We start from the raw sequence: 144,179 nt of genomic DNA, 5'->3' as shown, positions 1-144,179 counted from the left end.
AAACAAAACAAAACTCAGCTCTTATTATTTGCACTATTATTTAAATTTTTAAAGTGAAGTTTTAACATTATTGGTAAGCAAGATCTGTGGTCAACATAAAGGACAGTCCTTAAAACTGAATATATGTGGCTTTTAGAGGAACTCGCTAGGCAGGACCCATCTTTCCTCATTTCAGGGAAAACTTTATTATGGTTCAGAATTGGTTTAAGAGCAGCCTGCTTCCAAGCCTAAGTCGTAATTTTACAGATGAGGAAATAGAGACCTGGAGAGGGAGGTATTTGGCTCTGCTCCCAGAGCTTGACTGGCAGAAAGCTTGCTAGGAGTAGAACCTGCTCCCCTGATGTCTGGTCATGTCCTCTTTATGAGGCTTACATGAGAATCCTGATGCCCCAGGCTCTTCCCATTTAACATGCATGGGACAGAGCCACTGGGTGTGACTGCCCAGTCCTCCCTGACACACTCAGGCATATTAGAGCAGTCACCATGGTAATGATCAAGGACAGGAGCCCTGTTAGAAGGGCACTGTTCTAAAATCTCCAGCAATGATGGAATATCATTATGTGGGTCTTTTGGGTGACACGGGGGATCTTCAGTTGTCCCAATTACAAAAGAGAGGAGCATATGATTGCTCTGTCACATTAGACTACTGTGCTTCAAAAATTCAGAATCTATGAAGAATTAATTTTCTTATTTTTATTCTGCAGAGTCCAGGCCATCTCTTCCTTTATAATACTGTTATTTTTAATAAGTCAACAAATTGGCTAATTCTCTTGGAAATATTTTGATTTGAGGAAATGGACATTTTATACAATTCCCTTAGAGCAGAAAGAAAACAGATTTCCAAGTACATTATCAATAAACAGGGCATTTGAACTCTGATCGGAAATGGAGAAGACATGGTGACTCTTGGGTTCAGATGTTCCGTATCTGAAGGAGATGGTGGAGAATGAGCATTGGCAGGACACTTGCTTCCTCTCGATGACTGAGGATGGTTGAAGGGCAGGCCTCAAGCCAACTTGGATCTCAAGTCCACCTGAAAGAGTCATGTTCACAGCCTTGAACTGGTAGGGAATGGAGGCAGGAAGGAACATCGTTGAATGCCACCAATGGAGTCCCTTGAGCGCAGGGTCTTGCCCTACTTCTCTCCTAGCATAGGTCTGGCCCCCTCATAGATAGAATTACCTATTTTGTTGAAGTGAAGTGGTTTTTCAGGACCCAAATCCACTTTCTTACATTGAAATCAGGTGACATCTAGAATCTAGACTTAACCAGGGCAGTTTTCCGGGAGTGGGAAGAGTGAGCCTGGGAGCGGTCAGGAGGGAGTTGTGTCTGTCACGAAGCCATTGGATGGCTGTCTCAAAAATGGGTCATGAAGGTGCCCTCAATGGGAGGGAGGAACACAGAACAGAAATGTCACTGACCTCATAATTTTGCTGAAATCTGGTCCTGGTTCTCTAGCCCATCCTTCTAAAACCTATTTTCTAGAGCAAAAAGCTACAGGCTTAATACCCCAGCTCCAAATCTCCCCAGAAGCTCAGGTTCCTATGGGATCTCACCTACCCGAGACAAAAGACAGAATGAACTCAGTTCCCTTTAAAATAGTCATCTGACTTCATTTTTGACCTCCTTCCTGATTTCTAATTTAGTCAAATAAAACCCATATACCTTAAAATGATGCCCTACACGCCATTGGTGCCTAAATTAATTTTGAGTACCATTGGAAGGGAGGAAGGGAGCTCCTCCAGCACAGCTGGCTTCCAGCCCTCTGTCTCTCAGGGATTGGGCAATAGAGCAGAGACAGGACACTTCCCCTGTCTGTCATTAGGAAGATGAAGAAAGCAAGGGAGAACAGAGCCATGGAGATTAAAGTTTGCATGGAATGTTGAGACCAACATCCTTATTTCTTGTCAGAGACAACTGGAGCACAGGAAGTTAGTACCTAGCCTTAGGTCACATCAGCCAGTGGTACAGTTGGTCAGGGGTACAAAAGGTTCTTTATCTCTAGTCTGCAGCACCCTGGTCACTTGATCGCACCAACTCCTGGATGTCTAGTGGAATGGACTCACTTCTTCCCTTAGTTAAAAAAAATTCCAGGCTTTCCAACCTTAGGCAATTGTCCTGTTGTTGTTGTTGCTGCTGTTGTTCAATATGGATGTTAAATGGCTTAAGCTATAGTAGTTTGTAGGGATTCACTTGGAAACTCCCTGCGGCGTGTATCTACGTGTGTGTTTGTGTGTATATGCATGTATGCATGTGATTGTGCATATATGTGTATGTGTATGCCTGCATGTCTCTATGCCTACATGTGAGTGTGTATTTTGGCTGAGAGAATGTTGGGTGTGGTCATTGGGGTGGAGGAGGAGGATGGGAGTGCTTATCCCAGGTATCAGAGGGCCTGACCTATGCTCCTGACCTGCACACATGCACAGGAGGACTCACCCCTCCAGACTGGGCCTGGGTGTGGACTGAGATGAAGGCACCACTGCCCTCTGCTGTACTGAGAGGTGAATGCTGCTGACATGCCAGCCTCACCTTGTCCCAGGTCAGGGCAGGGACGCTGAGATGAAATAAAAGTCTTTGCTCAATTGTGGGTTCAGTTGGTCCACCCCTCTTGGGATCAATCCACCCTACCTCTGAATTTCTTAGCTACAGGTAGTGAGGCAAAAGCAGTTGGTATATATTATGGATCAGGTCAGTCATTGCCCCAAGACCTCCCCAGGCAGAGTCTGCAGGTATTGGAATAGCGCTAGCAAATATTGCATTGCATGTCTTATCTTTCTGGCCTTGTTGGGCGTCAGCATTCAGAATTCTTTCAGTGTCACTCAGATTAAACACTATTTAAAACCCTGTTGGCCTTGGGCCAATCCTCCTGCAAACCCAGCACCCTGGGGCAAGAAGCCCAAATACTACTTCCAAATAAGAACACCCTACATTTGCACAGTGCATTATAATTTGTCAACTGTGTTCCCATTAGTTGTCTCAGATGATCTTTACAAACATGTGAGTTAAATAGAACAGCAATTATTATTCCCATTTAATAAGTGAGGAAACTGAGGCCAAAAAGGTTTGGTGCTCTTTGATTGACTTGGAGGTAATTAGCTAAGACATAAAATGTACCTCCTTCTGGAATTAAATCCATCAGGCTTTAGATTAAAATAAAAAGCTATTAGATCTAGCATCAAACAAACATTCAGTAAACAACTGGGTATTATGAGGGCAAAACTCATAGCAGTGTTGTCCAGATGCTTTCTAACAACTCTGGAGCCTCAGCTTACAACTAAGCTCCTCAGTTCTATACTGCGTCCATTTAACAGGACCACCAGAGAGTCTCATAGTTGGTTACTATTTAACTAACACCTTTCCTTTTAATTATCAAAATGTTTATAGCTTTTCAGTCTTAAATGTAAAAATAATCTATCTTGTTTTATACTCCTAATATGTCTGTAATGCAAGGGCAGTTGTTACTATTGCCCCCATTTTGCTGATGCAGAAACTAAGGTCTGAAGAACTTTGATATCCTTATCAATCAATGGTGTTTACTCTGTGCCAGTCACTCTGCTTCTCCAGAGAATACAGTAGTGGACAAAGATGGCCATGGTCCTGGCTCTCATGGAACTCACCATGAGTTCTCGTGGAACTCAACCAAATAGAGGAGAGAGAAAAACAGATACATATCTACTCCACTTGATGATAAATATACATTGTGACAAATGCCATGGACTTGAATGGGGTTATGAGTACAAATGGCCAGGAAAGTTTGCTGGTTAAATGGAGTTGGCCCAGCATGGAGGGTTGAAACTTGGGGTGCAGAGAGGTCCAGACAGAGTCCTAGGCAATGTGAAGATCTTAAAGAAGGAAGTTTCTTGGGACATCCAAGGAACTGAGAGAGAGAGAGAGAGAGAGAGACTGAGAGAGAGAGAGAGAGAAAATTGTACATGATGACCATGTGAGGTTTATTCTAGGGTTGGCTGGTTCGATATTTGAAAGTCAACCAATATAATCCACTATATCAACTGGCTAAAGAAGAAAAATTACAAAATTATGTCAGTGGATGCCCAAAAAACATTTGTCAAAATTTCGCTTCTATTCATTTCAAAAACTCTTAGAAAACTAGGAGTAGGGAGTAACTTCCTCAACTTGATAAAGAGCATATAGAAAAAGGCGACAGCTAAAATTATACTTAATGATAAAAGACTGAATTATTGCTCCCTAAGACTGGCAATAAAACAATGATTTCTACTTTTATCACAGTCAATATAATGCAAATATATTAATACAGAAAAAGGAAATAAAAGACATATGAAAAAGGAAGAAATGAAAGCATTCTTGGTGGCAGATAACCTGATTGTCTATGTGGAAAATCCTAAGAAACATACAAAAGCAAAACAAACAGAATTCCTAGACCTAATAAGTTAGTTCAGGGAGGTCACAAGATAAATGTTTGTTAGAAAATTAACTGTATAAAAAAATTAACTGTATTTTTATATTCTAGCAATGAACACATGGACACTGGAATTAAAAAATATGATTTACAATCACTCAAAAATAAAATACTTGCATGTAAATTGAAGAAACCATGTACAAAACTTGTATTCTGAACATTACTGATGTTCAAAACACTGATGAAGGAAATCAAAAGCCTAACTAAATGGAGAAGGATACAAACTTATACATTGGAAAACCCAACATAGTAAAGATGTCAGTTCTTTCCAAATTGATGTACAGGCTTGCTATGACTTGCATTTGTCCCCATCAAAGCACATGTTGGAATTTGATCCTCAATGTGGTGATATTGATAGGTGGTGCCTAGTAGGAGGTGTTTGGAGCATAGAAACAGATCCCTCATGAATGGCTTGGTGCCATTCTCACAGTAGAGTGAGTTCTGGCTTGGAAGAGATTGGATTTGTTCTCTTGGGAATGGCTTAGTTCCTGTGAGAATGGGTTGTTATAAAGACAGGATTCCCGTGGGGTTTTCCTCTCTTTATATGTGCCCACTTCCCCTTCAACATTTCACCATATTGTGATTCCACAGGAGAGCGTTCACCAGAAGCTGAGCAGTTGCTGGTGCCATGTCTTTATGCTTCCCAGCCTACAGAATCATGAGCTAAATAAACCTCTTTTCTTTATAAATCACCCAGCCTGAAGTATTCTGTTACACAACACAAAATGGACTAGGATGAGGTTTAACAAAATCCCTATCGATATCTCTGCAGGATATTTTTTTGGTAGATTTAGATAAGAGTATTCAAAAATGTATATAAAAAGGCAAAAGAACTATAGTAGCTAAAACCACTTCGAAAGAGAAGAATAATATTGGAGGAACCAGTCTACTCAATTTCAAAACTTATAGCTACAGTAATTAAGATTGCATCTTAATTATGTTAACAGATGGATAAACACATAGACCAATAGAACATATTAAAGATCACAGAAATAGAATCACATAAATATGCCCAGCTGATTTTTGGCAAAGGTGCAAAAATGCTACTCAGTGGATAAAAAAGATAGCCTTTCAACAAATGGTGCTGGAGCAACTGGATATCAATAGGGAAAATAAAAATGAAAAACCTTGATCTAGGTCTCACATATTATATAAAAATTAACCTAAAATGATTCACAAACTTAAATGTAAAATATTAAACTATAAAACTTAGAAAAAGACGTTGGAAAAAACCTTCAGGATCTAAGATTAGGCAAATAGTCATTAAACAGAAGCGTAATCTATGTAAAGAAACATTGATACATTGGACTTCATTAAAATTAAAAAAATGTTTGTGAGATTCTGTTATAAGGATAAATAGACAAGCGACATACTGGGAGAAAATAATTGCAGCCATGCATCTAAAACAGAACTAGTATTAATATATAGAATATATAAAGACCTCTTGGCTGGGCATGGTGGCTCATGCCTGTAATCCTAGTACTTTGGGAGGCTGAGGCAGGTGGATAACTTGTGGTCAGGAGTTTGAGACTGGCCTGGGCAACATGGCGAAACCCTACCTCTGCAAAAAATACAAAACTTTACCTGATATAGCGTCAATCACCTGTAGTCTCAGCTACTTGGGAGGGGATGAAGTAGAAAGATTGCTTGAACCTGGGAAGTTGAGGCTGCAATAGGCTGAGATCGTGCCACTGCACTCTAGCCTGAGTTACAAAGTGAGACCCTGTCTCAAAACAAAACAAAACAAAACAAAGAATATATAAATAGCTTTCAAATATCAACATCCAAAAGTCAATCCAATTAGAAAATGCACAAAGGATACAAACAGACATTTTACTGAAAGGACATATATTAATAGTTGGCAAATAAGCACATGCAAAGATTTCAACATCATTAGTCATTAGACACGTGCAAAATTAAAGCCACAATTAGATATCACTACATACCTATCCGAATGGCTAAAAATAAAAGCAGTGACATTACTCGACACTGTTCAGAATGTAGATAAAGTGAATCATTCATTCAATCCAAGTGGGAATGTAAAATGTTATAACACTTTGGAAAACGGTTTGGCAATTTGTTAAAATACTAAACATGCAATTACCATACAACCCAGCAATTGCACTCCTGGGCATTTATCCCAGAGAAATGAAGCTTGTGTTTACACAAAAACCTGTATATAAATGTTTATAGCAGTTTTATTCATAATAGCCCAAAACTGGAAACAACCTAAATGTTCTTCAAAGGGTGAATGATTAAACAAACTATAATGCATCCATATCATGGTATACTATTCAGCAATAAAAAGGAGTGAACTGTTGATACATGCACCAATGTGGATGAATTTCCTGAGAATTATGCTTAATGACAAAAGCTAATCTCATTGTTTCACACTGTAGGATTTCACTGATACAAAATCTTGAAATGACAAAATTACAGAAATGGAGAACAGATTAGTGGTTGCTAGAGGTTAAAGATGGGATGGAGACAGAAAAATTGTTGTGGGTATAATAGGAAGCATGAGGGATTTCATGTTGTGATGATGGAAGTGTCCGCTATTTTGACTGTACATATTGTACTATCATTTTACAAGATGTTACCATTGAGGGAAATAGGGTAAATGGTACATGGGATCTCTTTGTATTATTTCTTACAACTGCATGTGAATCTGTAATTATCTCAAAATAAAATGTTTAAAGAAATACATTGTGAAGGACAAATAAAGATATATTTGCTGGCCAAAAATGACCACTGTTTTAGACCATAAAGAGTATTTCAGATGCTACTTCCTATATTAAGAATGTTCTGGTTCTTCCATTTATAGGTGATCTCTTCTTCCTTTGGTTGTTTGGAGTAGGCTGTGCTTCTTTGATGGCATCTACATTTTTTCCCTGTTGCATTCCCATACCTGTGTAGCTTCACATGTATGTATGAATCACATCACCCCAGTTGCTGTGAGCTTCTGCTGTTTTTCATTTGTTGAAATTCCATGTGGGTAATTTTCAAATCTGCTTTGTCTCTTTTTTTTTGTCATGCTATTTATTCCTTTGTGTTTCTTTGATAATGTAAAAGACACACATTTTATTGTTGCTTCTATAGTTCAGTTAGTTAATGTTTTATTGGTGTCTATTCCTATAGTTTATTATATCTTTTTCTCACTTATGATAGGTCATTTTTTCCTGAGCTGTGCAGTTTGCATTGTGAGTTTATCTTAATGAGATTTTTACCTGTAGGAATCCTATGAGGTCTGTTTTGAGAGTGTTTCCTCTAAATAGAGTGATTTTGCATTAATTTCTTCCCAGGACCTCAGGAGAACTACTTGCTGAGGACCATTTGTAATGTTAATTTCTTGCCTTGGAAATTCCTGTACTGTATAGTGGACCCCAAACCAGTGTGCTTAGGGATTGTCATAAAGCCTAGGTTGATCTTTAATGCTTCCTTATCTTTTTCTCTTTTCAATTATTTGCAAATTTTTTGCTATTATCTTTTTAGATATTATTTACTCCTATTTATTGTTTTTAGTGTTTTTGATGATACAGTGTATGAACTTTTCTTAGTGGTTGATCTGGCTATTACAATATACATATTCCATATCATCATCTAGTATCAATATTTTATCAGTTCTAGTGAACTGTGAAAACCTTACTTCCCTGTAAGTCCGTTTGCCTTCCTTATTTTTAAATATTATTATTTTAAGCCTCAGAAGGAGTTATAATTTTTGTTTCAATCATCAAATATTATTTCTGAAAATCATGAGAAATGTAGTCTATTGTATGTACCCATAATTTTATTGTTCTCTCTTCTTTCTGAAAGCTTCAAGTTTTCTTCTTTTATTTTCTCCCTATATGTTAAACTTCCTTTACTCGTTTGTAAGAGAAGTGATTCTAGTGACAATTTCTTTTAGTTTTCTTTCATCTGAGAATGTCTTGTTTTTATTTATTTTTTTAATTTCTGAAGGATAGTTTTGCTCGCTATGGAATTTATGGTTAACAATTCCTTTCTTTCAGCACTTGACGAATATTATGCCACTTCCCCTGGCCCCCATGGCTTCAGCTGAGAAATCTGTTGTCATTCAAACTGATATTTTTCTCTGGCTGCTTTCAAGGTTTTTTTCTTCCTTTTTAATTGTCAAAAATTTGATTATGTTGTGACTTACCATAATTGCCTGGATAGTTTTTGATTTATCAAATTTGAGGTTAACTCATTTTTGAATTTGTAGACTTTAGTTTTTCATCAAATTTTGGAAGTTTTAAAAAATCCATTATTTCTTTTTTTTTTTTTTTAAATTCTTCAGTTAAGACAGCAGAAGAGGTGATTTATTTTATGGTTGTTACACTCGGCCACAAGTAAACACAGAAATAGTCCAGAATGTCACAGGTCCAGGGCAAAGGACCAACATGGGCAGTTTTGGTTATGAGCAAGGTGGGTCTCAGAGGTGATCGGCGATCAGATGGCGATGAAGTTCTAGATCCATTGAGACAAGCTCTAGACAGTAGCATGCAGTCCCACAACTTGTACCAGCATCCCCAGCATCTGGCATTCCATGTTTCTGCTCCTGTGGCCTCCACGGTACAACAAGCTAGCGGTTTACTTGGACCTCTGCCTCATCTTTCTTCTTTTGCGCTTCAGCCTGCACGTTCGTTTCTTCCTCCACTTGGCTCTCATGGCGCAGAGGTTTCTATGGAGAAAAAGAGAAAAGCTACAGTTAGTTTGCTGTGATGATGGTAAGTCCCATTATTTCTTTAATATATCCATCAGCCCCTCTCTTTCTCTTTGCTTCTGAGTCTCCAATAATCTGAATGTTATATTCCACAGGTCTCGCAGGCTCTGTTTTTTTTTTCCTGTTTAACAGGAAAAAATTTAAGTAATTTTTAAAAATTATTTTCTCTCTGTTGTTTAGAATGGGTGAATTTTATTGATCTGTCTGCAAGGTCACTTACTCGATTTTCTGTCATCTCTATTCTACTATTGAACACATCCAGCATGTTTTTAATTTCTGTTATTGTGTTTTTCAGTTACATAATTTCCACTTGGTTCTTTTTTATAGTTTACACGTCTTTATAGAGATATTCTGTTTTTTCCATTTGCTACCAAATAATTTATAATTTCTTATTAAAACATTTTTATGATGGCTGCTCTAAAGTACTTGATGGATAATCTCAACATCTGATTTATCTTGGTGTTGGCACCAGTTGATTGCTTTTTCTCATTAAAGTTGTGATTTTTCTGTTTCTCGGTATGACCAGTGTGATTTCTGATTGTATCCTGGACATTTTGGTTATTATATTAGGAGTTTGGTAACTTAGTACTGTTTTTAGTTTTAGCAGGCAGTCATTTTAAGTTTAGCACACAGTTCTGGCTTACTGTTATTGGCTGTGGTTCTGATAAAAGTTTAATTTTTAGAGCTTTGCAGTGTTATTTTGGTCTGTTTGGTTTATTGGATGCTGATAGCCCTCCCATTGGTCCCTGCTGGTACTGCCTGAGACAGCAGAAGAGGTTTTCTCATACTGGGCCACCAAGTGTATCTGTGGGATAGGAGAATCTCAGGCCCGTGGGAATGAAGAGGCTTCCTAGGCTGCGCCATTGTTTTGGCAGAATCCACTTTGCTGGTGTACCTTGGACACCTGGTGTCTCTCAGTGAGGGAGAGGAATCTCAATCCCAGTGGGGAGGGAGACTATTTTTCCTGGTCACTTATTTATTGTCAGTGAGGTTCTTTTTGATTCCAGTTGTGGTGCCATCAGGCATACCAGGTGTTGACAGTGGGGCTCCCATTCAACCTAGGGGAGAAATGATCTCCCTGAGTGCTTTCTGTTTATAGATTGGGGGTTGAGAACATCAGACCCAAATTGCTTTTTTCCGCTGGATGGGAGGTCAGAAGATGCCCTGCTTCTATGCTTCTCTCTGGTTCTGAGGTCCCTAACAAATCTCCCTTCCTCTTCGTGACACTCAGAATTATTTGACTGCCTCTTGCATTTTATATGGGTTTATGGTTATACTTAGAAGGGAGGATTAGGGAGAAAGAAGTCTATGTAATTTTGGCCAGACTGGATGTTCTCTTTTTATTCATTTTCAAATTTTAGAGTTTTAAATTCCCATGATTCTATTACCTAATCAAGTCAATATTTTTATTCATGTTAACTTTTAGATCTTTCCCATTTGCAAATGATACCTAGGTTTTTATATGATACATTTTCAGTTTATGTTTTATCAAACAGATATTTTTATGTTGTTCCAGTTTTTTTTCTTTTTAGTTCATTTAATCACAAAATATTTTTTAAATGATTTGAGAAATTTGTGAACAGTTATGTTTGGGGAAACTGAAACTCACAGTCTGAAATTATTTCATAAAGGTTGCCTCTTCATGTGTCTTTATTTGGTTCCCTTATTTGTAAAACAAGGTAGTTAGAACAGATAAGCTGTTGGAGCCAGTTGAACCTTAAAAATATACTGTGGCTGGAAAATAGGGATGACCCTGACCAGTCTGAAAGAGTAGGTGGACATTTTGGAGGCCATACTAAGCAGCAGGAGAGAAGCTGCTAATATTTCTATCCTCAGGCCAAAAAGGGGGACCAGGGCTGGCTGAGACATTGGAGTGATTAGGTGCTCTGTTCTAATTCTGGCAGTGAATTGAGGAGGAAATCACAGTGGCATAAGTGCTCTCTTTGAGCAGGTGTTCACAGCACAAACACTAGGAAAGATTTAAGCAGCTCAGACTGATCCTCTTAGAAGTGATACTAAAAAGAAGCTCATTGGAAACAAATTCATCTTGGTAAGGTTCAAGGAAAAATCTAGAAAACTGAAAACACAGCTTTATAATGAAAAATTGAGGAAAGTAGGGTTAGACCATGTTAAATAAATGGTTTGGTGGGTGGAAGTGTTTAATGATCCTCTTCAAGGTTACCTTGAGAAATTTTCTATTTTAGAATGTAATCATAAAAAAAATCTTCTCCTGGTATAAGTGTAATTTTTTTCTACATCACTTAAAAAGCAGTAATTTTCTTCTGGTGAAATACCTGACAGCTAAGAGGAGCACAGAGTGATGGAGTGATTTGCCTCAGGTACTGCAGGCAGGGATGGAGCGAAAACTAGACATCTTCTTCTCACCTTTAACCTGCGGTGCCTTCTATTGCCAAGGGAGTCACCATGTTTCAGCTCCTCGGAGGACAGAATCAATAGAAACAAGCTTAACATGCAGCAAAATGGGCTTAAATTAGACAAGAAGATGTTTCCTATAAGCAGCAGTTGAAAGAGAAGGAGACTGCTTGGAGCACTTCCCTACATCTTTAAGATTGGGATTCTGGGCCTCCAAGACTGGATGTGATATTTTGCATGGTGGGAGGAAGAGGAGATGGCCTTTGGGAGAAGGGACTTTTCACTTTTGATGTGATTGCAAGATAGTTTTCAGAGATGGAGAGTGTTGGAATAAGTTGTGCTGACATCTGCTATTTGCCTTGCCAGGGGCATCATCCATCATTTTCCCACTCAGAACAGTTATCTGTTCAGATTAATCCAAGAACTTGTTTCTCTTCTGGCCCATGGGAAGCCCTGGTGGGAAATGTTGAGAGAAGGAGAAAAGCAGAGTCAGGGTGTTTATTCCTGCATCTCTGTCCCTGTGGTTTCTCCATAAACTGGCTGCTGCCTTCCACTGAAAAGCAGGTCCTGTCAGATGGTTCTCTCCCAGGATGCTTCTCCGCTTTTGGAATCCATGACTGGTCCTCCACCCACTCCTGCAGCCCTGCTATTACTGGTCCTGTGATACAGCACTATCTTTTGTGCTTTCTCCACACCTTGATCACAACTTCATAAATAGTCCCTTTATTAAACTATCTCCAACTTATAAAGTGTGTGTGTGTGTGTGTGTGTGTGTGTGTTTGTGTGTGTGTGTGTGTACGCACGTGCGCACGCCTCCCATCTATTTCCCCCTGTACTCTGACTGATGCACCTGTCGTACTAGGTGAAGATGCCCGGTGACCATGTTGAAAGGCTGGAACGTGCAGCAAGGGGGTCACCAACTGCAAAGAAGTCTCATGCTCTTCTCTTTCTGCAGCTGAGAACTTCTGGAGAAGACACTCCAAAAAGGCACAGTGTCATGTTCTAAAACAAAAACTGGCCCATGCTTCTAGGCAGAAATTTTCTCCACACACACAGAGAAAAATATCTTGCTAAATAAAACTGAGTCATTCAACTGCATTATCAAGGTTAGAGCAATCAGATTGTAAACAATAATCAGTAATGCTCTTTATCATCCCTTAGACACTTAGCGTTAGTCATTAGGAAAGTGAATGATAAGATTCTGCTCCGTACTTCAGAGACTTGGAAGAATGGAAGTAGAGCTGCTCAAGAATCGGGATCTCTGAGCTTTCCTTTGATGTAAGATGTCCTAGGAAACAGGCTCCTTAATTTCTCTGAAAATCATTTCCACATTTGTAAAACATGGGGCCTTAAACCCAGAAGCTGAAGTGGGAAGATGGCTTGAGCCCAGAGTTCGGGGCCAGCCTGGGCGACATAGTAAGACTCCATTTCTAAAGTGAATAAAATAAAATAAATAAACAAATAAATAAAATTAGATATGTGGATTAAACAAATGGATCCCAAGTTCCTTTTTAGCTGTAATAGTCTATGTGATTATGAAGAGGTGGAAGGGAGGACATAATGTGGTGTGTGGATGCATATTGTGTGGATGGAGAGGACCGGGGAATATTGTATGTGAATGGGAAAAACCGGAAAGTGTGGTATATGGATAGGGAAGACTGGCGAGTGTGGTGCATAAATGGGGAGCACTGAAGAGTGTAGTGCATGAATGGGGAGGACCAGGGAGTATGATACATAAATGGGGAGGCCCAGAAAGTATAATGCATAAATGAGGAGAACTGAGGAATGTGGTGCATGAATGGGGAGGACTGAAGAGTGTGGTGCATGAATGGAGAGGACTGAGGTGCATAGTGGATGAATGGGGAGGATTAAGGAGTGTGGTGCATGAATGGGGTGGACTGAGGAGTGTGGTGCATGAGTGGGGTGGACTGAGGAGTGTGGTGCATGAATGGGGTGGACTGAGGAGTGTGGTGCATGAATGGGGTGGACTGAGGAGTGTGGTGCATGAATGGGGTGGACTGAGGAGTGTGATATATGAATGGGGAGGACTGAAGAGTGTGGTGCATGAATGGAAAGGACTGAGGTGCATGAAACATGAATGGGGAGGGCTGAGGAGTGTGGTATAAGGATGCGGAAGACCGAAGAGTGTGGTGCATGAATGGAGAGAACTGAGGTGTGTGGTGCATGAATGGGGAGGGCTGAGGAGTGTGGTATAAGGATGAGGAGGATGAGGAGTGTGGCATAAGGATGGGGAGGACTGAGGAATATGGTATAAAGATGGAGAGGACTGAGGCATGTGGTACATTGAAAGGGAAGATTGGGGAGTGTGGTGCATGAATGGGGAGGACCAAGGAATGTGTGTAAAGATGGGGAGGACTGAGGTATATGATTCTGTGGATGTGGGAACTGAGGAATATGGTGTGTAGATAGGGTGGACTGTGGAACCTATTGCTCAGACAGAGAGAACTGAGGAATCTGTTGTGTGAATGGGGAAGACTGAGAAACATAGTGCATGGGTGGGGAAGACACTGGAGTGTGTTGTGCAGAGGGTGAGGATTGGATAGTATGGTGCCTGGATGATGGGAAGACCTGGGGAGTTGGTGTGTGGATTGGGAGCTTTAGGAGGCATGGTGTGTAAAGAAGGAGGATGAGAAGTGTGGTGCATGCAGGGCGAGGGCTGGAGAGTGTGGTGTGTGGATAAAGTTGATTGGGAAGTCTATTGTGCGGACAGGGAGGACTCAGGAATGGGGTTTGTGAACAGGGAAGATTGGAGAGTGTGATGCGTGGATGGGGAGGACCGTGGAGTGTGTGAATGAGGACTGTAGAGTGTCTTGGGGAGAGGCTGAGGGCTGGGGAGCATGGCGTGTGGATGGGGAGGACTGGAGAGTTTGGTGTGTAGGTGGCAAAAACTGGGGAGTGTGGTGCATAAATGGGGAGGATTGAGGAGAGTGGTACATGATTGAAGAAGATTGGGAGGGTGGATGGGAAGAAATGTGGGGGTGTGTGTAAATGGGGAGATCTGGAGTGTCTATTTAATAAACAGGGATGATTGAAGACAACTCTAGGTAGATGGGGAGGACTGGGGAGTCTACTGAGTGGATGAGAGGACCCAGGAATGTGGTGCGTGATTGGAGATAACTGGGGAGTCTGTTGTGTGGATGGGATGGACTAGGGAGTGTGCTGCCTTTGTGGGAAGGATTTGGAAATGTGATGTATAAGGACTTTCCCCTTGGCTTTGCCTTAAGTCTGGAAATTAAGGTAAAGATGGTGATGATCAGTGTCGAACAGATAGAGATATTTGGTGTGCAACTTGGGATATTGCTTGCTAGTGCAGGGATAGGAAGCAATGACATCTCAATGGTGACAATAATACCACTTCTCATCTTAACTGAACTTGTAATACGTTTCCCCAAGTAATGTGTATGTATTTAATGACTCATGGGAGAGATACAAAGAAAATTGTACTGACTCGAAGTTTGGAGACCTGGCTCTTCTGGTTAGTTGTATGACCTTGACAAGTCCCTTTCCCCTTGAAGTTCTTGGGTTGGGCTAAATAATACTATATGACTTTTAAGGCCACTTCCAAATCTAAAATCTTAGAATCCCATAGCTTACAGTCTATATTCTCAAGTAGTTTATGATATAATGGGGAGGTAAGGCTCAAGCTCCGATAAAAAAAAGAGGTGGCAAGAGGGCTTGGGACCAAGAGAAGGAGATGGGCAGAGGAAGCCTAGTCATCATCACCCTCTCCTGAGCCTTATTTTTTCGGTCATATGCTATCCATCTGCTGGTTCTGTATCAGCTTGGGAGAACAGAGTAGCATGTTTAAAAAGCTCATTTTATGTAGGTAATTCTCATTATTCATTGCAGCTATTCACAAACATTCCAGTGCTTCTTGCTGTCTAGAACAGATTCAGATTTTATGGGGCCTAAAGTTTATATAAATGTATAAAATATACAAAAATATCTTACTTTACAAATTCAACAAAGCGCATAGCCATGTAAATGTGTTGCTTTGGTGTCTCCTGGAAACTGGAAAGGGGCTTGCGTAAGCAAGACTAAAACTTTGGGTTGATCAGTTTCACAGAGTACTTTTGCTCTTAATAGAATTGTACTTCTTCATCTCTTTGAAGTTAGGCATGACCATCTGAGGTGATTTAGTGAACAAAATGTGAGTAGAAGTGATATCTACCCCTTCTGGATAGAAGATTCAAGAGCTTGTATGTGATTCACTACATCCCTGTCCCCCTGGTGTGGGAACTGTGGAAGCAGCTGTCAGCATAGAGCCCCATCACCTGGGTCCCTGGTACTATCAGGAGTGGAGCCCCACTGCCATGGGGAATGTACCATGAATGAAATAGACTTTAGTGGTGATAAACCACTGAGATATGTTTGGGGTTGCTTGTTACTGCAGCATACCCTAACCAAACCTGACCGAAACAATAAATTATGAAGCGTTTTCACAGGTGTAGTCTCTTTCTGGAAGAGACATGGACACCTCTCATTCTCATTTTTCAAATGAAATTCTCAGGCTCAGAGAGGTTAAGTATCTTCAGGAAAGGTCATAAGTGAGCAGGTGGCTGGCCTGAAAGAGGACCCAGGCATCCTTTCCATCCTGACTAGGATGGAATGGTCTCCACAGTGGTTGATGCAGTTCCTTTGCTTGGTATCTGCACTCCCCAGTTCCTTCATCCCTCCCCTCTGATCCTAGATAAAGCCTGGGCTTCTGCTTTGGGCAGATGTCTCAGATCCAACTAGACAATCCAGACAGGTCCCTGAAGGACTCTATTCTCATCAGAAACGGATGAAGAATCCTAGAGAGAGGCCACAGAGAAAAGAACTCTTGATAAAGTCAAGATAGATTGAAAAGTGTGCATTTTGAAAAAAAAATGTAGTCACAAAGACTTTTCTCTTGTCTATTTGTGGAGTGCAACCTATACTTACATACAGTACCTTGTCAACCTTTTCTGTAAACACACGTGTGTGCATGTTTTACATGGAAAATTGTGTTTGGATTATCTCTAGTAATTTAACTGGGCTCAAGGGGACAGGCCTTAGTTTGAGTGGTCTACAATGTTTGTTACGTGAATGGGTGGAATGGTTTTGACTTAGGGAGAAAAGGTAACTTGGGACAAGAGTCACTTTCTTGGTAGAGTAATACAATCCTCCAGATGTACATCCTGCTTTAATGATATGGTAAGGGAGATCCAGGCTGGGGTGAAAAGGAAAAGGAACTTATTTAGCTGAAGGGTGGCTAAGACAGGGCACTGATTGAAGCATCTCAGTAAACAGTGCACGTAGCTGCACAGATCATCTGGCAGGAGATCAATAGGTTTGAGCTGAAATGAGAATCATCTGAAAAGCTAAGAAATATTTCCTGGAGAATTCCATTAGACAGCATTACACTCAGTAAAGTCTGGTTCTGTCAGCCACTTGCACTGTGCTTCAGGACAATTCTTAGATTGGAATTGGTGCAGCTGGGAAAGGCTATTAGATATATGTAGACTTTTGCTTTGTGAGAATTGGACAGCCCTGTAAACTCACTGGGGGGCTTAGAAATCTTTTTACTCACAGGTGGGAACTTGATGGTACAGGAGTTACCGGAAGAAGCACTACTGTTGGCTCAGTTTCTCTCTCTCTCTCTCTTTCTCTCTCTCTCTCTCTCTCTCTCTCTCTCACACACACACACACACACACACACACACACACACACACACACACACACACTGTCTTTCTCTCCTTTCTGTTCTTCTGCTTTATTATTGGAAGCCTATTATTTGGTGAGACTTACTTTCTTTCATTCTTTTTTTTTAGAGACAGGGTCTTGCTCTGTTGCCTAGGCTGGAGTGCACTGGTGTGAGCATAGCTCACTGCAGCCTCAACTTCTTGGGCTCAAGTGATCCTCTGGCCCCAGCTTCCTGAGTAGTTGGGACTATAGGTACATGGCGCCACGCTTGGCTAATTTTTACTAAACTTTTTAAAAATGGGGTCTTACTATGTTGCCCAGGCTGATCTCAAACTCCTGACCTCAAGTTGTTCTCCTGCTTCAGCTTCCTGAGTAGCTGGGATTACAGGTGCATGCCACTATGCCTGGCCCTTAGTGAGACGTTCCATACCCCATCTCATTAAAACATTGTTCACTGCAACCCATATAATATGAAACATAAAGCTATAACAAAAGCTAAAACTCAGGGAAAATAAAATTTTTCTCCCCTCTGCAACCACATCCTCAAAAAAGTCAATTACAAATCCAAATAATTCTCCAGTAAGATAACAAAATTCCCATTTTCCAAAATAATTAGGGAAAAAAGCAATATTCTGTTAAAAGAGGGCTGCCATATGTACAACACATAGATTACCAACATCCACATAATAATACTACAGTGAAATCTGCTGTGCAAAAATCCAGGGATGTGCTTCTGGTGATTCAGAAGGCCCATCATGGTCTGGTAGGGCCTTGTTACATCATTATGAGTAATTCTCATTATTTTGGACACCAACTGGGTAAGTATAGGAGGCTGAACTGAACCTTTGCTGACACGTGGATTCCCGGGGGAAAATTTATATATAATCTGTCTGAAGTAAACTTGATTTCTTTGACATTTATCTCTTTCATAAAAGTGAAAAGCTGCAAAAAGTGCCTGTTTATTTTAGCTTTACTTTTGTTTGGGTTCTGAGAAGGAGGAGGCTTATAATCCTCAGGGCTTCTTACCATCTTCTTGATGATTTTTCTCATCCATGATCTCATCTATCATTCTAGCATCCCTATGTGGCTAAGAAAAGGCAATTAGCATTAGTACCATCTCCACACTACAGATTGGAAAGCAGAACTCCTCATCACAAGTGAAGTGTGTTTCCCAAGGCCCCCACTCTGTCATCCAGGCTGGGCATCCTCTGGATCCTCACCTATTGCCTTATATTGAGAGCTCAGCAGTGCAGGGACATCTTCCCCATTTCAAACTATGTGTCCCAACGCTCTGCCACTTGGGCAAATGGTTTGCAATGTTGGGAGCTGTTTTCTAAAGAGGCAACATGGTATAAGAGGAAGAAGCCTTAAGCCAGGAGTTGGGAAATTAAGACTCAAATTCTAGCTTCACCTGAAACTTTTCTGTGTTTTTTCAAGAGCCTCAGTTTTCTCATCTTCAAAGTGGCCTTGATCATCCTGACCTGCCATCCTCATGAAGTTCCGATGAGGAATGAATGAGTGAATTGGAAGGGAAGCCCAGTGCAGGGCCATCTGTATGAGAGAGCTTGTTCTTTTGCTGCCCTCTGGTCCCCTTTGTAGAGTTTCAGGGAGCGGCAGGTCCCAGGAAAGAGGTGTTTGGAGTTTCCTCCAAGGTTTGGAATTTTGCAAGCCCTCAGCTGCCAAAGAGTGATGAAGCGTCTGCAAAGAACTCCCAGTTGATTTCAGGTTCATCTCTAAATAGGAGGCTGGTGAGGTAGACATCAACCAGACCCTCAGAGACTGACCTGAGCCTCTTACCCCGCTCCCCTCACTTACTCTGGCTCTGCAAGTGATCACACCTCACTCATAGATGCAGCATCCAGAGGCCCAAGGGAGATGATTTGAGAAGCCTTCAAAAAATGCCTGCATTTACACTTATCTCCTTTCCTAACCAATTTCCCTCACCAATGCCAGCATTGTCCTAAAGAACTTTCTGAAATGATAGAAATGTACTTTAACTGTGCTGTCAGATACAGCAACCACTAGCCACATGTAATTATTGGACACTGGAAATGTGGCAAGTAACTGAGGAACTAAATTTTTAATTTAATTTAATTTGAATTAATTTAAATAGTCACATATGGACACACAGATCCAAGTGTTTCTCCTTTTGATTGTCTCTGTGTCCAGAAGATCCTTGTTAAAATGCTTATGTACTATTATTATTATTTTAAAGTGAGGCCATATGGCCAAAGATGCAATTCTGGCATGTGTGTGGGGATAGGGAGGGGAGAAGAGAGGAAATGTGCCAGAAAGGCCAACTTGCTGGCTCCCAAGAGGCCTCCAGGGGAACATCTGGCTCCATCTTGCAGGCACAGAAACTAGATTTTTCAGGGCTAGGAGAGTCAAATTGATCTTCAGAGGTGGGAGCCCTTTAATCAAGCTCCCCAAACAAATGCAATCCATTAGAAAGCTAGCACAACACAGTACAAGGAAACTAGTACTCCTGTCTCCCTCAGGCAGTGTGAGGGTGAGAGAGGCTAGCCATTTTCTACATGAAAACTGAAAGCTGAAGTGGAGTTGGTTTGGTGAGCATGGCATCAGAGCAAATAGCATGAAATAATTCAAATGATTGATGGGGCCATGCAATCACGGAAAGGTGGACCTTATCTGTCCTGGAGCTGGTCCAGCTGTGTTTCTGACTACAATCCTCTCTTCTTGAATGGTGCTTGAGTGGTTATCAGCAGTCTTTACTTCTGACTCTACTTTGTTTTTTAAGCTTTCATGATTGATCAACCCCACACGATTGTCTTAGTCCATTGGGACTCCTGTAACTGAATACCATAGACTGAGGAGCTCATAAAAAACAGAAAAGTATTTCTTACAGTTCTGGAGGCTGGGATGTCCAAGACCAAGGTCCAAGTATCTGGTGAGGGCTCACATCTGGCTCAAAAATGGCTTTCTTTTCACTGTGTCCTCATTTGGTGAAAGGGGCAAGGAAGCTCTCAGGGGCCTTTTACATAAAGGCAATTGTTCCATTTATGACCTAATCACTTCACATGCCTCTCCTCTTAATAACAACCCAGTGGGGACTAGGTTTCAGCATCTGAATTTGGGGTGGCGAACACAAGCGTTCAGTCTATTGTACCCATTGATACATTCTTTCTTTATGACACATTTAGGTTCCTGTCCTGTACCACACACTCAGGGCACACTTACTCCTTTAAGACGATTAGCCTGGTTGACATCATAGTTTGTCTCCCAGAAGACCGTCTCATGTCCCTTGTTTCCAAAGTCTTGCAGTCTCCAAGTACTGACTGCATGCATTTCCTGTGAGGGGCAGCATGTTTATTAGTTGTTGCTATCCATGCGTGTTCTGTTTGAAAAAACAGCTTGTGTGTGATTAGGCATTATTGGGGCCAGACTGACGAAATGAGAGTAGCATGCATGACGGCAGGCTGGTTGGTGTGGACCCCTTGGACGTACAGAGCAGCAGCTCAGTTCAGGCTGTGTGTAGACATCCTAGAATGTGAGTCCAAAGTTGCCAGATCTTCTGGTTTTTATTTTTTTTGAGATGAAGTCTCACTCTGTCGCCCAGGCTGGAGTGCAATGGTGTGATCTCCACTCACTGCAACCTCCATCTTCTGGGCTCAAGCAATTCTTCTGCCTCAGTCTCAAGTAGATGGGACTACAGGCGTGCACCACCAAGCCCGGATAATTTTTGTATTTTTAGTAGAGACAGGATTTCACCATGTTGGCCAGGCTGGTCTCGAACTCCTGACCTTGTGATTCACCCTTCTTGGCCTCCCAAAGTGGTGGGATTACAGGCTGATTTTTAAACAGAAGTTGAACATCTGGATATTAATATGAAATCACCTGGTTTTTCAAATTGGGAAACCAATTCAACTAGAACCCAACAGTGAATACACGCCCAACAAAATACATTAGCAAGTTGAATTTAACCCATGATCTCTGGCTTGCACTTTCTGGGTGTCATGGGAGGCTTTGGTCTGGGAGTTTGCCATTTTTGGCTCTAGTCTACACCCTGCTTCTACATTGCCACGAGGTTCTGGGGACAGCACATCCTCTGTTGCTACTCAGACTCCTCCTCTGTGAATTCGGACTGGACAGTGAGATGGGATGTTCTCTAAGCGTTCTTCTTGCTCTGTCCCAGTCTGCTGGGGCTAACTTAACAACATACCATAGATTATACGTTGTTAATATACAACAGAAATTTATTTCCTCACAATTATGGAGACCAGAAGTCCAATATCAAGGTAGCAGGGACTGCTCCCCTTGGGGTGTATATGGCCAGCCACCTTCTTGCTGTGTCTTCACATGGCCTTTCTTCTGCATGTACACATCTGTAGTGTCTCTTTCTTTTCTTATGAGGTGCTAATCATATTGGATTAAGACCACATTCTTGTGAATTATGTAACCTTATTACCTCCCTAAAGGTCTGATATGGTTTGGCTCTGTGTCCCTAACCAAATCACATCTTGAATTGTAATCCCCATAATCCCCACATGCCAAGGGAGGGACCTGGTTGGGGGTGGTTGGATCATGGGGGTGGTTCCCTCATGCTGTTCTGGCAATAGTGAGTGAGTTCTCACAAGGTCTGATGGTTTTATAAGTGTTTGACAATTTCTCCTCACATTCTCTCTCCTGCTGCCTTATGAAAAAGGTGCCTGCTTCCCCTTTTGCCATGATTACAAGTTTCCTGAGGCCTCCCCAGCCATGTAGAACTGTGAGTCAATTAAACCTCTTTCTTTTATAAATTATCAAATCTCAGGGAGGTTCTTTATAGCAGTGTGAAAACAGACTAATACAAAGCCTTATCTCCAAATATAGTCACTTTGGGGATTAGGGCTTGAACATAAAAATTTGGTGAAGGGGAGAGCAAAGTTCAGTCCATGAGATGCTCAGAGAGCCTGTACTTCATTCATAAAGTCACTGAGGTTAGATTGTGACTCTAACTCGGCCATCTTTCCCTTGCCCCTCCAAGTCCATCCTCTACCTCCCGCCCCCTGCCCTGTGTCTTTAATGTATATTTTCCAGAGCAAAACTACAGACCCCACCTGTATTGCCAACCTGTAGTGCTGGCACTGAGGAGTCAAGAGCCCTGTCTTGGATATGGAGTGGCAGAACAGGTCATATGTGTACATGCTTTTATGTGGGCAGCTACATGGAGCAGTTGTGCCTGGGAAAGCTGCCCTCTGCTTTGGTTAGGTTTAGCCAATAAGGAGTGTAAGTAGGGAACTAGACAGGAGAATAAGGGAGCGAGATAGGAGAATGAAATTGGGAGAACCTTGCTCCAAGATTGCCATGGGCTGGCCGTGACCCCTCACTGAAGGTCACTGCTCCTGTTAGCTTCGCTTCCTTCACATTCCACACTTTCTCCCTCTTATCCCATTAATCCCTGGCTGTTACTCGCTTCAGTACACAGCACCATCCCTCCATGAATTCCCTACCACCTGCCACACTCTTGAGGAATCCCTTTCCTCAAATCATCAAACTTGCAAGTGCTGAGACCCTGACCCATACAGCCAGAGTATGAAGAAACCCATAGGTGGGTCATCCGGTCTATCCCTTCCTCTTGTGTCCTCACCCTCCAGTTTCCAGGCAGATCTGCCTCAGCCCAGGCTTGGCTAGCTTCCCCCAGGCCATGCACTTTTTTTCTGAGGTGAACCACATCACGACTCTTGCTCTCTTAGCTAGTTTGCTATTATCCCTTTGCAGTCCCTACGGACAAGAGTGGAAGAAAGAGCTGTCTGGAAAGTGCAGTTCCCTGCAGCTAGGTTCTGGGCTTTGCCTGGCTGAAATGATGTTAGCTCCTTGACCGTTTGCCCCAGGCAAGTAGGCATTTCTCTAGGGACTGTAAAATATGTTTAGGATGAGATTTACTTTTTGCTCTCTCATGGTCACAGACCTCTCAGGACAGATCACATTGTCTCCTTCATCTACAATACTCACACTAACAGCCCCCTCCTCACTTTTTATTGAGATTCCTTCCACTAAAGCTTTAGGTACCACACTAGTTATGGATACAGATGAATAGAGCAAAGTTAATAATGCTTTCAATATCCAGAGTAAGAGAAAGGAAGACACATACATGAATGATAATTATAGTGCAGGATAGAGATGGAGTGGAATAAACACTGTACGAGTTTGTCAAGTGCTAGGGGTTGGTGTAGCAGCACAGGAGAGTGGTTTAAAGGTGAAGACCCTGGACTCAGGTCACCTGGGTTCAAATCCTGCTTGACTACTTAATAGTTGTAACATCTTAGACAAATGGCCCAGTTTCGTAGACTTTAGTTCCCTCATCTGAAAAATATAGGCAGCAATATAGGTTATCTCTGCTAGAAGTAAATGCCTGTAATATGCTTAGCCCAGTGCCTTGCATATCCTCAGTGCTTAATGAATGTTAACTTTTATTGCTATTTAGCAAAGATTGTACAAAGGAATGGGTTTTGTGGTAATAAATCTCCCATTCCTTAAAGAATGGGAGGATTTTATGGGAAGTGGAAGATCATTCCAGAAGGACAGAGGTACATGAAGGAAGGCACAAGGACAAGCCTGTTCAGGAATTGTCAGTTAATCCAGCTGATACACAGTGGCTACTTATTAGGAAAAAGAGCAGGAAAAGCTGGTTAAATCCATATCAAGGACATTGAATATCAGGGTGAAGGGTCTGTATGTAATTTTGTAGGCAATAAAGAGCCATTAAAAATAAGGATTTTAAAGAGGGCTATGTATACTTAGATAAACTTTAGGAAATTTAATCTGGCAGCTTTTTGTAAACTGGATTGAAGGTGGAGAAAAAAGATGGAAAAAGGAGGCATGAGGCTGTTACTATTGTCCATGGATGTAGTAACAAGACTTGTCTTAGAAAAGCTGATAAATATAATCAAACTCCTAACATCTGACTGAACCAGTTTGGCAGGAGGCAGACCATATGCAAATGAAAGTGTTAAGTCCACACAAAGCCAGGGGGCAGCTGGGAATTAAAAGCATGTGTTTAATCCTGACATCAATTAATGACAAGGTAGTATTGATTTTTATAAAATTCTGAATTTAACATGCATTTTCCAGATCAAAACAGCAGAGCCCACCTGTATTGCCAACTGGTGGTGCTGGCACCGAGGAGCTGAGAGCACTGTAGTGTAGATGGGGTGGGAGAACAGGGCATAGATTCATGTGCTCTTATGTGGGCAGCTACATGGAGCAGCTTGTGGCAGGAACTCGAGCAGCTGATGACTGTCCCCAAAGAGCACATCTACATGTTTGTTCAGCCCCCCTCACAGCTCCTGCCCCATTCTGACGAAGAAGCCTGCTAACATTTAGTCAGAGTTTTATTTAGAACGATAGTGCCTTGGCTGGTATTTTCACTTCTGGGAGCTGGCTGTCCTAAATGTGGCAGGAAAGTGCCCTGAAACCCACACACCAGGTCATAGAAGGTACAGAGTAGGGGACCAGAGTATTCCCTCTGGAAGTGAATGCTAGTCAAGGAATACAGCAAGGATGGAGCCAGAGATACAAAGAGCCCTAAGGTCTCTGTCCTCATCTCTGGGGAATAAGAATTTATGAAGCATGGCCGGTTGGGGAATTAGCCACAGGACACTAATGGGAATCCCAAGTATTGAATCCAACAAGACCTGTGAGAGCTTAGATCCCTTGGATGAGGCTCATGTTGATGGGTTGCACTTTCAGATAGAAATAAACAAGAGGATCATTTCCTTAACACAGAAGAGCAAGAGGTGGTCAAGGTTGTTTTCAGAACCAGAGTCCTCCATTAGAGCAGGGCAGCCTTGTAAGGCAACCGTCAGCTGTAGGAAGAAGACCATCTCCAACAAGACGCTGCACGAGGAGCTATCCGTGGTGCTGCAGCGGCCCTTGTGCTTGGAAGGTGTCTAATAGCTGCTGTATGACAGGTACTGTTTCAGGTACTTTATACACATTACATCCTTTAATCCTCACAGCAACCCTGCACTGTTAGTGTTTTTATCAGCCTTGTTTCTACAGATGAAGAGACTAATGCTCAGAGCTTCACTTTCTGCCTTACCCAATTTGGATGTTATGAATAACATTTTCAGACATCAGGTTTGAGGAATTCCAGCCTAACAAAGAAAGCAAATTAACACCCTGTCTCTGGTCTGGGTAAAGATATTTTGTTTCTTTTGGAAGTGGAGGTGGTGGGAACTTACACCAAAGGCAACAGAGTTTAAGTCACAGGAGAGTCTTTAAAGAGAAAAATTAAGTATATATAAAGATATTTTAGATTCTTTTTTTTTATTATTTTTTTTTATTTTTATTTTATTTATTTATTTTTTTTGAGACGGAGTTTCGCTCGTATTACCCAGGCTGGAGTGCAATGGCGCGATCTCGGCTCACCGCAACCTCCGCCTCCTGGGTTCAGGCAATTCTCCTGCCTCAGCCCCCTGAGTCGCTGGGATTACAGGCACGCGCCACCATGCCCAGCTAATTTTTTTCTGTATTTTTAGTAGAGACGAGGTTTCACCATGTTGACCAGGATGGTCTCGATCTCTTGACCTCGTGATCCACCCGCCTCGGCCTCCCAAAGTGCTAGGATTACAGGCTTGAGCCACCGCGCCCGACCTATTTTAGATTCTTGATACAAAGGCATGTAGGAACTTTAAATATGTTTGTTAAAAGAGAAGGAAAAGTTAATCCCTCCTAATCAGAAGAAAGCAAATCATGGGTTTTTGTAAAATTCAGCAAGACTTTGTTACTCTTTAACAATTTTCTCATTTCTTTTTCTGGGCTCTAAGGTGAAGAAAAAATGCCTCAAGACAGAGAAGATAGAGGGCAAATAAATTAATTTGGGAGAAATCTTTGCTATGGCAGTTGAAGCCTTAATTTAAAAAATTTCATGTGGGCTTTGATGTCAAATATCATTAAATCTCAGGATCTAAAACATCATTTAGGCTAGGGAAAGGATTTTTCTCAAATCCCAATGTTACAAAAATTCAGGGGGTGTTCTTAATGCATAGCATTTAAGCTAGGACCAAGGCTGAGAAGCAAGTGAGGGGTTCTTAACCTGGGTCCATAGACCTGGGGGGTAGGAAAGGAAAGAAGTCCATGGATGGGCTCTGGGCAGCCTATGCATGCCTTAGAAATGTAAGCAAAATGTTGTTTACAAATGCATTTTCACAGGGAGGGGGTGATAGCTGTCAAGAGAGTCTCAAGATGCCCAGGAACATCCACAAAGTTTAGAGCTACTGGTTTAAATATTCATTCCAGAAAGTTAAGTCTTGGCAAGTAAAGCATCTAATTATATCTGTGTATTTATATTTCTGGGTTTGAAGTAAGCAGCCCCTATCAGTATGACATTTATGATAATTCAGATTAATGCTTGTACTTATATATTTTAGTAAAGAGTTTTAGTTTTATGGGAAATGGATCTAATTAAGTAGAAACCGTATGCTTTTTTTTTTTTCTCCAATTAAATGTATTCCTCAAGGGAGCCTAAAAAGTGAGAGAAAACATCAGTCAGGAAAGACCCGATGAGAGCTCATCATGTGGGAATGCTATCACTCACTTGCTTGAAATTCAATAAGGCTTCCTACGTTAGACATTCACATTCTAGCACAAATTCTGAAGGTCACTCCATGTCCCCATCTATCACCATGTGGTCCATTAACCATTGCAGAGACAGGGGAGTAGGGGTAGCACCAAGCAGAGCCCAACTTCTTTTTGCCCACTCAGCAAAGTTGTTTACTAAACTCTGATGGCCAAATGTTTTACTCAGCTAGAGGAAGGTAAGAATCAGGACTCACCTGGAAACCATCATTCTCAGCAAACTGACAGAAGAGCAGAAGATCAAACACCGCATGTTCTCACTCATAGGCGGGTGTTGAACAATGAGAACACATGGACACAGGGAGGGGAGCACTACACACTGGGGTCAGTTGGGGGGAAATAGGGGAGGGACGGTGGGGGGTGGGAAGCTGGGGAGAGATAGCAAGGGGAGAAATGCCAGATGTAGGTGATGGGGAGGAAGGCAGCAAATCACACTGCCACGTGTGTTCCTATGCAACAATTTTGCATGTTCTTCACATGTACCCCAAAACATAAAATGCAATAAAATAAATAAATCGGAAAAAAAAAAAGAATCAGGACTCAGCTGGATTTTTAAAAGCTCACAAATTCAACCTGGAGGAAGAATAGATGAGTGCATATAAACTTCTCTTCTTCCTGAACTCCCACCCTCTATCTTTGCCTGACTTACTATCTAGTGATTTAAAGAGCAGTGTGAGTGAGTGAGTGTGCGTGTGTGGCCGCACCATCCACGAAGAACATTTGATTCCTCTCAAGTGTCTTTGACAGCTCAGTGAGCTGACATAGACCAGAAAAATGTGCTGTTATATTTTGCTAAGGACAGAGATGCAAGTATAGCTTAGTTATCTCAGGGTTTCCCCTGAAAAGAGCTAAATTACTGAAGGCAAAAACAAGTGTGATCAAAATGCTGCGATCCATGGGGTCCTAAAAGCTTCTGGGGTCCTAGGAAGTTGGAATTCTAGCAATGTGGAGGATAAAAAGGGCATAAACTTGTCCAGCACCGTCACTTTATCTCAGGACAGAGGCAGGTGTAAATGGGAGGCAGCTGGGACCTGGAATGAGCCCAACCCTGTGAGATAAAGCAGGCACAAGGGCTGCATATTTAGTTTTAGAGAAATGGGGATGATGGCAAGTCAGAATTTTCAAAGGGGAGCTGTGGTTTCCCAAGAGCGGGGTATTGGGCAGGAGTGCCAGGCCCTTGTGTGTCAGAGTCGTAGCAGGGGAGACCATGGAGGCCATCCAGAACAACCCCCACAGGGGTCAAATATATATTCCAAGCAAGAACTGAAGCTGGAACCAAATGTCTTGACTGCCCAGTCATTGCCCTTGTGACTCTCCTGCATGTGTTATGTCCCACTCCCTGCTCCCCTGCCTTCTACTGCCCTTCCCCAACTTAGCAGAGAGGCCAGGAGCTGCTCGTGACTTGTGTAGCTCTCCAGTGGGGAGGACCCCGAAAGATTATTCTTTCTTGGCTGCCCACATTCTACCAGGAGGCCAGGAGGTATGAAACCGCTTGATTTTATGTGGTAGCTACTGAATCCCCCACAGCAATAAGATAGCAAACATAGAGCATGTGCTTGGAACTGCTCCAGTGCTTCATATGTGTGATATTTAATGATCTCAGCATCCCCATATGATAAGCACTAACTTTCCCTATTTTACACTAACCTAAGAACAGAGACGTTAAGTCATCTGCCTAACATCACACCAATGACGGTGGCAGAGCTGAGATTCAAACCAGACAGTTGGGCCCCCCAGTCCATGCTCTTCACCACTGTGTTACCCTGCCTCTCAACTCTCAGAACCATGCATTGGGCTGTCCTTCTCCTACACAGTAGTTTTTTTCCCCAAAACTAAGCATTGCCCTTGCTTACCCCAAACCTCTCTCAAAAGAGAAAGCAGGAGAATGCCTTTGGGCATTCATCAGAATGTATATTAAAGGGAGGGGTTCAGAGTGACCGCTGCTTGGGGGTCCCATTTCACCACTACTTTCTGCAAGTCGGAAATGATGCAGAATTCCTAGTGGAATCCCTCAGTTTCTTTGACTACCACCTTGTTGCTCAGCAGGAGAGAGAAGTGGTCTGTGGTATTGTCTCAGCTGACACAAGTGGGGAGGACTGGCAACCTACAGAGAGGGTGGATGGGGCATCATTTCTGAAACAGCACAAACCGACCATATCCTAGTACCAGCAAGTGCCACCTCCAACCCCTTTCTGAGTCCCAATCCCTGAGACAGGGAACCTTTGTGGGCGTATAGGAAAGTGCATCTTGGTACTCAGACCTAGGGATATTGAGACATACATTGTTGTGAAGTTTCATGTGAACTCCACAACCTTGTGATGCCTCTTTGAATTAAAGAACTGAGAGCATTCAACTTGTAAGTTAGTGAGCTGGTAATTTAGTTTATCATGAGCTTTATGGCTTCTTGCTTATAGTAATTTTACTATAAAGTTTAAATATTATCAACAAGCTGAACTTTGTTTTTTCAAGCCATTGAAGTAAATTTATGGTATAGTGAATTTGTTACATTACATTCCCAATAAGTGAAAAAGAAAATCTGGTGAAGAGTATCTCCCCTTTCCTAGTGAAAGTGTTTTTGTGCATGAGGCTAAGTCTAAATGTATTACATTGAAGCATGCAATAATGAAATTTGACCTCAGGAATGAGAGATACAGGGAGAAACTTGTGGTCATAGTTTCCAGATGCCTTGGAGAAAAGTCAACTGCATGGGAATCTGAGATTTGATCTTATTTTCAGCCAAATGCTATTATGCATGGCACTAGCAAAACATTAATGCCATTACTACTTGGTCCAAATCCCATAGTTGTGTTGAAGTTGATGGCAGGTATGTGAGAACCTCTTTTCTCCACTTTATTTAATGTGTCTCTCATGCATAGAATCATGAAATGTCAAAACTTAAAGCAACCTCGGAGATCATCTGTAATGTGCAGATGGAGAAACTGAGGTTCAGTAACGGAGAGTGTTTTACCCAAGTTCACACTGCAAGTTACCAGCAGAGCTAGAAACCCAAGTCAGCTAATAATACTTTGGAGACAGTACTCATGACCCTTCTCCAGCTCCAACTTCAGCCTTTTCCTGGAGGTTGAAATGGGATCGATTCTTTCACCTATTAACTCTGAGCTATGATGCCTTCCCACCTAAAAGCGTCTTCATGGCCATCAATATTAATGGATGGTGAATGTGTGGACTTTGCTACAGTTCATAAATACAATGAAGGCTGCACTTTAGACATAGAAACATGTGCACTTTGAATTCCTTGGAGATTTATTTAGACTTAACTCTTGCATTCTTGAATCTTTAATCTCTCGGCAAAGCAGTAAGTTTGTAGCTGGGAAAAATCGGTGACCAGATTGGGGCAGAGAATGTAGATCACATTGACCCCAACCCTCAGGGACATGTTGACAGTGTAGCCCAGAGGGTTGCTCAAGGAGAGACGCTAAAGAACTGCATCGCAACCTACCCAGCCAGCCCTACTGCCCACCATTTTCTCTGGGGACCTGGCTTTGGAAGCCCCCAGATTGTCACTTCCACTGCATTTTGTTGGTGAAGCAGGTCACTGCGGCCAGCTCAGACACAGAGAGAGGGAGTAGCTATGTGTGCAGGGAGGGAAGGCATTGACAATGGCCATCTTTGTAGACTATCCATCTACAAGCAAATACATTATCCTAGAGGGAAACCTACCTGCCCCTTCTTTCATTAGGCTAGCGACTGCACTGCTAGCACCGAGAACAGCTTCAATACTAGGAAATACTTTGGGGAGGTAGATGGAAGGAAGAAAGAGAGAGAGAAGTAATTAAGTTGAGATAATGGTTAAGGAATTAGGCCTGGGGGAGAGAAGACAGGACATAAATTGAGGATATTAGGGGGTAGGGGTGGGGTGGGGTGAGTATTGGAGAAAAACTTTGTCTACTTTCTTCACGGGCTCACAGTTTGAAAAGTATGGAGAGATGTATATATTTATAATTTATATCACATACAATTGCAATGAAGATTATTTTCAAAGATGAAAAAAGCATCCCACATCCCACCAGCTGGACATAATTGTGTTCATTTTTCTTTTCAATCTTAATTCCTCCTTAAATATGTCTTACATCTCTGTCATCTTGCAGTGTTGGGCATGGGTTCTGGGCTTTTCATCTGGGCTCATTTTATAAATGCTGCTCCAATGTGAGCTGCCATCTTTGTCTACACCCTTTTAGAGGCCACATTTTATTCTGGTTGAGGGAGATTATGGGTCAATGATCTGAGCACGACTAACAACGGTGACTCAGGTCTCCTGTGGTCATGTCACCCACTGGTGAATGAGTAAGGCCCTGGGGAAGCTGGACCTGGCCTCTACTGGGGTCTGGGGGACTGTCCCTGCCCAAGATGCCCTCCTGGGGTTGAAGCCCTCAGGGTACTCCGTGAATGTTTACAGCTGCCCACAGGAAACGTTCTTCCTTTAAGCAGGGAGGCAGGCTGAGTTCTTTCCTCCTTTTCTCTTCAACCTTTCAAGGAGTTTGTTGGTTTCTGAAAACTATTAAGCTAGGGCATGAAGGTTTAGATTTCTTATCTCTTACAAGGGTTTACATTTCTTCCGGGAAGGGGGATTTAATTTTACTGTTGTAGCAATTTTTCACCACAAGAATCTGCTGACTTCTTTTTCTGATACTGAGATGCCAAACTTGGCACATTTTGGGCAGGTGGAGGGCATCCCCCTCTCTCTACAATGTCCTCTGTTCTCTGCCCATTTAAATTCCACCTATTCTTCAAAGCCTATTTCACGTCTTTCTATGTCCTCCTTGAAGCCCTCCTGGCCTTTTGCACCCATACTCAGGTTTCTGATATCTTAAAATATTTACCGCTTGCTAATGGTCACATTCTCCTAGAAGGCATCATGGTGTCATGAACAGACCCTGGGCTGGAAAGCAGGATACTTCAGATCCTGTCCCACTGCTAACCATATGTGTGACCTTGAGTGATTCTTTGCACTCCCTGGGAGTATAGCTGTTTCAATTTTAAAAAGAAGGCTAATCTCTGTTGTTCCTTTCTGTGGTAAGTCTATGATCCGAGTTCTTTGACCTTTGAGGTCACCCTTGCACATCAGTCTAGAGACTATGGAAATTGGCCTAGTTAATTTATTCTTATTTCCTCCAATGACCTTGAGTCTTTCTGTTCATAAGACATCATTTGGACAATGTGAAAATGTGCTTGCTATTGAAAACATGGATTGGGTCTCTTCTACAAACTTCTTCATCTTACCCCTGCTTATCTACTTCTTTTCATCCAGTAAGTAGACTTCAGACTTCATTCTTTCTTGTGGTTGATGCTGTCTCTGACGATGTTACAGTGCTGCAAATGGAAACATACTTTCTGAAGGCTGTACTTCAAACACTCTATTAATGCAACATGCCACATATCAATCCCAGTAGAATGCCCACAAACCAATTTGTCTCGTCTTTGATGAGGCAGAGATACAAGGCAATAACTACCCCTCTCTGAGGGAGAAGGGATTAGCGGGAGGGCGGCTGAGTCCCTGCCGTCTCCAACACTGGAGCATGAAGGCCCATTGCAAGGACAAGTGGTCTGCCCTGGACGTCCATGTTTGCTCAGCTTAAAACTGCTCAAGATTTGGCTGTGCTAAAAAAGAGGATAGGAACAGTATTGAAGAAGATAGACACGATTTGGCTTAAAATCAGAAAAAGCCAGAAATTTCTAAGGCTCTGTTTATGTCTGAAAATGTGAGGCCCTCTGGGGGAACCACCACTATGGTCACCAAATGAGAGAACCTCCTCAGTACCCAGTCAAAGCCTCCACCCGGCTCTCAAGACTTACCCCACCACACTTCCTCCTCTTCCACTCTTGACACAAAGCTTACATTTCCCTCTTCTCGCCTTTCCCCTGTGCTTTTCCCTCTGCTTGGGATGCACTGGCCCAAACCCTTCAACATTCCACTCACTCATCAGGGCAAAAAGAAGCTTAAAGAATGCCTCTACTTATGGGCTTTGGAGTCTTCATGGCTTCTGTTTAAATTCCAGCTTTTCTTCCTCTAGGGCAGGTGACTTAACCTCTGAGTCGCCTCCATTTTCTCCTTTGTAAAATGGGGCTAATTATTCCTGCCTTGCAGTGTTGTAGTAAGGATTATGAGATGGTGGAAGATTTGCAGTATTGAACACAGTGCCTGGTGTATCACAGGGGCCTGATGAGTGACATTCTCACCATTGTTTCCCTTCTGTAAACCGTTTATGGGCAATAATACGGTGTTACATTTAAGTAAACATGGAACCTATCCCACTGCTAGAGAGAAAACTTCTTGAAGGTAGTAATTATTTGACACTCTTGTTGATCCCTTTCAATGCCAAGCACAGAGCTTTGCATAGAGTAAATTCTTAATATACTTTGTTCAAATGGATTTACTAAGTCATTTTCTCTGCCTTTTTCCTCTGATTATACGCAACAAAGGCAGGAGAAAGTCAATGTTGAAAAAACAGGGCAAGAAATAATTTCTTTCTACATTTTTAGGCGACATTTTATTAAGAGTGCAGCTTTGGGGTCTTGCCTCTTAAACTGTAAGTCCAGGGAGGAGGGAGGGGAGGGAGACCATGACCTTTTATGTGTGCTTTCAGTATTTACTGCTCTGCGGGGCACTTGCTGAATATTTAAGTGTGTTGCTATTCAGGATAAAAGCTTGAAGAGTGACAGATCTGGGAGCAGAAAGGCAGCTTGGTAATGGATTTTATCTCAGACAAACACAGGAGAAAGCCTGCTTAAAGGCTATAATTGCCCTGACTACTCTAGTCCCATCCTGAAATCCTATTCTCCCCTCACCAGTGCAGCTCTGGGATCCTTTCTGTGACGAGCCCCAGGGCCCCACTCTTCACTCCCCACCACTAGGAGGGAGAGGCCTAGTGAATGAGCAGCCCCTTTGCTGGCATGCCAAGTAAAGGTCCATTGTGCAAGAATTCTCTACATTCTGCTGAGGAGTGGTCCAGCCTATGAGGAAATTGTTACCTGAGCTGACTATGGATTGAATGTTGGTAACCCTAGCAAGATAAAAAAAAAAAAAAAAAAAAAAAAAAAAAAAAAGTCATGTCAACAGAGGCAGCATAGCACAGATTAGTGGTTGAGAGCACAGACCTGAGCCAGACTGCCTGAATTTGTATCCCAGCTCCAACCCTTGCTTGCTTGTAACCTTGGACATGTTATTCAATTTCATTGAACCTCAGCTTCCTTATCTGTAAGATGGGAATGACAGAAAGAGTGCTTATTTCATAGGTTGATTGTGAGGCTCCAAGGCACTATCATAAGTTAAGTTACCTAGAACTTCGTCTGAAATATAGTAAGAGCTATATAAGTGTTGGATATTGTTATTTTAGAGCCATAAGGGCCAGTCTCCTAAATTGCATGTATCTCATGTCTCCTTTGTGCTTTTGCTTGGCTGATTCTTATTCCTGTGCAGTGAGGTGAGCCCCAGGGTGGAAAGGGTAAACTTCAGCAGTGTCCACGCAGAAGAGGAAAGCAGCAAAGATGGAAAAGAGGAGACAGATTAGGAAGAGGTATAGGAGGGAGGATCCAAGAATGCCACCCAAGGGACCAAGGCTCAGGATCTGTGGGCGACGATGCCATAAATAAGACAAGGGACACTATAGGAACAGAGGTTCCTGTGGGGATTTTGATCTTGGAAAGCCTGCAGAATATTGGGACAGCAGGTGGAGATGCCCCCAAAATGTTAAAATTATGATTTTGGAGCTTTGGAAAGAGGTCCAAATAGTGCTACAGATTTTAAGAATCACCGTATTTGCAGTGAACTCCATCAGAACCAGTAAGATTCTTCAGATGAGTCTCTGGTCCAGGGCCAAATAGTAAATATTTTAGGTTTTATGGGCTATGCAGTCTCTGTTGCAAGTATTCAACTGTGTCATTGGTTTGAAAGCAACCACAGACCATGTGTAAATGAATGGATGTGGCTACATTCCAATAAAACTTTATTTACAAAACAAATAAAGGGTTAGTCCACACCTACTCCAGACCAGTGTCTTACCCATCATAGGTATAGGATAAATATTTGTTGGATTAATCTACAGAAATTGTCTCACGTTCAGGCAGATTTTTTTTTTAATTAAATTTCTAGGTGCTCAAACTTTTGTTAATGGCGCATGAAAACAGCCACAAAAACAGATAAGGGAGAGGGTGTTTCTGCTGCCGTACATAAAACAAACCGCCATGAATTACAGAAACACTGTTGGGTTGTAAAGGATCCAGCCAGAAACCTTTTCTTAATCAAGTCCTAGGTCCTCAGCCAAGTATGATAAATCAGACAGGTGAGTTGCAGGGCCAGGTGATGCAAGAACCATTTGATTTTAGACCTCCTGAGGGCCGATGCTCGTGGGTAAGGTAAGAAGCCTTGACTTCCAGAAATGCACGTAGAGCCCTCAGGGACCTTGAATGGCACTCTTGTCATGTCCAGGAAATCGACTGCAAATGTGTTAAATAATTGAGAAACTGCCCACAAGTATTGAAGCTTCCATTGCAAAGAAGCGGCTGATGGGAGGAAGTGGGAGAAAATCAATAGTAGAAGAGGAGTTGAAGCTGTGTGAGGGAGTGGGCATTTTTCACTCATTTCTAGTCATAGAAAATGACAGAGAGAGAGAGAGAGAGAGAGAGAGAGAGAGAGAGAGAGAGAGAGACTTCCATCCAAATAATAGAGTGATACAGCAGATTATGAGTAGAAGTTATCAACACAAGGGCTGAGGGTTTCAGCCACTAAATTAAACTTAGTAGTAGCTCAAGTGAACCACCCTGAGGACTGTTTTCATTCCTTCTTGTCTTATACTTTTGGTTGATGGATCAAACCACCCAGCACTCTTTTGCTTTTGAAGTGTGAAGCTGTACATCTCAATTCTTTGTCCACCTTCCTGAGGACAATTCCAGGGTCTTGGACATCAAGCAATGGGAGAAAACCTAGAGAGGAGGTTCATGTTTGGCTGAAGGCTCCAAAAAGAATGTATCTTAAGAGCTTATCAAAGCCCAGGGTTCCCAGGCAGGCTGTGTAATTCTGAGATACTGAGCGTTTGTAGTTGTAGTAACGGTAGTAGCTGTGTCATGTGCCACAAAATAATGTTAAAGTTAATGACATAGATGTTAGTGGTTTCATAAGATTATAATGGAGCTGGAAAACTCCTGTTGCCTAGTGACATCTTGATGATCCTAACCCTGCATAAGCCTAGATAACGTGTGTGTTTGTGTCTTAGTTTTTAACGAAATAGTTAAAAAAAATTAAACACAAAAAATGCTTACAGAATAAGGATTTAAGAAAAATATTTTTGTAAAGAAAGAAATATTTGAAAGAAAATATTTTTGTATGGCTGTATAATGTGTTTGTATTTTAAGCTAACTGTTATACATGTCAAAAAGTAAAAAAAGTTTTAAGTTTATAAAGTAACAAAGTTATAGTTAGCTAAGGTTCGTTTATTATTAAGGAAAGAAAAAATTTAAATAAATTTATTGTAACCTAAGTGCACAGTGTTTATAAAGTCTATAAGTAGTGTACAGTAATGATCTATGCCTTCACATTCTGTCCCCACTCACTCACTGACTCACCCAGTGCCACTTCCAATCCTGCAAGCTCTACTCATGCTAAGCACCCTATACATTGTGCCATTTTAAATCTTGTATACTCTATTTTTACTAAACCTTTTCTCTGTTTAGATATATTTAGATACACAATAGTTACTATTGTATTACAGTTGCCTACAGTGTTCAGTACAGTGACATACTGTACAGGTTTGTAGCTTAGGAGCATTAGGCTGTACTATAAAGCCTAGGTGTACAGTATATCATCTAGGTTTGTGCGGGTGGACTATATAATGTCCCTGCAATGATGAAATCACTTATGGACACATTTCTCAATATGTGTCCGCATTGTTAAGTGACATATGTTTGTATATGCACATATATACATACATAAACATGCATACATGTATATGTGTATTTGTATGTGCATGTTTACACATGTGTATCTATATTTGTATTATGTATATTGACAAGTTTTTTTTTTTTTATTTTTCTTAAAGACACAGTCTTGCTGTGTTGCCCAGGCAACACAGTGGTATGATCATAGCTCACTGCAGGCTTCAACTTCTGGGCTCAAGCGATCCTTCTGCCTCAGCCTCCTGAGTAGTTGGGACAACAGGTACACACTACTATGCCCAGCTAATTTTTAAATTTTTTTGTAGAGACAGGGGTCTCACTTAATTACCCAGGATGGTTTTGAACTCCTGGCTCCAAGTGATCCTCTCACCTCAGCCTCACAAATTGCTGGGATTACAGGTGTGAGCCACCACACCCAGTGACCAGTAATTTTTTAATGCTTGTATTGGTTGCTGACAGGTCCCACACCATCCAAATCTGGGCAGTGAAAGTTCAGATACAGAGTAAGCACAAGAGAGCAAGTGATTCTGTATTTGGTTCCTGAGTCTAGGTAGCATTTGGATAGTAAGAATTTTGAGGAATAGAAGATTTAAAAAATAAAGATAGTAAAAACATTTAAAGTTTTTTTTTTTTGAGGCGGAGTTTCACTCATGTTACCCAGGCTGGAGTGCAATGGCGTGATCTCGGCTCACCGCAACCTCCGCCTCCTGGGTTCAGGCAATTCTCCTGCCTCAGCCTCCTGAGTAGCTGGGATTACAGGCACGTGCCACCATGCCCAGCTGATTTTTTTGTATTTTTAGTAGAGACGGGGTTTCACCATGTTGACCAGGATGGTCTTGATCTCTTGACCTCGTGATCCACCCGCCTCAGCCTCCCAAAGTGCTGGGATTACAGGCTTGAGCCACCGTGCCCGGCCCATTTAAAGTTTTTAAAATCTCTCTTTCTAGACCCATTCTCCAACATGGCAACGTCTGCCAGAACTGAGCAGGGGTAGGTGAGACCACTCCAGACCCAGCCTACACTCTTCCATTCACATGGGCTCTCCTGGCCTGCTTCTTGGGTTGGCAGTACCTGCTTGTCCTTAAGAAGTCAGGTAGCTGCAATAATTCTCTAAGAGCAGCTGATGACCTCCCTAGCCCTCTTGTACACTGTACTGTGTGTGTAAGTGTATTTTATTCATCTGTCACAAAGTCAAAGTATGCAAGGCAGAACCCCTGCAAGTAGTGATCAATGTCTCACTGAGACTTTTTTGGTTAGTCCCTTGGCCTCCATGATCAAGCCTGTCTTCTCCACTTTGGCACCAAATTGTTCTTTCTAGATCTCAAGTTAAATCAGACCACATCTTGTTTAGGCCTCCCCAGTCCCTAAAAGCAAAGCTTAAGCTCCCTTTTCTGGTAATGGGGCTTTCCATCACCTCCCACAGCCTCCTCCTCCTTAAGGCAGTGATTTCTCATCACTCTCTCCTGCATGCCCTATAATCCCATGACTTTCAACCCTCTGATTCTTCTGGACAGAGCCCCCTTCTCTCATTAGGGCGTTGCACATGCATTTTCCACCAACTCAAATACCTGGTGGATGTCTACCCATGCTTTAAAACCCAGCCTATTTGCTACCTTCTGTATGAAAGCTTACCTGATCTCTACTCCCTTTCTCATGTCTTCTGCTGCTGTTTCTGTAGTATGCCACTTTGTACTTTATTATAATTATTTGGGTATGGGTTTTGGGGTTCTAACTAGACTGAATCTTAGCTCTTCTGTTTTTTATTTGTGTGGCTTTTGTCAAGTTATTTTAATGTGTTTGGACCTCAGTCTTACAATCTGTAAAGTGTGGATATTAAGAAGAACTACTCATAGGGGTGTTGGGAGGTCTCAATGCAATTATGTGTACTAGTGGGCTTACTTAGCACAGTACATAGTAAGTATTCAATACATTATAGCTTTTCTTCTCCACTTCACCTTGAGCTTATAAAATTTAGGGATATAACTCAAATATCTTGGTAATTAAAATGCCTAGCTTTGCTACTGCAGTATGGCTGGTTCCATTTTTATGTTGTTACTAATGAAAACATACTCCAATGAAAAGTAGGAATAAATATTTTCCAGGGTTGACTACATATTAGGACACAATACAAGTATCAAAAAATTAAAAAAAAAATCAAAATCATACCAAGTATCTAATCTAAGCACAATGGACTAAAACTAGAAATCAACAAAAAGAGGAACACTTTAAACTATACAAACACATGGAAATTAAACATGCTCCTGAATGACCAATGGATGAAGGAGAAAATTAAGAGTGAAATGTTTAAAATCCTTGAAGCAAATGAAAATAAAAACGTAGTATCTCAAAATGTATGGGATACAGAAAAAGCAGTATTAGGAGACAAATTTATAGCAATAAATGCCTACATCAAAAAACTAGAAAGACTTTAAATAAAAAACCTAGGCAGCATTATGCTGCCTCTCAAGGAACAAGAGAAGCAAGAATAAGCCAAACCCAAAACTAATGGAAAGACATAAATAATAAAGATTATAGCAGAAATAAATGAAATTGAGACAAAAGTACAAAGGATCAACAAAACAAGAATTATTTTGAAAAGATAAACAAAATTGAGAAATAATTAGCTATATTAACCAAGAAAAAAGAGAAAAGACCCAAATAAATAAAATCAGAAACAAAAAAGGAGACATCACAACAGATACCACAGAAATATGAAGGATCATTAGAGACTATTATGAATGGCTATATGTAATACATTTGAAAATCTGGAGGAAATGAATAAATTTCTGGGCACATACAACCAACCAAGATTGAACCAAGAAGAAATAGAAGATCTGAACAAGCCAATAACATGTAATGAGACTGAATCAGTAATAAAAAGTCTCTCAATAAAGAAAAATCCAGGACTAGATAGCTTTACCACTCAATTCTATCAAATCTTTACAGAATAATTAATACCAATTATTCTCAAACTATTTAATAAATGTTTTTTCTAATTTATTTTTTGAGGCCAGCATGACCCTGATACTAAACCAGACAAGAAAACAACAACAAAAAAGAAACTACAGGGCAATATCCCTGATGAACCTAGACAAAAAAAATCCTCAAAATACTAGCAAACTAAATCCAATAACACACAAAAAAGATAATACACAATGATCATGTGGGATTTATCCTAGAAATGCAAGGATGGTTCAACATATGTAAATCAATAAATATGGTACATCACATCAGTAGACTGAAGGACAAAAACCATATGATCATCTCAATAGATGCAGAAAAAGCATTTAGTAAAATTCAACATCTTTTCATGATAATAATTATTAATAAATTAGGTATAGAAGGAAAGTACCTCAACAGAATAAAGGCTATCTATGACAAATTCACAGTTAACATCATACTGATTGGGGAAAAGCTGAAAGCTTTTCCTTTAATAATTGTGACAACCCAAAGACTCCAACAAGAAAACTTCTAGAACTGATAAACAATTCAATGAAGTTATAAAATACAAAATAAATGTACAAAACTGGTAGTGTTTCTATACACAAGCTAGCTGAAAAAGAAATCAAGAAGGCAATCCCATTTGCAAAAGCTACAGAAAAGACACAGGAATAAATTTCACCAAAGAGTTGAAAGATCTCTATAAGGAGAACTACAAAACAACACTGATGAAGGAAATTGAACAGGACGCACACACACAAAAAAAAAAAAAAAAAAGGAAAAACAGATCATGCTCATGGATTGGAATAATTAATATTATTAAAATGACCACACTACCCAAGTAACTGCAGATTCAGTGCAATCCCTATCAAAATGCCAATGACTTTCTTTACAGAAATAGAAAAACTTCTAAAATTTTATGGAACCACAAAATACCCCAAATAACCAAAGCCAAACCAATTATAAAAAAAAGGAGGCATTACACTAGCATTACACTACTGTAGTAACCAAAACAGCATGATTTTTAACATAAAAACAGAAGAATAGACCAATAGAACAGAATAGATAACTCAGAAATTAATCCACATATCTATAACAACTAATTTTGACAAAGGCACCAAGAACATATGTTGGGGATGGATAGTGCAGTCATTTCAATAAATGGTGCTGGAAAAATTGGATATCCATATGCAGAAGAATAAAACTAGATCTTCACTTCTCCCCTATACAAAAATCAACTCAAAATGGATCAAAAACCTAAATGGAAGACTGAAACTATAAAACTACTAGAATAAAACTTAGGAGAAATGCATCAGGGTTTTGATGTGGAAAAAGATTGTATGAATAAAATTTAAAAAGCACAGACAACAAAAGAAAAAAATAAACAAATGGGATTATATCAAACTAAAGTTTCTGCACAACTAAGGAAACAATCAAGAAAGTGAAAAGGCAACCTATAAAGTGAGAGGAAATATTTGCAAACTCTCTGTCCAACAGGGGATTAATATCCAGAATATGTAATGAACTCGAACATCTCAACAGCAAAAATCCAAACAATCCAATTAAAAAATGAGTAAATAGTTAGAAAAGACATTTCTCAAAAGAAAACACACAAATGGCCAACATGTATATGAAAAAATACTCAGTATTAATAATCATCAGGGAATTGCAAATCAAAACCACAATGAAGTATCACCTCATCCCAATTAGAAGGGCTATTATCAAAAAGACAATAAATAGTAAATGCTGGTGAGGATGTGGAGAAAAGGGAGCTCTTTATGATTTTGGTGGGAACATAAACTAGTACAGTCAGTATGGAGATCAATATGAAGACTCCTTAAAACATTAAAAATAGAACTACCATATGATCCAGCAACCTTACTACTGGATATTTATCCAAAAGGAAGAAAATCAGTATATTGAAGAAACATCTGCACCCCTGTTCCTTTTAGGAGTATTCACAATAGCCAAGAAATGGAATCAGGCTAGGTGTACCCCAATGGATAAGTGGATAAGGAAATTGTGGTATATATACACAATGGAATACTATTCAGCCATAAAAAAGAATGAAAGCCTGTCCTTTGAAGCAATGTGGATGGAACTGGAGGACTTTTTATTAAGTGAAGTCAGCCAGCAACAGAAAGTTAAACACTGCATGTTCTTACTTATATGTGGAAACTTAAAAAAAAAAAAAAGGTGATCTCATAGAAGTACAAAGTAGAACAGAAGATATCAGAGGTGGGGCAAGGTAAGGGAAGTGGGGAACAGGGAGAGATTTGTTAAAGGATATAAAAGTATAATTGGAAATGAGGAATAAGCTCTAGTGTTCTGTAGCACTGTAGGATGACTTTAGTTAACAATAATATATTACATAGTTTCAAATAGCTAGAAGGAGGATACTGAATGTTCCCAACACAAAGAAATTATAAATGTTGGAGATGACGTATATGCTGATTTCCCTGATCTGATCACTACACATTATATGTATTGCAACATCACTGTGCTATGATCATAGCCAAAAGGCTAAGAATAGCCAAAAGGCACTACGTACCCCAGGGGATATGTTCAATTATTATGTGTCAATTTAAAAAATTAATGTAAAACAAATTTAGTTACTCTGCTATATGATCTTGGATAAGTGCAAAGACTGGGATTTTAGAGTAAGACAGATTTTGGAGTAAGAGAGTATCAGCATTACCCTGATAAGGGTCATGAATCCCAACACTGTGACTTTAAGAATTTACTCACCTCTGGGAGACGATCCAAGATGGCTGAATAGGAACAGCTCTGGAGTGCAGTTCCTAGTGAGAATGCAGAGGGTGAGCGACCACCACATTTCCAAATGAATTTTTACTGCTCACAGACCAGGAGATTCTCAGGTGGAAAAGCACCACAAATCTCCAGTATGGCTATTTCAGCTGGTACAGCAGATCTCCACACAGAAACTCACACAAATCTGGGTGCCGTTTCAACTGGCACCTGGAACACCTGGGAGACAGAGTCACCCATTCAACTGAATAAAAGGGAGCTGAAACAGGGAGCTAGGTGATCTGGCTTAGCGGGTCCCACCCCCACAAAGACCAGCAATCTGAAATGCTCTGGACTGAGAGTTTCACAGGAAGCACAGCTGGACCCGGGATGGTCCAGCTTTGTGGGGGGAAGGTTGTCTGCCATTACTGAGGCAGTCCACCACTACTGAAGCAGTCTGTTATTACTGAGGCAGTCTGCCATTACTGAGGCAGTCCACCATTAATGAGGCAGTCCACCATTAACGAGGCAATCCGCCACTACTGAAGCACTCCACTGTTACAGAGACAGTCCACCATTACTGAGGCAGACTGCCGTTACTGAGGCAGTTCTAACTGTACCTCTGTAAGTAAAACTGCAAGGAAGTTTACACAGCAACTAGGCAGAGCCCATGGCAGCTCAGCAATGCCTCTGTTGATAGACTGTGACTAGGTTACCTCCTTGCTGGGCAGGGCATCTCTGAAAAAAGGCAGCAGCTCATCAGGAACTTATAAATAAAGCCCCACTGTCCTGTCTGTTCCCAGGACAGAGCACCTGGGGAAAAAAAGGCGGTTATGAGTTCTGCTGTAGCAGACTTAAAAGAACCTGCCCAGCAGCTCTGAATGGAACAATGGAGCTCACAGCTCAGCACTTGAGCTCCTGTAACGGTCAGAGTTGTCTCCTCAAGCAGCTCCCTGACCCCCATATATTGGACAAATATAAGAGAAGAAGAAACTGGCAGCAACCCTTACTGTTTGGCAGCCGCTGCAGGTGATCCCCAGGCAAGCAGGATCTGGAGTGGACCCCCAGCAGTCCTACAGCAGAAGGGCCTGACTGTTAGAAGGAAAAATAAAAAACAGAAAGAAATAATTTCATCATCAACAAAAAGGATGTCCATTCAGAGACCCAATCCGAAAGTCACCAAGTACAAAGACCACAGGTAGATAAATCCACAAAGATGGGAAGAAACCAGCACAAAAAGGATGAAAACATCCAAAACCAGAACGCCTCTCCTACAAGGGATCATAACTCCTCACCAGCAAGGGAACAAGGCTGGATGGAGAATAGTTCTGATGAATTGACAGAAACAGGCTTCAGAAAGTGGGTAATAACAAACTTCTCTGAGCTAAAAGAACATGTTCTAACCCAATGCAAAGAAACTAAGAACCTTGAAAAAGGTTTGACGAAATGCTAATGAGAATAAACAGCTTAGAGAAGAATATAAATGAATTGATGGAGCTGAAAAACACAACACGAGAACTTCGTGAACCATACACAAGTTTCAATAGCCGAATTGACTAAGCAGAAGAAAGGATATCAGAGATTGAAGATCAACTCAATGAAATAAAACAAGAAGGCAAAACTAGAGAAAAAACAGTAAAAAGAAATGAACAAAGCCTCCAAGAAATATGGAATTATGTGAAAAGACCTAATCTAATTTGATAGATGTACCTGAATGTGACGGAGAGAATGAATCCAAGCTGGAAAACACTCTTCAGGATATTATCCAGGAGAACTTCCCCAATCTAGCAAGGCAGGCCAATATTCAAGTCCAGGAAATACAGAGAACACCACAAAGGTATTCCTCAAGAAGAGCAACCCCAAGGCACATAATTGTCAGATTCACCAGGATTGAAATGAAGAAAAAAATGCTAAGGGCAGCCAGAGATAAAGGTCAGGTTTTCCACAAAGGGAAGCCCATCAGACTCACAGCAGATCTCTCAGCAGAAACCCTACAAGCCAGACAAGAGTGGGGGCCAATATTCAACATTCTTAAAGAAAAGAACTTTCAACCTAGAATTTTATAGCCAGCCAAACTAAGCTCCATAAGTGAAGGAGAAATTAAATCCTTTACGAACAAGCAATTGCTCGGAGATTTCATCACCACCAGGCCTGCCTTACAAGAGCTCCTGAAAGAAGCACTAAACGTAGAAAGGAACAACCAGTACCAGCCATTCCAAAAATGTACCAAATGGTAAAGAGCATCAACACAATTAAGAAACTGCATCAACTAATGGGCAAAACAACCAGCTAGCATCAAAATGGAAGGATCAAATTCACACATAACAATATTAACCTTAAATTAACCCCAATCAAAAGACACAGACTGGCAAATTGGATAAAACGTCAAAACCCATCAGTATGCTGCATCCAGGAAACCCATCTCACATGCAAGGTTACAAGTAGGCTCAAAATAAAGGGATGGAGGAAGATTTACCCAACAAATCCAAACAAATGGAGAGAAAAAAAAAAAAAAAAAAGCAGGAGTTGCGATTCTAGTCTCTGATAAAATAGACTTTAAACTAAAAAAGATCAAAAGATACAAAGAAGGGCATTAAATAATGATAAAAAGATCAATGCAACAAGAAAAGCTAAAGATCCTAAATATATACGCACCCAATACAGGAACACCCAGATACATAAAGCAAGTTCTTAATGACCTACAAAGGGACTTAGACTCCCACACAATAATAGTGGGAGACTTTAACACTCCACTCTCAATATTAGACAGATCAATGAGACAGAAAATTAACAAGGATATCCAGTACTTGAACTCAGATCTGGACCAAGCAAATCTAATAGACATTTACAGAGCTCTCCACCCCAAATCCACAGAATATACATTCTTCTCAGCACCACATCACACCTACTCTAAAATTGACCACATAATTGGAAGTAAATCACTCCTCAGTAAATGCAAAATAATGGAAATCATAACAAACAGTCTCTCAGGCCAGAGTGCAATCAAATTAGAACTCAGGATTAAGAAACTAACTCAGAACTGCATAACTTCATGGAAACTGAAAAACTGGCTCTTGAATGTTGACTGGATAAACAATGAAATGAAGGCAGAAATAAAGATGTTCTTCGAAACCAACAAGAATGAAGACACAATGTACCAGAATCTCTGGGACACATTTAAAGCAGTGTCTAGAGGAAAATTTATAGCAATAAATGCCCACATGAGAAGCAAGGAAAATCTAAAATCAATACACTATCATCAAAATTGAAAGAGCTAGAGGAGCAAGATAAAAAAAAACTCAAAAGCTAGCAGAAGACAAGAAATAACTAAGATCAGAGCAGAACTGAAAGAGATAGAGACACAAAAAAACCCTTCAAAACTTAATAAATCCAGGAGTTGGTTTTTTGAAAAGATCAACAAAATAGACCACTAGCCAGATTAATAAAAAAGAAAAGAGAGAAGAATCAAATAGATGCAATAAAAAATGATAAAGGGGTTATCACCGACAATTCCACAGAAATACAAACTACCATCAGAGATCACTACAAACAACTCTATGTACATAAACCAGTAAACCTGGAAGAAATAGATAACTTCCTGGACACTTGAACCCGCCCAAGCCTAAGCCAGGAAGAAGTCAAAACCCTGAACAGACCAATAACAAGGGCTGAAGTTGAGGCAGCAATTAATAGCCTACCAACCACAAAAAGCCCAGGTCCAGATGAGTTCACAGTCAAATTCTATCAGACATACAAAGAGGAGCTGGGACCACTCCTTCTGAAACTATTCCAAACAATCCAAAAAGAGGGAATCCTTCCCAAATCATTTTATGAGACCAACATCATCCTGATACCAAAACCCAGCAGAGACTCAACAAGAAAAGAAAACTTCTGTCCAATATCCATGATGCACATAGATGCAAAAATCTTCAATAAAATACTGGCAAACCGATTGCAACAGCACATCAAAAAGCTTATCCATCATGATCAAGTAGGCGTCATCCCGGGGATACAAGCCTGGTTCAACGTACACAAATCTATAAACGGAATCCACCACATAGACAGAACCAAAGACAAAAACCACATGATTATCTCAACAGATGCAGAGACAGCCTTCAACAAGATTCAACAGCCCTTTATGCTAAAAACTCTCAATAAACTAGGTATCAATGGAACGTATCTCAAAATAATAAAAGCTATTTATGACAAACCCACAGCCAATATCATACTGAATGGGCAAAAACTGGAAGCATTCCCTTTGAAATCTGGCACTAGACAAGTATGCCCTCTCTCACCACTCCTTTTCAATATAGTATTGGAAGTTCTAGCCAGAGCAATCAGGCAAGAAAAAGAAATAAAGGGTACTCAATTAGGAAAGGAGGAAGTCAAATTATCTCTATTTGCAAATGACATGATTGTATATTTAGAAGACTCCATCGTCTCAGCCCAAAATCTCCTTAAACTGATAAGCAACTTCAGCAAAGTCTCAGGATACAAAATCAATGAGCAGAAATCACAAGTATTCCTATACACCAGTAACAGACTTAATGAGAGCCAAATCAAGAAAGAACTGCTATTCACAATTGCTACACAGAGAATAAAATACCTAGGAATTCAACTAACAAAGAACATAAAGGACCTCTTTAAGGAGAACTACAAACCACTGCTCAACAAAATAAGAGAGGACACAAACAGATGGAGAAACATTCCATGTTCATGGTTAGGAAGAATCAATATTGTGAAAATGGCCATACTGCCCAAAGTAATTTATAGATTCAGCGCTATCCCCATCAAGCTACCAATGACCCTCTTCACAGAACTGGAAAAAAACCACCTTAAACCTCATATGAAACCAAAAGAGACCCCACATATCCAAGTGAATTCTTAGCAAAAAGAATAAAGCTGGAGGCATCATGCTGCCTGACTTCAAACTATACTACAAGGCTACAGTAATCAAAACAGCATGGTACTGGTACCAAAACAGAGATATAGACCAACGGAACAGAAGAGAGGCCTTGGAGGAAACTCCACACATCTACAACCATCTGATCTTTGACAAACCTCACAAAAACAAGCAATGGGGAAAGGATTCCCTGTTTAATAAATGGTGTTGGGAAAACTGGCTAGCCATGTGCAGAAAGCAGAAACTGGACCCCTTCCTGACACCTCACACTAAAATTAACTCCAAATGGATTGAAGACTTAAAAATAAGACCTAACACCATAGAAACTCTAGAAGAAAATCTAGGCAAAACTATTCAGGTCATAGGCATAGGCAAGGACTTCATGACCAAAACACCAAAAGCATTGGCAACAAAAGCCAAAATAGACAAATGGGATCTAATTAAACTCCAGAGTTTCTGCACAGCAAAAGAAACAATCATGAGAGTGAACTGGCAACCAACAGAATGGGAACAAATTTTTGCAATCTAGCCATCTGACAAAGGGCTAATATCTCTTTTTCTACAAAGAACTAAAATAAATTTATGAGAAAAAAAAAAAACCCATTCAAAGGTGGGCAAAGGATATCAACAGACACTTTTCAAAAGAAGACATATATGAGGCCAACAAACATATGAAAAAATGATCATCATCACTGGTCATTAGAGAAATGCAAATCAAAACCACATTGAGATACCATCTCACGCCAGTTGGAATGGTGATCATTAAAAAATCTGGAGACAACAGATGCTGGAGAGGATGTGGAGAAATAGGAACGCTTTTACACTGTTGGTGGGAGTGTAAATTAGTTCAACCATTGTGGAAAACCGTGTGGCTATTCCTCAAGGACCTAGAAATAGAAATTCCATTTGACCCAGCAACCCCATTACTGGGTATATATCCAAAGGATTATAAATCATTCTATTATAAAGACACAAGCACACGTATGTTCATTATGGCACTGTTTACAATAGCAAAGACCTAGAACCAACCCAAATGCCCATCGATGATAGACTGGACAGGGAAAACGTGGCAAATATACACCATGGTATACTATGCAGCCATAAAAACCGATGAATTCGTGTCCTTTGTAGGGACATGGATGAACCTGGAAACCATCATTCTCAGCAAACTGACGCAAGAGCAGAAAATCAAACACCACATGTTCTCACTCATAGGTGGGTGTTGAACAATGAGAATACATGGACACAGGGAGGGGAGCATCACACGCTATGGTCTGTTGAGGGGGGCTAGAGGAGGGACAGTGGGGGGTAGGGAGTTGGGGATGGATAACATGGGGAGAAATGCCAGATATAGGTGATGGGGATGGAGGCAGCTAACCACATTGCCATGTATGTACCTATGCAACAATCCTACATGTTCTTCACATGTACCCCAGAACCTAAAGTGCTATTATATATATATACATACACATATATATATGTATGTATATATATATATACATACATATATATATATACACACACACACACACACACACACACACACACACATATATAGAGAGAGAGAGGGAGAGGGAGAGGGAGAGGATGAGGGTCACAAAGCCACCCCCCATCCAAAAAAAAAAAAAAGAATTTGCTCACCTCTGGATCTCTCATTTCTGATAGAAAATAGAGATAATAAGAATGCCTACCTCAAGAGATATCTGCAAAATGGTTAACTGGGCAGCAAAATGGCACATCCAGTATAGTGCCTGGAACCAACAATAATAGCCTCCTTCCCACTTTGGGGCAGCATGGAGTACATGCCTCTCTGCTATGTGAAAGCTCATTTGACATCTCTATTTAGAGGGAGGGAGAGAACCAAGCCAAGCTGCAAGCAGGTCTCTTCCTTGTCCAGTCGTGATCCTGAGCCTGCTGTCCTGAATCAACTGTCTCCTTCCCAGCTCATTTGATGGAACGTTTCAATTTTAAATTGTCAGTCATCAGCACATTTAAATGTCCTAGGACTAGAGAAACATCGGAAGGAATTATTGACAGCGTTATTGATTTAATCAGATAATTTTGCACAAATTATGGTCTATAAAATTCTGGGTGCTCTGTAATCTTCCATGAGACAGAGTTTCAGTGTAGGCTAAAGTGGAAGCTACCATCATCCCTCAAGGTAGGATCTAGAAGAGCAAAGAGGGATCAGTGTGAAATAAGATAAATGCAGGAAGCATAGGGGAGGCATTTGCTGAGAGAATAAGGAATAGTTTCTAAGTAAGCTGGACTGTGAGTGTGTAAGGAAATGAGAAGGTGAGAAAGGGAGTTTGGGGGCAGGTAGGGACATCCTTGAATAGTATTTGAGGCATCGGGACTTTGTAGGCAATCGGGAACCATTAAAGGTTTTCAAGCCAGGAAATGGCATGGTCAGAATTTTGCTTTAAGAAGATAACTGACAAGAAATTGAGAATGGATTGCTTTGGTAGGGGGCAGAATGATTGGAGACAGGGGAATACTTAGGGAGCCTACTGCAATTGTCTGAACAAGAGGTGATAAAGGTTGCACTTTGGCAATGGAAAAGAGAGAACAAATAGAAGGCATGTTGCAGTGCAAAATCTACAGAACTTTCTGACTGCCTAGGGAAAGGAAAGGACAGAGGGAGAAGGATGACTCAGGATTTGAGCCTGAGAAAAGTGCCTGAGTTATCTAATTTAACATTCAGAATGCAGAGCCTATCTATCAACACCTGGCTTTACTCATTTATTCTTAATGCATGCATGCGCGTGCATGCGCGTGTGTGTGTCTGTGTGTGTATGTAGCTCTATGTAATATGGAATGCTATACATCAATAACTGAATATCTCTCTCTCACACAGCCTCTCTCTCTCTCCCTCTCTCTCTCTCTCTCTTCTACTTCAATCTTCATTCACTTTTAATGTATGTAATTATTGGCATTATGAAATGAACGTGTGAGGCTTTCTAACTTCATCTGAGAAATTGCAGTTTTTTTATTGGCAGTGTAGAGATAATGTTTTAGGATTTTGAAAATATTTAGGTTAGTCCTATTGATAATAGCAGCTTCCATTGACCGAGTGCTTATGTGCAATGCTTTACACACATTGCCTCACTTCTCACGTCTCACATCTGTGAGGCAGACACCGTTAAGGCCCCTCCCCCCCTCCACCGTGTTCCCAATTCCCTCCTCCCTTGCTAACCACCATAAAGACTAACCTCCCTTACAACAAGGGTGGCCATGGAACCCAGGTCTGGACAATGAGAATATAAATGACATCAGTCTCGAGAGTTCTAGGTAGGTCATTGGTTTCCTCTTATGCTATAAGAGGAGACATAAGAGGAGACAGCTGGTACTTACTCTGTTCCTTCTTCCTGGCTTGAACATGGTGGATGTGATGCTTACAGTTCTGACAGCCATTGGCAACCACCGATAACAAACAGAGATAAAAAGCCAATGAGTAGGAGAAAGAAAGAGGGTGTGATCTGTGATCTCAGTGGCAATGTTGAGCGACTGAACCAGGCTTGAAACCCCTATGCCCATGTTTCTTGATAAGTTTCAAGCCACCATTAGTTGTTTTTTTCTGTTACTGCAGAAAATGGACTCTGATGTGCAGTTATTTGCCCAGGGCCAAACCAGGAAATGGTGGAGCTGGAATGCAAACACAGGTGTCTTTCTGATTCCAAAGTGATGTTATTAGATATTTAAGACATAATTAGAAAGATATTTGGTCTTTGTTCCTGATTCCTGGTACAAGGCTCTTAAAGCCCTTGAAATTTCCTGAATAATATGGGTGATAGAATCACCTTTGTTCTAATGCAGTGATTCTTAGTGGGACCCTAGAAGGCTTGTCACCAAAAAGACCAAGCCTTAATTAGAAGCTTGGGACTTTCAAACCTCCCCCAGCCCAACCAATAGGGAGGGTAAAAGGGATGAAGATTGGATCAATCACCAACGGCCAATGATTTAATCAACTGAACCTACATAATGGCACCTCCATAAAAACCAAAATATGGGACTGGGGAGCTTCTGAGTTCGTGAACACACACACATGCTGGGAGAGGGGCACACTCCAACTTCATGGTGACAAAAGCTCCCATACTTGGGGCCCTTCCAGACCTCACCTTATGTACCTCTTCATCTGGCTGTTCATTTGTATTCTTTATTATAAACTGATAAATGTAACTAGAGTCCTTTCCTGAATTTTGTAAGGCATTCTAGCAAATGATCCAACATGAATTAGCAAATTTGGAAACTCCCAGTTTACACTTGGTTGTCAGGAGCATAGGGGGCCTGGGACTTGCGATTGGTATCCGAAGTGGGGCCATTCTTGTGGGACTGAGCCCTTTAACTTGTAGGATTTGATGCTAACTTCAGCTATATAGTGTCAGAATTGAATTGAATTGCTGGATACCGAGAACTGGTGTGGAAAATTTCCTACACATTTGATGTAAAAAATATCAGGGGAGAAGAATAGCCCTACTACCATACATTCTCCCTTCTGGTACCCACTCTGAACCACACAAAGGACTTTTTTGTTGTGTGTGATGGATTCATCTGCTGTGCTTTCCATGGCCTTTGTCTCTCACTTCTTCCTCCACAGTTTTGGATCTCTCCTGGATGTCAGGCACTGAAGCCCAGCCTTAAGAGATAGTGACATGATTACCATTCAGCCCTGCTCTCAAGTTGCTCACAGGACAGAGGAGGAGTTGGCAAAGTATGTTGGCCTGCTACCATTTTTGTATGACCCATAAGCTAAGAATGGTTTTCACATATTTAAGTGGTTGAAAGAAAATTCAAAGAAGAATATTTTATGGCCAGTAAAAACAATATGAAATTCAAGTTCCTGTGTCCATAAATACTATTATGAGGGAATACAGCCCCACTGATTTGTTTACATGTTGTCTACGGCAACTCTTGCACTACAACCATAGAACTGAGTAGTTGCAACAGAGATCATATGGCCTACAAAGCCTGTATTTGGTACCTGGCCCTTTAAGAAAAAGCATGCTGACCTGCCATCTAAGAGGGGTGGAATTTGTGGATTAGGCAATGAATAATTCATTCTAGGAAGGGAAAGAGAAAGGATGCAGTATAACTAAGGTACTTAGAAAATTTTTCCAAAAAGCAGGTGGATCCAAAGCTCTGAGTCTTATCTCTAGACATTTTTCCTTTAAAGATAGATTCTATACAAGAGGTGGAGGTGGGCATGGGAAGAGTGGTCTGGGATATTTATTAGGTGTAGTTACCTTTGCCTAATGAATATCTTTTGTTACTCATTCCTTAGAGGCAGAAATGCATGCATCAGTCAGTTCGAACAGCTCATGAATACTTATCTGAGTTGAATAATTTTACTTTAGAAAAAAACGACCTTTTAATTAAGGCCCTCAGAGCCTCCCATGAATTGGCTGTCACCTGAAATTACTGTGGGCTTGGATTTCCTGTGAGCATACAAGACACCTTGCTCAGATCCTGATTCCTGTAAAGCAAATACTTCTGTCCTCATGGTTCCCACAGACCTTGCACACATCCCTGGGTTGGTGGAAGATTTCTTTCCATGAACCCAACTCTTATAGAAATTAAGAGAACTGTTTAATTTTTTTCTTTCCAAAAGAAAGCAAGTACCGGGAAGTCTTCTTCCATAGTAACAATGCTTGTCATTTACCCACTGTCACATGATTTAGAAAGCACTTTTCTGGACATTTTTGTTCTGAGCCTTAAAATAACCATGACCTACATAATTTGATCATAATGAAAAATGGTTGAACTATGTAAAAAATCCAATTCTGATATACCAATGAAATAAACTTTTGAGATTGGTGAAACCCATACCTGTTTTGTCTTTATTTTACAGATGAGGAAAGTGAGACTTCACCAGAAAGGCATCCAATCAATGGCAACATCAAGGTGTGTGCTTTCCATTTACGATGATGATGATGGCCAAGGCTACCTTATCACTGGCCTAATTAGATATGGCTGAATTGTCACATTTAATGTGTGTGGGCTATATGTGGGATGCTTCTATAATTTGTTATCCAAACGGAAATTCCTTGGTTTATCAGGCATAAAGCCATCCTGTTCCCTGAGACCTATGGCCATGCTATATGCAGGTTAGGCAGATGCCATAGGCCATGTGATTCATACCTCATCAGGTATTTCCCTAAAATTTGCTTCTATTTCCTGACTTGTGTTCCCAGTCCTGTGGACCCAGCACTTTGGAATGTCAGCATTTGATGAATGCTGTCCCTGTAGTGATTCAGTTCTGGTTTCTCCCACTAATCTCTGGTTTTAGGCCAGATTCAGAGCCTGGGCAATAAAGAAATCAGGACGTAATAGGGAAATATGAATGTGTCATGTATTCCTGCCTTGACTCAACCTTTCTTTATCTCCAAGGCATTAAAATTCCTGTCTTTAGGTCAGAGAGAATGTTGTCAAACAGGAATGGGAGACAATTCTAGACAAACCAGTGTGGGATATCCAGGCATAAGAGGAAAGAGAATGAAATATCTTTTATTGACATTGTGTGTGCATTTTGTTGTGTTTTGTTTTTAGAAAGTAGTAACAGCAAATCAATGTTTATTGATTATCAGTGGTGTCCTCATCTCTGAGCTATGTGGGAGAATGAAGAAACATGATAGGGAAAGGAAGAGAAAATATAATTATTTCATTATAATGAAGAACTAACTAAGGAAAATAGATAGCTAAGAAAATTAAGAGAATACTACACTTATAAAGGCAACCATTAGAATGCAAATATTCTAATATTATTTCCTAAATATTAGACTACACATAAAAGCTATAGTGTCTTAGTTCAGGTTGCTATAACAGAATACTACAGACTGGGTGGTTTATAAACAGCAGTAATTTATATCTTACAGATCTGAAAGCCTGAAGTCTGAGATCAGAGTGCCAGCATGATCAGCCTCTGCTGAGGGCTGTCTTCAGGGGTGCAGACTGCAGACTTCTCATTGTATCCTCATGTGGTGGAAAGAGCAAGATAACTCTCTGGGTCTTTTTTAGAAGAATACTAATTTCATTCATGAGGTTTCCTCTCTCATGACCTAATTATCTTATAAAGTCCCCACCTCCTAATACTATCACATTGGGATACGGATTTCAACATATAAATGTTAGTAGGGGGTGGGGAAGAAGCACAGGCATTCAGTCTATAATAACTGTGTAATGGAAAGATTTAAAAAATGAAATTATTCAACAGGAACACAGTACAAATAATGTGGCAGGACAAAGACCAAATATATTTTATATTTATAGCCTCAATAACTAAAGCAAGGCAGTTGTGGTGAATGAATAGCATTGCCCATGAAACAAAACAGAAAATCCAGAAATAGGTCTAACTAGTATGGTAATTCAGAATATGATAAAGAAGATACCCCAAATTATAGGACAATTCAGTAAATGATGCTGGAATAATTGCATATCCATTTGGGAACACTTCAAAGGTGATAAACATTTAAATGCAAATATGAAGCCATAAAAGTATAGAGAGGAAATACAGCAGAATATTTCATGTTCATAGATAGAAAGACAGTATTTTTAAGATGTCAGTTCTTCCCAACTGGATCTATGAATTCAACGCAATTTCAATCAAAATCTCAGCAAGTTATTTTGTGGATAGGGACAAAGTGATTGTAAAGTGACTTTTTATATGGAAAGGCAAAGTCCCAGAATACTCAATGCAATATTAAGGAGAAGAAGAACATCAGATGACTGACGCCACCCAACTTAAAGATTTACTATAAAGCTACAGTGATTAAGTAATGTGGTGAAAGAACAGACAAATCGATCAATGGGACAGAATAGACAGCCCAGACACAGACCCACAAAAACATAGTCAATTGATCATTGAGGAAAGGTAATACAATGTTGGAAAGGCCTTGTGATACATATGAGCAAAGGCAATACAATGGAGAAAACAGTCATTTCAACAAATGGTTCTGGAACAACTGGACAAGCACATGTTGAAAAATGAATCTAGACAAAGACCTTACATCTTTCACACAAAAAAACCCTCAAAACTGATCAGAGACCTAAACATAAGGTACAATATTATAAAATTCCCGGAAGATAACAAGAGATAACCTTGGTTTTGGCAATGATTTTTTATATGCCATACCAAAGGCATGATACATGAAAGAAGAAACTGATAAGTGGGACCAATAAAAAGATTTTGGCCATGCAAAAATTATGATGAGGAGAATAAATAGATAAGCCAGACTGATATTAAACATTTGCAAAGATATATCAGATAAAAAGCTGTTATAATATATACTAAAACCTCTTAACCTCAACAATACGAACACAACAGAATTAAAAAATGGGCCGCATGTCTTAGGAAACACCCTTTCAAAGAAGATATAGATGGCAAATAAGCCTATAAAAAGATGTTTCATATCATATGTTATGAGGGTAATGAAAATTAAGAAAGAAATGAGATATCAAGATGTATTTATTAGAATGGCCAAAATCCAGATCACAGACAACACCAAATGTCAGTAAGTATGTGGAGGCATCATGCTACCCAACTTCAAACTATACTACAGGGCTACATAAGCAAAACAGCATTGTACTGGTACAAAATCACACACCAAGCCCAATGGAGCAGAATAGAGGGCCCAGAAATAAGATTGCATATCTACAAGCATCTGATCTTTGACAAAGCTGACAAAAACAAGCAATGGGGAAAGGACTCCCTTTTCAATAAATGGTGCTGGGATAAATGACTAGCCATATGCAGAAGACTGAAACTGGACCCGTTCCTTCACATCATACACAAAAATCAACCAAAGACTGATGAAAGACTTAAATGTAAAGCCCAAAACTATAGAAGTGCTGGAAGACAATCTAGGCAACACCATTCAAGACATAGAAACAGGCAAAGATTTTATGACAAAGATGCCAAAAGCAATTGCAACGGAAGCAAAAATTGACCAATGGGATCTAATTAAACTAAAGAGCTTCTGCACACCAAAATAAACTGTCAACAGAGTGAACAGGTAACCTACAGACTGAGAGAAAATTATTGCAAACTATGCATCTGACAAAGTTCTACTATTCAGCATCTATAAGAACTTAAACAAATTTACAAGAAAAAAACCAAATAACTCCATTAAAAAGTGGGCAAAAGACATAAACGGACACTTCTCAAAAGAAGACATACATGTGGCCAACACGCATATTAAAAAAAGCTCAACATCACTGATCATTAGAGAAATGCAAATGAGATACCATCTCACAACATTCAGAATGGCTATTAATAAGTCAAAAAATAACAGATGCTAGCAAGGTTCTAGAGAAAAAGGAAAGCTTATACACTGTTGGTGGGAGTGTAAATTAGTTCAACCATTGTGGATGATAGTATAGTAATTCCTCAAAGACCTAAAGACAGGAATATCATTCAACCCAGAAATCCTCTTCCTGGGTATGTACTCAAATCAATATACATCGTTCTATCACAAAGACATATGCAGGTGTATGTTTATGGCAGCACTGTTCACTACAGCAAAGATGTGAAATCAAGCTAAATGCCAATCAATGGTGGACTAGATAAGGAAAATGTAGTACATGTATACCATGGAATACTATGCAGCATAGAAAAGAACACGATAATGTCCTTCGTAGGAACATGAATGGAGCTGGAAGCCATTAATTATTCTTAGCAAACTAATGCAGAAACAGAAAACCGAATACTGCATGTTCTCACTTAAAAGTAGGAGCTAAATGATGAGAACACATGGACACATAAAAAGGAACAACAGACACTGGGCTATCAGATGGTGGAGAGTGGGAAGAGGAAGAGAATGAGGAAAAACAATTAATGGAGACTAGGCTTAATATGTGGATGATGAAATAATCTGCACAACAAACCCCCGTGATCCAAATTTACCTTTATAACAGACCTGCATATGTACCCCTGAACTTAAAAGTTAAAATGAAAAAGAACTTTTATTCATTGCTTGTGGAATTTCAAAATGATGCAGCCATTTTGGAAGATGATTTGGTGATTTCTTATAAAACTAAACATACTCTAACCATACAATCCAGCCATTGCACTCCTTGGTATTTACCAAAAGCAGTTGAAAACTTATGCTCACACCAAAGCCTGCACATGAATATTTATGGCATCATAAATGCCAAAATTTTGAAACAACCAAGATGTCCTTCAGTAGGTGAATGAATAAATAACCTGTAATACACCCAGGCAATAAAATATTAATCAATGCTAAAAAAAATTGGTATCTGTTTTTATAAAAGTGGGCCAAAACAAAAAATTGAAAAAGTAAATGAGCTATCAAACTATGAAAAAGCATGGAAGAGGCTTAGATGCATACCACCGAGTGAAAGAAACCAATGTGGAAAGCTTTTATACTGTATGACTCCGACTGTAGGACATTTCGAAAGGCAAAAGTATAAGGACAGTGGTTGTTAGATCACTAAAGAGATCAGTGTTTGCTGGAGGTGGGGGAAAGAGATGAATAGACAAAGCACAGAAGATTTTTAAGGCAATGAAAATAACCAGTATAACAGTATAGTGGTGGATATATGTTATAATACATTTGTACAAACCAATAGAATGTACAACACCAAGAATAAACTCTAATGTAAACTGTGGACTTTGAGTGATAATGATGTGTCAATACAGATTGATAAATTTTAACAAATGTACCACTCTCTTGGGGAATGCTGGTAATGGGGAGACTAAGCATGTGTGGGGGCAGACGGTATATGGGAAATCCTGTACCTTCTTCTCAATTTTGCTGTGAACCTAAAACCACTCTAAAAAATAAAGACAAAAAACAAAAACAAAAAAGAAACAAAAACTCACACAAATCCTTCATGAGGGAAAAATAAAGAAACAACAAACTTGGAAGAAGAATTTGCAACTCGTAATAAAGAAACAGCAGTAATTTTTTTGTTATTTAAAAAAATACCCTTCTTACAACTCAATAATAAAAAGACAAAAAAATGCAGTTAAAATGTGGACAAAGAATCTGAGTAGACATTTATTCAAAGAAGTCTTGGAAGTGGTCAATAAGCACATGAAAAGACGTTCAACATTTTTGGCTCTCAGGGAAACGCAAAGGAGGAGTGAGGTTGGGGGAAGAGGTAAAGAGTGGAGGTGGGTGAAGGGATGGAGAGGGGGGATGTTTTTAGGGGACTGAAGAGTAGTTAGGAGGTGATGGCTAAAGTATACACGATTCTTTTGGGGATGAAACTGTTCTAAATCAATTGCGGTTATGGTTGTAAAACTCTGAATATATTAAAAACCATCGAATGGTATATTTTAAATGGGTGAATTATATGGTTGTGAGTTGTATCTAAATAAAACTGCTGTTATATAAAAAATAAAACTGTTAAGTTACCAAATTTAAAATAAATAGTCTTATCCATGGTATCACTTAAAATCATCCTGGTGCTACTTAAACCATCCCACATATCACCAGTAATGTGAATTCCAAGTCTAAAAAACACTGGTGACTCAAGTAAAAGTAGCATGGGTTCCCAGAAAAATGGCCTAAACCTAATCTAATCATGGTGATGCAATCAGAGAAATCCAGAACATGGGGCATTCTATGAGACAATAGGCCTGGATTCTTCAGAAACATCAATGTCATCAATGACCACAACAAGGCAAGGCTACTGTTCTAGATTAAAAGAGATAAAATAGATGTGACAACTAAATTAAATGTATGATCTTTCAGTGGATCCTAGATAAAAGAAAAAAAGAAGCCATAAAGATATATCTGGGAAAACTGAGGATATTTGAATAGGGCTGAATGTTGTAAACTGCTTTGGTATGATAATGGTATTAGTGATATTTGGGGAGAATGCCCTTGTTCTTAGTAGGAATACACTTTAATATTAGAGAACAAAGTGTCATGGTGTCTGACACTTATTTTAAAGCAGTTTGGCCACACACACACACACACACACACACACACACGTGGGTGCTTGTTCTGTAGTTCTGACATTTTTCAAAATAGAAACTTGGAAAAAATTAAAAGAAGCTGAAGCACTAAAAATAAAATAACTGAAGCAATGAAGGCCTTTGGCTTGAATGATTTACATTATTGTCCCCATACTTAGTTTACTTCTCTTTGCATGAGCATTTCACATTTCATAACATAATTTTACTATTTTTTACTACTTTCCCCTAAAAATTATAAGTTGATCACCACTAATTCTTTCAAGTTTTCCTTGAAAAATCATTTCTTATTGTATAGAGTTGTATCTTGGGACCTGAATCATATGACCTTTTCCTTCCATCTTGTACCACTGGCTTTTTGGGAGATCTTCGTCAAGTTGCCTCCCTACGGGCTTTCTATCTCTCTTCTTAAAAAGGCAAAATATTGAAAGAGTGAAAAGGCAGGGGTAAAACGTTTATAATACAATACCCAGGATATATGAAGAATTCCTACAAATTAAACACAGGTAAGCAACGCAATACAAATAAGTGGGAAAGACTTGAAGAGGCTCTTCGTGAAAGAGGACATCCAAATGGCCAATAAACACATGACAAGGTGCTCAGCTTCATCGGTTATCAGAAAAGGGCAATTAAAATACAATGAGATACTATTCACACCCATCAATGTGGCTGAATATTTAAAAAAGACTTACAACATCAAGTGCTGGTAAGGACACAGAGCAGTAGAAATTTTCATCCACTTCTGGCTTAAGAATAAATGAGAAGAATCATTTTGGAAAATAATTTGCCCATATTTGATAAAGCTGAACATTCAGCACTCTAGGTATGATTCAGCATTCCTTTATCAGTTATATATTTTAAAAAATCTACATATATGTCCTTAAAGACATATACGGGGGTGCTAGAGCAGCTTATTTGTATTAGTCTCCAACTGAGAACAACCTGCATGTCCATTAACAGCAGAATAAATAATAAAGGTGTTTTCATACAATGGGACCCCTGATAAAAATAAATGAGCTACCGCTATGCAGAATGTTCAGTTACTTTACCTACTAAAATAGGTTGCAGTTCCATTACATAAGATAACCTACTTTAGTTTATATAACTAATGTAAGTTACATAAGGACTCATGTAAGGAAGCATCCTCAGAGTAAACTTAGTTTTGTTTAACAATTCTCCCCTTTGGTCAGATTCTCAATTCTGAGAGATTGTCCAAAACTTTGGGCATTGATGCCACTCTCTGTAACCATTGTAAAAGGATCCTTTTGGTTTCCATACAGAATTCACAAGTCAGACAACAAATCAATTAAATATTTATTTATGTTCTTGCTGGGTTAGTTGAAGTAAAATCACTCAGTGCTTGATGGATGGTTGTATCCAAACGCTTAAGTCTTTACAGAATACAGCACACCAGGGGGACTATTATGACAATCAGGAGGATAATACCGAAGGACTGAAGTGTACACCTTAAGAGGAGTCCCTACAAACGGAACTGACCTAAATCAAACAAGTCAAAGTTCAGACCAATATAGTAGTTCAATATTATTTGAGTTCAATTGGCTGTAGTCCAGTTGTATGATGGCAATCGGGGTCCATAGTTCTCTGTAGAATGGTCTGATTCAATGAGGTATCTACTTCTGTTTCTAGCCTCCAATACAAATCACAGTAAACTGGAGACCTACTAGAAGAACATCAAGATTTGAATACCTTGGAAAAGTCAGATTTGCTGTCCAACACTTAGGATGTCGGCAAACCAATTGTTAGTTGCTCCTATAAATACATCATGCATTTCTTTTCCTTGATAAATTCCCTTAATGTATTTGATAGCAGTGTCTAAAGAAACAGCAGTATCAGCCACCTTTATAGTTCAGGTTTCTGTAGTGGCAAAATCAGCTGAGAGGTAGGTACAACATTCAATTTTGTTCTGTATCATATACAAGCCCCCAACTTGAGGAAAAAGGAGATATAAATCATGATGTCTCCTTAAGTAATTTTGTTGAACCTAGATGTTATTATCCACCTTTTGGAAAGTGACTTCTACCCATCTGAACCCTTAGGAAGTCTGGTTGTCCACAAAGTCAAAGATTATTTTATCAATTTATGTATTAGCTTCAAATTTCATATTACTGGTACCCCACTACCACCGAGAGTGAGTTCCCAGGAATCCCACCAGAATCTTTTGTCAGTGATAACTAACATCTTCATAAACTCAACTGTCACTTTGGTTTTTTTGCTAGAACATAAGCCTTAACAAACACCATCAATCTATCTACAAATTATGTTCCATGGATTTTTTTGGTTAAAAAAAGGGGGGGGCAGGGGGAAGAGATTTGAACAACAGGAAATAGGGGGAAAAGGAAAAAGATATGAGTTTTATAACGACAGAGAAGTCTTGATCCATTATCTTGGAAACGCTGTCCATATCTAAGATGCTGTCTGCCTCTGGGTAAAAACCTTCTTTGGTCAGCTTTACCGTAATGTCTTTAAGAAGTATGCAGTTCCCAGGGTCTGGAGTTACCTTTTTGAGTTGAGAGATGTGGATCTAAGACTTAAGGCCCTGAAGTTTGGCTGCAGAGAAGAATTTGGCATGGTCTCTTCCAACAGAGTTCAAGGGGAGTCATTCTCTGATGATTCCAAAATATCCAGTGAAAAGCCTCCTTTATCTGGTGAAAATATACTTTGGCATAATGCATTAAAGCCTTGCAGCATGTAATAATATCTGTTTAGGAGAGCAGGAGATACATAAGGTTTTGTTGTTAGGAACATAGGCCTTCTGGTGGCTGTTTCATAAGGGATCAACTTATGTGTTTCCACTGGGGCTGGATCTGGTTGCCATTAAGGCCAATAGTAATAACTTTAGCTAAGGCAATCTAATCGATTTGGTTAACTTTGCCAATTTCAGTTTTTAAGTTCCCATTTGTTCTTTCAACCTTCCCAGAAGACTGAAGATGATAGGGACAGTGATAGTGCCATTATGTTAACAACAACTGATTTAATTGCCTTATAGCTCTTCCAGTAAAATGGTTCCATTTATTGCTATAGATTTCTCTGGAAATGTCCCATAAAGGAAACACATTTTTGAATAACCTTTTACTTATGGTTGTATTATTGGCTTTCCTGCATGGAAAGCTTCTGTTGAACCAGAGAACACAGACAATTACAAAAACATATTCAATCCCATTGAAGGTGGCACTTGAATAAAATACCTCTGTAAATGTACAAATGGCTCATCAGGTAGCAGAAATGTACCATTTGAACCTTTGATTGTCTTCTCAAGATTAGGATTTGACAAACCAAACACTGGTTATAAACCAGTTTAGCTACTTTAGAAAAGTCGCCATATCAATATTTTTCCATCTTTTATCTCATTTTGTCTAGTCCATGGTGAGTTACAGAGTGCAGAACTTTTATTTTTATTTTATTTATTTATTTATTTATTTATTTATTTTTGATGCAGAAAGGTGATTTTATTTAGGTAGAGAAAAGAGAAAAAAAAAAAGGAGGAGAAGAGAGAAAACCTTCCATGAGAAGTGTGGAAGGGGATTCCAGAGGGGAAACCCAAGAGGGGAAAGGGAGGTGCAGAACTTTTAAAAATGGAAACTTTAAGAACTCACAAAGAACTAGGCAGCCAACCAGATAGCTGTCTAGGATCTTCATGAGTTTAAGTCTAGTTTTACATACTCTTAAATCCAATTTTGTTTCTCCATCTCAGTTGCATAGCACTATTTATTAAATAGCTTATTATAGGTAATTTGAGGATCAATCATGTAGAGTCCACTTAAATGGACTATCTTAACAGTGTCAGTACTGGCCGACTTAGCCTGAAAAGCTGCCAAAGCATTTCCCTTGTATTTAACGACTTCTGGTTCTGCTTGATGCTGGGATAGCAGTTTCATGAACCAGTTTCTTCATGAGAGTTCTGGGAATCCTTACCCAGGCCAATAGTATGATCTTAAAGTTATCAGAAACCTGCTTGTCAGAGTCCTTTCTATAAATATTCTTAAAGATGAAACACTTTAGGCTTATAGTTGCTGAGGAAAGCACCAGAGTAAACAATTAACTGTGAATAATAAGACTAAAGTGGCCATGGTTAAAAATCCAAAGAGCATTCATTACAATGATGACACAACTGACAAAGATACAATTATTTCTGTTGCATATAATACTTTAAGATAACTAGAATTTTGGCTGATAGCAATATGCCAGGACTGTTAGATTTCTATGAATTTTATATAATTTATAAAATGCATATTAATACATCCATACAAGCATGACTCAAAGGAGGTAAAACATCGTTTCTTATTTGACAATGCTTCCCATGTAATTTACCATATCAAATAAGCCTAATTAGCTTAATATATCTCTTTTATAAGAGAGAACAATTTTCTTTTGATCAGTTCCAAGGGCCCATTTGGAAAACCCCACAGCTCAAAAGGTCAAAAGGATTTAATTTAGAATTTGATTTTGGGAAGTATGTAAAAAACCAAAGTGTGTTAAAACACTTAATCAAAATAGAATCTCAGGTTATTGCGAGCAACAGTCACTCATTTAAGTAACGTGATAATGAAAAGACTTCAAGGCAAATACAGAAAGTTACATAGTTGTAGAATACGTTAGCTCTTTTCATAGTGAAAACTCATTTTCTTAAGTGATCAAAAACCTAATAAAGACAACATGAAGCACAGAAATTATCTTATTAAAACATAGAATCTTTATTTTCCAGGCCAGTTACCCTAAAAAGTAAAGAAAAACATTTCATAATTTCTTACTGAAAGCAGCGGCCAATACCCTAAGAAAACCTTGTTGTTTTAACAGAGAGGACTATATTCCAGTTTTGCCTCAGTATTTAAAATTGCTCAATTTTTAGAAAAACTTACAAATAACTTCCTTCTCATATTAGCTAGTTTGATTACGCATAAAATTTCTTTCACAAGATTCATCTTTCACAAACCTTCTCCAACTTTCTTGCCCATTCTGTTTTTGTCCGCTTCCCATTTGGAACAACCGGTCATTCTACTTTAGGACAAAACTACTCTTTTTCCTTAATAAAACAAAACTTCTTCATTCTTGTATATTTTCCTTACTAAAGGCATATTTTACTTTCTTCACATTATGGAGTTGTTTCCTTTGTCATTTCCATTTTTAATTACCATATATTGATTAGAGTTTTAGCTCTTTGTAGCCTTAATTCTAATGAAAACCCAAGAAGCAATTTTAAACTGTCATGTACTGACATTTTATGAATATATAGTTCCTAATTTCCAGAAACATGTGCTTCCTCAGAGAACAATTTTTTTTATGTTCACTAACAGATCCAAATATATTTAGCTTCTCTATACCACATAAAAACAATATGCTGAAGTATATGTACTTTAAACTTATGTATAGAAATTAATGTTTCAGTATTTTAACTTAGAAATGACTCAGATATTTCATAAATATCAACTATTTAATTTAACATAACTTTAAAATCTCAAATTACTGAGAGTTTTGAAACTATGACAAATTTATTTATAAACTTTTATCTCATTTACATTCACCTGATTTACTCACTCTTAACATTTGTGTTTGAATTGGCCACTAGGCAAAGATAGCCATTGAAGGAGTTCAGGAAATGCCATCTATGATGGTTTGAATGTGGTTTATCCCCATCAAAACTCATGTTAAAATTTTATCCCCAGGAGGGGCATAGGGGCTCATGCCTGTAATCCCAACATTTTGGGAGGCCAAGACAGGAGGATTGCTTGAAGCTGGGAGTTCAAGGACAGCCTAGGCAAAAAAGTGAGATCCCTTCTCTTAAAAAAAATTGATCCCAATGTAGCAGTAATGGGAAGTGGGGCCTAGTGTTTGGGCCATGGGAACAAATCTCTCATGCGTAGATGAATGCCCTCCCTCAGGGGTAAGTGAGTTGTCACTAATGTAGAAATGGATTGGTTTCCATGAGAGCAGGTTGTTATGAAGTAAGGATGCCCCTTGGGTTTTGCCTCTTTGCGTGTGTCCACCTCCTCTTTGACTCCTTCTGCCATGTTAAGGCAGCACATGGCCCTCACCAGAAGCCAAGCAGATGCTGGAACCATGCCTTTTACACTTTCATCTTGCAGAACTATGAGCTAAGTAAATCTTTTTTTCTTTATAAATTATCTAGCCTCAGATACTTTGTTATAGCAATACAGACTGGACTAAGATAGCAAATTGGTGCCAAGGAGTGGAGTGCTGTTATACAGACACCTGAAATGCAGAAGCAGCTTTGGAGCTAGGTAATGGGCACAGGTTGGAAGCGTTTGGAGGGGCAGGATAGAAACAGATTGTATTGCAGTGAATAGAGCATTAAGGACAAGTCTGGTGAGGGCATGGAAGAACACAAAAAGAGGAGGAAAAGTTTAGAACTCTTTAGAGATTGGTTAACTGGTTGTGCAAAATACTGATAGGAGTATAGATAGTAAAGGCCATTTTGATAACAAGGCATTGGGAAATTGAATAACAAGGCATTGGGAAATGGAGAAAAAGCTATTCTTGTTACACTATGGCAAAGAATTGACTTCATTGTGTTTATGTTCCAGAGCTTTGTAGAAGGCCAAACTGAAGAGCAATGGAATAGCATATCTGGTGGAAGAAATTTCTAAGCAGCAAAGTGCTCAAGAAGAGATGTGGTTACTTTTAACAGCTTATGTTCAGTTATAGTAGCAAGGGAATGACCTTTGGAAGAGCTTATAATTAAATAGGAAGCAGAAAAATTTCGAATATTTGTAGCCTGGCCATGTGGTAGAGAATGAAAGAGTATTTTCAGGAGTGGAATCCAAGGGCGTGGCTGAGTGACTTGTTGCTAAAGTGATTAGTATTGATAGAAGGAAGCCAGTTCCTCAATGTCAAGACCCTGGAAAAAGAGATCCTAAAGGCATTTCAGAAGTCTTTCAGGCTGCCTCTTCCATCACAAGCCCAGAGGTCTGAGAAGGCAGAATAATTTTGGGGCACAGGTCTGGGGCACTGCTGTCCTGCACTGCCTCCGGATTCTGCTCCCCAAATTCTGGCACAGTGCTCAGCATTATTCCGGCTGTGGCTCAAGCAACCCCATATGCAGCTTGTGTCACTGCTCTGGAAGATGCAAGGCATAAACCTTGGGGTGTCTATGTGTTGCTAAGTCTGCTGGTGCCCAGAATGCAAGAGCTGTGGAGGCTTGGCTGCTCCCACTCAGATTTGTGGAGGATATATTGGAAGGCCAGAGAGACCAGGCAGAAACCTGCTGTAGTGACAGAACCATCACAGAAAGCCCCAACTTGGGCAATGCCTAGTGGAACTACAGGGCTGGGGCCACCACTGGGACTCCAGAATTATAGAGCCACTGGCAACATGCAACTTCAGCCTAGAAAAGCTGCAGACATTTGACTCCAACCTTTGAGAGTGAGTAGGTATGTGGTCTGCAAAGCCATGAGGGTGAGCTGACTTAGGCCTTGGGAGCTTACCTCTTGCACCAATGTACTCAAGATGGAGTTCAAGAAAACATGGATTTAAAAAAGATTATTCTGGGCTGGGTGCGGTGGCTCACACCTATAACCCCAACACTTTGGGAGGCCAAGGTGGATTGATCACCTGGGGTCAGGAGTTCAAGACCAGCCTGACCAACATGGTGAAACCCCGTCTCTACTAAAAATACAAAAATTAGCTGGGCATGGTGGTGTGCACCTGTAATCCCAGCTACTCAGGAGGCTGAGGCAGGAGAATCACTTGAATCCGGGAGGCAGAGGTTGCAGTGAGCTGAGATCGCGCCACTGAACCCCAGCCTGGGCGACAGAGTAAGACTCCATCTCAAAAAAAAAAAAAGGAGGTGATTATGGAGCTTTAAGATTTAATGTCTGCCCTGCTAGATTTCAGAACTGCTTGGGGCCTGTTACTTCTCTCTTCTTTTGGCCAATCTCTCCCTTTTGCAATGGAAATGTGTACCCAATGTCATTCCACCATTATATGTTGGAAGTAAATAACTTGTTTTTGATTATATGGATTCCTCATTCGAAAGAACTTGCCTTGAGTCTCAGATGAGACCTTGGACTTTCAAGTTGATGTTGAAATGAATTAAGACTTTTGGGACAATTGGAATGAAGTGATTGTATTTGGTATGTGAGAAGGACACAAGTTTAGGGGAGACAGGGGTGGAATGCTATGGTTTATCCCTGGCAAAATTATATTGAAATTGGATCCCTAATGTGGCAGTGTTGGGAGATGGGGCCTAGTGGAAGGTGTTTGGGTCATGGGGCAGATCCCTCATGAATAGATTAATGCCTTCCTGCGGGGGTCAGTGAATTCTTGCTCTCATAGAGACAGACTAGTTTCTGTTCTGCAGTCTCTGTTTCTGTGAGAGCACATTGTTATAAAGCAAGGACTCCCCTTGGGCTCTACCTTTTCACATGTGTCAGCTTTCCCTTTGACCTTTTCTGCCATGTTTTGGCCACGCACATGGCCCTCATTAGAAGCTGAACAGATGTTGGTGCCATGCTTCTTGTACTTCCATCCTGCACAGCTATAAGAGGCAAATAAACCTCTTTTCTTTACAAATTACTCAGTCTGAGATATTCTGTTATAGCAACATAAAATGGACTCAGGATCCCAAAATGAGTTGCTTTGCTGTATTGATTACCAACAGGTAAGAAGGTTGAGGCTTTCTGAATTCATTTTATCTGCCTAGGGATAGATTCTCCCAGAGGAACTTAATTGTTATCAGTCCTCCCCACAGGGAGTCTCAGCAACCAAGGAAGGTTAACTTTTATCAGAGGAGAGGAGACTTCATCCTATCCAGACAGACCTTGCCAAAAACCATCATCTCTTCCTCCGAGACCCCTTTCATCCTTCCCAAAAGTCACTTATTGTGAGCATACCTCTCTTCTTTAACTTGTGAAGGAAAAATAAATCTTGTGACCCCAAACTCATTAAGCCAAAGGGAAAAGTTAAGTTGGGAACCAGGTAATGCAAACCTGTCTCCTCCTTTAGATTCCTAAATAAGATGGCTACAAGATGAAAAGCTACATGCCTTCCCCATATTTTGCCCACAAAGAATTTCCTAGTGAGCTCCAAGATCCTTACTCTAAGATGTTTCTGTTAAATTTCACCATGAATTGATAGCTTGTCTTCACAGGTGCAATCACCTCCCTGCCCACCAGATACAAATGCATATCTGATTCTTTCCCTGCCCCATTTTGTCTATGCTAGCTTAGGTAAAAATGCATTTTTCCTCTGCCTTCTTTGTCTATGTCATCTTATGGAAAAACATGAAGATTCATTGAGCCAGACAAAGGCATGAATGACTGTTTTACCCTGCCCACCTCTTATGTCAAAATTGGGCACGTCTCAATATCTCGCCCTTTCCCCTTTAAATGTGGAGCCCTCAAAATCATCTTCGGAGAAAGGAATCGACCTGTCTCCAGGGTGCACGTCCTTACCTTTGGCAAATAAACCTCCTAAAATGATTGAGAGTTGTTGCATCATTTTTCTTGATTGACAATCTCCTGATCGTTTCACCCATTCCAGTGAGGAGGCTGAGACAAAGAACCTGTGCCCTTTTCTGAACAGACCTTCCTGGTTACCGCCCCAAGCCATTGTTAGCTAGGTGGTTCATTGTTATCTCTACTTTTTGGCTTTTTCACTTTCTCCAAACTTGGATAAATGGATCAAGCTGATTTGGGGCCTTATGTTAGGAGACCAGCAGGGACCCCCTATGGTCAATCCAACCTTCAATAGTATTGTATTAAAACCTTTCTTTTAACCCCACAACTGTCCATTTTATTCATCTTGTTTGTAATAACCATCTACATTTTTTCTATCCACAATTTGTGTTTCCTAATGGATGGCTTTTAGGTAAAACAAGGTAGGAGGTTTACATCTCAAAAGCATAACACTTAGATTTCAGGCCTAAATATTATTATTTGCCTAAGCCAAGAAAAAAGCATATAGGTTAAGGCCCGGTTAAGATAAGATGGCCAGAAAAAGCATCTTAAACATAGGTGAGACTTCTTATGTAAATTTAAGACAATGCCTTCTCCGCTGTGACAGTCCTCCCTCTCTTCCCCGTGCAGAGAGGGAGACACTCTTTCAAATGACAATTTTCTGTATAGATGTAAAACTTTCTTACAAAAAGGTCTCAAAATAACCAGCTGAAAATAGTCCTTATGCCAGAAAGGCATATTTTGTAGACTCATTTGACTCAATCGGCAGTTTCCCAGCTCAGCCTGTGTCTTTTAACTAGAATACTAAGTGAGTGTTTCCCCCTGAAGACTAGGCCAAGCATTTTGCATGGCTGGACTCAGCACAGATACTTCTTATCTTGCCGTAGAGTCAGAGACTGCTTCTTTCTTTTCTGTCTGTTTTTAAGATTCAATGATAGACCAATTGTTTGTTGTTGTTGTTGTTGTTTTGTTTTTTTTTTTTCCAAGAAAGAGTTCTGAAGCAAGAGATCATGACAGCAAAAAGAAGTGAACAGTTGTTAGAGCCGTTCATCGGCAGGGGGTTAGAAGAGGAGCATTAGCTGACCAGTAGGTTCCCATGGGAGAAGCAGGATCAAGTAGAAAAATAAAGAGGACTAATTCTTACAAACGTTTTTCTAAAAATGGTCAAAGTGCCAATTAGACATGTTTGGACATGGAGATCTTTCAGACTTGATTTGAAATCCTAATGAAAAAATATTATCATTATTCTTTTTTCTAGGAGATTAGTAGATTATTGTCCTGGGAGTGAAGACTTTGGGGGCTTCCTCTGGTGGGGAAACAGTCCACCCTAAAGGGAGTGGGTCCATCAGATGGCTGGTGTAAAAATGGACAATGTATTTTCCAGTGGGCTGGCTGTTTATAATAAAGGCAGACATCTGAGGACACAGGACTCTCCAGTTTGGGACCCCTTGGTTTTGATTTAAAAAATATACAAAAAAGAGCCAAGTGCTGTGGCTTATGCCTGTAATCTCAGCACTTTCGGAGGCCTAGGTGGGTGGATCACTTGAGGTCAGGCGTTCAAGACCAGCCTGGCCAACATGGTGAAACTCCATCTCTACAAAAAATACAAAAATTAGGTAGGTGTGGTGGTGGCTGCCTATAATCCCAGCTACTACAGAGGCTGAGGCAGGAGAATTACTTGAACCTGGGAGGTGGAGGTTGGAGTGAGCTGAGATCGTACCACTGCACTCCAGTCTGGGTGACAGAGCAAGACTCTGTCTCAAAAAAAAAAAAAAAAAAAAAGAAAAAAAAATGTACCTTGCCTTTTGTGTATGTCTGTGTGTGTGTGTGTGTATACAAAAAAAAAAAGTCCTCTTGGTTCCTATAATTGTTGTAGCTGTAAAGATAGGCACCTGTTTGTCTTTTGTAAGGAGTCTTTCTAGAGATGTAATTTTTGATTCATTTAGTTTTTGGAAGTCTCTGTATACCAACAAAAAATACATCTCTTTGCTTTTGAGGCATTTTTGATTCCTTCTTTTCTAATGCATCTCACAAGTGAACAATTTTATACAGTGGGGTTAAAACTTCCCACTGTGACCACTGTAACTCTAAATTATCTTTGGGAAGGTTCGCCCATTTCTCTAGAAAAGCACGGGCTCTAGACCTATAGTTTTTATACATGAAATTGGCTGGAGTTCCAGATGGAAGCGTTCCAGATTCCTTGGATACAGATGACCTCATGATTCCCTGTCTTCTGGGAACCTTACCTACTGAACCCAGCCTAGTTTCTGTCTGACCTAGTCAGATACCTGTACTTGAGGCTTCCTTACAGAACCCAGACCTGTTTCTTTTGTGACTTCCTAACCCAGTCGAGATCAAAAACATTCAGACTTGGAGAGCTCAAGATACAAGTTCATGGAACTCAGAATCTGAGAGAGAACTTACCCATGATCCTAGTTGCTGTGAGAGGTCAAAGGGCACAATGGGCCCACATGGGTGCCTTTGCTTTCACTCAGGGATCCTGGGAGGAGTCACTGGAGTTCTACTCTGGACGCCACTCTGACATCAATCTGTTAAAAGAAAACTTTAGACAAACTAAGTGTAAATTAGACAGTCTTGTACATGGTGATCTTTCAGACTTGACTTGAAATCCCTAATGAAGAAATATTATTATTATTATTATTATTATTTTCCAGGAGATTAGTAGGTTATTGCCCCAGGAATGAAGCCTTTGGGGGCTTCCTCTGGCGGGAAACGGTCCAGCCCAAAGGGAGTGGACTAAAACTTAACAGTTGACTTTAATCGAGCAAAGAAAAATTTGCACACAAAATAATGATCAGGCAGCCCTCAAAACCAGAACAGATTCAGAGAATTCCAGCCTGCAATGGGGTCAGGCAGCATTTATGGAAAGAATAGGAAATTGAGGTACAGAGGCAATTCCATTGGTTACAGCTCAGCATTTGCCTTATTTGAACATGGTCTGATCAGCGGGGCTCCTGTGATTGACTGAAGCTTAGCTGCTGTGATTGGCTGAGACTCAGCTATTTGTTACAAAAGTATACTCCTAAGTTAGGCTTTCAGTGAGCTTACCTGCTAAGGTAGGTTGCAGTTCATTATATAAAGACTCAAGTACGGAGATATCCTCAGGCCAAACACAGTTTAATTTAACAGTTGGGTATGGAGCTTCTGAGGAGCTGATAATATCCTAATTATGACTCTGACTGCTGGTGATATGAATGTATTCACTTTGGAAAAATTCATCAAGTGCTTCTCCATATGACATGCTCTGTACTTTAACAAAAATTTATTAAAATGAAACAAAAAGAATAAAAGTTTAAACATTCCTTTCTCTCTGCTATCGGATCTCACAGGATTATTATGCAAATGAGTAACATCAGGAATGTGAAACATCAATATATTATATTATAATATGCCTTCAAATTGCTTAGCTGCATAATGATTTTGTGTGTATATATATGTAATGCATAATTAATAGCATTTATGGAACAGTTTGCTTCCATTTGCTTCTTTAATCCTCATACAAAAATGGCGTCGAGGGCAGGTCAGATATTGTCTTAAATTTACAGATGAGAAAATTTAAAATTAAATGCATGTAGTGAATTACATACCTCCAGCCGGTTGCTTATACTTTTTCTTCAAATTAAAACTAATTCTAGCTGGGTAACCTTGGGTAACCTCAAGAGGTTACCTGGAACATATCCAAGGTTACCCAGCTAGAATTAGTATTTAATTTGAGGAAAAAGTATAGGCAACTGGCTGGAGGTATGTAATTCATTGTCTGCATTTTTATCTTGCTTCACGTTTCAGAAATCCCAAGTAGAAGGAATGTAAGAGCTAAGATCTTGGGTGCAGTTTTCCTTCCCCATCTCGGCCAGATTGTACAATCTTTCTGTGTTACAGTTGATACCCACTAATAGACTCTGGCTGGAACACGACATTTATCTCCTTCTCATTTGTACCGCACAAATGAAGTTAAAATAATGGCACTTTGTTGGCACTGAGGAAAGCCAGTTCCAAAGTGTCCCACTTTTTCTCTGCTATTCAGCATTTAGGGCTGATGCAAAATAACAAATGCTCTGGCCCATTTTGAGAGCACAGCCTGGTGATGTAGTAAAGACAAGGACTTGTCCTTCCAGTAAGTGCTTAGTCATGGGGTCTCCCATTCTTCCCACGTGAACCCGCCAGGTTTCCTTGGGGAGGGTCCTGGAGTGACCATCAGTGAGAGTGAAACAAGAAGGGGAAGGCTGAGCTGGTGATCAGGTGATCCTCTCTTTGAGTCTTAGAAGTATGAAGCAGGAAAGGAGCCTGGACGAGAAGGGGGAAGACCTTCATTTCAGTTAAGACATCGTCACGTCACTCACTAACCATGAGAACCTGAGCAAGCCACAAAACCACATCATCATGGGGTAATGTGAAAAGAGCCCTAGATTTCAAACAAGACAAACGGGTTCAATTTGGACTTGGCATCTCAGCAGCTGTGTGACCTCGTTCCAATGCATTACCTTCTCTGGACCTCATTTTCCTTTTGTGTAAATGAAAGGGGCTCCTTGGATGTCCTTGAAGGAGTCACTTTTGCTAGCCATATTATGATCTTCAAGAATCCATATCCCCATCTATAAAGTGAGGAGGGTGATTCCTGAAGGTTCATCCTCCAGGGTTGCAGGGAGTCGCATGGGGATCAGGGAGCAGTGGGCACTTGGGAGTTTTCCTCAGTGCTAAATGTTTGGGGTTGGGAGTTGCTGCTTAGATTTTCAGCAGCATAATTATTAATCACTAACCCACTTTCTTTTCCGATCTCTTTCACAGGCTGTATTTTGTTGGAACCATTATCTTATATTAGCTGTTTTTTTTTTTTTTTTTTTTTTTTTGAGATGGAGCCTCGCTCTGTCTCCAGGCTGGAGTGCAGTGGGGCAATCTCAACTCTGTAGTCTCCACCTCCCTGGTTAGTTATTCTCCTGCCTTAGCATCCCAAGTAGCTGAGACTATAGGCTTGTGCTACATTAGCTAACTTTTAAAGGTCTGTTCATCCCTCAATGAAGAGGCAATTCGGATTAATCACGTGGACCTGGTGGAGCAGCATTCCACTGGTTACTGGAAGGAGGGAGAGGTCCTCTTGTGTTCTGCTTCTACTCACTGTCTCTCCTTTACTACCTTGTCATCTCTGGGCTAAGCAGTCTCAAGAGAGCACTGCACATATGCACACGTGTACACACACACACACACACACACACACACACACACACACACACACAATCTGTCTGGTTGTCTGGTGCATCCCTTCTGAGGCTTACTGGTTTGTCTGTGGAGACAAGAACCAAGTCACAGCTCTGTAGGGAGGAGCTGGGGCCAGGACTCCCCTGCAGAGACTGCTAGAGCATCCAGGGAGGTCAGGAGCAGGGGTGCTGGCTTCAGTGGTCTCCCTCTCTTGGGTTCATATGACTTCAGCCATATCCACATCCTTGTGGTCACTTTAGAAGTTGAGGATTTTATAGGTCTCTAAAACTTAAAAGAACCATTAGATAGTAGACGATCTAATCGTTCTTTTAAGTTCAGCAGGACTCTCCCGCTGAACTTAAAAGAACCAGTAGATTGTCTACTATCTAACCCTGTGTGTGTGTGAGTGTGTGTGAGTGTGTGTGTGTGAGAGTGTGTGTGTGTGTGTGTTTAAAGGAGGCACAGTACCACCCTCCCTGAGGCCAGCACATTAGGCAGAAAGGGTTCAAGAGCCCCAGAAGGGCAAACATTGCTGTTGGAGTGCCTAGACTCTGAGATCCCATGCTCCCATAGGGAGATTGTCCCCTTATAATCCTCAGAGGCTGTGCTGAGTGGAATACTATCTCCTAAAACTTCCTGTTCACCGGATCCTTAGCATGTGTCTTAATTTGAAAATAGGATCTTTGCACATGTAATTAGTTTAGTTAAGATGAGGTCATACTGGATAAGAAAGACCCTAATTCCAGGACCGCTGTCCTTATAAGAGAGGGAAATTTGGACAGAGTAACACAGACATGCAGGGAAGAAGGCCATATGAAGACAGAGGCTGAGATCGAGTGACACCACTACGAGCCAAGGAATGCCATGAAAACCACCAGAAACTCGAAAGAGGCAAAGAAGGATTCTTACCCAGACCTTTCAGAGGGAACAAGGCCCTGCTGTCACTTTGATTTCAGACTTCTGGTTTCCAGAACTGTGAGGGAATACAGTTCTGTTGTTTTAAGCCACGCAGGGCGTGCTGCTTTGTTATGGCAGCCTTAGGAAGCTAATATAGAGGACAAGCTTTGATTCTTCTTGAGACCATGCTTATAGCTTATGCTTTTCCCTGCCTGGGCTGAACTCTGTTATTCATTTCACCAGCAGCTCAGCTTCAGATGTAAATTTGCTTCCAAAAGTCCCCATTCCAGAAGAAAAATCACCCAACTGACTACAACTCAGCCAACACCATATCCATTTATAGCTCTTTGGACCTAAATGAGAAAGAGGGACTGTCTTATCTCTCCTCTGCTCCCCATTTTGTGTTCATCTTTGCAGGTCTGGTCCCCATGAATGCCTGGCTTCTCTTGGCAATGAGCCCACCAAGAGATCTTCTTGCCTACGGAGTGGGCCCTGCTGGGATCTTTGTAATGTCTTGTTGCTCCTCCCTTTCCACAAATATTTGCTGACTACCTGTTGTGTGCCAAGCATTGTACGGTAAGCAAATAGACTCAGTCCCTGTCCTTGCGAAGCTTATGTTTTGGTGGAGATTTGATATTGGAAAGCTCTTCCTCTATTGGCCCTGTGACCTGCCACCCATGCAATCCAAGGCTGTTCTTGATCTAAGTTGGTGGAGATTGTAGTAGTAAGTCCTACACCACTCCCTTTGAGGCTGGACACGTCCTGCTCGCACGTCTAGAGCGATGTAGGCATCAGGAAAGGATACAACTGTTGAAATGGCATCTTCCTGGCCTCTGATGAAACTGGGTTGCTGTAAATTGTCCCCAGATCCATTTTACAAGGCAATTGGTGTTTTAAAACACTGTAACCATGAGACAATTGGTAATTTCCATGCTTTATTTATCTCCAAATCAAATTAAGCATTGGGCCTGTGAACTGGAGGGAATGATTGTTTTTATTATCTGGGACACACATTGTCATAATTTTGAGGTGTATTATCACACATATATTTGACATAGTGCAATATACATCATGTAAATTATACAATCTGCTCTACTAATTAAAATGTTTGCAATGTACTATATATTTTATTATATCAGAAATAAAATCTTCAGCAAGCTTGCCAAATTCGTTGGACAATCTGATGACATTTTACAGACATTGAGAGCTGGCGGGAACTCTAGTATTTATTTAGCTTTCCCGTTGTTATGACAGAGGAAACTGCAACAGAAAGAGCCAAACTAACCTGTTAAACAAATCATTAGAGAGAGGTCAGAGAATCGAACCTCATCTCTTGGCATCTTTCTAGCAACCTGTTGAGATAGATTCCCATTTTTGTGGATATCGAGGGATACTGAAGCTCTTGAGAAGTGAAAGCTTTTGATGTCTGGCTAAGGTCACATGGCTGGTGGCTCCATATATGTGACGTGTACTGTGCTTGTAGAGTGTGTTATGCATCTCGATGATTGGATAGAGATAGAGACTATTTAATGTGTGTGTGTGTGTGTGTGTGTGTGTGTTTACTTTAAAATCCTATGGTGGGGGTTGGGCTTCTGTTGATGAATAGTGGCATAATAACCCTTAATGGAGAGGGGACCAAGGCTGGCTCTGGCAGGGGAGAGGGTCTTCTCCCCACTGCATGGGAGGGGGGTCAAGATGGGTCTTTATTTGCTCTCAACAGGATGGGCCTGGGACAAAGCAAAATTATGTATTTCCTGTGCTCAAGGAAGTCCTCATGGTTAGTGGGGTCTCTTAACAGAAGCCTTTCGGGGACTGAAACCAAATAACAAACTGGCTTAAGGAAGCCATGCTTATGAAGAGATCCTAGAGCATCAGCCCAGCCTATCACATGCTTCTGGTGCAGATGCCAGTGCCAGGACTTTATCTCAAGACCTCTGTTCCAGAGACACAAGATGTTTGTCCTCCTGACCTCTGGTTTGCCTCCTCAAGCCTCTGATCCAGGCTGCTGATCATAGAGTGTTGCCAGAACAGCCACTGGAAGGGCCTGAAGTGGTACTGGAATGTTGTTGATAGTGTCTTGGGGCTCAGCTCTTCTTAAAGGCTGAGTGAAACCCATAGACAGTTCTGGCAAAGTCTGGCACCTACCATAGGTGAGGCGTCAGAGAGGGTTATGTCTGGAGAGAGAAAGAACTAAAGCTAATTTACTCATTTATTCCATTAATTGATTCATTCATTCAAAAAATATTTACTGAGCATTTGCCATATACCATTTCCATTTCAGGGTGCTGCTAGATAGTGCAGTGAACAGACAAGCTTCCTGCCCTTGTGAAGCTCCCATTTCAGAAGAGAGACAGGTAATACACAGGCAGACATCTCCATGTAGAATGTATTGTCACAGAGTGATGAGCCTTATGTGGAAAAGCAAAGAACAGGAAAAGCATAGAGGGTAATGAGATACATAATTGTAGGTAGGGTGCTCAGACACCTCTGAAGCGGGCACAATTGAGCGGAGAACAGAACACAGTGAGAAAGCAAACCCCTGGTCTATTTGGAGGAACGGCATTCTAGACAGAAGGAACTTAAGGTGCAAAGACCTTAAGAGGGAAGCATGATTTCAGCGCCCAAGGAAAATCACAGAGGTGGGTGTGGCTGGAAAGGAGCAGGGAGAGAGGGCAAGGGGTTAGGACATCTCAACTCCATTGACAGACCCTTAATACCTACCTGTGAACTTGGGCACATCACTTACCCTTTAAAACACTCTTAAAATGGAGTTATCTTCTTTTCGTTGTGTTCCTTATGTTTACCTGGCAGGATGGTAGTTAGTGTCAAAGGAGATCATGTAGGCAAAAACACCTGTAAACTGTTAAGAAGCAAGCATAATTAGCTGGGCATGGCGGCCCAGCATGTAGTCCCAGCTACAGCTACTCGGGAGGCTGAGGTAGGAGAATTGCTTAAACCCAGGAGGCGGAGGTTGCAGTGAGCCAAAGTAGCGCCATTGCACTCCAGCCTGGCGCCTAGCTACTGAACAAGACTCTGTCTCCAAAAAAAAAAAAAAAAAAAAGAGGAAGCACATAAAAAGAACTATATTCTTATTTTTATTTTATCATTATCCTGGGTATTCAGAAATAACATATCACACATTAACTGGTGGTGAAAACACTTACAAGATACAATCTTGGTGAACTGCAGGAACCGGTTAGAGTCTTTAAAGGGTGTGGAGATAAGAGAAATTGCATTCATGTGGGCTTGGTGTTTTTTTCTTTAAGTTCTAGAGGATTCAGCCCCAGCTCCCGTATACTTCTGTATCTCTAGGGATCTGAGACCAGCGGTATTCAGAATCATGGTCTGTACGCCCATGCTTTCCATCTCAAAGCCAAAATTTCTTTACAATCCCTGAGCTCTATTAAATGAGTCTGGAAAAGGATCTTGATTTTCTTGTAGCATTTCAGCCAACTTTGTAAAGTAAAGAGACATTAGGTCATCCACTGTGTTAGACTATTATTTGTTCACAATTCTTCCTTTTCTCTGTGCCCTAGCCGTGGATTATCAGTAGCTCTAGCATACCTCCCTGCACCATTGATTTGAGGCTTGGTCATATGGTTTGCTTTGGCCAATGGGTTGTGGGCAGAAGTGACATGGTACAAATTCCAAGCTGAGACCTTAAGTGAGTTTCTTCCAGCTCCCTTGTAGTTTTTGCTCTGCATTATAAGAACATGCCCTGCCCTGAGGGAAGACACAGAGTAGAGATCTGAAACATCCCAAAGCATGGGTCTAGTCTAGTTTACAGAGCTCTGCTAAGCCTACAGTTGACTCATGAGTATGAAATGAATGCTTAGTATTGTAAATCATTAGGATTTTGGGATTATTTGTTACACAGCATTATTACAGTAAAACTTGACTCTTCCACCTTCTGAAATGACAGAAAAATTTTTTTAAGCCACATCAGTCTGTTCTCCAGCCTGTTTGATTTCCCAGAGCTACTCTGAGCTATCTGGGTAGGTGCTCATCCTGCTCTTTGCTCTCTTCTGTGGCTTTCCCTCATTTGTCATTATTAATGACTATTCATTAGGTAGAACGGGATTAAAGAACAGCCTCAGTATGCGTGACGGATCACACCTATAATTCCAGCATTTTGGGACACCAAGGTGTGTAGATCATTTGAGGTCAGGAGATCAAGATCAGCCTGGCCAACATGGTGAAACCCTATCCCTACTAAAAATACAAAAAACAAACTAGCCGAGCATGGTGGCACATGTCCATAATCCCAGCTACTTGGGAGCCGGAGGCAGGAGAATCGCTTGAACCCAGGAGACAGAGGGTGCAGTGAGCCGAGATCCCGCCACTGCACTCCAGCCTGGGCAACAGTGAGATGCTGTCACAAACCAAAGACAAACAAACAGAAGAATAGCTTCCATGCCTATCCCCACAATGCCTAAGCCCAAATCCAGCCTGTGTTGATACCAAAAAGAACATTTTTAAGTTAAGATGGCTTATAGAGCGCTTTGAGATGGAAGGCAAGAACTGCAGGTACATCAGTCTCTTAAGGCTTCAAATGAGAAACAGTGGTCCCATAGACAAAAGGCCACAGAAAATAATCTGTGACTGCAAAGTCACCTTTATGTTTGAAGACTGAATAAGGAAATAACTTTCTCCTTGTCAGGTGAATAAGGAAATAGCTTTCTCCTCATCAGCAACTGTTATCACTTAAGTTTAACAAATACATTCGGAATTTAAAGTCCTGTATCTCTAGCTACGCCTACATGATGGATAGATGAATGATCTTCAGTGGATCATCCAGGTTACTGAATTGGAAAGGATTCCTATAGAATAGGCAGAGATGTTCCTATAGAACATTGTAATGTAATGGGAAAACCCAAATGCATAAGAGACCCCTAGACCAGAGAGTCACCTTGGCACCTTCTGGCCTCAATTGTGTCTGAGTCATAAAGTCTGGACACCTAAGGGCTAGAAGAGGTTTAAAGATTGTCTGTCTGCTCCCTGTCCTAATGCTTGAAAATTCTAAAAGCATCTCTGAGAAGTGGGTGTCTATCTGCAGACACTTCTAGTGAGAGAAAACACTTCTTTCAAGGCTACATAGATAATTTTTTAATAACTCTGTGCTGTGGACTGAAGGTATCCCCCCCACTCCCACCAAATCCATATGTTAAAACCATAATCTCCAATGTGATAGTATTTGGAGATGGAGGCTTTGAAAGGTAATTGGGTTTATAAAAGATCATCAGGGTACAGCCCTCATGATGGGATTGGTGCCCTTATAAGAAGAGGCACCAGAATGCACTTGCATTCACGTTTGCTACCCCTGCCCCCTGCCCTGTCTCCTGTTTGACATCTGAGGATACAGCAAGATGGCCATGTGTAAGCCAAGAAGTAAGCCCTTACCACACACCAAATTTGCTGGTGCCTTGATCTTGAACTTCACAGCCTCCAGAATCATGAGAATATAAATGTCTGCTGTGTAAACCACCAGTTGGCAAGTTGTTGTAGCAGCCCAGTTAAGCAGTTTTCTCTGCTACCAAGTTTCTTTCTTTTTCTCTCTCTCTGTTTCTCTCTCTGTGTTTCTCTTTCTCTCTCTCTCTCTCTCTCTCTCTCTCTCTCTCTGTGTGTGTGTGTGTGTGTGTGTATCTTACTCTCTCCCAAATCTTTACCTATTTTAAAGGTTTAGAACAGGAAGGTTAAGCCTGTAAAGGATTAGACACTGTGATAAATTTTTGGGGACGTGTGGGCCATACAGTCTCTATATGAACTACTCAACTCTCATATTGTTACACACAAAAGCAGCTGTCAACAATATGCAAATGAATGGGTGTAGCTATGTTTTGATAAAACCTTATGGACACTGATGATTTTCACCTGTCACAAAATATTCTTCTGTTTTTTTCTAACTATTTAAAAATGTCAAAACCATTCTTAGCTTATGAGCTACACAAAAATGGTTTGAGGCTGATTTGCCCCACAGGCTATAGTTGCTGACCTGCAGCAAATCTTCTCTCTCTTTTTCTTTCTTTCTTTCTTTCTTTTTTTTTTTTTGAGACAGAGTCTCACTTTGTTGCCCAGGCTGGAGTGCAGTGGCGCAATTTCGGCTCACTGCAACCTCCACCCCCCAGGTTCAAGTGATTCTCCTGCCTCAGCCTCCAGCGTAGCTGGGATTACAGGCGCCTAATTTTTATATTTTTAGTACAGACAGGGTTTCAACACCTTGGCCAGACTGGTCTTGAACTCCTGACCTCTTGATCCACCTGCCTTGATTCAACATAGTCTTCTTTCAATTATAGTAATTTCTACACCATTCTGGACACTCATCAAACAAGTGTTGAGCGCCTATTATGGGTCAGGGAGTATGGGCCAGCTGGTGATGATTACATGAATCAGATAGTGACATTGTTCCTGCTCCAAGGAATCTGGACAGAGGTGGAACTAATTTCAAGGGCATCTCTCACCTTCACAAATCCCCATAGCCCTTAAGGTTGGTGAGATGTCTACTTCCATTTAAACTTCGCTTGAGCCCATTAATTTTGCTCTTGTCTCATGCTCAATGCATAGTGCAATAGAAGACCAACTTTATCACATTTCTTTTGACTCTCTACTTACCTTTGGTCTTTATGGGTCTATTTTAAGTCCTGTGACTTTCTTTTCCTCTAAAGAAGAAGACAAAGAAGTAGACAATACTATCTTTTACTAAGTTAAGTGACCTAATCATGCAAGAGTTACAGGTTTCTGTTCATTTGCAACATAGCGTGCTTTTGAATCACTGCAAAAGCAATCGCATTCCAACCCATCAATACTCCTGGCAATGCAAACCTTCTCTTGGTTGCTTTCCCCATCTGTGCTGTGCTGGGACCATCTGAAATAGTTGGTTCTAAGGAGCTTATGTTGCCCATTTTGGGGAAACAAATGGGTTGGAACTCAGCACCACTGCTAGGGTAGGGGAGCCACTACTTTAGAGTATTAAATTGCAGTTTTAGTGGAAATTCAAGCTTTTGTGTGATGGTGAAGGAAAGTCAAATGGTAGCATTCACTCTGATTCATAAGCTCTAACCCTGTGGTCTGGAGGCTCTGGATTCAGGACATCAGTCTAGGATACAGTCTACCCTTCTAGGCTTCCTCCTGACTTGCCTTCCAGGAATCCCCTCCACAGTTTTGATACTCTCCTTTCAAGAGCATTAGAGAAATTTCCCTGGTCCAGACATGGAATTAGAGAATTTTGCTGGGAGAAAACCTCTATCCTGTGGGCTCTCTTTTCTTCCCAAAGTGTCCCCATCCCGGATGGGGCTGGCTGTCCTGAGATAAGTAGATCCCTGCTCTTTGTTAGTGGGGTTCCACCACATGGCTCAACTCTAAAAAGGGCAATAAGATTTTTAGGATTATTAAATTTAATAAAAATTTCCAGTATGAATTCATTAGCTCACTCATTCATTAATCCAGAGAACATTCTGGAGAATCTACTGTTTCCCAGGCTTCAAAAGGAACACACAGATGAAAAAGGCCTGGCCCTGGACTCTGGAGTCTTGGTTAGAGGGTGAGACAACGATTGAACTGGGATGTTATGAGTGTCCTAATAGAGGCATAAACAAGACTCCATAAGGCACCACCAATGGGGGATACCCTCCTGCCATGTGAAGGGCACCATTGCCTACTTGCCCAGAGGACTTCAGTCCCAGGCTAGGGGTGGTGAAAATCCAGCTAGCTCTCTCTTGTTATGGCCATACTTTGCAATCCTCACTGCAATGGTGATTATGTCTGTTTCCCAAGGTGGAAAGTCCCATGCAAGTCCCCACCACTATCAGGAATAGAACTTCCAACATTTGCCCTGCAGATTGCAAACGAGGCCAGGGATCTGGAGCACCAATAGTAACAACAACAGTAGCCATAATAATAGCTGATGCTTATGAAGTGCTTGCTGTGTTGTGTGCCTAGCACTGTGCTGAGCACTTTAAATGCACTTTCTAATTTAAACTTCACAGCAACCCTTTGTGGAATGTGTTGTTATACAGAAGAGAAAATCAAGGGCAGAAAAGTTTACTTGCCCCAGCTACGAAGTGAAACAGCCTAGATTGGACCCAGGCAGTCTTACTTCAGTTTCTCTCCCTTTTCTATGCCATCTTTATAAGGAAATTGAGACATATAACTATGTTTTTTTTTTAGGGTTAGATTTTATTTTGGACCAGAAAAAGCAAAAAAAAAACATAAGCCAATTGAATTGTTTTGCAGCTGGAGGCATGGGCAAGGGGGGTCCCCAGGCAGTAAACTCCCCACGGGTGGGCTGAGGGCTAGGGCTGAGCGTCGGATGGGTCTCCCGTTCCCTGTGCCCCGCTGCACAGCAACCTCCCTCCCGGGCTCTGGGGCAGCCTCAGGAGGGGCAGGCTGGGAGGGGCTGTTGCAGCTGTTCACTTGGGCAGGACGTCAGAGGACTCAGACACCAGCCTCCCATCGCGGGTCTCAATCTTCTTCACAACCACGGCCTTGGTGGAGCTGGTGCGGCTGAAGGTGGAGCCCGCGCCAGAGCCAAAGCTGGAGCCCAGGCCGTAGCTGAGGCCGGGGCTTGTGAGGCCCCCACAGGCAGAGCTCACACCACCTGCATAGCCGCTGGTGGTCTTCGTGTGGATACTCAGGTTCTGCATCCCAGACTCCAGCCGGCTGTCCTCGCCCTCCAGTAGCTTGCGGTAGGTGGCGATCTCGATGTCCAGGGCCAGTTGGACGTTCATCAGCTCCTGGTGGTCACGCAGCTGCCGTGCCATGTCCTGCTTGGCCTTCTGCAGGGCTTCCTCCAGCTGCTGCTGCTTGGCACGAGCATCCTTGAGTGCCCGGTCCCCGCGATGCTCACCATCTATAATGGCGGCCTCTAGGGAAGACCTCTGGCCTTTGAGGCCCTCCATCTCGGCCTGGAGCCGGCTGATGTTCCGGTTCATCTCGGAGATCTCAGTCTTCGAACGCCGCAGGTCATCCCCGTGCTTCCCAGACAGCTTCTGCAGCTCCTCATACTTGATCTGGTATACGCTCTCCGCCTCAGCCCTGCTGCGGTTGGCGATCTCCTCATACTGCGCCTTGACCTCAGCGATGATGCTATCCATGTCCAAGGAGCGGCTGTTGTCCATGGACAGCACCACAGAGGTGTCAGAGATCTGGGACTGCAGCTCCCGGATCTCCTCTTCATACAGCTGCCTGAGGAAGTTGATCTCGTCAGTCAGTCCTTCCAGGCGAGACTCCAGCTCTACCTTGTTCATGTAAACTTCATCCACATCCTTCTTGATGAGGACAAATTCATTCTCCACCTCTGTACGCTTATTGATCTCTTCCTCATACTTGTTCTTGAAGTCCTCCACCAGCCCCTGCATGTTGCCAAGCTCCGCCTCCAGCTTCAGCTTCTCCTGGCCCAGAGTCTCCAGCTGCCGCCTCAGGTTGTTGATGTAGCTCTCAAACATGTTGTCCATGTTGCTCCAAGCCGTTTTCTGCTGCTGCAGGAGGCTCCACTTGGTCTCCAGCATCTTGTTCTTCTGCTCCAGGAACTGCACCTTGTCGATGAAGGAAGCAAACTTGTTGTTGAGGGTCTTGATCTGCTCCTTCTCCTGGGTACGCACAACCTGGATGTTGGGGTCCATGTCCAGCTTAATGGGGTTCAGCAGGCTCTGGTTGATGGTGACGGCGGTGATGCCTCCCGGGCCTATGCCGCTGGTCCCAGCATAGCCTGCATCCAGGCCACCGCGGAAGCCAGCGCTGCTCACTTGGGAGAAGCTCGAGGAGCTTGAACGGGCACTGGGCCCACTCGTGAAGGAGCGGCTGCTGAAGGCCCCGGGGCCAGTGGTGGACACCCTGGAGGACTTCTGGGTCACCCTGATGGACATGGTGGAGGCAGGAGTGGAAGCAGGCGGGCTGAACCAGAGAGAGATTCCAGAGGAGCGGAGAAGCTGCTGCTTGGACCTTGTTTTTTGTTTTTTGAGATGGAATTTTACTCTGTCACCAGGCTGGAGTGCAGTGGTGCGATCTTGGTTTACTGCAACCTCTGCCTCCTGGGTTCAAGCGATTTTCCTGCCTCAGCTTCCCAAGTAGCTGGGACTACAGGCGTGTGCCACCATACCTAGCTAATTTTTGTATTTTTAGTAGAGATGAGGTTTCACCAGGTCGGCCAGGATTGTCTTGATCTCTTGAGTTCATGATCCTCCTGCCTCAGCCTCCCAAAGTGCTGGGATTACAGGTGTAAGCCACTGCGCCTGGCCCAGTCAGCTATGTTTTACACATTCCTTCTGTGCTTGGCCCTTTCCTTTCAATGTCTCATTTAATCCAAATGACACCCTAGGAGGTGAATATTAGTTTTACAAATAGGACTCTTGCAAGGAAGTGACTTGCCTAAGGCTATGCAGGGCCTTGGGCAAGCTTTGCATTTTGACTGTTCAGCCCCAAACCAAGAGAGACAAGAGAAGGGGCCTCAGGACTGCCCTCAGAACACTTACAATCTGGACAAGATTTACCCAACATGCCATTAATTCACAACACTTAGCATCCCTCCCTAAGGTCCAGATGACAAAGTGCGTTTATTTCTGTGACATCGCTCTGTGCGGAGACTGTGGAAAACTGGGAATCGTTTCTTGACAGGTGGACACAAGGATTCCAAAAGGAAGAGGAGGTAAATAAAGGGGATCTGGGACCAGGCGTGGTGGCGCACACCTGTAATACCAGCACTTGGGAAGGCTGAGGTGGGTGGATCTCGAGGTTAGGAGTTCAAAACCAGTGTGGCCAAGATGGTGAAAACCCGACTCTACTAAAAAAAACTACAAAAAAATTAGCCAGGTGTGGTGGCAGGAGGCTGTAATCCCAGGTACTCAGGAGGCTGGAGCGGAGAATGGCTTGAACCTGGGCAGCAGAGGTTGCAGTGGGCCAGGATTGTGCCACTGCACTCCAGCCTGGGAGACAGAGCGAGACTCCGTCTCAAAAATAAATAAATAAATATAAAAAATCAAAAGGGATCTGGATCCTTGCTACTTAAAGTGTGGTCCCAGACCAGCAACACTGACCCACCCTGAAGAGTGACTGTTATTTCCAGGGCGTGGCACTCTTTCTTGGGCACCAGTTGTTCCTTCCCCACACATACCTTGGTGCACAAAAGGAGCTCACATCAGATTGGTGGAGACCTGGGTTCTATGCAGCAGTCCCTCTCACTTGCTATGTGACTTGGGGCAAGTTCTGACCCTTCTCTGGGTCTTAGTTCCCTCCTGTATGGGAAAACAACTGCCCAGATAAGTCGTTTTCAATCCTCAGGGCCTATTCCTATCTCTTGGGGAACTTTTAAAAAATTCTGATGCCTGGGCTTATAGCCAGAAATCCTGATTTAATCGGTGTGGGGCGAGGCCCAGGGACTGGTACTTTTAAATCTTCCCCAGATCATTACATTGGTTTTATTTTTTTTGGTTGCTTGTTTGTTTTTTGAGACAGAGAAAGACTGTCGCCCAGGTTGGGGTGTAGTGTGCGATCTCCGTTCACTGCAACCTCCGCCTCCCGGATTCAAGTGGTTCTCTGCCTCAGTCTCCTGAGTAGTTGGGACTATGGGTGCACTACCATTTCAGGCTAATTTTTGTATTTTTAGTAGAAACACGGTTTCAACATGTTGGCCAGGCTGGTCTCAAACTCCTGACCTCCTGAAGAGGGGGCAAGTGATCTGCTCCCCTCGGCCTCCCAAAGTGCTGGGATTACAGTCGTGAGCCACCACGGCTGGCCCCAGCTCATTACCCTGTACAGCCAGTGTTGAGAAAATGGCTGGTTTTTAAAAATCTGGATGCATCAGTATTTGCTGCTCTTGAGGCTTCAGATACCCAGGCCCACCCAGACCTGTTGAGTTAGAATTTCCTTGCTGTGTGGTGGGGCTGGACATGAGTACATTTAACAAGCTCACAAGGTGATACTGACATACCAAAGCTTCAGAACTCCTGGAATCAATGGCCTCTGAGGTCTCTTTCAGCTCTGATTCTGAGGTCCTCCCTGTCAATGATTTCTTTCTTTCTCTCCACGCAGGAGCTGCCAGTTGGTGGTGAGCAGAGACGTCATCAGCTTGTAAGCTGAGCTTCAGTGTCCCCTGAGAATGCAGCCAGCTGGCAACGGTGGAAGAAAACGGTGAACTCATTTGACTTTTCTTTGTCAGCTGTTCCATGTATATGATGTGCAAGAGGACTGGGGCTCTGTGTCAAGGCCAGCTGGGATGCTGAGGTTTTGTGTTAGGACCAAGGGGGAGGCTGATGGCTGTTCTTGTTTGTGCTGCTCCACGCCATGGCCTAAAGGTGGGTACTAGCCACTGGCTGCTGCTGCCTGGACCCCAGCCCAAACCCACTGGAATGAGAGAGATGAGTCTTAGAGTAGACGCAAATTAACCTACCCAAATTTGTCTCTCTGGGTCAGCCCCCAGGTAGGCAAGATAGATACCTTGACTGCCAGGAGAACCCAGTACTGGAGTAAGGAACCGAGAGGCAGGCTCGTAGCAGGCTCTATGCCGAGCTCTGATTCTACCCTGTCTCAGAGAGGCCATCCTGGTATCTCGTTTCCTCCATGCGGTATGTGGCGATTTAATGGTAGTGAAATTTATTGTGGGTAATGGAGTGTCAAGCTCCTTATTGCTAATGGATGGTTTCAAATGTGGAGAAAGATTTATTAGATAAATCAAGCATACACCTCTGAGAGAATATTACTGTGAGTGAAAACAATTATATAGTTAAACAAAGAGGAAAGAAAATTTAAATGCATCTTTAAAGGTCTCCTTAAATCAGTTTAAATGTGTGATTTTTAAAAGATGGAGGGGATTAGTTTCAGCAAATTACTCATCAATTTTTTTTTTTTTAATTCAATGGGAAACCAACAGCCCTACTTGGCTTCCATTTAAAAATGTTATTGGTATTTGAAGAAGAAAGGAAAAAAAGTTAAGGAAGTGACTTGGGTAGCCTATTGCAGTTCTCAGGTTCTAATTTCCTTGGTGTATACTGAGCTCTCCCTGGAGCAGAAGGAAGGGGTCAGGGAGGCAGCAGCCAGAACCGTCATTCAGAGAGGAGGATCAGGGATGTCTAACTGATATTAGACAATGCATCAGAGCTTTAGAGCTGGAAGCAACTTTGGAGGACATTTGGACAATTTCATTGTGCCTGTGAAGAAGCTAAGGTCCAGAGAAGAAAAGGGGCTTTTCTAAGAACCCATAGGTGGTAGATTGCAGAGCCAGAAGTTGGGCTTTGCCATTGCTGTCTCCGTGCAATGGGAATAATATTTGTCTCAGGGTGTCTGGAGGAGACAAGAACCTAGGAAAAGTACTCTGGAAAGCATTCATGCTTAGTCCTGGAAGGGATGGTCTGTGGAAGAGATTGGCTGTGAGCCTCCCTGGTGGGTTCATTTTTGTGAGGGGCCTTTCCTCTACCCTTGGCCACTTCAGCAGTTCCACAGCCAGCACTGTAGCTGGCTGAGGTTCCACACCTCTTTCCCCAACCAAGCTGAGGAGAGGCACAGGCAGACACAAGCCCCTGACATTTTCCTTGAGATGGTGACAGCTGGTAAGACTTTTGACTAAAGGAATAAAGAGCAAGCGGGCGAAAAAAAGTTACTGTGTTAAAAGTGGTTTAAAAATGTTGTGCACCATCTGTTTGGCCACCATGGATTTTTGGGGCATGTGTAGGGGGAGAGACCTCTCCCCTCCCACTCCTGAGCTTCACCTCGATAAGGACCGACTAGGAGAAGTTTGAGCATGTCTGCAGGCTTTGTTTTCCATGTTCCTCAAACGTTCTTTCTGCTCCCTTCCCTTAGCTTCCAAAAATGCGTGCTCTCATTCTGCTTCCTGAAAAGATAATTTCTTAATTGCTAATAAAATAGAGAGACTGCAAAGCTTGGCACATATGGATCAACAGGCAGGTGTTTGATTTTGGCCTTTGCTGTCTGAGCTTGGTTCTACTGGAAGGGAAATAGAACCTAAAAAACAGGTATTGAAAGACACATTTTGAATGTTCTCACTCACATGTGGGAGCTACAAATTAAAACAATTGAACTCATGGAGATGGAGTAGAATGATGGTTACAAGAGGCTGGCCTGGGAAGTGGGGAGCAGGGGAAAAAGTGGGGATGATTAATGGCTGCAAACATATAGTTAGATAGAAGGAATTGGTGCTAGTATTTGATAGCACAACAGGCTGACTATAGTCAACAATAATTTATTGTGTATTTAGAAATATCTAAAAGAGTAGTATTGGAATGTTCCTAACACAAATAACTGATAGATACTTGAGGTGAACACCCCAATTACCCTGAAGTGATCATTACACATTGCATGGCTACATTAAAACATTACATGTACCCCATAAATATATACATCTACTATGTACCCATAGCAATTAAAATTTTTTTAAAAGAAAATACCATTTGAAGCAAAATAATAAGAAAAACTAAAAACCAAGAAAAGCAAACAAAACCAGGTATTTAAGCTCTGCTCCACCTAGTAATACCACAATCAGGTTTCCCTTCACATCCTAACTCTTTAGACCGCTTCTGCTGACATTTTTTATGAAATTTGTCTGAGATGTTTTTCAGGTTTTTTTTTTCCTTTTGTGAATAGGGTTATAAAAATATATATTCTACATCGTTATTGCTGTAGTACATGAAAATTATTAATTTTGTGTGTTGATTTTATGTCTGATCGACTTAACTCATATTTGATTCCATTTGCTTCTTGTGGAATTTTCTGATAGATGGTTATATTGACTGCAAATACTAACAGTTTGTCTCTCTATTCAGAGTTACATTTCTTATTTTCTTCTCTTGTCTTTATGGGTAAGCTCACAGGGCAATATTGAAAAGTAGTAGTGATTAGAGACATCTTTGCCTGGTTTCTGATTTTAAAGGAATTGTTTCTGATATTAACCATGATATACACTCTGGGTCTATGGTATAAAAACATTACAAATAGAATTTGTTAGTTTTAGTCAGAAATGGGTGTTAAATCATATTAAATGTTAGCATCAGTTGAGATTATCTGTTGAGATGATTTTACTCTAGTGAGGAACATTACTTGCTTTCTAATGTTGGACCATTCTTACATTTTTTGCTCCTAATATCTTACTAGTTTTTACTTTCTAATACTTTAGATAGAATTTTTCTATCTTTGCTCATAAGTAGTATTGACTTATTTCCTTCATCTGTGTTTCCTTACCCACTTCTGGTATTAGGTTATGGTAGCCACATGGAATGAGTTAGAGTCATTTTTATCTTTTTCCATGCCTTTCAAAGTATACCACATGGGACTATGGATCTTTTGAATGTTTGCTAGAACTTGACCATAAACTTTCTCATTTTGGTGCATTTTATTGGAAGTAGGTCTTAAATTACTATTTCAATTTTTTATGATTATTGGTCTTCCATTATTTTCTTCTTGAACCAATTTTTGTGATTTATTGTTTCCCAGGAAATTATTCATTCATTTAGATTTTGAAAGGTTTTGGTCTAAAGTCTCACTAATTGAAAATGTGCTTTGTGTATTATGTCTCTTTTCTCAGTCTTAATGTTGTTTAAATATCACCATTACTCCCTCTCTTCCCACTTTCAGTCACAGGCTGCTCTAATTTATTGATATTTTCAAAGAAACAGCTTTTAGTTTTATTGATCTATATTATTGATTTTTTGTGTTCTAGTTAATTAGTTTTTGCTTTTTATCTTTATTAATATCTTCCTCTAATTTCATTGAGTTTGTTTTGCTTTTCTCCTTCTAACTTCTTGAATTAAAGAGCTTATTGACTTTGCTTTTACTTTTTTCCTGGTTTCTAATAACTTTATTTGAGACTATACATTTTCATGAGTTATGTATCTATCTCAGGTTTTTGATATATGGCCTCTTCTTGTATTCATTTCTAAATAGTACATTTTTTTCTTTGCCAATGTAGAATTTTTTAAAAGTATTTAGCATGCTCAGGTGCACAGAATTGTTTAGCCATTTTTTTTGTTGTTAATTTCTAGTTTTATTACATTTTGTCCCAGAAAGTAACCTGTCAGACTCCTTTCTAATGAAATTTGTTAAGGTTTCCTTTGTGAATAATTTTTTAAAAATGTTTCATGTATGACTGAAGATAATGAAGTCTCTTTTTCTTAACATCGATGTTCTCACTTTAAAATTATAATGTGTATGTTCTTCAGATCCTCTCTAACTGTCTCTGATCCACAGCTACTTGATCTGGTGATTTCTGAGAGCTGAATAGCAAGGTCTCTTACCATGATTGTAGATTAACACTTTCTCCTTGTATATTATTCAGTTTTTGCTTTCTGTATTGAAGCTAAGTTATTGGGTGCATAAAAGTTTATGGCTGAGGTATCTTCTCTATTGATGTTATATTTTATCAACAGGGATACTCCATCCCCCTACTTCCTTTCATTGTTCTTTGCCATGAGTTCTATTTTTTTGATATTATCACAACTTGGCTTTCTTTTTCTTAGAATTTGTACAACATAGCTATTTTCATTATTTTATTTTTCACCTCGCTGTCTCATTTTGCTTTAGGTGTATTTTACAAGCAGCATGTATCTGGATGTTAGTTTCTAAATATAAGATTTTCCATTTGAATAACTTTTCATTTTTTCTTCTATAATGGTTTGAAATTATTCATCTTATTTTATATTGCTAACCCTAGATTGATGCATTGAAGCATTTTAAGAGACATATTAATATTTAGAGTCAATCATTTCCTAGATCCTAACATCAAAAAATATTGAAAACTTCTATTTCTTTCCTGCTCACTTTCTCCTATTACTCTCTTTCTTCCCCGTCCTCCAGAACTGTGAGGATGTAAATTTCTGTTGTTTAAACTCCCCAGTCTGTGATATTTTGCTATGGCAGCCAAAGTTGATTAATCTGTTTTGTTTCTTGGAGAAATTTTCTCTTTTTCCTTGTAAATTTTTCCAAAAATGTTTGAGTGTGAGTCTTTTTATTTAACTTACTCAGCAGTTGATAGGCCCTTTCAATCTAAAGACTTCTATCTTTTTTTCAATCTAAAGACTTCTATCTTTTTTTCAATCTAAAGACTTCCATCTTTTTTTCTCTCTCTGCCTCTTATTTCTCCTCCTTCATTCCTCTTATTCCCATTTTCTGATTAAATGGATTTTTGTACTGTTTGATTCATTCTCCATTTCTCTTTAGTTTTTTCTTAACTTCCATGTTTCCTTCTGTGTTCTGTTTCTGGGAAAAGTCCTTGGTTGAATCTTCCACTTTAGTAATTTTCTCTTAGTTTTTACCTATTTTGATATTTGGCTCATATGTTGATTTTTTTAAGTTTCAATACTCGAGTTTATAATTTCCAAGATATTCATCTGATAATTTTGTATGTGTGCCACATTCCCTTGCATGAGAATACTAATTAGATTTTTATAAAGTATTTTCCTATTGATTCTGTTAATTCTTTCCATGGGCATTTAGTTCTTCAGTTTGTTCAATTTAGTTCTTCATGTCCAGTTTAGTTCTTCGGATGGTTAAATTTGGGACTTTTCTTTCATGAGGTTGATTTTCTTCAGAACCCCAACCAAGCATCCCATCAATCATCCTTGGGTGCTCCTGCTGCCTTGGAAGCTGGTGTTCCTCCATTTCTTGTAGCAGGTCTCTCCTTTGTGCTGTTGGGATGTGGTTTCCTTCTTCAGTCTTCTCCATCTGCCTTTCTCCTTTCAGCCATTCCTAACTTTTTCATCCACTGGGTACCCTTCTTTTTTTCCATACTGCTATGGATTTTTATTATTATATGTTATATTCTTATTTATATGCTGTATTGGTTATATTGCATTTTATTTATATTATCATCAATGTTTATTATTGTTATTATTTCTTTTTTTCTAAGAGTTTAGGATAAGAAGGGGAATATGGAGATTTTGCCCTGGTTCACTGTTTTTATCCAACCTCCTCAACTTTGTATGTATTGAAGACTGATGTTTTAAACACAGTTCCAAAGATGAGGGTGAGTAGTTTGACTAGGAGTTACCAGGGTTAGGAGATCCAGGAGTTACCTGGGTCTGCCCTTTGAGTCTGGCCAACAGCTGCACTGCACTCACAGTCCATAGTTCCATTAGTGGCATTTTTCCACCGGGAATTCCCTTTGTGTTTATTTCCAATGTTAAGATGTTCTTATCCTGCCTCACCTCTGGTTGGAAAGCTTGTGAACTCAGATGGGTTTCCCATTTGCTGATCAGCCATGAATTATTAGTGCAGGAGAAGAGATGGACATAAAGAAATCAACCTGCTTCTTTGTGTCTGGCATGAGGGGATGTGGTAGGCATTGTGATATGCCACCTAGATCTACTTCTACATTTCCCCTGTCTCTCCTTTGAGGATTGCCTCTGATAAAAGAATGGCTTTGCCCCTGGTGGTCAGTAGCCGTCTTTCTCAGCCTTCTGCCCCAACTCAGGCAGTTCTGAAGGCTCACCTTACCTTCAGAACTCCCCATGCTTCCCTGACAATACATTGCAGTTCACTGTCTCCCTCTTCCCAATCTGCCTCCTCCCTTTCATTCCACTGGTGCTGACCCCAAGATCAACTCCCTAATGAACCTCATGCCTGCTAAACTTCATCTCAGGGTCTGCTTCCTGTGGATCCCAACCTATGATCAAGTATTTACTGAAAGTTACTACATGTAGCAGAGCAAAGCACCATTGTAGCTATATTTGGCTACAGAAACCCTTCAACCCGCCCTGGGAAATGGGGAAAGTATGGGGAGGCAACGGCCCCTTACACATGCATTTCGATTTGCCCACCCAAATCTCTCCTTCTGCAGCTTCCCCAGCTCAGAAAATGGTAATACATCTATTCAGTCAATCAAGACGGAAATCTTAGAGTAATTTCTGACCTCAAACTCTAACACCACGTTAATTAAATTCATCAGGGAATCTGCTCAGCTTTACCATCCAAAATCCTAAATCTGACCCTTTCTTACCACCTGGAATGCCAACCCCTGGGTCCCAGCCACCATCACCATCCCTAGCTTGGATTACAGCAATTGCCACTGTGAAAGGAAAAATAAAATCTTAGGACCCCCAACTCAGCATGTCAAGGGAAAAGTTAAGTCTGGAAACCAAGTCATGCCAAAAACTTGCCTTTCCTTTTGTTCCTAAATAGATAGCTACTAGATAGAAGGCCACGTTCTGCCCAGGGGGCCTCCCTCACCCTGACAATGTAAATTAACGGCTTATCTTTATGGTTCAGGACAAGAGGAGACTAGAAATTGTACCCCTCCCTTCCACCGCCTACCCCGAGATGAATTTATATTCGACTTCTTTCTGTACTCTGTATTTACTGTATCTTATGTAAAGTGCAGATTTACTGAGCGCGAGACGAATACATAATTGACTGTTCCACTGCCCCCTCCTTTTCATATACAACATGTGGATTCAGTAAATGCTAATCAAAGCCTCATAAAAATGTAACAATATCCTCCCTCTATTTTTTTCGCTCCTTTCCCTGCTTGCCCATCTTTTCCCTGTTAAATATTGAAGACCTTAAAATCCTCCTTGGAAGAAGTGTGAGCCACAGATCCTATTGTGGCTTGTGTCTCTTTATCCCAGGCATGCCCTCAACTTGGGTAAAATCAGCCTTTAAATTGATTGACATCACTTTTTTTTTTTTTTCGGTTTATACCACCTAATCAAGCTCTCAGCTTCCAAACTCTTAGCCCCTACAATCTATTCGCAACACAGCAGTCAAAAGGATCTTTTAAAACCAAAGTCCATTCATGTGTCTCCTTGGCTCAAAGTTCTCCAATATTTTCCATCTCATTTTAATCAAAACTCCTAGCCCTTCTATGGCGCCCAAGGCTCTTTATGACCCGGCCCTCCCCTGCCGTCCTGCTGACCTTTCTTCCACTACTTCCCCCTTGCTCACGCCAGTCCATGCCAAGCTTGTTCCTGACCTACTTGAAGTTCTCCCTGCTGCAAATGGCCGGATAGCTTCATGGCTCCTTCCCTCACTTCCTTCAACTTCCATTTCAAATGTCCTCTTATCTTCCTTCACCACCCAGTTAATGACGCTAACTTCCTCTCCCTACAATCCTAACTTTGGCACTAAACCATGTGTATTTTTTCCCATGCAATAGATTTCCTTGTTTATTTAGTCTGTTTCTACCCCAAGCAGAATGGAAACTTTATGAGAAGTGCTTTGTTCACTTCTATATTCTTAACATCCAGAAGACTGCTCAGCACAGAGTGGATGTTAAATAAGTGTTTGTCAAATAAATGAAATTTTAATTCCCTGACTGTTCCCATCTCAGATGGGAAAATTGCTTAAGCACAGATAATATTCCTCTTTCTGCCTCTTACTTGTCTAATGACCTTCCATGAGCCCCTTTACCCTATCAGTCTATCAGGAAGCTGAGGGGCTGAGACAAGTGGTCACTCAGTATCTCTTCTCGGTCTGATCTTTTGCTGAAATTGTGATTTGTTGAATGCAAACAACCTGGTGTGACATTACTGCCACTGTGTTTCTATTGCTTAAGTGAATTCCAAATGAAGCCCAGCTCCAGCTTCCCTAGCATTCCTCCCCTGTGTCATCCCACCTGCAGGGAGTGGCCCCAAGTGCTTGACTTTCTTTCCATTTTAACCTTCCCATGCCTTTTCTGTGTCCTGTGATTTGCTTTGGCCTCACATTGGGCAGATTGTATGTCATTGCCCTTTGCTCTGGTCAATGGGATATGAGCAGCTGTGAAGTCAGCAGCAGCTTGAAATAAACTTGAGTGGTGAGCTTGCCCTCTTGGGCTTCTTCCATCACAATGAGAACATGTCTTGGCTAGCCCAGTGGGTCTGAGAAGAACTGAGAGATACCTGGGGTACCTGGATCAAACTCAAGGCCAGAGCCAAACTCAGTCAAGCTCAGGCGAGATCAGCAGAGCTGCCCCAGCTAACCCATATATGTATGAGTGGGAATAATAATGTTATAAGCACCGAGTACTGGGGTGCTTTGTTATGTGGCATTATTATGGCAGGAGCTGACTAATACATCAGTCTTCCAAAACTCAGCTCAAGGTACATACTCTTCCAGAAAACATTCCCTTAGCCCAAGGGCATGGCCTAACAGTGAGAATTTCAGGTCTGTTTCAGGTTAGTGAGATCAACTGCTTGCAAGAACTGAGAGACTGCAACAGAAAGAGGGGAAAATGGGCAGCCAATATTGTGCAGTTGTGCCATTTGATGACTCTGCAAACAGGAAGAACAAGGATCGAGAGGATTTATAGTATGAGCTGGTAGAATGGAGCTGGGGCTGGCTTCTTTTCCATTTTTTTTTCACAAGTCTCCCCACCAGGACACAGGAGCTGCCCTTGGCCTGAAATGTGGTTCGACCTACGGCTTCTGGGTGTATCAGACTGGGGCAGCAGGGCACTGGTATTCTGACAGTGAACATTACACCTTTCAAATGGACATTGCAGAGATTTAGAATTGAGTCTCGTCAAAATATCCTGATTTACATGTTAGGAAAGTCAAGGGAGAAGTTACTTTATCTTCCTTCTAACCCGTTGGAAAGATTTTTAAGGAGACTTTACTGCAATCGTTGTTTCTATTGCTTAAGTGAATTCCAATTGCTACTGTAAATTCCATTCATTATTTAAATAGCTTTAGCTCCCTTAAGAACCTAAGTGCCTTACAGAGAGGAAGGAGGTTTCAAATCCATGCAGGGTGGGGAACTGCTCAGGGGGCTCAAATCCTGGGGCATAGGGAGAGGGACTGCAGTGTTCATGATGGGTCTGTAGGGAGGCAGATCAAGAGCCGGACTGAGTGATGGTAGGAGCTGGGAGAATTGCTAAGATCATCTGGGACTAGGATGCTTTCCTAACTTTCCTGATCCTAAGAATCCTCTGAATCATTTGTCAAAAATAGATCTGCAGACCCTTCCTCTGGAGATTCTATTTTAGCAGATCTGAAATGGAGTCCAAAATTTCATACTTTCAAGAAAGACCACACTTGATTTTGACAAGTAGACATGTTTGGAAAATACTGATCTATCAAGCTGCCTTGTTTTATAGGTGAATAAATTGAGTCCCAAGGAGGGGTCTTTTCCCAGATCACAGAGCCCCAGTTAGTGCTAGAGCTAAATCCAGGACAAGATCACTGAGACCTGAATGGCAGGTTTAGGATGCCCAATTTGCAGCTGTGCTGCTGGGACTGGAACTGGTAGTGTCGTCTGCAGGTCCCTCGAAACATTTGTTTAGCTGCTGACTTTCTGTAAGAACAGCTGAAGGCAGTGCTCCTGGAGTCAGACAGACCAGGTTCAAATGCTGACTTTACTTTTGATTCACTGAACAACCTTGTGCAAATGGCTTAATTTTTCTGAGCCATTAATATGGCTATTAAATCAGATAATGTACCTGCCCCTAGTAGGTGCTCAATAAATGATTATTGCTTATGAAGCGCTAGACCCCCTTCCAACTCAAAGAACTGGCCAGTATGAACTCATTTAATAAACAAAACAAGCCTATTATTAACCCCATTTTAAAATGAAGAAAATTGAAGAAAACTTGAGTGACTGGTTTAAATCACGCATAGCAAGTGAGAAGCAGAGGCGGATGTGAACTCATGTAGTCTGTAGCCCCCTTCTTTCCCTTGAGGGCAGGGTCTGGGTCCCACTTACCCCAGCATGGCCCCTGGTGCAGGCCTCTGCACACAAGTAGATATCAATAAGTGCCTGATGAATGAGATTGAGATTTAAAGACAGGATGAGAAATTCACTTCGAGTGTGGCTGAGGGTGGGGTATTAGCATGGGGCAGCCGGAGATGGCAGTAGGAGAACCTAGGTAGAGAAGCCTGTACCCAGGGAAGATGGGACAGAGCCTGCAGGAGCAATCCCTGGGAGTTAAAGACTGGTTTCAGGCCGAACAATTAGCATTGAAATGCGCAGAAGCCTGGAAGTTTTTTGCATTGTCGCCTGCAATAAGGAAAAATCCAGACTGAACTGGCTGCTTGGATCAGAAGTGATGTAACGAGCTGGCTTTGGCCTAGTTTTTGTAAAGCAGGCGGGCCCCTGGCTCTCCCACACCATTTTTTCCAGAATTGGCAAGTGACAGCTACCGCCATCTAGTGGTCCGAGTGGCACTGCACAGTCATGGGGAAAAAAGGTTGGTCTGCACCACAGGGGCTAGAGGATGCCCCTGGCTTCCGTCTCCCAGAAGATGAGAGCCCCCAATGGTGGTAGAGAGTTTATTCTGTTCAAGGCATGTTCTTACCTTTTGCTTCATTAGATCTTCTCAACAATCCAGGAGGTCGTCAGGGGCCATTAACTCCATTTTACGGTGAGGCGACAAGTCCCTAAAGGAGAGGGGTCTTGTTCAGAGTTGTATTGTCAGTTATTAATGGATCCAGGACTGAAGCCCAAGCCTTCACAATACAATTTCTTAGCCCAGAAGTAATACAGAGAGGTTGTCGGGTCCTTTAAAGTCTCCTTGAACAGGGAATGGAAGATGATTAATCCTGGAGGTCTTGGTCACGTCTCTGCATGGAGGTGAGTCCCCTTCAGCTCAATGACTTGCAACTTTTCTCTGGAAAGAGAATCTTCACTTGGGGATATCTCGGCTGATAATACTCACATGGGAGGTTTCAGAAGAAGATGAATACTGTCCCTCCAGCTCTTTACTATTGTCTGTAGTAAAGGCCTGGTCATGTGGCGGTCAAGGTAGTTTGATTTAAGCATCTGGGGATTGCATCTGTTTTGAGGCCCAATGAGGGGATGGTTGATGAGTGGAAGATGTCTTTGGATGAAATTAATATACAAATGGGGATCTCTATTGGGAGAATCATTCAGTTATCAACTTCAAGAAATCAAAGTTCTTCTGGCTTTAAGTCTGCTGTTGGGACTATATAAGAATCGAAGCCTAATTCTTCGTAGTCTGTATATTCATAGCTTCAGTATCATTGGTGATCCTCTTACAGTATACTCAGTTAAAGCTTATCTGGTCCAGTTCCTTCGTATGAAAGATGGGAAAACTGAGTCTCGGAGAGGGGGAATGACTAGGCTGACATCACACTGTGGTTAAAGTCCTTCCTCTCCAGCCTGTCTTTTCTGTTCTATGTACTCTGGTATAATAGCTGGTGCTTGGAGCCTGCACTGTTTCAAACAGATATAACTGTTTTTGGCCCAGAGTGAAAATTGGTGATGATGAATGAGACTGAGATTTAAAGGCAGGACGAAAAATTCACTTTGAGTGTGGCTGAGGGTGGAGTATTAGCATGGGGCAGCTGGAGAGGGCAGTATCTCTAATATCTCCCAAATTATACCACAAAGGTATGCAAAGGAAAAGAGAAGCCCCTTGATATATATGTTTGTTTTAGCATCCGTAATATCAGTAATTCACTTTTCAATGAAATCTTAGGGAGAATTTGAATATGCAAAAGAGATTAATGTGGTGAGAATTGAGGCAGCTGACATTTACTGTGCCCCTGGGGATCTCTGCAATGCCTGAGAGAAAGGGAGAGGGCATTTAAAAGTAAGACATTGCATAAGGAGCACTGGCTGTGGAGTCCTAACACCTGGGCTTTAGTCCCTGCTCGGCAAGAGCTTGCTCTGTGTGTGACCTTGGGAATCACTTCCTCATTCTGCTCTCTCATAGATTATTCATTCCTACAATAATCCTGATCTTCCTACTGCCTAGGGTTGATGAGAAGATCACATGGAGGGAATAGGGAAATGGGTGTGAAAGTGGTTTGTAGAAAGTCAAGTGCTACATTTGTAAATTTTTTTTTCTTTAACTAAATTGAGGTAAAAATTTATGTACAATAGAAATGCACAACTCTTAAATGTTTAATTTCATGAGTTTGGAAAATTGTAATCAGCTGTGAAGCCATTATCCAAAATAAGATACAAAGTATTGACATCCCTCCAGGAAGTTCCCTTGGACTCATTTGTAGCCAACCTTCCAAGCCTGCAGGCAACCACGGTTCTGATTTCTATCACCTTTGCTTAGTTTTGTGTGTTCTAGAACTTGACATGAACAAACTCAACCAGTATGTACTATTACGTGCCTGGCTTCCGTTGCCCACTGTAATGTTTTTGAGATTCATCCAGGTTGTTTTTTCCTTTACGGCTGCTGAATAGTATTTTATTTTATGGACATACCATTATTTGTTTATCAACTTTACTGTTGCAAACAATTGAGTTATTTCCAGTTTTGATATTATGATTAAGACTGCAATTAGTATTCTCTTCCACATTTTAAGTGCACATATGAACCCATTTCTGTTGAAATAGGAGTGGAATGTTGCAGCATGCAATACATGCATGTGTAACTTTAGTAGAAGCTGCTGAACAGATATCCAAATGGTTATACCACTTTAAATTCCCAACAGTGACACAGCAGAGTTCCAGACAGTGCATAGGGTCCACATTTTGTATTGTTAGTCATTCTAGTGAGCATAGAACAGTATCTCATTGTAGTTAAAATTTGCACTGATGTTAAGTACCCTTTCTTATCAGCTGTATGTATGTCTTCCTCTGTGAAGTATCTTTTATTTGCCAAGTTAAAAAAATTAGCTTGTCATTTTATTGTTGATTTGTAGGAATTCTTTATACATTATACACAAGTCATTTGTCAGATATGAATGTGGCAAAAACTTCTCTACTATTTTTTTTCCTATTCATTTTCTTAATGATGTCTTTTCATAAGCAGGGATTTAAAAAATTTAAGTTCAAGTTATCTATTGCTTTCATTATGCTTAGTGCTTTTTAATGTCCTAGGAAATCTTTGTCTAATCTAAGAATGCAAAACTATTCTTTTGTGTTTTATTCTAGAAGCTTTATTGTTTTCACTTTTATGCTTAAGTCTATGATCTGTCTTAAATTACGCTTGTGTATGGAATGAAGATAGAGTTGAAATTCATTTATTTCCATATGGATAAACAATTGTTTCAGTACATTTTGTTAAAAACATTTTCTTTTCCCCAGTGAACTGATTTAACACCTTGGAAATTTTATTTTTCAATTAAAAGGTCTAAATTTTTTTTTTATTTTAAAAATATAAGATAGTAACATTGACTTTTGGAAGGATGTACAGTTCTATGACTTTGAATTCCGGTATAGGTTTGTGCAACCACTACCACAATCAGAATATAGAACAATTTGAGCACCTCAAGAAACTCGCTTATGCTATCTATGTGCCTCTCCTTTTGCTGACACCACACTATCTGGATTACTGAAGCTTTGTAGGAAATCTTACAATCAGGTAGTGTAAATGCTCCAACTTTGTAATTCTTTTTTCAAAATTGTTTTGACTATTTTAGCTCTTTTCCATGTCCATATATATTTCAAAGTCAACTTGTCAATATTTAAAAAAAATCCTCCTGGGATTTTTATTGGAATGGTGTTTAATCTGTAGATCATTTTGGGAAGAACTGACATTTTAACTAGGTGAGTCTTGCAATCCATGAACATGGTATATCTCTCCATTTATTGAGGTCTTCTTTAACTTCTTTCATAAGCATTTTGTATAGTTTTCAGCATACAGATTTTATATAAGTATTTCATTTTTTGGAGGGGTATTGTGAACAACATTGTTTTAAAATTTTGTTTTCCAATTATACGTTGCTAATATATAGCAATATGATTGATTATATGGGTTGCCTTGCAATCTTGCTAAACTCATGTATTAGTTTTAGAAGGTTTTATAGATTCCTTGGTACTTTCTGTATAGAAATCTATGTCATCTACAAATAGAAGGTTTTATTTCTTCTTTTCTAATCTGCATGCCTTTTGATTATTTTCTCTGCTTATTGCAAATAGATAGGCCTTCCTGTACAATATTAAAAAGAAGCAGTGAGAATTAATCCATGCCTTGCTCCCAATCTGATAAGAAAAACATTCACAATTTACTATTAAGTAGAATGTTGGCCATAGACTTTTTACATTTGTTCTTTATCAGATTGAGAATGTTTTCTTCTATCTCAAGTTTATGGAGAGTTTTCATCATGAATTGTTGCTTTTTGTCAAATCCATTTTCTGGATTACATATGATGATGTATTTTGCCTTTTAAAATTTTACTATAGTAGATTACATTGATTGATTTTTAAATATTGAATTAGCCTTATTTACTGCTATAAATTCCAGTTGGTTGTGTGCATGTTTTTTAAAATTTGGTTGCTATTATTTTGTTGAGAAATTTTGCTTTTATGTTTATAAAGGATATTAGTCTGCAGTTTTTTGTTTGTTCCTATTTTTGTATGTTTTTGGTATACTGGCTTCATGAAATGAGTGGGTCTATGCTTCCTTCACTTCTATTTTCTGAAAGAAATTGTGTAGAATTAATGCTTTTTTCTTCTTTAAATATTTTGTAGAATTTTCCAGTAAAGGTATCTGGCCTGGAAATGACTTTTTTTGGGAAGGTTTTTAAAGATAGATTCAATTTCTTTAATATTTATAGGACTATTTAGGTAGTTCATTCATTTCATCTTGGATGAGTTTTGTTTTTTTGTGGTTTTCAAGAATTGTTCTATTTTATCTAAGTTTCTGAATTTATATGTATTATATTTGTAGTATTTCCTTATTATTTTTTAATGGCCACAGGATCTGTATCTCTTTCATTCCTGATATTAATAATTTGTATCTTCTCTCTTTTTGCTCTGTCAGTCTTGCTAGAAACATTTTAATTTCTTCAATTATTAAAAAAACACCTTTGTCTTGATTAAGTTTCTCTATAGTCTTTCTGCTTCAGTTTCATTGATTCTGCATTACTTTTACTGCCTTCTTTCTCCTGCTTACTTTGGTTTTGTTTTACTCTTCTTTTTCTAGTTTCTTGTGGTAGAAACTTGGATGACTGATTTGAGATCTTTTTTTTCTTTCTTTTTTAACCAATATAAGGATTTAATATTATACATTTTTCATCTAAACACTTAATTTTAGATGCAACTTGCAAATTTTGATAGGCTGTATTTTTATTTTCATTCAGTTCGTGTATTTTCTCATATTTCTTGAGACTTCTTTTTTGACCTATGAATTACTTAGAAGTGTGTTGCTTAATATGTTAGCATTTAGATATTTTCCTCTTCTTTTTCTCTTATTGGTTTCTAGTTTAATTCCATTATAGTTTGAGAACATAATTTGTATAATTTCAATTATTTTAAATTGGTTAAAGCTTGTTTTATGACTCAGGATCATGATCTATCTTGGTGAATATTTAATATGCACTTAAAAAAAAGTTATATGTTGCTTTTGTTGGGTGAGGGTATTCCATAAATGTCAGTAAGGTCTTACTTGTTGATGGTGTTTTTCAGTTCATTCCTATCTGAGAGTATGAGTTCCCTTTCCTACTTCTTGACCCAGAACTATAGGTTGTCTCCTAGAGCTCTCTATTCATATTAATGACCACGTCAAGGTATCAGGCCATGTCATGTTCTGGTCCTAGTAAAACAGAGGGGAAAAAAGAATTCACAACATTCAATGGTACTTTGAGTTCTGGTCTTACTTCCCTATCTACCTGTTAGATAGGGACCTCTACCACAGAGTCCTCAGAATGGTGCATATATTTAGTCCAGGTTTTAAAGTTGTTTTTTCTTTGGGGAACTACCTCTTAGTACTCTCAGTTCATGAGATGTGAGTGGGGTGGACCTCAACCCTACTTCCGTGTGCTCTGATCTGACCAGTTAATGTATTCTATCTCAGGGCTGCAATGATTGGTTGAGGAATGAGCATGTGATTTAAATTGTACAGGGTTATTTCTGAGACTTTTGTGGGAACTAGTAGGAAACAGAATTTCTCTTCACTGGGGTTATTTATCTACAGGAATGAAATCTTGTCACAGCTTGAGAAGAGGTTGCCTGAGAGTAAAAGAGCACATTGAGGAAAGTGAGCTAAGAAAGAGAAAGACAAACTCCTGATGAGCTTGCTTAAATACATAGATTCAGTAATTCCTGAAGCTAGTAGTCATCTCCCACATTCTAGACTTTTCAGGTACATGAACAAAACAAAACAAAACAAAACAAAACAAAACAAAACAAAACAAAACAAAACAAAACAAAACAGTTACAACCCCCGCCACCAACTTCCTCTGCATTAGCCAGCATCACTTGATGTTTCTGCTACTTAATATTAAAAGAGTATTAATACATATCTACATATCTTAAGTTTCCTTTCATTCTCCTTAACTTCCTCTGTCAGATTCTAGGGACCCATTGCCCCCTTAAGCCCCAGGGCACCATCCCCTTCCTTGAGAAAGCAATTAGCTGATTTCATGGTTCTCCAAACAGAAATGGTTGTCCTTAGAGAATCTCAGCATGACAAGTGGGCAGAGAAGCTGGGTCTCAGTATGGAGCCAGAGAGCATGTTTGCAAGTCTGCATCTGCTGGCTACATTAATGTGCAAATCAGGCTGTGGGCCAGGGTTTATTTTTAATAATTAGAAGCCCATCTTACTTTAGAAATGTGCTGCAGCTTCCTGTGACGAAAGGGAAAAGATGGTTCATTCTTTCTTTCCCTCGCTCCATGGAATCTACATTTCTGGAAACTTGGAGATGATATGGCTTATTCATTCTTGGAACTCAATATTCAAAAAGGAGAAAATTGTGTGTAGAATAAAAGATGACTTTTAAAGATGGGAAAGGAAAATTCTCTATTTCTCTATCTATTTGGCAAATTTGCTAAAATTCCTCAGGATCCTAAACTAGGGGATAGATATCATTTTTGGCACATAGATGAGGCAGGTGCCTGGCATGGTTGTCAAGAATATGGAATCTTTGAACTATGAGACAGTAAGCTTGTAGCCTAATATTATTCCAATGGAGAGAAAGAGGACCCTTAAGCTTGTAGCCTAATATTTTTCCAGTGGAGAGAAAGAGGACTCTTTTTGGAAAGGGTTCTGTCCAAGGTCAGGTGGGGAATTAACATAACAAGAAGAATTATACTTCAGCGTGGGTTCCTTCTTCTGTGTTCCAAAGGCTCTCACCACAGCCCACACCATCCAGACCTCACTTATGGCTTTACTACATTTCCTGAAGTGCCTCTTTGCAGGGGTCCCAGGTGTGAATATAATGTGCCCACTTGGCTTGGCCATCCTCCACCTGTTTGTCACTCATCCAACTGTCAGTCCCCCTCCCCATGTTTTTTTTTTTTTTTTTTTTTTTTTTTTCAGGCATAGTGAGTTTCACCAGGCAAAGTCTGAGGTGTGGAATGCAACCAGAAGCATGCTGCTTGCTGTGGGCAATGGAATGTGAGTGGAAGTCACAGGTCACTTCAGAATGGAGGCCTTCAGGTAAGCCTGCTTTACTGCTGTATCATCAACAAGGGCTGGTGCTGAAAAGGCCTTGAAAAGGGACAATCTGTCCTGCCCTCCAGGAGATCTCATGGCCCAGTGAGGGAGGAAGACATGGAAGCAGTCATCATGTAGGGTGATTGGGGCTGGGCCAATGCTATGTCTCAGCAGGAGGCGGCAATGAAGGATGCAGTCAGCTCTGTTGGGGGCAGGGGTTAGAGATGCCTATACTAAAATGCAAAGATCTTTAGTTGGGTCTTGAAGGACATGTTATGTTCTCCAGGTAGGCAAAGCATACATGGAAATTCCAGGTGAGAGAACTCTACTCTGTTTTTTTTTCTTGTGGTCTTTGTCTTACTCTGCTCTTTGTAATAGTGTCATGTATCTGCCTGGTCTCCTGCAGGCCATTTGCTGCTGTACGTAACAGCTGTGTACCTCAGTTTCCTCATCTGTCAAGGAAGTATAATTATAATGCTTCCTCATTAGAGTTGTTTTCAGGATTAAATTGTTTAATATGTATGGATATATATGAAGCATATGAGATGATGTCTTACACATGGTAAGCAATCAGTAAATGTTACAGTACAATACTTTATGTTTAATGGATGCTCAAAAAATGTTTTCCTCATTAAAGGGCTCCTCAGCTTTAAGTGACTTCTGTCACCTAAAATAAAAACCATTTTGGCTGTTGGAAGTCTCTAGCAGCCTATTATCTACTCTCAAAAAGCATCCCTCCCCTGAATTAACTAATTCTCTGATCTGGATTGGTATCACTCAATGATTAGCAGGGATTAGAGGAGCACCTACTACTAAAAGTCAGGGAGACACAAGAAACGATAGGACTAAGAACTGACCCTCAGACTTAGGGGCCAGCTGGGGAAACCCAATGTATGCTTGGGTCCAATAAAAAAGATACACCATAGGATGACCCTACCTTCCAGCTTGTAGGTGCTTTGATATAAAGAGCATCATGGCCAGAAGGGTGTGGGAGGGGAATTATCTGACTGTGCAGAGATTCTCGTGGATTCTCAAATGGATTTTCCAGAAAGTGCTTCATACAAACACACATGGCAGGAGAAGATGTGGGATTGCAGAGCTGCAAAGATGGCATTGTGCAAGGCAAACCCCAGGTCTCTCCATGAATTCTTTGTCTTCCATTAATTCTTTGAGACATGGAAAGTAGATTTCTAGGTACCATGGGAAATTAGGTATACTGCTGAGGGTGGTCCAGAAATAACAGCATGCTTACTGGAGTGCTGGGAAGATTAGAGGTGACAGAGGCTCCAAGGAGGAGTGACAACTGAAGCACCACATCAGAGAATGCTGAACTGAAGTCAGGAGGAAGGCAGGCCTGAGAACATGGGCTCATGGGCTCCCTACTTTGGTGACCGTGAAAGACCCATTTACAGATTGGGATTTTGGCAGCAATGGAAATTTCAGATTTGTGTGTTATCTCTTTGACTCAATGTTTTTATATGTTGCTTCCTGTTTATTAACTTCGATTTCTTATAACTTTGTGATGAGACAGTTGGAAGGCATGCCTAGCTCTCATATTGTATACATTGCCAGAAGGGCTAGATGGAGCATGTATGGAAGAAAGAATATGCCAATAAAAGCATTAATCAATGAAACATCATCAGAAGAGTTCATGGAAGAATGCACTGGCAAAGAAGTTACACACAGACATCTACCCAGAGACTCTGTGGTTGACTATAAGTAAAGTTTAAAAATGATGTAGAACTCAGAGGGAAAAGGAGTGTGGTGGAAGACTTCAAGGAAGAGGTGGTTGTTTACTGGGCCTTGAAGGATGGCTTGACTTTTGATATATGGAAGGAGAAGAAATGGTATTCTAAGATGAAGGTGATGATTAATTTTTATGTGTCAACTCGACTGGGCTATGGGGTGCCCAGATATTTCAAGGAATAGTCAACTAATTAATGCCCCTACTACTAGCTTTGTATCCTCCAAATTCATTCTTCACACAGCAGCCAGATCAAAGTTCTTTAATGGCTTCTTGTTGCACTTATCTGAGTTGCTGTGTGATATGGTTCCTGCCTTCCTCTTGAACCTCATCTCATCAGCCCCCAGCTCACTGAGCCTTTTTTACTCTGCCTAAGACTCAACAAGCTCTTTCTTTTTAGGGTATTTGCCGGTGCATTTCCTCTGCCTAGTTGGTCTCATGGCTGGCTCCTTTCTAAACTTCAGGTCTCAGCCTAGATCTCATCTGTTGAGAGAGGCCTCGCTGATGACTCTATCCAGCATTGCTCACCCTCCTCCCCATTATTTGCTGTCATTACTTTCTGTCATTACACTATTTATTTTAAACACTAATAACAATTTATAATTTAATGAGTGAACAAATGAACTAACTAATTAACTAAGATATTTACTCTCTGTCTCACCCACTGGAAAGTAAACTCCACAAGAAGAGAGACCTCTATTCATCATTGTATCACCAGTGTCTTAGTCTATTTTCTGTTGTTATAACTGAATACCTGAGACTGGGTCATTTATTAAAAAAAACCACAAATTTATTTCTTTCAATTTTGGAGGCTGGGAAGTTCAAAATCAACGGGTTGCATCTGGTGAGGGCCTTCTTGCTGGTGGAGACTCTGCAAAGTCCTGAGGTGGCACAGGGCATCACTTGGATAGGAATTGCATGAGAGAGAACAAAACTGGCTTTTATAATAGACACACTCTTGTGATAACCAACCCACTCCTGTGATAACCAACCCACTCCTGTGATAACCCATCAATCAATTTTATTCATTAATCCTTGAGTGGATTAATCCATTTATGAAGGCATAGCCCTCATGACCCAATTACCTCTTAAAAGTTCCACCTCTTCATAATGTGACATTGGTGATTGGGTTTCAACATAAGTTTCAGAGGGGGCAAATGTGCAACATGGCAGCCACACATGGTAGATACTTCATAAGCATCACATAATTCATCATGAGAGGTACAGCAGTGCCCAAGGCAAGGTCTCTGTCCTCAGGAATCTCATGGTTGAGTAGTGAGAGGCCAGGAGTCATGGTTCGGTAGGCTTGCAACCCAGTCTAACCTAATTTAAGGGAAGGTTGGAAGAGCTTCCTGGAAAAGGGGATGCATGAGGCAGGCCTCAAAAGGACTGAGGGCTGTTAATTGGCCTGATAGATTAAGAGAAGGGTCTTTTAGAAAGTAGAAGTTCCATGCATAAAGGATCAGAGGGGTGAAAATAGGGTTAAGGCCAGTCTAGAATGACAGCAATGCAGGACATGAGTTGCAACAGTAAGAGATGGGGTGAAAATAGAGCAAGGGCCAGATCACCCAAGACCTGTCATGTCACTCTAAGAAGATTACACTTGGCCTCGCATCAGTAGGTTGTCATTGACTGAGTTCAAGTGTTTTGTAGCAGAACAGACTTAAGCTAATTCCTTCTGGGTATCATGGTGAGGTGGAGGACCTTTAGTTAAAGGATCTTACATCTGTTCCTCATTGGCTGCATAGATTTCTCTTCTCCATGGCTCTCAACTCCATTACTGTCTAATAGACTACAGAAGACTGTAGAAAGGGAATGAGAAGGAAGAATATTTACAGTAGAGAACTTTGGACATGGAAGTAATTCCTGGGATGAAGAGAGAGTAGCAGAGGGTGGAGTGGAAAAAGCACTGGAATAGGAGTCAAGAACCCTGGTTCTGTCACTAGTTACTGTATGGCCTCGGATAACTCATTTCATCTCCCTGGGCTTTGATTTCTCCATATGGAAAATGGGGCTTTGGGCTTAATCTGGTAATTCACCAAAAATGTCCAGCCTTACAGAATCATACTGGTGGTGTGATTTTAGGCACCATGATCTTGAAGTAGGATGTATTTTGCTTGTCTGACTTAAGCCATATTCTATAAATGGCTCCTATGCATCCCCTCCACTCCCCTTCTCAAGGGAACAGACCTAGTGTGTGTCTATGTATCAGTACTTTGATAGGCACTGGAGATGAAACAAAGACAGGCCCAGTTTCTCTATTTTCATGAAGCCTATGGTTTAGCACTGGAAAACTTATTTTTAAAAAATCACACAAACAATGTAAAATTACAACTGTGATTAGAACAACAGAAGTAGCACACAGCATGAAGAGAGTCATTCGAAAGGAAGTCAGAAAAGCCTGTGACAGTTCTGGAGGCTGGGAAGTCCAAAATCAAGGTGCTGCTTCTGGTGAGGGCCTTCTAGCTGGTGGGGACTCTCTGCAGAGTCCCAAGGTGGCATAGGGCATCACATGGCTAAGGAGTGCAAAACACAGAACCAAACTGGCTTTTATAATAGACCCTCTCTTATGATAACTCCTTGCAGTAGTGACACTTGGGGGAGATCTGAAGGATGAGTCAGAGATAACTGGGCAGAGAGGGGAAGGTAGCAAGTGCCAGGCAGAGGGAACAGCATTATTCAGAGAGACAGGGCAAAGCCTGGTGTGGCTGGAGCAGGGAGAGGAGCCTGGCAAAGGATGAAGCTGGACAGGGGACTATTGAAAATACTGCATGGGCAGAGCCTAGGGAATCAAGTTAGTCAGACATTGGTCCTTTGGTTGCTGAATTGTGGGGGTTTCTGACAGTCCTACAGGAGGAGGGAGGATGTGAGGGGACATTTGGTGTAGGTGTGCTTGAGATGAGGAAGTATTTTCAATATTCTAACAATCCTTATTGCTACATGGATGTGTTCCATCTGACCATTAGTGACTGGAACAAAGAGGTGGACAGAGACCCAACCAACCATGAGGACCTAGAGAACATAGAGTTTTGCCCATATCCTGACAATATCGGGGAGCCACTTCTGGGGCCAAGGAGGATGGTGAGCGGACCACAACTGGATTTTACAGAACTGAAATTAAGGTCAGGAGAGCAAGGTTCTCACTTCAGCCTCAGAACTGAATTGGGGGCCAAAAATCAGTATTTAAGATAGACAGTATATTTCTGCAATATTTTAGAAAATTTCAAAGTAATGCAAAAAAAATTCAATTGTGGGCAAAATACCAACATTTTCAATAAAGACAGCATTTAATCCTACACTTTCATGACTCAACCTCACTTTCTTCAACCCAATTTACGCCCTGTCAGATTCTGTCTTCGTGTAAATTTTTGCTATTTTGTTCATCATGGACATATTTTGCATTCATTTAATAATAGTGTATGAAAATAGTATTTATCTTGATTGCTGAGTATTTAGGGTGGCTCCATAAATTTTGTGCCTGGCCCTAATTTGCAAGCACTCTGATTTTGAAGTGATGACTTGGGTCTGTGGATGTGGAGGCTCAGAGGAGGCCAGTGTGGATGTAGGGAGTCATGGGGTTGGGGTGCAGATGAGAGATGCGACCAGATTGTCTGAATGTGGCGGGGGGGGCATGTACAGGCAGGAATGATGCTCCCCCCTCTTCTGGGGGATTCTGAGGAGGGGGTGCAAGGGGGAAGTTCTGCGTGGCTGCCAGCCAGGCTTGTGAGCCAAGTGTCCACCTCCCTTGACGAGGCTGTTGGGGAGCCATTTTCCCAGGAGAGTGGGAAGCATCTGCAGGCTGCAGCTGGGAAGAACCAGATGTCCAGATGGACTGGACATCCATGTAGGGCCTTGGACACAGGCTAGAAGACCTTCCCATGATGTGAGGTCAGAGTCACATGGGACCTCTGAGTCCTGGGGACACAGATAGGGTTGCCAAGACAAGGTCAGGTCAGAAGCATATCAGAAAGCAGGGGATGGCGAAAGGCATTGAAGAGGGCTAATGATTGACAGCAAAATCAACAGCCAACACCATAGACATCTCAACTGGTTTAGCTTACCAAATTCTGACTGAAAAAATTTGAGGAAACTTTACATTGGGTGTCAAAACTGTTGCACACAGATCAGCTATAGGCAAGAGCAGAGTCTCAATGGAAATTTCATTTTATTTCTTAAAAACTGATGTTTACTTCTTATTAAGATGAAGGTTGAGCATCTTTTAAACAAATTTCAATAGCTTTAGGGGTACAAGTGGTTTTTGGTTACATGAATGAATGTATAGTGATGAAGTCTGGGTTTTTAGTGTACCTGTCACCCGAACTGGTATATTATACACAATAGGGGATTTTTTTTGTCCCTTATACCCCTCCCATCCTTCCACCTTCGTGGCTTTTTACCAGTACAATCCTAAAGACAACGTACCATCAAAGCAATAGCTACCAAGAGGTGGATGTGGTTGAGTTAAAGCAAAAGCAGACTGGTCAAGAGCAAAGGTCATGGCAACAGTTTTTTGGGCTTCTCACAGCAGTTTGCATGTTGACATTCTTGAAAGCGAAAGAATAATAACATCTACTTATTATGGTAATGTTTAGAGAAAGCCAAAGCTTTAGCAAAAATGCTCAGAAGAGCTTCACCAGAGAGTCCTTCTCCAGCATGACAACGTTCCTGCTCATTTCTCTCGTTAAACAATGGTAATTTTGCCAGAGTTTTGATGAGGAACCAGAAGGCATTTATCTAATTTGGCCTCTTGTGACTTATTGTATTTACTAATCTTAAAAAATTTGTAAAGGGCGCTCATTTTTCTTCAGTTAAAAATGTAAAAGTGACTTCATTGACATGGTTAAGTTGCAAGGACCCTCAGTTCTTCAGGGATGGACCAAATGGCTGACATCATTGCTTATAAAAATGTCCTGGACTTGTTGCATCTTATGTTGAGAAATAAAGTTTATATTTTTAATTTTTATCTTTTAATTCCATTTTCACACTTTTATTGCAGTCCCTTCATACTTATTAGTTGAAGGACAATGAACAGATGTGTTCCTTTTTTTTCTATTCTTTAAAAAAATTGTACATAAAGATGTACATAGTTTTGGGGTACTTGTGATAGTTTAATATATTCATATAATTTGTAACTATCAAATCATTGTACTTGGCATACCCATCACCGTAAATATTTTTTTCTTCATTCTAGAACTATTACAATTCACATCTTCTTGCTATTTAAAAATGTAATGATAGGATGTTATAAACTATAGTCACCCTAGTGATCTAGCTAACACTAGGTCTTATTTCTTCTATCAAAGCATGTATTTGTACCCATTAATCAACTTCTCTTCGTTCTTCTTCTCCTCTCTACCATTACCTGCCTTGTTTATCACCCACGTATGAGTGATTTGTTTGAGTTTCTTGTGGATTCTAGATATTAGTCCCTTGTCAGATGTATAGTTTGGAAATATTTTCTCCTATTCTTTAGGTTGTCTATTTATACAGCTGATTACTTCTTCTATTGTGCAGAAGTTTTTAGTTTGATTAAGTCTCATTTCACATGTGATGTTTGTCTTTCTGTGCTTGGATTATTTCACTTGACATAATGATGTCCAGTTCTCTCCATGCTGCTGCAAACGACAAGATTTTATTCTTTCTTATGGCTGAAAAATATTCCATTGTGTGTGTGTGTGTGTATATATATATATATGTGTGTGTGTGTGTGTGTATATACATATATCTATATATATCTATGATACACAGATATATGTATATATACAATAAGAAAATAAGAGAGAGATATATATTTTTTTCTTTGTCCATTTATTTTCTTTATCCATTTATTCATTGATGGGCAGTTTGGTTGATTCTTTATTTTGACTGTTGTAAATACTGCTGCAATAAATATGGGAGTGCAGTTTTTTTTGGACATATTGATTTGCTTTGTTTTGGATATAGACCCAGTAGTTGAATTGCTGAGTCATATGGTAGTTTTATTTTTAGTTTTTTGAGGAAACTCCAAACTGTTCTCCATAATGGCTGTGCTAATTTACATTTCCACCAACAGTGTACGAGAGTTCTCCTTTCTCTGCATTCTTGCCAGTATCCATTTTTGCCTGTCTTTTTGATAAAAGCCATTTTAACTGGAGTGATATGGTATCTCATTGTTATTTTGATTTGCATTTCTCTGATGATTACTGATGTTGAACATTGTTTTTTATATACTTGTTGGCCATTTGTATGTCTTCTTTTGGAAATGTCTACCCGGATCATTTGCCCATTTTTTATTTGCCCATGTTTATTTGCTATTGAATTGTTCGAGCTCCTTATATATTCTGATTATTAATCTGTTGTCAGTTGGGAGTTTACAAACATTTTCTCATGCTGTGGGTTGTCTCTTCACTTTGCTGATCATTTCTTTTGCTGTGCAGAAGCTTTTTAACTTAATATAATTCTATTTGTCTACCTTTGCTTTGGTTGCTTGTGCTTTTGAGGTCTTACACAAAAAAATCTTTGCGCAGACCAATGTCCTGTAGAGTTTCTTCAATGTTTTCTTCCAGTAGTTTCAAAGTTTCAGGTCTTAGATTTAAGTCTTTAATCCATTTTGATTTGATTTTTGTATATGGTAAGCGATAGAGGTCTAGTTTCATTCTTCTGCATGTAGATATCCAGTTTTCCCAGCATCCTTCATTGTTTTTTAAATGTGTTTAATTTGTAGCTGTGTTCCCTATTCTGTTCCATTGGTGTATGTGTCTGTCCTTATGCCAGTAGCGCACTGATTTGGTTACAATCACTTTGAAATAAATTTTGAAGTCAGGTAATATGATGCCTCCAGCTTTGTTCTTTCTGCTCAGGACTGCTTTGGCTGTTAAGGGTCTTCTGTGGTTCCAGATAAATTTTAGAATTTTTTTCCTATTTCTGTAAAGACTATCATTGGTATTTCAATAGGGATTGCATTGAATCTATAAATTGCTTTGAGTAATATGGTCATTTTAACACTATTAATTTTTTAAATCCATGAGCTTGGAATATCTTTCTTTTTTGTGTGTGTCTGCTTCAATTTCTTTCATTAGTGTTTTATAGCTTTTTTTGTATAGATTTTTCACTTATTTGATTAAATTGATTACTAGGTATTTTATATTCTTTGTAGCTAATGCAAATGGGATTGCTTTCTCGATCTCTTTTTCATATTGTTTGCTACTGGCATATGTAATTGCTACTGATTTTTGTATGTTGATTTTGTATCCTGCAACTTTACTGAATTTTTTTATCCGTTCTAACTGTTTTTGGCGCATTCTTTAGATTTTTCTAAGTATAAGACCATGTCATCTGTGAATAAGGATAGTTTGACTTCTTTCTTTCCAGTTGGAATGCCCTTTATTTCTTTGGAAGCTCTGGTATTGGGTGCATAGGTATTTATAATTGTTATATCCTTTTACCAAATTGGACCCTTTATCATTATGTGATGACCGTTTTTGTCTCTTTTCACAGTTTTTGATTTGAAGTCGATTTTTTCTGATATAAGTATAACTACTTCTGCTCCTTTCTGGCTTCTGGTTGCATGGATTATCATTTTCCACCCTTTCACTTTTAGTGTCTGTGTCTTTATAGGTTTTCTTATAGGCAGCACATAGTTGAGTCTTGTTTCTTTATTCATTCAGCCACTATGTCTTTTAGGAACTGAATTCACGTACATTCAGGGATAACATTCAGCGTTATTATTTAGTAAGGGTTTACTATTGACATTTTGTTGCTTGTTTTCTGGTTGCTTTGTAACTCTTCTCTTCCTTTCTTCCTGTCTTTCTTTGTGGTTAAGTGATTCTCTGGTAGTATGTTTTAATTCATCGCTTTTTATTTTTAGTGAATCTATTATAAGTTTTTACATTGTGGTTATCATGAAGCTTACAAAAAACATCATATAGATATAACAAGTTATTATAAGGACATGACAACTTATCTTAGATCACAAAGAAAAGAATAGAAACAAAAAAATGTTTAAACCTACACTTTAACTCTACTCCCTCTCCCATTTTGACTTTTATTTGTCTCAACTTACATATTTTCATATTACCCATTTCTTAACAGTTTGCTGTAGCTATTATTGTTTTGATGTATCTGTCTTTTGGCCTCCATACTAGAGTTATGAGTGGATTGCACACCATAATTACAGTATTAGAGGGTCCTGGGTTTGTCTGTGTACTTAATTTTACCTGTAACTTTTATGCCTTCAATTTTTTTTTTTTGCACTTTAATTTTAATTTTCTTTAAATTTTTATTTATTTATTTTTTTTACTTTCACATTGAAGAACTCTTAGTACTTCTTGTCTGATGGGTCTGGTGGTAGTGAATTCTCTCAGCTTTTGTTTGTCTGGGAAAGACTATCTCTCCTTCATATTTGAAGAACAGCTTTGCTGAATGCAGTAATTTTGAGTGACAGTTTTTTTTCTTTCAGCACTTTAGAGTTTAATTCCTTTTCCTCCTGGCCTGTAGGATTTCCATTGATAAGTCTGTTGCTAGACAAATTGAGGCTCCTTTATATAATATTTGCTTATTTTCTTTTATTGCTTTTGGGATCTTCTCTTTGTCCTTGACCTTTGAGAGTTTAATTATATATGCCTTGGCGTAGTCTTACTTAGGTCAGATCTTTCTGGTATTTATTTTCTGACCTTCCGATACATAGAAATTTGTCTGTTTCTCAAGTTTTGGGAAGTTTCTTTTTTTGTTTGTTTGAGTAAGGCTTTTTATCTCTCACTCTTGTTGAACTCTCTTTGAATACTAAGAATTCTCAGATTTGGCCTTTTGATGTAACTTTTTACATCTTGTAGATAATCTTTATTGCTTTTCATTCTTTCTTTCTCCTCTGACTGTGTATTTTCAAAAGCTTATCTTCAAGCTCACTCATCTTTCCTTTGCTTGATCCATTCTGTTGTTGAGAGCTTCTAATGAGTTTTTGAGTTCAGTAAACATAGTTCCCAGCTCCAAGATTTCTGTTTGGTTTTTACAATTTTTTTCAGTCTCTTTGTTAAGTTTCTCTGATAAGTTTCTGAATTGCTTTTCTGTGTTTTCTTGGAGATCACTGAGTTTCCTTAAAACTACTATTTTGAATTTTTGGTGAAAGAGATAACATTCCACCATCTCTTTAGGGTCAGTTGCTGGTTCCTTACTTTGTCCATTTGAGGAGATCATGGTTCCCTGTTTGCAGTTGCTTCTTATGGATGTATGTTTATGTCTTTGTATTGAAGGATTATTTGTTTCTGTCTTCCCTGGTTGGCTTGTTTTGGTTTTTATTGGATATATTTGTTTAGAGATTGTTCACCACTAGGCCACTGACTCATTTTCAACTCTAGGTAGTGCCTTAAGCCCAGGTTTGCCTTGGCTTTAATAAATGATCTAAGCACTGCCCTTCCTGACAGGGAGATTTTAAAGGTGATACCTCAGCAGTGCAGGAAGGCTGACTAGGGATTCATTCCCAGAAGAGCTGTGGTACAAATCTCCTGCAGTGTGATGCTGTTGTAGGCACTGCCTCCCCCTTTTCTCTGCCTCTCCTCAGGGATAGTTCTCCTCTCAGACACTTGTGATGCTTTCTATGAGTTAAGGTAGAGAGAGGTCTCCTGCCAGAGAACCCAAGATGGTGGAGGAGTTGGTTGCTCTTCTCAATCTCACCTTTTGCTGTATGAAAACAGTGAGTTGGAGAACAATTTTCGGCATACTTGCTGCTGGGCAGAATGAGGGGAAGGGCATCATGGATGTGAGAGTCCAATTCCTTTGCTGTTTTCTTGGAGTTTTTTCACTTCCCTGCAGCCCTCAAAACTGTTTCATCTTCATCTTTGAGTGCTGGGTTATTTCTGATGATAATCTTAGCACTATGTATTTCTTTTTGATTTTCTGTTGGTGGGAAGAGTGGTGGAAGTATGTGAAACTAGCTTGCTTCTATGCTACCATTTTGGAACTGGAACTCTCAGGCATTCTTAAATATTTCTAAACCTTAGCTTTCTCTTCTGGAGAATGGGGGTAATAAATAAAGCTGCCTTTCAGGACTTTTGGAAGGACACACTGTATTTAACTCATGGAAAGTGCTTGGCACACTGCCAGGCAAAGAGAAGGGGCTCAAATGTACGAGTTTTGATTATTTTCACAATTCTACAGTTGAGTTGGTTTATGTCCAACCCACCTAATAATTTTTGGTAGATAAAATGAGACAACAGATGGGAAAACATTTTTGGAATGTATAAACTGATCTTTTAAAAGTAGTGATTTTTCTAAATCTTAAAATCATTTGCAAAGGTTGTTTCATCTGTATATGGCTAGTTGCTTTGACATGTGCCTTTGAACAAGGGTAGAAAGCAGGTAAAGAGACAAGGAAAGGTCACCAGGAGGGTGCAGGGTTCTAAGCTGAAAGTCGAAGGAGCAAAAAGAGTCTGCCCTTTCTGAGGAAAAGAGCAGATAAAATCATTTGGGTAGGAAATCCTGGCTAAAGGCAGATTCCAGAGAACTCTGGGTGGTAGGTGAAGACCTCAGGCTTTAACCAGCAGGCAATGGACATGAAACTAATCGCAGTGACACCCAAGTGTCTCTAGCTTCTCCATAGCCCTTTGATCTGCCAAATTGTGAGTCTGTTTCTCTGACTATGTGTGTTAACATATTGCACAAAGCTCAGAAGAGTTTCAGGTAGATCTTGAGGGCCTGACAGAAAAAGGTGGTGAAGGCCATGAAGGAAGGGAGCCTGTGCCCTGGAAGTGACTCAGCCTGTGCAGGGAAACATTGCCCAGCAGAAGGCTTGGTGCCCAGCCCTCAGCCTTCTGTGACTGACTCTATGTGATGGAGAGTTGGGTCTCTGCCCATTAGAGAGGTGGAGTGGGGTAGGTAGGGGGTCCTGCAGGGTGCTTCTAAGGCTCAAGGATGAAATCTGCCCCATAAGATGTGACAGGCCCATGGATCCTCTGCTTAGACCTTGATTACACTCTGAAGACCCACCCTGGTAGAGATACTTGATCTGGATTTTGAGATTTGTAGGTAGGGGTGGGGAAGTGGGAAGGGATAAAAGTTTGCTAAGTACCTTTAATGCTCATAATCATTCTCTGAGGTGCCTGTGGTTTACAAATGAAGTCCCTGAGATTGATAGGCTAAGAAACTCCCAACTCCAGTTTCAGACATGGGGAAGCATTATAATGTGATGAGAAGAATGTGTTAGAAGTCAGGCAGAAGTGGGTTTAGACTCCCTTATTACTATCGATTTGGTTGCTTATCTGTAAGCTCCTGGGCAAATAACTTCACCTCTTTGTGCCTTCATTTCACAATTAAAAATAGGAATAGACACACCCTTTATTATAAGAGTGATGTTACAATGATCTGCGGTAGCACAATTAAGGTATATAGTGCCATATGTGGGAAATGGTAAGAAGTGGATAAGGATTAACTGATGATTGTTTCTTTCAGAGTTGAATGATATGGGAGGACTAGAACATAGACAGGGACATAAATTCAAGAAAGGTCTCCCTGCGGAAGAGACATTTCAATTGAGATAAGAGGGAGCCAGCATTATGATTATTATGGAATGAAGGATTTATTATAGTTGGAGCAGTAGCTGGACATATTTAAGAAAAAGAAACCCAGCACATCCAGCCCCCAAGGTAAGGCCATGAGGAGATTGTGGAGAAGGTGTTGGAATACTGCTGCCTCTGTGCAGCGTGCACCTCTCTGGGCCTACAGCCATGCCTCCGGAGGTGGGCCTTAGGCAGATGTTGGTCAGCAAGATCTGCCATTAGAAAGGCAAGCTGGGCACAGAACAGAAGAGCATGGGGACAAGCAGAGATGCTCCAGGTACTTCTGTGCCTGCCCATCAGCATATCTGACTATGATGAGCTTTTGAGAATGCCAACTGCTGCTTCACTTCCTACCTTCCAAAGCTTGTGCAGGTTCCTATTTTGGCCAACTCTCTCCCAGAACCATGCAACAGGGGGATTCTGAGAGCTACAGTTTCATCTTATCCAGTTGACAGCACAATTATGACAATGCTGATACATTATTTCTTATGATAGGAAAAACTTGAGGGAGAAGTTTGGGATGGAGAAAAACAGTTCTGTTATGGACATACTTCATTAGATATGTATGTTTAGGATGGCCTCAGTGACCCCTGTGTCCTGCTGTTCATGCCCTCTGTAACTCCCTATCCTTGACTGTGGGCTGGATTTAATGACTCACTCCTAGCAAGCAGAATTTGGCAGAGGTGATGGAACCTGAGATTAGCTTACACCCATGACTTCTGTTTTGGGTACTCTTTCTTGTTCTCTCATTCTCTTGCCCCAGAGCAGGGCAGTTGCCCCTCTGTTAGCTGCCTGTTGAGATACCCATATGGCAAGGAACTGGAAAAGGCCTGTGGCCAATGGCCAGTGAGGAACTGAGATCCTTGGCCCAATGACCTACCAGGAACAGAACCCTGCCAACAACCACATGGGAGAGTCTGGAAGCAAATTTTCCTTTGGTTACACCTTCAGATGAGATTGCAGCTCCATCCAGTAGCCTGACCATAATCTCATGGCAGAACCTCAGCTAGAAGCACCCAGGTAAGTGGCACCAGATTTCTCATTTACAGAAAATGTGACATAAAAAGTGTTGTTGTTTTAAACCACTAAATTTGGGGGGTAATTTGTGATATAGCAATAGATAATCAGTAGAGACATTCAAATGAATATTTGTGCTTGGAGCTTAAGGGAGAGGTCAAAGGTAGAGTAAGTCTTTAGGAGTCTTTAGTATTTGATGGCACTTAAAACCATGGAACTGGATAAGATGATTAAAGTAGGAACAGTGATCAGAGGAGAGCAGAGCTCTGAGGAGTGAGCCTTGGGCTTGCCAGCATTCAGGTTTGGCCAAAGGAGGGAAATTTAGCAAAGCAAATGCGCATGAAGATGCCAAGGTGGAAGGAAGAAGAGCAGAAGGGTGTGGTGTCAGGAGTCGGGAGAAAATTGTGTCAAGGAGAGAAGTCTGTGCTGTGTGAGTTCAGTTAAGGTCAATACCTCTGAGAAGTGGCCATTGACTTTGACTACACGGAGTTGGTTGGCAACCTGGACCAGCAGCTGGAGTGGAAGAGAAGCCCAGTTGGAGAGAACTGGGGAAAGCAGGGAGCAGGGAGGTAATTGTGTTCCTGAATAGGCATTAGGAAGTGTGTCCAAAAAATATGGACTTTCCTTTTCAATTCCACTAAAACTGTTTACTTTCCTGTGGTCTTTGGAGATGGGAGGCAGGAGAAGAAGACAAAGGGCTGAGTAGAGGGTGGCGTTAGGGAACTTGATTGACATAGCTGAAGCAAGTTTGATGGCAGAGCCAGGGGGCTCATGTGGTTTACATCCTATTTGGGTTAATTAGTTAATGAAATCACTTTTGCAAAATTATAAGAGAAGTCTGACATGGTTGACTCCATCTTGCTTCTAGTCTCACAGGCTGGCTGTCTTCACTCATTCTTGGGCTTAGTCCAAGCTAACTTCGGGAAACATTTAGTTTATAGTATAAATGATAACAGGCCTTCCCCAAAACTCAACCACCTTTCTAAAGTTAATGAACGGCCACGAGGTTAAGAGGATGTGAGGAGCCAGAATTCTGCTAAGGCGTAGACATAAACCATTACCAGTCATTATTCCGGAAGTCACAAGATATGCAACTTTCCCAATTACTCCTGCGGAGAACACCGCTATTGTAGCTCTTAAAATTGGCCATTTGCGTTATCTTTTCAGGTTTCTGCATTTCTGACTACCGATGGCTCTACCTGGCCCTTCCCTGACCTAACTTGTCCTGTGGCCCCCACCCAGAAGTAGAATCCCTGGCTTACCAAACTATCCTTGAAAAACCCTAGCCTCCAAATTTTCAGAGATTGATTTGAGTAATATCTCTGTCTGCCATGTGGTGTGGCTGGCCTTGTGTCTAGTAAACTGTTTCTTTATTGCAATGTCACTGTCTGGTTTTGTCTGTGCAGTGGGTAAGAAGAACCCATTGGACACAGGCATTAAGATAGTTTCTTTGTATTGTCTGAACTAGAAATCTATCCTTCAGCCATTCAATACTCTGCACAGGGACTCTGCCAGGCAGTGATGATCCATCATCAAGTCAGACATGATGCAAAGGGGAGAGAATCCAGGGTCTGGAGAGGGACAGACGATTTCATAAACAGTATAGGACCTGTGAGTAGTCCAAGTGTAACAGAGTTGCATCCTAGCACTAAGGGAGAGAGAGAAAAAGGGCCCAAGCTTGCTGGAGGGTGTGAATGAAGACTTCCTGGAGGAGGTGGCCCCTAGTGGAGCTTAAAGACTTGTGGTTATTGTGATTATCAAATATTCCAGGCCTCTTCCTGCCCTGCCCTCCAACCCCACCTGCTATTTCTCCTCCAACTCTTCCCTTCCAAGTTGCCCACTGCTGTCCAGCTTTTCCCTTCCCCAAACATCTCTCCTTTCTCCTTCCAGTTATCTCCCTTGCCCTCCCCCTTTCTTTTCTCCCTCCTCCCTTCTCCACTAGCCTCCACTGCTCTTTTCTCCCCTTCCCTCCCCTTCCCTGGCCCAGGATGAAAGCCCTTCCACAGCCTCCCAGCTGATGAATTATGCATGCCTTTCAGCGGGTGTGCCTGGCATCCAATTAGGGCCTTGGCCAGGTTGATCACTTAGACAGATTAAAATGTAATTCATTGGGGTTGACATTTAAGCCCCAGTGTGAATGGCGGTGAGGAGAAGTAAATGCTCTCCGGGTACCTGGTGTGTATTTGGGGGTAGGGGAGGCTCTCAGCTACCTGTACTTGCTTAACTAATTCCAGCCTGGAGTAATGTCAGTATGCACACTGGGCCTCTGATGCACAGTGGAACGGGGGAAAGGTCCAAGGCAGGCTTTGAGCCAAAGCAGGCTTTAAAAAAATCAAAAAACTTTTTATTTAGAACTAATTTGAGATTTACGCAAGAGTAGTGATATTAGTACAGAGAGTTCCCATATGCCCGTCACTGAGCTCTCCCTCATGTTAACATCTTATGTAACCATGGCACAAGGATCAAAACTAAGAAATTGATGAGGGCACAATACCATTAACTAAACTACTAACGTTTTTCCCATTTCACCCAGTTTCCCACCAGGGTCGTTTTTCTGTTCCAGGATCCAGGCCAGGAGCCCACATTCTAAAGCAACCCTGTGGGATCGTGCCTCTCCAAGGACAGCAATTCCTCCCTGATCCTCAGACCAGCATTTCTCAAACTTTAGGGTCCAGAGAGTTATCAGGGATTTTGTTTAAAGGACGTGTCCTTCCCTAGACATTCTGATGCAGCGAGTCTTAGGTAGAACCCTGGCACATCCTTAACAAGCATCCCCAGCCAGACATACACTCCCAGCTAACTGGCTGGTTCCTGGATTCTTTGTAAGTCAGGTCTCAACTTGCAGATTTCCTTCATCCCCTGGCTTAGCCTCAGAAAACAGCAGCGTTACCCCCACCAGCAGCTACTACCAGACCCTGGGGAGATGGCTGGACTAACACAAAATCCTGATTTTGACCACTGGGTCGGACACATCATCTGCCAGGCCTAACCCCCTGGTTAAATCCTACCTGAAGAGGAGAGAAAGTGACATTTACCTGCCAGTCACAGATACATACATATTTTCATGTAATCTAAACAGTAACTGCTGTAAGTAGATACTATTTCCCCCATCTTATAGGTGTGGAAACTGAAAAAAGTGTTATTAAGGGTAGTGATATTGCCAGATTTTGCAAATAAAAATATTAGAGCCCTAGTAAAAGTTGAACTTTAGATAAGACAATTCTGGAGACATACTTATATTTTTAAAAGTTGTCATTTATTGGAAATTTGCATTTAACTGGACCTCCTGTATTTTATCTTGCAGCCCTGAGGAAGTGATAAGTCTGTGGCTGCAGAGCTCGTCAGCAGGCCCGGATGTGGATCTCACTCTGATGTCTACAGCACAGGGTACCCTGTGCTCGCCAGCTCAATGCCTGCCTCGCCTAGTGAGCTGCAGGCAGCATGAGGTAGGGGCTGTATGGATTTGTTTCCTGCTGTATCTCCAAGGCCTGGCACCATATGGCAGTAGACACTTAATAAATATTTGTTAAATAAATGAATGACTAAATGCATTCATGAAGGGACTCAATACTCTCTTTATACCAGGGAAGGCTCCAGATGATGATGATTAAACAGAAAGGCTGAGCTGACTAGGTTTAAACCACCTTTGCAAAATTATAAATTATAACTGAGGAAATTAGGACAGTGAAAGAAATCAGACCTAACTGACTCCATCTTGCTTCTAACTTTTAAGCTGTCCTTGCTCATTCCTGGGTATAGACCAAACTAACTTTGGGAAGGGATTCAGTTCATGGTTTGACTCTGAAACAAAATGGATAATAACCCTTTCCCCAAAAGACCCTCTTCTTGCCTGGGGACCAGTTTGCTTTTGCAGGACTAACTAATTAGCTACAGATTAGAAATCACAGTTTAGGGGCCATGCAGCCTCTGGCTCCAAGAGTCTGAACCTTCCCAAATTGCTCCTGGGGATAACATCACTAATGTAAAACCTAAAATCGGTGCTTGAGATATTTTGCAGATCCTGCACTCCATGGATCAGCTGACACCACCCAGACCCGTAATCTGACTCAACCAGTTTCGCCATCCCACCCAGGAACAGAGATAGCAAGAAAACCTCACTTTGACCCCCTATAATTCCATCTCCAACCTGACCAATCAGAACTTCCCACTTTTCAAGTTTCCACCTGCCAAATTATCTTTAAGAACTCTGATTCCCAAATGATTTTATTACTCAAATCAGGGAAATTGATTTGAGTAATAAAAAAACTCCAGTCTTCTGCACAACTGGTTCTGCCTTGCGTGAATTACTCTTTCTCTATTGCAATTCCTCTGTCTTGATAAATCTGCTCTGTCTAGGCAGTGGGCCAGGTGAACCCAGGGTGGTTACAAGGGCTGGGTGATAAAATTGCCTCTAGGTAGGCAAGAGGAGTTGGAGGTCTGTGGCCTCGTCCCCACACTTGGGGGCTCAGTTCTTCCACACTGAACAATGGCAAGGAGCCCTTTTTGTCTCCACCTCTCAGGACCTCTGGTTTCTCAAAGGTGAAATGGGATTGTGTCTCTTCCGACTCTAGGCTTCTGTGACTCCATGCTTTTTCTTCCTTAACCCCACCCTCTAGTAGGCAGAGAATATGGCCAGAATAGAGGATTTGCTGCTGAACATGGCACATCTCCTTCCCAGGTCACTGTTTCTTCTCCCTTGTCTTCTCCTTCCCCCTGCTCCTTCTCTTCCTCCTCTTCCTCTTCCGCTTCTTCCTGCTTCTCCTCCTCCTCCATGCCCCCATCCTCCATCTCATTCTCCTCCTCCTCTTTCTCTTCCTCCTCAACCTCCTTTTCCTATTCCTCCTCCTCCTCCTTCATGCCAACCTTCTGAGCACCCCCTTGGTGCCTGGCCTTGCATTTTTTCTTCCTCGAATGCTCCCTTCCACCCTAGCAGATAAAATCAGAAGCCCAGAGAGACCCGGCACAGCACAGTTCCTCACAGACAAGGAAAGACGTTGGGAGCGCATTGTGTCTTTTAAAATAGACCTGTTGTCGTCGGAATGTATTTTTAGCCATGGGAGAGACTGGCATGCACTCAGTGCCACCATCTGCCAAAGGCAGTTGCTAGGCAACTGACACTGACGACAGCGAGGAGATGACTTCATGGAGGATCTGGGGACCCTGGTGGCCCAATCCCGCTTCCCTGTCTAATGCCTGCATGCCAACAGTCAGGCCCACGAGAATACACGCTCCTCTCCTTCTGGGAGGGGTGGGGAGTTGATTCAAGGCCTGTCAGCTGAGCACATTGGTTGCTGCACAGGTAACAAGGGACAATGAGCCATCACTATCACTGTGACTGGTAGATTTTCTATTTAGGAACTTCAGATGCAACTGTGGTCTAAGATGGGGGCTCTGAATTAAACTAGACCAAAGAATACACATTCCTTTCCCTTGCAGCCCCGTAGGTACTGGTCTGAGTCCAGGCAGGAGCTGTTTGGAGGTAGCTGGCCCAGAGGAGGCTTCATAGACAAAGAGCAGGTCAGTGGCCAGGACCCCGGATTATGGCCCAGTTCTGTATTTTGCTCTCTTTGTGAGTTGATGAGTCTTTTCCCTTTCCTGGCCCCACTTTTTGTCACCTTCCAAGAAGGGATACTGCACCAGATAAAATACAATTATGGGAATAAAAAACAGAATAAGCACATAATAGAAAACCTGTAAGCCAGATCTGGGTTTGCTCATGTGATACTTCAGGTAAGATACTGAAATTCTCAGTGCCTTCCTCTCTTTATCTGCAAACAATTGTAGTAACACTTTCATTGTGATGTGAGAATTAAAGCAGCACATGAAAGACATGCACCTTTGTTTCGGAGTATTTTGGAGCACAATAAATGGGTGAGTATTACTCAAATTCTGTAGCTAAGACTGTATGCTGTCCACCAAGATCATTTCTCCTCATCCTTATTAATAGACTTTAAGCTGGGCGTGTTTCCAGCCTCCCTTGTAGCTAAATTCTCACCAAAGGCATACGAAAGGAAAGGATGGGGGCAGCCTCTACTTCACTCACAGGAAAAATGTTTCCCTGAGTATCTTCTTTTCTCCTCTATCTAAGCAGAACATAGATATACCTGGGACACAGTCTGACCATGCAGAGCAGGAGGACATGTAGGGGCTGGGGCAGAGCAACAAGATGGAAGGGACCTGGGGCTGCTCTTGTCTTAATACAGTTTGTGAACTAAAAAGAGGACTGAGTGAATGTCATTTGCTTGGGATGTATGAGCACTGGCAGATGAGTGGAGAAGGGACAAAGAGAAGGAAAAACAGCCACAGCGTGGATGACAAGAGCTTAACCCATCAGGGAAGTGCTGGGAAATAGGGTGAAACAGTGTTTAGGGCTAGCCAGGGAGTGAGGAAGTGGGGGCAGTTTTACACAGTTTTACCCTGACACCCATCGGACCCTGGCACCTCCAGTCTTTCACGTGCTGTGAACAGAGTGAATGTGAATGTTGGCAGCCCAAGGGCAAAGATGAAGGTGCTGGCCATGGGCAGCCGAGCCAGCAGGTGCAGAAATGGTATGGGGCACTGAGGGCATGTAGGCACAGCTCCTGCAGCATCAGCCATGCATTGCCAGAAACAGAAACACTTCCATGCTCTCGAGGATTCACTGTACATTGATTCTCTGCAGTTTAGCATTCCCCCTAATTAATTTAATTGCCAAGCGCTATGCATATGGAAGATTCCTTTTTTTTTTTCAGTCCTGCCAAGCTCCTGGGCTTTATGTGATACTCATGGAGGTTATGTTGTGATTGAGGAGACAAGGTTAAAGTTAAGAAACCACAGTTACTCAAAAGAGTATGCAATCAAATGGTTAATGGTGTTTCTGGGGCTCAGGGAGCAAATGACATAGGCCCTCAGGGAAGGGGCAGATATATGTGGACCAGCATAGTCAGAGAGTCTTCCTGGAGGAGGCGGCCTGAAGCAGGACTTTATCTGTTGGAGAGGACTGGGAGTGCTGGGGTGAAGGGCATTCTTGCTGAGCCATGGGATAGCTCCTTCTGTCAGGTGTGGGGTAAGCGGGTATGTTGGCTTCTTTGATGGCACAGTGGACTCAGACCAGTGGCTGCTGGAGATGGCTGCATGATGCATTTAGAGGAGTGGGCTGCAGGTTGTATCTTAGCTGGGAGGGATCTGGAGGAGAGGGTCTGGCCACAGGGCACATTACCATTGCTCTCTGTGTCCTGAGGTGGGGAGGCTAATGGCAGGTGCCCCTTGTCACACACCTGATATTGCCAGTGTCCAGGTGGCATGTCTGGCTCACTGAAACTGGGGCCTGCCCAGCAGTCAGGGAGCAGAGGTGAGTGTCCTGGAGTGAACTGGGAGCCTGGATGACCAACACAGGCTGGGCACTCATGCAGGCAATGCGTCCAACAGGCTTAGCAGACAGTAAGCACTCACACCGTCTTGGAAGGCAGGGCTGGGAGCTCCTTATGGACCATCTGGTCCAGTTCCCTCATTTTGAGGATGGAAGCATGGAGCCCAGAAAAGGGAATGAACTTGCCAAGGCCAGCAGAGGTAACCAGAATTCAGATTTCCTCATTTCCCAGGCAGCCAGTGCAGCGGACATAGAGCTAGGTGGGGTCACAGACCTCAGATCTTCTGCCATTCAACTGTGGGCCATTCATTTTACCCACTGGCAGCTCAGAACTCAAGAAAGGGTGAGATCAGGTTCCTCTGCCTCCAGTCATCTGCGTGTATGTGCGTGTGTGCTTAATCCATGGTAATTAGAACCTCTCCTTTCCTTCAAATATCCATGGCTCCTCTCTGCCACCTCTGTGCTCTATCCCAATGTAGAACACAGTTCATGGTGTCTAACTGCAGTCATTCCTGCTTTGCTTTCGGTTTGGTTTGTTTTAACCTCTAGGCACAGGTTGGTTTTGCTGATGAATGTGAGGAGTGGATTGAAATGAACAGATTAACTTCTATCCTCATTCTGTGTCCAATTTCAGTGGGAAAGAGGGTACAGGAAAGACTCTAGCCCTCCATTCCCTCAACAATGAATTGAGGACAAGTGGAAAAGAATGAGGAAGATCAGCCAGGCTTCCCACGTTTCCAGCCCTCTGAGCTCTGGAGGGAAAGTGGAGGGCAGTGTCTCTCAGAGGTAAGGAGGCTGTACAGCCTTGACCCAAACCCAGGCAAATAAAAACTGCCCTTTGTGGGCTTGTTACAAATCCCATCACTTCTCTCCACTCCTCATGTCTACAGATGTGGAACATGCGTTCCCAGTTCTAGGTTCTCTCTGCATTTTATTATCTTTGAGAAAATACAAACAGCTTCCTTTGTTCTCTTTGTGAAATTTTTGTCTGGAAAGGTGAGAAAGGAGGAAGAAGGGTTCAGTCTTCAGCCCCTGAGAAGGGGAATCCCTCTTGAGCTGGTGCTAAGTGACCATGCCCACTGCAGGTAGAGGAGTAGATAGGCCTCCACGAGGCACCCAATCTGGGGAATCAGACCTACAAGTCAAGGTACTTATGGCCAATACAAGACATAAGATGAACTAAACTGCAGGAATTGTGGGTCACCTCACATATACAGGGATTAAGAAGGGAAAGATCAGTGTGGACTATTGCAGTTACAGAAGACACTACGGGACAAGAAGCCTGCAGCTGGATGCAGACAGATGGGACTGGGCAGGACAAGAGGAACAGGAACAGGAGGCTCCGGTGTTCAAGGGGGAAGAGTGAAGAAAGCAGAGGCCCAAGCTGTGAAGGAGTAGAAATAAAACTGGAGAGTTAGGCTGATTTAAGGCTGTATGGATGGAGGCTAGGGAAGGAGCAAATTGATAAAGAATCAGACAGGGTAGGGGAAGGAGGAGCTGGTTCTTTGATGTCAAGGCAGACAAGAGAAGAGTAAGTCAGCACGTGCTCTGATAGCCTAGGAGGGCTTCGGGGGACAGTGATATATCCACATCCATTTTCCAACAGTTTTGGGAGATGGGATGAGTAGGAATGGAGGGATCCGGTGCATGGGACAGGAAGAGGGAAGATGGGCAGCTTCCTGTGGAGCAGACCTGCCATGGGTCTCAATTCCCTCAAGCCCTGGAGATTTCCTCATTAATTCTACAGATGTACTCATCGGGCATAAGCAGGGACAGGGGCTTGGTGGTGAGGAGCCTAGTTCTGCCAGGTCAAGCTCGTCTCTCCACACCCTCCTCCGAGAAGCCTGGGATGAATAAGTTGGCCTTGCCACCTGCTGTGGGGGACTTACCTGAGAGTAATGGGGGTGCCCTCTCTGACTATGCTGGTCTACACTCATCTGCCCCTTCCCTGAGGGCCTATGTCACTTGCTCCCTGAGCCCCAGAAGCATGATTAACCATTTGATTGCAGGTTTTTTTGAGACACTTCTGCTTCTTAGCATTAACTTTGTCTCCTCAACCACAACACATGAGTATCACATGAAGTCTGGAGCTTGGAGGCACTGAATAAACCCAAAACCTTTCATATACACAGCACTCGACTATTAAATTAGGGAGAAAGCTAAGCTGCAGAGAATCCTCAATATACAGTGTCATCATGAACATGGAAGTCCATTTCCCTTTCTGACAAAGCATGGCTGATGCTGCAGGGGCTGGATCCAGTGCTCTTCCGTCTGCTGGAGTTTCGTTCAGAAACAGAGAATACTTTATTGCCCATGGGATGAAGTTTCTCATTCCTTCCCATAGCACTTGAAGCTCTCAATCACTTGGCCTTGGCCTAAAGTCCTGTCTTTATTTCTCATTAGTGTCTTATCATCATCATCACCAAATAAAATTAACTGGCTTTAATTGAGCACCTATCTATGCCAGGAACTGTTCTGAGCATTAGATGTGTAATAACTTTTAATCTTTACAAAAACCCTAGGGGCAGAGACTATTTCTCTTCATTTCATGAAGGAGGAAACTGAGGCACAGAGAAACAAACTTGCCTGAGGTCTCTCAGATAGCACATGGTGGGACAGTGGTTGCATCTGACCCAGAACTTCTTGCTTTGCCTCAACCATACCATGCTTGCAGCTTTTACCCAAGCTGGTCCCCCTGTCTACCTCTCAGCTTCTCACCTACCTGCTGAACAGCCGCATAAGACCTGCCTGCAAGGTCTGTGTTAAAAACACCTCTTCTAGAAAGTCTTCTCCAGCACCCCTGGGAAGCCCTTCTCTCTGGACTCCCCCGCACACTCCGATTCTGGTACCCAGCACACCATCCTGCTAGTATTCATTCATGTGCCTGTGCATCCCTCAAAGAAGCCACCCTCTTTCTATTTTTGCACTCTTTTAAATAAACATTTAAGTGACATGAAGGAACTACATTGTCAACTTCAAGGCTTTTTCTCCCTCCCTCCAAGGTCTGGTATGGAGCAAGGATTCAATAAGCATTCACTGAATGGAGACAACTTTCTGCCCTGGCTTGGCTCCTCTGTGACCACCCTGTCCCCAACTCTTTGCTGACTGGGAGAATCCAGACATCTCATACAGCTGCAGCTCTGTGTGGCCCACTTTGGCTGGAATTCAAGGAGTAATTACAGAAAAATGAGTATTATTACAAACCACATCAATCAACGTCCGTCTCCTCAAATGCTCTCACCAGGAAACAGGGATGATCTCAGCCAGACGTTGTCTTGTTTAAGCCCAAGTGTCTTTCTGGTGACCAGGAAATGTGTGCACCTTGGAGGGACACCAGCATTGATCATCTGTAACAGAGTCTGTAGGACGTACGGCTTGTCCAGTTGGAGGCTGCAGGTCCCTGGAGGCAGACAGACCTGAATTCAAATACTGTCTGTCCCTTTCTCTCTCTGTGGACTTGGACAAGCTTAACTTATCTGCTTCTCATTGTTTTTATAGGTGATGTGGAGACAGTAATACTTCCTGGGAGTGTTGTCTTGATGATTAAATGGCATGGCATGTCTAAAGTGTCCAAAGATTTCCTAAGTGATTAAAAAAAATAAAAGCTTCCTTTTCCTCGCACTTCTCAATTAATCATTGTATTCTTTGTTCTCCATTGGGGGTATAATTTCGTAATCACGAGCAGTTTGCATCAGCAGCCTGATGCTAAGGCCCAACTTTATCTATGTGCCTCCCAGAGCTCAGAGGAACCAGGACAGAGAAGTTTTCCTGGAGAAACAGGGGCTTGCTCTGGGCATAGGAAGAAGAATCACGTTAAAAATCAGATTTAAAAATATTCTGGGGAGTGCTAGGATAACCTGGATAAAAGGAGAAAAGCAACCAGGAAGTAGAGGATCCTCAGCCATGAAGCCCCTCCCACTGTACAATACCACTGTGGAAACCATCCATGCTCAGTCTGCAAAGGAAGCTGTCTGTGTGATAAAGCCTGGATGCAGAGCATGGGAAACATCATGGATGGGGAGGGCGGGACTTTGCTGCTGTAAGAAGTCTGGGGAGAAGAACTTCTTGCCCTGGATCACTGGCACATTTAGCAACCTGTTTAAAGAAAATTGATAAAACTTGAGACTCAAGTAGCCAAGTGCCTCCATTTGCATGGATGGAGCTTGGGTATGGTGGATTTTGGATGATTTTTGTCAATCTATTCATTTCAACTTAATAAAATATCCTGATACCCTCTTTGGGTGAGACATAGCACTAGGAGTTGGGAATCCAGGAGAGAACAAGGCAAGTTGGCACTCTGTGTTGCTCGCAGTCTTCTAGAATCAAGTAGGGGGAGGAATGGATTGGAAACACCGATGCTGACCTCTGCCTGAGGGCAAAAGGAGGCCCGACTTGAGACTAGGAGGATGAGAGTGTCTGCTGTCATTATGCTGTGCCAGGTGGGTCTATTTTCTCCACTTATTATTTACTTTGTTGCTTATTAGCTGTGCTACTATAGGAATATCACTGAATTTTTCTGATCTTCAGTTTCCTTTTTTGTATAATGGGACTACTGATAACAACTTCTCATTTGAAATAAGCTTTGTGAAGATTAAGAGAGACAATGAGTATAACATATTTATGCAGTGTAATTACCAGACAGGTGCTGGTGGCAATGGTAGCAGAGATTTAACCCTGAGAGGTCCAGGTGCTTCCATATTGACCTGGATTCTCCAGTCTGGCAAACTCATCCCCTCATCTGAGGGTCTGGAGCTTCACCACCCCACACCCTCCTCCAGGCATGTGTGTTGTACGGAAGAAGTCACCAATGGTGGCATCTCAGGCAACAGCTGTGAGACAGAAATTCAGATGACGGCCTCCATGTCTTTCTGTAAATCAAGAAGCATAAGATTATATCTGACAGACACTGTACTTTTGTGTCTTCTGAGTTCCCTTCAGAATTCCCTGGGCTCAGGACTCTGACAGCTGCAGATGACGCCTTAAATAACTACTCCATCCTGAGTATCTTCTTGGGAAGAGTCTGAATAAACAATGATTTCACAGGATGTTGGTCAGGACATGGAGAAGAATCCAAAGTGATCTCTCTTACATCCCTCCCACAGGCAGGTCCTTAGGATGTTAGTGATGATGGTCAAGAAGTGGTATACAGGGAAGACATTGCACCATCTCTTCCCACAGGAGGGTGGGGATGGCCACCCTTGGGACTTGACCAAACTGGACAGAAGTCGTCACATAAGAAAATTTCTACTACCCATTCCATATCTATGGATCACAGCCTCCCCAAATGGAGTCATCATTAGAGTGAATGTTCACATTTCTCATTCCCTACTGCTGGCTGCCCTGACCTGCCAGAGGATGAAGTCTCTGTTTCATTCTATGAGCAGAGCAGAGGACATGGAAAATCTTTGGTGGCTTTTGGCAGGAGAAGGATCAAAGCAGTATTCAGCAGCCAAACGCACAGTCAAAAAGGCTGAGATCAAAGAGGAAGGATTTGATTTGAGGGTAAGCTCTCCTGTTCCTCATTATAGTCCTCACCAAGGCTGCAATCCTTCCCTGTTGAAAGGAGCAAGGATGAGGAATTTTGGCTGCTGCTGGCTGCTAAAGCCACGTGCTAACAGACAGACAGTCCCAGCACAGCTGCAATGTAATTGTAAGCCTCAAAATTAAAATGAAACCCATTGATATATAAGAGGAAAAGAGGAAGAACATGAGTGGGGTCAGAAAAAAACATTTGCAAGAGCCCTTCGGTTGGCCTAAATCCTACATATAAAACGAGAGGTGTAAGTGTTTGCCATGGAAACCGTCAGAGTGAATCTGGGGAAATTCAGGTCTTGGCAGGTGATTCCAGTCCTCCAGTATGGCTGGTGCTCAGTGCACCAGGGAAAATAAATGATGCCTTGATAAATAGAAAATCTGGAGAGGGCAGAGCCAAGGATTGGATGCATTTTGTAAGAGGAAGGCTTCCTTGTCAGGATGGGGAATTTGCTTCCCTAACTCTATGGTTGGGCAGCTTTGTGTATTTTTTTGCTGAGGGGCTTTATTTTAACCTTATAGTGTGAAGCTTTAAAAACAAAACAAACATGTGCTAATAAGATGCCTACAAGGTATGTGTTTGCTGGCTTCATTTCCCTTCCTTTCTGGGAAAGGGCCTGTATTAGTCTGTTTTCATGCTGCTAATAAAGACATACCTGAGACTGAGTAATTTATAAAGAAAAGAGGTTTAATTGACTCACAGTCCCGCATGGCTCGGGAGGCCTCACAATCATGGCAAAAGGAGAATGAGGGGCAAAATCACATCTTATATGGCAGCAGGCAAGACAGCATGTCCAGGGGATCCTCCCCGCCTTTATAAAACCATCAGATCTTGTGATACTTACTCACTATCAGAGTAGCATAGGAAAGACCCATCCCCATGATTCAATTACCTCCTACCAGGTTCCTTCCATGACACGTGGGAATTATGAGAGCTACAATTCAAGATGAGGTTTGGAATTATGAGAGCTACAGCCAAATCATGTCAGGGCCCTGGCCTAGGGATGAGAGAGTTGGGCAGCTCTCCCCCTGACTCACGCAAATCCCTTCCCCTTCGTGCTTCAGTTTCCCTGTAGCACAATGAGGATGAGGGATGGGATAAGCACTTCCCACGTGCACTTTATAGACAAGTGTTTGAACAAAACCTGGGCAAGTCACTGAGTGGATGTGACTTAAGTGTGCTGGTACTAAAAGGAGTGTGAGTGAGCTGAATACTGTATCAGCTGGCAGGTCCAACTGCCTACCACTCCCTGGCTTTTGGCTGCAGAGTGCGAGCAGGCTCAGCTCTTGTTCCTCACTCTAAATCTGTTTGGCACGTTTGTTTTTTTCTCCTGGACAATCACCAGGGGCCATCTCAGCCCTGACAAGCAGAGCTTTGCTGTAGGCTGTGGGTCCTCAGCCCCTGGAAGTGGCTGTGACATCGTAATTTCATTTTTCCTGGAAGACAAGTTCCCCTCCTCTCTTTGAGGCCCTTGCACAAGCTTTATTATTGGATGCCCTGGGCTCATTCTTCTAGGGTGAAAGCCTCCTTGTCCATTGAGGCAAAGCTATTATTCCTCGAGAGGAAAGCTTTGTCATTCCCAATGTGCTCCTTACATGCCTCTTCCATCTTGATCAACGTGCGTGGGTGTTAATGTTGCTCAGTTCTCTGCAGCTGGCCTCACTTTGCATGGTTGTTTGGAGATAAGGTTATTTTGTTCCCATTTTCTTTCTTTTTAAGCAGACAGATTTTCTTTTGAGTCTGAATGGATATCCTCCCAAGTCTGTGATGGGAAACAACTCTCTGGGAAACTTCTCCTGGGGCAGGGCATGAGAGCAGGAAGTGGGAAGGAAGCCATTTCCCGTGGTTAGAGAGATGAGCCTGCTATGGGGTCAGGCTTCCGTGTTGACAGAGAAGGTCACTAGGGATGAAGAGGGTCTGCATTCAGGTCTGGATCCACACTTGCTGCCCTGTGACCTTGGGAAATCCCTTACATTCTCTCGGCCACGTGGCTGCCATCTGTGCAAGGAGGGGTTTGGATTTGATTAATAGCTTGCAAATTTTAAAAATACTTCATAACCATCTCTTCAGTTGAAATCTATTGAAACCCAATATGAGTCATGGGAAACCACTGGGTGTTTTTGTAGGTCAAAATTTTCCAAATATAGGCATCATATTGTTAGCCAAGGGTTTCTCAGTCTTAGCACTATTGAGCTTTTGGGCCAGATAATTGTAGGAGGCTGCCCTGTAGGATGTTTGGTGGCATTCCTGGCCTCCGCCCCGTGGATAGCAGTACCTCCCCACTAGTGGTGACTACCACATATCTTCAGACATTGCCAAATGTCCCCTGGGGGACAAAAGCACTTTGGTTGGGAACCACTGCTTTAACCTAGTAAAACCTACAAGGTGAGATTCTCCTTTGAAGGTGCATGGAAGGAATGTTACCTAGATCCATGCTCTGTGGTACCAGAGGCTCTTCTGATGAACTAGTGTTGCAGGAGACAGTTTGAAAATGGATAGATTCAGAACCCTGAAGTCTCTCAGCTCAACACTGCCATGTGAATCCAGGATCCTCTTTCCAAGTTGGATTTTTCACGGGGCCTCTGGAGGGAATTTCAACAGCTTGCTCAGTTTTGCTAGCTCCCGATTCAGAAGAACGTGCAGCAGGGCAAGGTGCTTTTCTAGCCATTCTCATTTGGAAACCTTCTCCAGCAAGCCTTCCATCATAATGGCAATGAGAGTATAAGCTCTTGACTTCTGTATCTACCCTGAAAGGTAGATACATTCTGTGCTACCAATCAGAACCGCTCCCCCCTCCCTCTATAGGCTCAGGCATTCAGGACCTTTGAGATGCTCGCATCAGGACATAGGGCAGGCATTTGTACAGCAGTGTCTCCAGATAGGTAGGCCAGGTGCATGCTTTGCTGGGGCTTGGTGATAAACAAACCTGTGGTGCATTTGGAGCCATGCTGAGTCATGTTATATGGGGTTTTTAATGCTTACCTTAGCACCTCTGTCTCAATCTCCCCCAGGTATTGCCAGACTAGTTGTAGGAACTTAAGAAAACCTCTCCTTCCTCATCTACAAAATGTAGCCATCAAGACTTCCATTATAGGGTGGTTGAGAAGAGAAATTTGGCTGCCTATGCAGAGCCAGACACACAGTGGTCTCTGGGAAAGTGGTCACAAGGGTGACCACGTCTGTGATGATCTCAGGGTTGACATCACCATGCCCTGGTCTTCCTGGTCGGAAGCTCTTTCAAGAAGGCCCTCAGCCTCTCCCATGGTGATAGAGACCTGGATGGACTGGCAGGGGCCCCATATGCCTCCTAGGGATGCATCCCTTTATGAGGGCAAAACCTTTTTTCCATAATGGGAGATGAGACTTTAAAGCATTTCTCCTCCCTGAGTCTCAGTTTCCTGGTCTGTTGAAATGACCTCATGGGGTTGTTTGTTCATTCCACAGATATTTATTGATTGTCTATGATGTGCCATTATACTTCACTTGGAGTCTTCCTTTTTAAGGCGCTCTTCAGGGGTTGTTTGCTTTTATTTTACTTCAATTTATGTTTTTCCTCAAAATACGCAGAATGAACTTTTCTTTTTTTCTGATTCTAAACATAGTGCATGCTTATTGTGGGCAAAGTTTCAAACAATGCAGAAAAATATGAAGAAAAATAAAAATCACTCAGTCTCCTGACCTGCAGATCTTCTCATCCTAGACGCCTGTGGCCACCTTGCAGAGTTTCTTGATGCATCTACAGCTGATTTTATATGTATGAACTAGAGAATTACCCACTATTTCTTTTACTTTTTAAAATTGAAGTATAATGTGTAGCATGCATATAGAAAAGCACACAAACCCTTAGTGCATAAACCAATTTTTAACAATTTTTACTCTTGTATCCATATGACACAGATCAAAATTGAGAGCATTCCTGGCACCCCTGAAGCTCAGGGCCATTGTTCATCCCACCAGGGCAAGCACTATTCTGACTTCTATCACTATAGTTTACCTTGACTGTTTTTCAGCGTTACATTCTGGGACTTACTTTTGTGCCTGGCTTTTTAAATTTGACTTTATCTGGGAGATTCATTCATTTCATGGCATAAAGTAGCAGTTCATTCTTTTTCATTGCTGTAGAGTGTTCCACTGTGTGGATACACCCCAATTTATTATTTATCCTACATTTCTTTATTCTACCAATGCTGGACATTTGAGTTGGCTTCAGATTTTTACTATTACAAATACTGTGTTATAGATGGCAAATTAACTTTGAAAGCCTGGTGGTAAAGACAGGTGTCAACTGTCAGTATTTCTTAAGGAAAATGGAAACATGAAACTATCTGTCCCATGTGGGATCTGAGTTTCCCCACACTGAGGGCCTTGGAAGAGATGCTCTCTCAGAGTCCTTCCATTAGGAACATTTGGGTATTCTGGGGGTGTGTCTCTGCATCCAGGCACTTGCCTGGTCTTCTCTAGTCCAAGGCAGGCTTCCATAGGACTGGTCCCTTTGGTTTGGGTGTTGACTGACAAGAAAGGCCGAGTATTTCCCAAGAAAAGCAAGGCAAACCTTCGTCTTGGTCCTCTTCCAGGATCCTGGGTCACTTAGAAGGCCCTAGGACCATTTTTTTCCCCTTCTCCAAGAACTCTTGTCTCCCACCCCTGGGAGCATTTTGGCCTTTTGGTAAGACTAATGAATAGATCATTCTCTCTGCCCCTTGCTTTCTGCTGGCTCTCTTACTAACCCTGGGCAAGGTGCTTTGTTTCCTGTATAGGACAGCAGGGAATGGTTCCCTGGCAGGACAGCAGGGAGTTGTCCCCTGGGGTTGGATGCTTTTGGCTTGGGTGTAACAAGCAGAATACTTAGCAGTCCCTGGAGACACAAGCTGGAGAAGAGCAGAAGGAGAGATTTTTCCACTGGAGTGAGCAGGCCCTGAGGTAGGGGATGGGGGGATGGAGAGATGGGGGTTAGTCTAGGGGTGCAGAAATACTCCTGTGGTTCCCAAATGACAAGAAATCTATGTGTGCAAATCCATTCCCTAGGACAAGCACTACTCTCCTCAGGTAGGTAAAGTAGGAGTTAAAGGCATGGACTTCCTTATAAAGTTTTACTTTCAAATGCTGACCCTACCATTCAGAATTCAGGGCCTTACACAAGACAATAACTTTTCTAAAGCAGTTTTGTGATATTTAAAAGGAGGCTAAACCCTCCCTCCAGGGTTGTCATGAGGATTAAATGAGACAATACACGTACCCTTTAGTCTACACTGCCTGTCAGATCGTGAAGGCCTCCACCCTGGCAGAAAAAAGTGAGAAATCTCTACCATGTATATACAGAAAGACACTGACCAAGAGTCAGGAACCTGAGTTCTGGCCCCAGCCTTACCCCCAGCTAACATGCAGTGTCCCCATCCCTCTGATGATGTCTTAGTCCATTTAGTGTTGCTGTAACAGAATACTTAATGCTGGGCAATTGATAAAGAAAAGAGGTGGCCAGGCCCGGTGGCTCATCTGTGTAATCCCAGCGCTTTGGGAGGCTGAGGCGGGCAGATTACCTGAGGTCAGGAGTTCAAGACCAGCCTGACCAATATGGTGAAACCGTCTCTACTAAGAATACAAAAATTAGCTGGGCATGATGGCAGGCACCTGTAATTCCAGCTACTCAGGAGGCTGAGGCAGGAGAATTGCTTGAACCTGGGAGGTGGAGGTTGCAGTCAGCCGAGATCGTGCCACTGCACTCCAGCCTGGGTGACAGAGCTCTGTCTGCACATGTAACCTAGAACTTAAAGTATATATAAATAAATAAATAAAAATCACCCCTTATTTTCTTATTATGAGGATATTATAATGCTTTATAATTCCAGACTTTCCATTTGATTTTCTTCAGTATTCCTCTAGACCTCTGTATGGTGTAATTACTTCTCATGCTGTACTAGAAGGTGCTGAATACGTATCTGTTGCATGAAATACCTTGTTATGCCTTTGTAATAGGGATATATCATTTATTCATTTTCTCATTTATGAGATTAAATATAATTTTTAATTAAAAAAAAGAAAAGATTTATTTGGCTCATGATTCTGGTGACTGCAAGATTCTAGATTGAGTAGCTGCATCTGATGAGGACCTCAGGCTGCTTCCACTCAAGGAGAAGGTGGAAAAGGAGCAGGTATGTGTAAAGAGATGACATGGTGAGAGGAAGCAAGAGAGAAAAACTGATATGGTTTAGCTGTGTCCCCACCCAAACCTTGAATCGTAGCTCCCATATTACCAATATGTCATGGAAGGGCCTGGTAGGAGGTAACTGAATCATGAGGGTGGGTCTTTCCCATGCTGACCTCATGATAGCGAACAAGTCTCATGAAAGCTAATGGTTTTATAAAGGGGAGTTCCCCTGCACATGCTCTCTCTCTTGCCTGCCACCATGTAAGACATGACTTTGCTCCTCGTTCACTTTCTACCATGATTGTGAGGCCTCCCAAGCTATATGGAGCTGTGAGTCAATTAAACCTCTTTCCTTTATAAATTACCCAGTCTCAGGTATGTCTTTATTAGCAGCATGAGAACAGACTAATACAGAAACTGAGGAAGCCAGGCTTTTGTTGAACATCAGGTTCTCCACTCTCTCAGGAACTAATCCATTCCCAGGAGGGTGAGGCCTCACTCACCTCTCAGGAAGGCATTCATTTGTTCATTAGAGATCCATGACCTAAACATCTCCCATCAGGCCCCCCCCTTTCCAATACTGCCAAACTGGGGATCAAATTTCAAAATGAGTTTTGGGGGAAACAAACCACATCCAAACCATAGCATTCCATTTATGCACCTCACCCCCACCAAACTCATGTTCTTCTCACATGTAAAATACAATCATTCTATCCAAATAGTCCTAAGCGTCTTAACTTGTTCTAGCACAAATTTTAAAATCCAAAGTCCAGCTATGAGCTTGTAAAATAAAATAAAATAAAAACCCAACAATTTCTTTGCTTCCAAGATAACAGTGGTAAAATAGGCACTTCCAAGATATAATTGTAGACATTTCCATTGCAAAAGACTGAGAAAAGAAAGGAGTAACAGACCCATACGAGTCAAAAGTCCAGCAGGGCAGATACTAAATCTAAAAGCTCCAGAATATTGTCCTTTGACTCTGTGCCACATCCAGAGCACATTGGTGTGAGGGCTGGGCTCCCATGCTTTGGGCAGTGCTGCCCCCATGGATTTGCTGGACACAGCCCAGTTAGCTCCTCTTATAGGTTGGAGTTAAATGCCTGCAACTATTGTAGGCTGAGGTTGCATGTTGCTGGTGGTTTTACAATTCTGCGGTTCCAGCTACTGCTCTGACCCTGCAGTTCTATTGACCATTATCCTGATGGGGACTCTCACAGCTGCTTTAACCCCACATTTCCACTCAGCGCTGCTCTAGTAGAAAGTCTCTGCAGTGGCTCTGCCTCTGTGACAAGTCTTTGCATGGGCTTGCAGGTTTTTTTATACCTCCTTTTAAATCAGTGGAGGAAGCCATGCCTCCATAGCTCTTGCATTCAGTGGGCCTGCAGAATTAACACCATGTGATGGGGGTGTGGACTCTGCCAAGGCCTGTGGCCATTTGAGCCACAAGCATCTGGGATGAGGGGAGCAGAGTCCTGAGGCAACAGTGCAGAGCAGCCATGCCCTGGACCCATCCTAAAAACCATCCTGTTCTCCTTGGCCTCTGTGCCTGTAAGGAGAGAGGCAACCTCATATATTTCTGAAATACCTTCAGGGCCTTTTCCCCATTGTCTCAAGGATTAGCAACTGGTTCCCTTCCACCAGTAATGGTCCCTTTAGCAACAGTCACTGGGCCATACCCTTGGATTCCTGTCTTGAAAATGCTCTTTTATTCTCTGCCACCTGACCAGGTTGAGAATTTTCTAAAGCTTTACACTTTGCTTCCCTTTTTTCTAGCTGTGAAAAGTAGCCATGCAGCAGCCTGATCCTTTTGCTGCTTAGAAACTTCTCTCACTAGATATGCTATTTCATTGCTCTTAAGTTTGACCTTCCACAGAGCCCTAGTCCAGTCAAACTCTTTGCTACAGTGTGACAAGGATGTCCTTTTCTTTAGTTACCAATATCTTTTTTTCTCATTTTTATCTGAGACCTCATCAGGATGGATAGTAAAGGCATAAGCATGTTTGTCATAAACACTTAACCATCTCTAAAAAGTTCCAAACCTTCCCTCATATTTTTAACTTCTGACCCTTCACTAGGACCACCCTTAATGCTCCATTTGCTGCAAAAAACTCTTTTTCTAGCCTCCTCCTTCAAGCTCTTCTAACTTGTGCCCATAGCCCAGTTCCAAAGATACTTCCACAGTTTTGGGTATCTTTATATAACACCCCATATCTGTTACCAGTTTTCTATCTTAGTCCATTTAGTGTTGCTATAACAGAATATCTCAGGTTGAGTAATTTATAAATAAAAAATGTTTATGTGGTTCATGATTCTGGTGGCTGGAAGTTTCAAGATTGGGCAACTGCATCTGGTGAGGGCCTCAGGCTGTTTCCATTCATGGCAGAAAGCAGAAAGGGAAGCGGGTGTGTGCAGAGATGACATGGTGAGAGAGGAAGCAAGAGAGAAACCAAGGAAGCCAGGCTCTTTATTAATAGCCAGTTCTTCACTCTCTCAGGAACGAATCAATCCTTGCAAGAGTGAGAACCCACTCTCCCTGTTAGGAGGTTGTTACACTTCCCAATAGGACCCAACTCCCGACCTTGTCACACTGGAAATCACATTTCAACATGAGTTTTGGCAGGGCCAAATCACATCTAAGCCATAGCAAATGAGGCTGGCTTTGGTCATCTCTCTCTCCCTCCTAGTTGGAATTCTCTTGGAATCTGTGCGGCTTCACTTGTTGCCTCCAATGACACATTTGCAATATAGAGATTTGGAAGCTGAGGAACTAATAATATAGTTTTGCTAAGTTTTAATGCTCTCATCTATAGTTTTACATACATATATTTTTTGAGATGGAGTTTTGCTTTTGTACCCAGGCTGAAATGCAATGGCACAATCTCAACTGTTACCCCTGCCTCTTGGGTTCAAGCAATTCTCCTGCTTCAGCCTCCAGAGTAGGTGGGATTACAGGAGGCTGCCACCATGCCCGGCTAATTTTTGCAGTTTTAGTAGAGACAGGGTTTCACCATGTTAACCAGGCTGGTATCAAACTCCTGACTTCAGGTAATCCACCCGCCTTGGCCTCCCAAAGTGCCAGGATTACAGGCATGACCACCATGCCCGGCCAGCTTTACATAGTTTTCATGCTCTCATCTATAAAATGGAATAATAACACCTATTTAATCCTGTTATAGAAAGATGAAATAATGAATGTAGAGCACTTAGCACAGTGGAAGGCAAGATAAAATAAGAAAAACAGTAAATATTACATAATGGCAGTATAATAGTAATATGATTACTCATAAATAATTTAAATAATTAACATCCTCTATTGAAAGGAGCTGAACTTTTAGAGCATGACTCCCATGCCAATCACTGAGAGTAAAGTTGTGTATACTACTAGCAGTCTATACTCTGCATCCTTGCCAGTACTTGACACAGTCCATTTAAAAAATTTTTAATTTTTAGCCCTTTTGGTGGGTGTGTAATGGTACTCACTGTGGCTTTAACTCCGCTGCCCTGATGGATGCTGTTTCATGTGTATATTATCTATTTGGATAGTGTCTTTTGTAGAATGCCTACACAAGTCTTTTGCCCATTTTTCATAGAATTGTCTTTTTCTTATTGAGGTGTGGGAGTTTTTATATATTCTAGATATTCCCTTGTCAGATGTGTACTTTGTGAGTGTTTTTTTCCCTGCCTGTGGCTTGCCTTTTCACTTTTTTTTAAATTTTTTTGAATTAAATTATTATTTTTTTTAGAGATAGGGTCTCGCTAGGTTGCCAAGGCTGATCTAGAGCTCTTGGCCTCAAGCAATCCTCTCATTTCAGCATCATGAGTCATTGGGATTACAGGTATGAGCCACCAAACCCAGCTTCTTTCACTGTCTTAATGGTGTCTCTTGGTGAGCAGAAGCTTTTAATTTTGATGATATAAAATTTATCAATTTTTTTCTGATTAGTACCTTACTTTTTGTATCCTCTTTCAGAAACCTTTGCTGATTCTAGTATCATGAATATATTCCCCTGTGTTTTCTTCTAGAAGCTTTATAGTTTAGTTTTCACGCTTAGGTATATAATGCATCTTACATTAATTTTTGTGTGTGATGAGGTAGGGGTCAAGGTACAGTTATAGTAGATTTGATATCTTATAATGTAAGTTCTTCAACATTTTTCAGGGTCCTCTGGCTTTCCATATAATTTCCAGAATTAGCTTTTCAATGTCTACCAAAACAAAAAAGCAAAAAAAAAACAAAAAAACAAAAAAACAACCTTGCTAGAGTTTTTATTTGGATTGAATTTACTCTATAGATCAATTTGAGAGAATTCACAGTCTAATAATGAGTCCTCAAATACATGAAGGTTGCTTATCTCTTTATTTACTTAGGTCTTCTTTAATTTCTCTTAGCAATGTTTTATAGTTTGAAGTCAGAAGCCTTTCAAATCTTTAATTAAATATATTCTTGAGTACTTGATATTTTCAACATTATTATGCTTAGCATTTTAAAAAGTTATTTTCTGATGTTTTTGCTAATAGAAAAAAGAACATTGATTTTTATATTGAAAATAAACATTCTTATAAACTTAATAATAGACTGATTGTTTTGTAGCCATGGTAAAAAGTAGTCTCCAGAACTGGTTGTTAAACTTGTTCAATTAATCAATGGCAACTTGCTTCAGTAAACATAATTTTGCAAATCAGCAATTCATTATTACCTCCTGCTTCTGAAAATCAGCCAATCAGGGACAAACTCACTCCAATAAACACACTGAGTGTCAACTAATCAACAACATTCTTAAGTAAATATGCTTCTATCGTTGATGTCAGCCCACATGTCATCTAGAACTCCATCAATGCCTGAACTCCATTACCTAATTTCCTTTGTGACTTTTTTTTTTCTTGTTGTTTTTGGCACATGGGCAATTTAGATGTATGTTGCTTAACTTTTGAGAGTTTAAAAAAATGCTAAATTATCTTTATGTTATTGATTTCCACATTGTGGTCAGAGACTATAAACTGCATAATTTTAATACTTTTGTAATTTGTTAAAACTTGTTTTAGGGCCCAGCACATGGCTATGCTGGTAAATGTTCTATGTGCACTTGAAAAAAATATATAATCTGCAGATGTTAATGTAGTGTTCTACATATGTTAATTAGATCAAATTGATTAATGTTGTTCAAATCTGTACCTTGGCCAGGCACAGTGGCTCACGCCTGTAGTTTCAGCACTTTGGGAGGCTGAGATGGGTGGATCACCTGAGGTCAGACATTAGAGACCAGCCTCGACATCATAGTGAAAACCCATTTCTACTAAAAATACAAAAAATTTAGGCATGGTGGTGGGTGCCTATAATCCCAGCTACTTGGGAGGCTGAGGCAGAATTGCTTGAATCCAGGAGGTGGAGTTTGGCAGTGAGCCGAGATCATGCCGCTGCTCTCCAGCCTGGGCGACAGAGCAAGACTGCCTCAAAAAAAACCAAAAAAACCCAAATCTGTATTTTTTCTAATTTTCTGTGGCTTATTCTATTAATTGTATAGGGAGAAGTGTTTTGAAACTTTATAATGTTTTCTGTTTCTCTTTTTAGTTTGATTTTTGCTTCATGTATCTTGAGGATATCTTGTTAGGTACATATACTATTAGGATTGTTACATAGCTTTCTGATCATTTTATTTTCGTTTCATCACTAAAAAGTACCCTTTTAATTTCCAAGAATATTTTTTGTTTTAAAATCTACTTTACTGAATGGGTTGAAAATCTTTACCTTAAATTACAGTGCTTAGTCTATTTTCATTAAACGTGTTACTAACTTTGGTAGTCTTAAGTTTACTATTTTGTTACTGTTTTTGTAATTTTCCTCATTTTTTTTTCATTGTTATTGTTCCTTCTTTCTTG

General features: G+C 41.3%; 2 long non-coding RNA genes and 1 pseudogene across 4 annotated transcripts; 2 read left to right on the top strand and 1 right to left on the bottom strand.

The window, feature by feature from the left end:
• Nucleotides 1–51,714: 51,714 nt before the first annotated feature.
• On the top strand, nucleotides 51,715–54,336 carry LOC116555403. The gene is made up of 3 exons (XR_004270521.1): nucleotides 51,715–52,010; nucleotides 52,677–53,200; nucleotides 54,172–54,336. It is a non-coding gene; the product is annotated as an uncharacterized LOC116555403 (long non-coding RNA).
• A 28,692-nt stretch (nucleotides 54,337–83,028) lies between these two features.
• Nucleotides 83,029–84,656, bottom strand: LOC116555402 (annotated as a pseudogene).
• A 7,920-nt stretch (nucleotides 84,657–92,576) lies between these two features.
• LOC116555401 lies at nucleotides 92,577–123,268 on the top strand. Of its 3 annotated transcripts, XR_004270518.1 has the most exons (5): nucleotides 95,829–98,257; nucleotides 103,524–103,691; nucleotides 104,874–104,987; nucleotides 119,020–119,276; nucleotides 120,441–123,268. It is a non-coding gene; the product is annotated as an uncharacterized LOC116555401 (long non-coding RNA). The 3 variants fall into 3 exon arrangements; XR_004270520.1 differs by lacking the exons at nucleotides 95,829–98,257; nucleotides 103,524–103,691 and adding an exon at nucleotides 92,577–92,738; XR_004270519.1 differs by lacking the exon at nucleotides 103,524–103,691.
• Nucleotides 123,269–144,179: the final 20,911 nt, after the last annotated feature.

This window comes from Sapajus apella, unplaced genomic scaffold (genome assembly GCF_009761245.1).
Source record: "Sapajus apella isolate SASKATOON/1434 unplaced genomic scaffold, GSC_monkey_1.0 scaffold15, whole genome shotgun sequence".
Taxonomy (NCBI): Eukaryota; Metazoa; Chordata; class Mammalia; order Primates; family Cebidae; genus Sapajus; species Sapajus apella.
This window is presented reverse-complemented; position numbering and strand designations above follow the sequence as displayed.